Source organism: Peromyscus leucopus, chromosome 14 (assembly GCF_004664715.2).
Source record: "Peromyscus leucopus breed LL Stock chromosome 14, UCI_PerLeu_2.1, whole genome shotgun sequence".
In the NCBI taxonomy this organism is placed as follows: domain Eukaryota; kingdom Metazoa; phylum Chordata; class Mammalia; order Rodentia; family Cricetidae; genus Peromyscus; species Peromyscus leucopus.
Window position 1 is genome coordinate 37,597,846 of NC_051075.1, and position 144,179 is coordinate 37,742,024.

A 144,179-nucleotide genomic window follows, 5' to 3' on the forward strand; every position below is an offset into this window, starting at 1 on the left:
GGACCTTCTGGCAGTTCAGGCAGGTGTGGTGAAACAGTGTGGTAGCTTCTACTGGGTCATAGGGATTTCTTCAGGCACTGTTGATGCCAACTCTATTATTAGGAAGGGCTTCTGGCACCACTGGCAGCCCTGGCAATCGTGAGAGGTCCTAAGGGCCTTGTCCTCCGTCAGTGGTGTGTGGGCAGATGCTGCACTGGGCGGTGGTGGGAGGAGCTACAGCCCCTCCTCTGTGGTTGCCACGCCCACTCTGATAGCAGCATGGTCAGGTGAGGTGTGGTGGTAGCATGGCCGTGTAGATCGCTGGAGACTGGTAATTTTGCTCTTCTTTATGGAGGGACGTTGGGAACTCCTATTCTGCTCTTTTGGATCCCTCCTCAGGACAGTCTTCTGTTGTTCCTAAAGTAGAATTGCATGGTGGCTACTACATCACCACTCATTAAAAACTCCACCAAGTAGGCACTGACAGAAGTATTGTAGGATTGATTGATTGATTTGTTTGTTTGTTCAAGACAGGGTTTCTCAGCCCAGGATGTCCTGGAACCTACCTGCTTTGTAGACCAGGCTGGCTGCCTCTGCCTCCCAAGGGCTGGGATTAAAGGCATGCGCCACCACTGCCCACTTGGTATGGTAGGGTTTTAACAGCACATCTTGGACCATGAATACCTGGCTTTCCCTATTTGCATGCAGGATAGCCTTGACTTTCAATTTTGCAAGCTTCAATTTTCCCCTTATGTTAAATGGGGATAAATAGTTCCTGCCTCATAAAAGCAGTGAATATGAAGTTGATATAAAAGTTTTGACAAGGAGTAAAATAGGGCCTCTGAGATGGATCTAGGTTGGCCAACATTTCCCCTTTACACTTCAGTGTTTGGTACTTTTCATTTGTTTTGTTTTTTGTTTTTTGAAGACAGAGTTTCTCTGTGTAGCCCCGGCTGTCCTGAAACTCTCTCTATAGACCAGGCTGGACTTGAATGCACAGAGATCCACTGGCCTCTGCCTCCCAAGTGCTGGGCAGTGTTTGGTTATTAACAATGTGCTCTGGGTTTTCTTTTTGGGGTCTCTAACACCACCTATATCACCAGCTATGGACATCTCAGTTAAGGAAGTCTGAATTACTCACCTATGGAGATGGCAAAGTGACACAGGTTCACCTCTGAAGCATCCTGGATGCCAAGCAGGGCCTTGCCTAAGGCTAAGTTCAGGTTCTATGTGAACTCTTCACTGCTACAGAACAAACGCCACAAGCTGGCTGGTATGAATGTCGTCCCTTCCTGGACAGGAAGGGAATGAATCTCTGTGCTCTAATTTACAACAAATAACAAATCACCTGCTTAATTTATGTGTATGAGTACCTGCACGAGTTTATGTGCACCACAAGCATGCAGATGCTCTTAGAGGCCACAAGAGGGCACTGGACCCCCTGGAGCTAGAGTACCGGGCAGTTGTGAGCTGTCTGATGAAGGTGCTGGGGACTGAATCCAGGTCCTCTGAAGAGGAGTAAACATTCTTAACCACGGAACCATTTCTCTAAGTCCCCTGGGGGAATCTTCTTAAAATGATGGTTCTAACCTAGTATGCAGAGTGGGAGCTAAATTCTGCATTTGTAGAATGTGTTTCCTGCAACATTTTGATGGTTTCACTTAAAAGGCTAATGATAAACACGTTGAAACAGCTCATCAAAACGCTAAGACATAGAAAACCAGATGCATGTTTGCAAAATTATTTATTTACATTTTAAGCTCACATTAAAAATCATTCTGGGATAGAATGGCTAAGAAGAAATTTACAAACCTGATATAAACATATTCACATTAATCTTTATCTGAATACACTTCTGGAGATGGGCTCTAGACAAACTCAAGTTTTCTTTCATAAAACTAATATTCTTTAAATCATGCTGTATATGTCTTAAGAATAGACTTACCTTGTGTCATTCAAAAATTAAAAAGCAAGCAAGAAAGCAAATGAATGACAAGCAAAAGGACTTGAATTTGCTGTTAACGAGCTGTCTAGACACCAGAAACCAAGCCTTCACAGTGCAGAGATGTTCAATCAGGGCCAACCGTGGTCTACTGACTTTCCAGTGTGAGTGCTTTGGTTATTGGCTTTGGCCTGGCCTCTAGCATGGCTTAATGACCCACTGGAGTGCTATACAACTGCAGACAATCCATTCAGAACAGCACTTGCTTAATACTGTACTGGAGAGAACTCAGATGTTCCTTGACTCAGAATGCCTTTGAAAGATGCTGACCACAGCAGCATGCTTTCTTTTTAACTCAGAAAAATAAAAAGAGAAACCACAAATTCATTTTCCACATGTTAAAAAAAAAGTTTCCCAAGAAGACTTAGTTATTCCTTTAAAAAAATGTTTCTCAAAATAATACCTGCCCTTAACATTGATATTGCTGAAACACTAGACCTGTAAGATGTCTTCTTTAAAGTCTATGATTTCATGATCTATTTTATATAAAACTCACTGATGGCCAAATCCACAAATGGCACACTGAAGCCCCAAGGTGGGGAGGGGGATTCACATTTAACATGGCTTAGCTGAAATCAAGAGTTTTAGAAAAGCAAATGAAAATACTGAGGTTGATTCTAAACCACACCGCCTACTGCTCTCCCTCCACAAGCAAAAGCCTTTGGATAAAATAAATCCCTTCTCCCCTTGGGGGCGGGGTTAAGGCCTTTAAAAAGTAGAAAACAGCAAGCAGGACAAGGGAGGTCTTCTGAGTCCAGTATTGTCTCGCTACTGTTCTTAGATAAAAATCAAGTTTGAAAACCAGTGCTTTAAAAAAGAAAAGACAAACGACAATAAAACACGTCACGTGTGATTTTGGAGAGAGCCCCTGCAAAGTCTGGAAGTCAGCGGACACACAATGAATTCTAGGATTTGACATCTGATGCCTTTAAAGCTTTAAGCTATCCCACAGGGCCAGCTACTCCCCGGCTCTAACAGCTTCTCAAAAAGAAACCGCTGCACAAATGTATAACTTTAAGGTATCTGTCGGGTAGTTCTGATACTGGTCTCTCCCCCTATCTGATAAGGGATAAAGCAAGGAATTACCACTTTACTAGGGTAGCACTTTGAAGTTGGGTGAAATAATTCTAAGTGTACTCTAAAACTTCTCAGAAAGTCCTATTTACAGTCATTGTACATCACTTTATGTTCACATAAATACAAATTTATAAGAAACACTAACCTACACTTTTCATAATATAAAAATAAAAAAAATAAAAAAAGCGCAACACACATGGCCCCATGCCGAGTCAGTGCTGGAGAAACGCGCTTGCTGTTCAGGTCAGTGGTACAGACCCGGAGACCCTGAAGCAGCTCACAGAAGCACTTCAGACCCTCCCAGTTATCCCTCTGATCTCAGCTCAGGCCTAAGTTCAAGTGAAAAAAATTTCTGCTAAATAAAGCTAAGGCCATACAAGTGCTTGAGAAGAAGGATTTAGAGGAGAGTTAATACCAGATGCCAAACATTGAGATGTATAATTATAGGGAAGGATTCTTTTCCCAGTGGGAAACCAGAACTTTCTGATAGTAACAGTAGCGTCAAACCAGTGTGAAGCATTGGACCACAGTGTGCCGTGTCAGAGCCCCTGTGGAGCCGGCGCTGGGCTGGCGGGACTAGGTAGTTGGTCCTAAAGAATCCCTAAGAGTCGTCATGGAAATGACTTGAGATTTCCTCACATCACGTGACTTCTCAGCCTATTTGACTTAGGCTGTGTTCCTGCCCATAAGCCATGGTCGACTCTTCTCTTGCATCTCTAATAAAGTGAAACTCTCATTTCTCTCCCCATGGAAACGCAAAGGTGGCTGAGCAGAGCTTTGGAAGTGTCCTGCACCTGGTAATTCCTCCACCAACCACTCTGTGTGTGTGTGTGTGTGTGTGTGTGTGTATGTGTGTGTACATGTGTGTCTAATTAAAAGGTTTATTATTGTTCCTTAAGCCCAGACCTTGAGAACAAAGTCCTATTATCACTTTCACCTCTGATGGCTTGCCAACATTCTCCGAAGTATGAAATTCATATGTTCAGGTGTGAGGTATCAATCGGCCAGGAGCATGGGAATCCTGACCTGCATTAAACAGGGGGCAAAAAGTCTTCTACAAATCCCTCTTCTATAAATTGGAGAGGTTTTTAACTCTAAAGTCAAGGCCTCTTCAGATAATTAAGTGCACTAAATATAGAAATAAAAATTCTATGGCTGTTAATATATAAGACAAGTAAGGTCCTGTGGTTTATACATGTCCAGTTCTTAGAGAAGCTAGGCAGTACGTAGTTCAGGAAGACAGGTTAGAAACTGTTCCCTGAGCTCTTGATGCGAACTCAAAGGTAGGTCCGTGAACTCCAAGGCTTGGGAGAGAGGAAACGCCCCCCATCAGGCTCCTGTAATCTTCGTCCAAGAGTGGCTTTGCACTCCAAAGTGGGCTGTTCAATGGTCTCCTCATAGTTCAAATATTGTTAAAATACAGTTTTATCCATTTTTTAAGAATACAAGGTCCCAAACAAAAACTTGAAGAGGAGGAGAAAGGACTGTTAAAATCAAGTAAACCTTTGACCTTAGTAAAGAGTGCAGTTGAGTAGATCAGCTCTGAGTCTATTTTATAGAAAGAGGAGCGAGAACAGGCACCAGAAGCCAGAATTTCACAAAATGAGGACTTTTCTGACCTCAGCGGCTAGCTTCTTAAGCCTTCTTTAAACAGAACTGCAGTCAGACAATTAATCCAAAAAAACAAAACTATTATAAGCATAAGGATTACAGTACTTATATGTTTCCAAAAATAAAGACTATAATAATATAATAACCACTCTAGTTAGATCTTAAACTTAAAAGGAATCTGGATTGTATATACAGATAATAGCAATTAAAAACCATTAAAAATTGGGATTTTAAGTTCTTAAATTATTTTCATTCTTGGTAGCTATCCAGACCATCCTTTAAAAGTTTAATGCTCAGGAGTAATTTAAAAAGTGAAATATGTGATTTGTGAAACTCCTGTAAGCATCCATTTGGAGGCTCCAATTCCTGGCAGAGCAGACTTTGGGTGGGCTTGATTTGAAGCCCCGGAAGTTCTTTAGCGGGTTCGGAGAGCGGACTGAAGCCTTCCATGAACGTCAGTAACAGTGTACAGATGCAAGTGCATCCTTTGGTAGGGCTATGACCTCAAAGGAGGGGTGGAAGCCAGGGGTGAAGGGGCCAGGTTCCTCACGATGGTGCTGAGGCTGGCAATCTTCTCTTCTAGGAGGTAATTTTTCTTCTCTGCTGTTTTCTGTCGCTGTTCAGTCATTTCCAGAGCTTTCAACAGCTGGGCGTTTTCAACATACAGATCTTTCACCATGGCATCTGCTTTTGTGTTCTTGCAGAGCTAGGACAGAACCAGAAGCATCTTATTCCGCTTGTGTGAACCACCCTCACGAGAGTTTCAGGGCTAACAGAAGGGACGTCGGAGGACAACCTCTGAGCATTGGTGCTCCCATTCTACAATGTGGGTTCCAGGTACTGCACCCAGGTTGTCAGGCTTGGTGGCAAACACCTTTTCCTACTACTGATTCATCAGCCCTAAGGTACCTTTGGAGGTTGCCACAAGGTTGGGAACAGGAAAGGCAAAGTTCCATTATTACCCATTTTTAACACCGAGTATATCATTTTCTGTTTATCTAGAGATGTGTATTTCATATCTTGGATGAAGAAAAATCTGTAAGTATTTGCCTTGAGCCACTCGCTTAATTAGGAACACTTTGGATACGAGCCATCATTAGCAAATACACATTTATAGAGATGTGAACAAAGAGGCCTCAAAGGAACTTTAGGAAAAAAAGGTAGAATACAGAATTCATATTTGGGGGCTTAAAAAAAGTGGTTCCTAAGTTCTTTAGACATTATCAGCAGAATTAACTTATTAACAACACAAATTAACAGCACTAGAAGGATACAAAATCTTGCTGGGTGGTGGAGGTAAACGTCTTTAATCCCAGCACTCGGGAGGCAGAGGCAGGTGATCTCTGTAAGATTGAGGCCAGCCTGGTCTACAGAGTGAGTTCCAGGATATCCAGGGCTAAAAAAACCCTGTATCAAAAAACAAACAAACAAACAAAACAAACAAAAACAAAACAACAAAAACAAACAAAAAACCCAACAACGAAAAAAGGAGACAAAACCTGGAGTTACGTGTGGAATGTTGGGACTCGGGAGGCAGCTCAGCCGTAAAGCACATGCCTTGCAAGTGTGGGGACCTGACTCAGAGCCCTAGCACCCACATAAAAAAGCTGGGTACAGTGAGTGTGCACAGTGGCAATTCCTGTGCTGAGGAGGACACAGGCCTAGCCTAATCAGAGAGACCCAGGTCCTCTCAAAAACAAGGTGGATAGCTCCCGAGGAATAACACGCCCACCCGCACACACACATGCATATATACACACACAGGTACGTGCTCTCACACACACATACACACACCCCCATATAGCCATAAAAACTGGACTGTCAGGACAGCAGAGGGGACAAAGGAGACTTACACACACACATAGGTACACACACACATGCACACATATACACACAGGTACATTCATACACATACACACACACACACACACACACACACACACACACACACACACACACACACACACACACTGGCCTGTCAGGACAGTGGAGGGGACAAAGGAGACTTACCTGTTCTTTGAGCTGATTCACTTTTTCTTGAAGGAGCCTCTTTACCAGCTTCAGTTTTTGTTCAACTTCTATCATTCGTTCTTCCATGAGATTTACAAGGTGTTCCTGGCTTCCCTAAGGAGAAGAGGGAGAAAAAAATGTGTTATCATTTGAAAGTTACGCCTCACTCTCCCCATCAGAACCTAGAGAAAGCTCAGCCGATGCTTTGCGTGCGAAACCAGGAGGGATTTCCAAGGAAACGGGAGTTCTGGGCGCTGCCCGGGTTGAACATGTTAGACAAGCAGCCCCATCACAGAGGAGCCAGGGAAGAAACAAAGACTCTTACCTGCCATACCACCATCCCCTGAACAGATTCTTAAACCCGTAATCCATACCCACGTGTACAATGGCCAACCCTCCACTGTGACGTGGGTCTCTGCAGTGCCGTGGGCCTCTGAACATTGCGAACACTGGGGTCGTTTGGGGTTGCCTAATGTTTCCAATCAGCTTCCAACACATGCCTCTCATTTTTCCTTTGAAATGACTGGCGACCATCAAAGGTTAGTTTTCTTTCATGATAATCAGCTTCTTCCTGCCAGTGACCCTCCTCAGCTGTTTTCCCAGGGGCTTGTCAGTGTGAAGAAAACATCACACTCGGGCATGCATTTATCATCAGAGCAGACTAGAAGTGAGACATCTCAGACATCCAACCCTGATAAAACCACAGGACAGGAAGAGGCGTGGCCTTTCCTCTCCTTCCTGATAAATCCACAGGACAGGAAGAGGCGTGGCCTTTCTTCTCCTCATACAAGGATGGCATAAGGAGAACATGAGGTTAGGAAGCGAGTGACCTCGAGAGAGACAAGACTGTCCATACCCTCGCTTACAAAATGCCCACACCAGGAATTGCACATTTCAGAAGGTGCTTCAGGTCCTTAAGATTATTATTACAGGGCTGGAGAGATGGCTCAGAGGTTAAGAGCACTGGTTGTTCTTCCAGAGGTCCTGAGTTCAATTCCCAGCACCCACACGGCAGCTCACAACTAACGCCAAGATCTGACACCCTCACACAGACATACATGCAGGCAGAACACCAATGTATATAAAAGAATAATAAATAAATTTTAAAAAAGATTATCATTACTAATTATTATTATTGTGATTCAGGTGTTAACAATTGGGTGACAGCTAAATGTTTCTTAAAAGGCATATTTTGAAAAGAATGCAGGATGCTCAAACATGAGTTGAAACCCATTATTTGCTTGGATTTAAATAACAGCACTAGACCATGTCACCAATTTGAAGACAAAATCTGTAGCTGGTAAAGCTTTATATACAAAGTAAATAGGGCCTTGGATGTCTGGCTTTTTTTTTTTTAAAGCCTATACTTTAAAAAGTATAATGGCTTTTTAAGGTTTATGCATAGTGAATAATACTTGTTTCAAGAAATCAAAATAGAAAACCACAGTAGCAGATAATTCAAAGAGCATTGAGTATTTCAACGGAAGAAAAACAAAGGACAGTGATATATTTAAATTGTCTTTATTGTTGCATCAAAATTTTCCTTTTTTTCTGTCAAAAAAGTATGATACATCTTATACAAAGCAGTATAAATAACCCTGATTTTCTTCAAATTCCATATATAAAAGTAGTACCTTCTTTTAAAAATAATTACAACATACGGAATGAGAAAATATATAGAGAATATATCCTTTCAAGAATCTTAAATCCACTCTTTAAACCATATAAATAAACTGGTTTGTCACAAGCTGAAGTTTGTGACTGATTCACAAAGTCTATCATGTCTACATAAATAAGAGACAATACTGTGAAGGCTTAACAGTTGAGTAATTTGAAAGAGCACTTGATTCCAACATGTCCCAGGTCATGTCTGTGTAGAGTGTGTGTGTGCGCGCATGTGTGGGTGGGGGTGCGTGTGCATTTGAGACTGTCATGGTAACCAATGCCATCATTAGCAGCCCATTTTTCAGAGGTGCCCAATCCTTCTGTAGGAATCTGCATGCACCGCTCGCTGCTCCGGTAGCAAGGCCTAGAGAAAGGAGGCAAGTGGTATACTTCACCCTGGTGTCAAGATTATGGCATGTTTTTAGGGGGTCTAAGTTCACATACTTACAATGCAAACACACTCTCAGAAGCACACACAGTCACACTACATGTATGAGCAAAGCAATACAAAGACAGGAGAAACTCCTCCCTCCACACACAGGCACTGTGCAGATTTGTGTAATGTGCAGTATTCTTCCAATTAGAGTCAGCTCAGCAACCGGAAAAGGAGAAAGCCCGGAGGCCATTCCACTGCGAGTACTGAACAGTCCACTCTCTCCTCTGGCTGAAGAATTTCTTTCTTTTTTCTTAATAATTTTTTGTCTAATACTGGGAGATATTGGCACAAGACATTTGTTTTTCAGTTCTCTCATATTGATGGGCAGATTAGGAAAAGCATACTTTAAAAACAGTGTGTGCGGAAGGGCAAGGAGCACATCTTTGCCAAGTAACTAGAAGGTCTTTTCAAAAACAGAAGCCAAGGTTTCGGATTTCAACGACACAAGGAAAAACTGCGGCTTCCCTCTCAGACTCAACCATAGCAGCTTTTGTTTTAAAATCTTCCTTTAATACTGAGAAGCTGAAGCGCTCCGTGGAGAGTTGGAACATCTCTTTAATAGCCCGCCATTGCGGACTTAATTTAAAAAGCTGACTCTAACATTGAGCAGGGGAGTGGTAGACAGAAAGCTCCCCAAAACATCAAGTTTTGAAGACCATAAATAAAAGGACTTTTTGAAGGTCTTGTTGAGAAGAATGAGAGACAGATGTGGACAGCACAGCATGGCTGTCTACTAGTAAGAAGAGAAAGCAGAGTGGCCCACAGGGAGGGCTGATGTGACTTGCTCCTCTGAGGGAATCAAGAAACTGGAAAATTCCTTATCCAACATTAACTGGGACATAAGTATTTCTAAACTAGAAAGAATTGATAGATATAAACAAAGAACAGCTTTATATTTTGAATTCTCACCCTTAACTACAACTTAATTAAATGGGTAAGAACAAAGAGGTAATTTCTGAAAAATAAAGATTATGTATCCAGACCTAAAGAGAAACAACTATGTAAGCAGTTTTTCAAACTTGATTCTTTCAAATGTTGAGTGAAATGAACTAGATAACTAAGAACATGACACTACCTAGCTGCACATTGTTCATCATTAGTTATAAAACTCCCCACCTGTGATTTCCAGACCTTGGCAGGCCACACTGTACAGGAAAGCTGAGAATGTCTGTCCACAGAGATTCCTACTTGAGGATTGAGTTTGTGACATTTTGGGCATCAGAGAAGAATGTCAGGCCAACTATGCACTCTGTATAAGGATCCTTGATCCTTTGTCATGGACCACTGAACAAAGGAGACCCAGCATGCTGAGTGGCCTGACTCACAAGCAGAGGGCTTGAAAGTAAACTGCAAAACCAAAGCAAATGCTGGCCATAGTTCAGTGTATGTGCATCTCAGGGAAGGCAGAACAATGATGGAGAAGTCGTTCTCCATGCCCTCCTTTGGACTGGTTTATTTTTCTAACCAAGGTAGACTGAAGGGGATGGTCTGGGTGTCTCTGTGAAGAGGAAGCACTCTGTACCTGCGGTGTGTTGGTTGCGGAGGTCCGATTGTCAAGCTCTTCCTGCAGGTTCTGGCTTCTCCTTTCTGCCTGCAGCAGCTGCTGGTGAAGCTGCAGGAACTGCTCCCTGGGCACCATTGGACAGCTCTGCTGCTGGAGCAGCTGCAGATCCCAGTGAGAGGACGGGCTAAGCATCGCAGTGGACCTCAGGGGCTGCATCTGAAGGACAAGGGCAAGGCTTGGTCAGTACAGGGCCTTCTGCCAAAGAAGGTGCCGAGCAGGGGACACTGAGCTCAGAGCCCCTTCACGGCCTCCTAGCCCCTGATCACTTAGAAATGGGACAAAGCCTGGTGGAAGCGCATGGATAGAGTCCTTCAACTGCTTTTTGGAGATAATACATTATGTGATCAGGCTTTTTTAAAAGAAATTATAACTTGAAAGAATAGACCATCACTCCTGAGTGACTATAAGGACATGAGGTCTATGATATCTAAGTTTTTGATTCTAGAACATTCAATTGCCCTTTTTCCTTTTGTTAAAAGTAAGACAGGAAGATGGAGAGGGTGGCTTGGCTTTAAGCTTTTCCCACTTTCCTCACCATCCATGAAGATTCTTAAAGGTGACTACGTATCTACCAACCCCAAATTAACATTTTAAAAAGAACACTGTACCTACAATTACTTCAGCTCATCTTAGTTTTACCGATGTGTTGTTATGCCCTTAAATAGCAACAGGATAGGCAAGTGTGGGCACAGAACAACCCACAGAACCCACAGAATGCCCAGAACACCCCAGAACTGGAATAAAAGTATTTGTTGTAAACAACAAGGAAACGGTGTATCCACATGCCAATCAAATTGAAGACGCTGACAGGAAGTCATTTTAGCCAATGGAACATGCTGCTTTTCATCTGTCAGCACATCCAGCAGACACAGGGCCCAATAGGAGGCATGCAACCCACATGAGCAAGAAGTAAACTGGAGGACCTCCGGGGACCTCTGGGCTTGTGGAAGGGGAAGGACCTCTCATACTCAACTATAATTAAATGCTAGGAAGTTCCAGAGCCACTATCCATTTTCTTAACTCGAAATCTCCGAGGTGGGTCATTATCCGTTTTGAAATATTGCTATTAGTTGTTTGTAGATGTGAAAATATAACATTATTTATGAATGAAGAATATGATGGATTATGCTCCCACAAATTTCTATCAGTGGGGCAGTTTTCTTCATAAAGCTTTAAACACTGAGGGAAATCTTAAGAAAATAGACATGTTCCAATTAAAATGAAAAGAAAAAATGAATACTGGCTCTTGCCCAAGGACATATCAATGGTCATAATCAACAGAAAAGACTGGATGGACACAATGTTGAGACGTTCCCATGCGATGAAGGTTCACCGGAAGAGAATGATCTACCTTCACACACTAGCTCGGGCACAGAACTGCACCCTTCTCTGCTACTTCCAACCACTGAGTTCTAGGTAGAGGTTAGCCAGAGGGGGGAAAAAACAAAAACAAAAACAAAAGAAAGTTACAGGAGTTACAGGAAGAGGAAGAAAAGTGCAAGTTACAAAGAGAAACAACGGGCATATTATGCACATGAATAAGAGCGTACAAGAAACCAACGTCACCTTTGGCCGTATGTCAGCTTTACAGTAAAGGGCCTTACGACTGTAATTCTGCAGCCGCACCCTCATCTGCTGCAATCCCGCTGGTTGTGAACTTGCCAGCTTCACCCATACCCAGATCCAGGAAGTGCAGGATCTGAGGTTAAATCCCTTGTTGCATGGACGTGAAGAAGAAAGGCATTTTCTGTTCAACCCTCTAAACTGTGGACTGCTAAGTGACACAGCAGATAAAGGACTGCAGAGGTGTCTGAATCTTTGAATGTTCAAAACGAAGTGCTTACTGCATAGTCAACTATTGTAGTGTTGAAAAAGCCCAGGAATGGGAGTCAGTTTCAAGCCAAAATCCTTCTTTCATTTCCCAGTCTAGTAATTTGTGTTCTTTAATTACACTAGACCCTTAAAGCTAGTCTGTAGAGATGGGGGAGACTTCTCTGGAGGAAGTATGCATATCGGATAAGAATCATCTAGAAAGCTATTCTCCAAGTCCCTGGCCCCAAGGACGCTGAGACAGGAAAAAACCTCTGTGTTTGCTCACCACCTCTCACCCCGGCCAAGTGGGAATACTGCCAGCGAGGGAGGAATACATGGATCCCTTGGGTGAATACAAAAGGCAGCGTGAAAGCCACTCTCTACCACGCCCATACAATCGTACTGTAATCCAACCCAACAGGATGGTGGGGCGTGATGAAAGGTTTTAGAAACAGCGAATTTAATTAAAGCCATTGGATTGGAAACTTAAAAATGGTTAAAGCTGCAAAGTTGTCCTATCCATGTCCCCAAAGTTTAAGAAGTAAAAACATATCCCAAGTGCAACTGTATAATTTAAATATGTGAATTGCATAGCATGTGAATTATTTTAAAAGAGCTGTTAAAAATCCAATCTGGAACTAGCTGTGGTGGTGTGTGCCTGAAGTACCAGTACTCAGAAGACTCAGGCAGAGGGACCTAAGTTCAAGGACAGCCTGAGCTACATGGCTAGATCCCATCTTAGAAAAGTAAAGGAGAAAAAAACAAAAATCCAGTCTGTATAACTGTAGGGTTAATAACTCAGTCTTGCCTCCTAATGAGAGTTTCACTAGAAAAGTGTATGAAATGTTCTTCTCACTGTTTAAATTCATGCTTTTTCCTCATTCAGCTCTGGTGCCAGGAACACTTATTTTCCTTATCAGCAAATATTTACTACTAGGGAAAAAGAATGGCAGGAAATGGCTGATGACAGTTAATAATAGAAACTGGGGCCCGCCTGGAAGAAGGGGCTTCCCAGGCTAGGGCAAAGAGGTGAAGAACCAGCTTACTGTAGAGCATTTGGACAGAGCCCAGAAGTAAGTACACACACCCTGGCACCCTTCAGTGTCTTACCAGACACACAGAGCTCAGCTTCAGATGTTCAACAGAGTCTATATAGTTATTTCATCAGAAAAGCATTATCTACATCAAAACACAGGCTGAACTCTCAGTTTTGAATACATGTATTATATGCTGTCAGGAAACAGTTTAGATTTCACTACTTATAGATTCACCAATCTCCCATTAGTGGGTAAACTAGAGAACATAAAATTCTCAGAAATCTCAGTGGTCATTTAAATGCCAATGTGATATGTTTGCCCAAATTTCACATTATTTTAAAGCTAAGCATTAAAGCCACCTTGCCATATATCTAACTTTATAAAGAAAATACTTTGCCAGGCCTGGTGGCGCACACCTTTAATCTGAGTACATGGGAGGCAGAGGCAGGCAGATCTCTGAGTTTGAGGGTAGCCTGGTCTACAGAGGGATTTCCAGGACAGCCAGGGCTACACAGAGAAGCCCTGTCTTAAAAAACCAAAATAACAAATAAATATATAGAAAATACTTCAGTATCTCCCTTCTTTCCTAAAATTCTGTCTTGAAAAACAAAAAAAAAATGTGTGTATACATTATTTTAAGAGCATAGCAAGATAAATTCTATGAACGCTTCCTTCTACAGATTTTATAGTTTATTTAACAGACTAATTTTTCATCTACCTACAGCAAAGCATCTCACTGCAGTCTTCAGTTACCGAGGGCTGTACATTTGCTCATGTCCTGCCATAGTACATGAATGCACGCTGTGGTTCCAGGGCCCAACACACACACCAGTGGTGAGTTTTCAAAATCAGCTGAACATCTGTCAGCTCTACCTTTCACAAGGCAGAGCCGAACCACAAGTGTAGCCATAAGCCTTGGACACTGTTTGCTTTTTGATCATTGGGAATCCAACCCAATGCTTCATACATGTAAGGGAGGTGCTCCACCACTGAGCTACATCTGCTAAGATGCCAGTTGCTGAAAAGGAACCTAAATTCAGATGTTCTCAGACCTTCACATATGTCTGAACAGGTGGACAGAGAGTGACTATATCATAAAAACACTGCAAGATAGGGTATGTCAGGGAACTGTCACATATACAACGACATAAGAGCTTGGGCCCCTCAGTATCAGGCCCCGTGATCCGCATTTATTGATGTATATAGGTCTTTACATTTGGAGCTAAAGTTATTCTTTATTCTGCAAAGCAGTGCAGACACCTATGACTCTAACGTTTGTTCATTTTGGGAAGACAGACCCAAGAATTAAGCTGGGCAACTAGATTTTCATGAGAGGAATTCAGTGCCATGTCTAGTCCCGCCTAATACATGGCTTGTTGGTATTCTCCACAGTCAAGGTCACTGACTCAAACTTACCTCCATTAGCTTCTCGTCCGGTCTCACCTGTTTCTTCTTTAGACCTTCGTTATCCAAATGAACCGTTTCTAATTCTCGCTCAAGGGAGCTCCTCTGACTGACCTGCTAAACAAACACACACACAAAAAAACACTTTTTAAAAAGACAAAAACATTTGAGTTGCCACCTTTTATTTTGATAAATTTGTGTGAGGAGATCTCTAATCTCGGAAGAAAGCCAAGGTAGTTCAGTAAGGAACACCAACCAACAACAACTGAGTGCACAGCTGGCATTTAAGCAATCTGGACTTAACCACCACGTCTCACACAGACCAGATTTTTCTAGGGCAGGTGGCTTTAACTTCCCTGCCACCCACTGCAAGAAATACACATGACCTACAACACAGTAGCTGTGCCCACAAATGCATGTGTGCGGTCAGTTCTAAGTACATACTTAGCTGGAACAACTACTAAGAAAATACAGCTCCTCCCACTCCCCTTGAGTTAGCATGACCCCAGCTTTCTACACACACCATCTTACATTATCCATGACTACTAACACTTGTTTCTCTTTAACGCTCTAAAAATAATCATTTTTCAGAAACTTCACCTTGGCTTTTACCCATTTAATTTCATAATTGAGAGTGGAAAATAAAAATAAAAAGCTATTCCTTGTGGCTTTCTAAGTAAATTCTTTCTAGTTTAGATGCACATTTGTTTCTAAATACTTATCAAACGTTAATTGGGAGGCAAGGCATTTTCCAGTTTCTTAATTCCCTCAGAGAAGCTTTGCAAAATCACATTAGCACTCCCCATGGCTCACTGCTGCAGAATATTCGTTTATGATGTGTCACTGTGATCAGTTTAATAAAGAGCTGAATGGCCAATAGCCAGGCAGGAGAGACGAGCTGGGACTTCTGGGCAGACAGAGAAACTCGGGGATGAATCTAGGTGCACAGGAGACATCAGTGAGACTCTGAAGAAGTCGGGCATACAGTCAGAGCACAGGTAACCGAGCCACGTGGCAGAGCATAGATTAATAGAGGCAGGTTAATTTAAGTCACAAGAGCTAGTTGGGAACAAGCCTAAGCTAAGGCCAAGCTTTCATAATTAATAATAAGTCTCTATGTTGTCATTTGTGAGTTGGCAGCCCAGAAGAAAAGTCCAACAATTCAGGATGGAAAAAGATGATTAGGCCCTTAAAGGCAAGATGAGTACCCATAGATGAATGAATTAGAAATACAGCAGATATTGGATCTCACGCTTATGATGCTACTTGGATAGGAGAAGTGATTTCTAAAAATTTTAAGGAAAATCAAAATGTCAGAAGTTTTAATTGGGGTAAGCAAGGTCATCTGAAAAGGGACTATAGGCAAGGCATTCCTAGAAACAATGTTTTTTCTAGAGACAATCCAAACAGAGGCCCCAGCCTTCTGGAGTATGCAGAAAGTGTGGCAAAGGCTGGCATTGGACCAATGAATGCAGATCAACAAGGGACAGGTAAGGTAACCCTTTGTCATCGGGAAATGCCTTAGGAGTCCCCCTGCTGGCCCCAATATCAAATCTGGTCCAGTCATTCCCTGTCAGCATTGCAGAAACGCTTACACAGAGCAATTAATACCTGTTGTTAAAAACAATACTGCTCTAGATGCCAGAACAGCTTCCACAGATAAAATAAAATTTTCAGGAAAGACCATAAAACAAATATTTTGGCAAACTTCTATAAATGATCAAAGACCACAGCTAAAAATACAAATAAATGGCATCGAAACTGAAGGTCTAGTAGACAAAGGGGCAGATGTTAACAATAATTTCACCAAAAATCTTGGCATCCAGACTGGCCTCTACAGGAGGTAAATATTCAACTTCTAGGAATTGGAACTTTATTTCAGGTAAAACAAAGTCCAAGATGGGTCTAGTGTATGGGACCAGAAGGCCAGATAGGAATATTAAAGCTATAAGTGTTCAACATAGCAGTGAATTTATGGGGACGTGATTTGTTGCAGCAATGAAAAACACAGATTAACATTCCTCCAATCTCAGAAACAAACAAAAAAAAAAAAATAGAGGATACTTCTGAGAAAAATATTACAAGGTATTATCAAGAATGGCCACAGTCCGTTCAGGTTGTACATAAGCAGGGCACAACAGCTGCTGATCTTTCAAAGGTATCAACAATCCTATCTTTGAAATGGGTAACTGACAAACCTTTGTGGGTGGAACAATGACCTTTGACATTACAGGCACTAGAACAGCTGATAAGAGCAGCTACATGCTCAACATATTGAAGAATCGACCAGTCCTTGGAATTCCAGAAATCTGGAAAATGGAGACTGTTAACAGGTTTAAGAGCCATAAATAAGGTGACTTAGCTGATGGGCTCCTTACAGCTCGTAATTCCCTTGCTGTCTTTATTACCTAAGGGATGGCCTATGATAGTGATTGATTTAAAAGATTGCTTTTTTCCCCTATATCTTTACAAAAACAGGATAGAGAAATATTTGCCTTCATGGTGCCTACTTAAAATAATTCCTAGCCTATTAAAAGGTTGTCAGTGAAAAATTCTTCCACAAGGGATGTCAAACAGCCTCACACTTAGCACCAAAAGTCGTCAGACTTTCTTTTGGGCTGCCAGGTCACAAATAATGACACGGAGACTTATTATTAATTATGAAAGTTTGGCCTTAGCTTACCAGCTCTTATAACTTAAATTAACGTATAATAATTATAATTAAACTAATTATAACTATTAATCTACATTCTGCCACGTAGCTCGGTTACCTCTCCTCTGTACTGTATGTCTGACTTCTTCAGTGTCTCGCAGGCATCTCCTGTGTGCCTAGATTCATCGTGAGTTTCTCTCTCTGCCTAGAAGTCCTGTCTATTCTCTCCTGCCTAGCTATTGGCCATTCAGCTCTTTATTAAACCAATCGCAGTGACACATCTTCACACAGTGTAAACAAATATTCCACAACAGCTTACTCTGCTTTCTCGTCTTATTAGTAGACAGCCATGCTGTGCCGTCCTGTGCTGTCCACTTTTGTCACTCATTCTTCTTAACAAAACCTTCAAAAGTCCTTCCTTCCTTTCTCTTTCTTTTGCTTTTTTCTTTCTGTTCTTTTATTTCTTTGTATCTCCTTTTAAAACCTAGTTTTTAGGGGCTGGAGAGATTGCTAAGTAGTTTGAAGCACATGCTGCTCTTCTAGATGACCTGAGTTTGGTTCCTATAAACCACACTGGGTGGCTTATAACTGCCCATACCTCCAGCTCTGGGGGATCTGGCACCCTCTTTTGGCCTCTATACTCATGTGTATACACATACACACATGGACACACAATTTTAAATGAATTGTTTTAAGGTGATGTGTGTATGTGTGTGTGTGTGTGTGTGTGTGTGTGTGTGTGTGTGTGAACTGTCTTCCTCCTGAAAGCTTAAATTGTTCCTTTTTTTAAAAAAATCTGCCAGGCGGTGGTGGTGCATGCCTTTAATCTCAGCACTTGGGACGAAGAAGCAGATGGATCTCTGTGAGTTGGAGGCCAGCCTGGTCTACAGAGCAAGTCCAAGGACAGGCTCCAAAGGTACACAGAGAAACCCTGTCTCAAAACAACAACAAAAAAAATCTTTACTCAATAAAAAAAGAACAATGATACTGTTTTGACAGGATTATGAAGGCATCAGAGGATCTGAGGGGGGCTCAAAGCCCGCCACCTGTGGCGAGAAGCAGACAGTAGGGACACACTTATCAGAGCACAGATGTGTGGTTACACTTGAAAAACCCACCTTCCTACTAGTAGGAGATTGTTCTTTCTGAGACTGTTCACACTCTCTCTTTAAAGCCAATTTTTCTTGTTCTATGGGTTTCACAGCACATGACTGGTGGAGTTGTTTCTGATGTTTGATGGGAAGAAGATTGGATTCCAGTTGACAGACCTAGTAAGAGGAAGAAATGCTTATACCATTACCCAGCCAGGAACACAAACAGCAGAGGAGGCATGCTTTTGTTTACTACTTGGCTTCCATGGAATTCAAAACACGTTTTTTGCTAAGCAAGGTGGCAGAGGGCTGTGGTCCCAGTTACCAGAGAGAGGTAGGGGATTTCTTGAGCTCAAATGTTCAAATCAGCCTGGGCAACACAACAAGACGGGACTCTTTAATTCTTGAAGCCTACTCTTTCTTCCTTCTTTCCTTCTTTTCTTCCTTTTAAAATTACTTCTAATCATCCTTTCTAGATAAATCTGGTTGAGCTTACAAAGTCAACATGGTCAGGGCAAGACAGATGAGATGAGACCTCTGGGCCAGCCACGCTCCCAGGAGCCAAGAGTGAGTGTGGCGGAACTGCCGAGCAAAAGGGGGTGGCAGTCCTGGGTTCGTTAGCTCTGCTGTGGGCAGAACTCGGAGAGGTGGCTGAGGTGCGTGTCCCGTTGACTCTGTGAGTCTGCTGCTGGACCCATGCATTACATCTGCTACGTTCCAGCAGGATGGGGACTATTCCCACTGTAGCTTCGGGAACAGCAGGATTCCCGCACATAGTAGGTATTCTAAAGGAAAAGTCATGATTCTTGAGGGCATTTCACAGCAGAGGTGCTGACCAGGGTTAACTGGTTGGCAACAGCACAGGTAATCAAGTGTCAGCTGGGTGGTTACCAAAACTTAAAAAAAAAAGTTCTGACCTTGAAATGCTGAATTTCTAGGAAGGGGCACCAAATTTTCTCTTATGAAGGGTTAGGCAGACTCATAAGATCTGAGTCTGATTTTGCCATTTTGTTATTATCGGTCTGGGCAGCTAACCAGTTTGAATGAGGAATATGTGGATGTCATAATTTCCACGAGTCTGTACTTTTGATAAGAAAGCTAACATCACAGATTTATTTTAATACAGAACTGCCTATATAAAATGAAAATAGTTTAAATGTATAAAGATAAATTTATATATAAGTAAAGGAAAAATTATTCATTCTTAAAATAGGTCTGCTAGAACAGGATACTCAAATCTACAGCTAAGAACTACACATCAAACAGTTCATTTTCACATCTCATCGGTCACTTTCAACAAGGCGCGGCTTTTGAGCTACCTTCTCACGGGAGTGTGTGAGGTCTGCCTTGGTGTTCTGAAGCACAGTCTGGAGTCTCTGGCTCTCTTGACAAAGTAGCTGTGGTTCCTCATCCATCAGATGATCCAGCTTGTCCCAGGACAGCCTTTTCTGCTGACCCTGGAGCCCTGAGAGATGGGGGGCTGTTTCTGAGACCCAGTCCTAAAGAGAGAATTGCAGAGTTTAAACTTAACAGCAAACTGACGGATCACTTCTGTCTTGAGACAGGTTTCCTGTTTACCTAATGACAATCCTTAGTGAACACTTTTCAAGCTTAGAGATACAGATATGAAAAAAATGATACTCTGGGATTTTGATTTATTTTTAAAGGTTCAAAGTGGTCACTGGCAAAATAGTCCAATAGAAAATCTGATGGAAGGATTCTGAACTGGTGTACAAAGGACTCAAGTGTCTAGAAGTTGGTGGTTTCCAAGTTGCCTCCTTCTTGGGAAGCCCTCTTTGGCTGTCCCAGGTAACACTCTTTTGATTAACAGAAGACAGGGACTGATAGGCAGTTCACCCTGCAGGCTTCCACAGGCTAACACCACCGGCTTTCACACAGGCAAGCATGCCCCCTTTTAAGACGCCAATCCACATATTGCCCTAGTAATTGAGGCCTGAATTCAGAAATATGCTTTAAGCCACCAAAGTGACTCTTTTATCCTAAAAAAAAAAAAACCTTCAGAAAAATTTAAAAAGGTAACACAGCCAGATAAGGTTTCTATCTTTTAAGTCAAACATGAAAAAGAAAAAAAGTTTAAAGGTTAGATATTTTTTAAAGTTGAAACAACTATCTTTTTTTCTTTTTCTTTTTCTTTTTCTTTTTCTTTTCTTTTTTTCTTTCTTCTTTTCTTTTTCTTTTTTTTTGGTTTTTTGAGGCAGGGTTTCTCTGTGTAGTTTTGGTGCCTGTCCTGGAGCTCGCTCTGTAGACCAAGCTGGCCTCGAACTCACAGAGATCTGCCTGGTTCTGCCTCCCAAGTGCTGGGATTAAAGGCATGCGCTACTACTGCCCGGCCCTTATTTTATTTTTAAGTACTATCAACCAAGAGAAAAAAATAACTGAATTCGGGCCTATTTTTATTACAGAAGAGAATTTTACCATTTACCAAACATTTGAAGGTTGCTAATGATGTGTGGACACATTAAGCAGCTCTGTGGTATTTAAAATGAGACGTGATTTCAGCGGCACCAGGGAGGCCAGCCATCTATTCTCAAGCAGTTTTTCCTAGACTCTGCTCCCACAGAGGCAACCATTTGGCAGTCCGGACCTGCCTTCTAAGTCAGGACCATTGTCTTAGGCCAGAGGTTTCCTTTTCTGTAGTTTCACCATCCCCCAGCCCCCAGAGATGGGTGTTCCTAGCTTAATTTCTCTCACTGTTTTTCTTGGCTGGTTTTGTAGGTTCCCATGCATGCTCTTATTTTAAAATGTTTTGGTTGTATTATTATAAAACTCAACTCAGCTATGGTCTTTTAGCTTCTTTGGTCTTAAAAAAAAAAAAACCAACCCACCCTTTTCGTATCACTATAATTCCATTTATATGAGGTTCAGAGGCAAGCACCCTGACTATGGTGGCTCAGAGTACATAAGTGGGTCCCTGGGGTTATCAACTGGAGAGGACAAAGAATGCAAACAGAAATGTTTTAGCGCTTGCCCCTGGTAGTTAGTGGCTACACAAACACATTACCTATATGTAAAACAAACAAAAAACCAAAACCATCGTGATACATATATGCAAAACCCATCAAATTATAGACTAAAATGATTTATAGCATCATTACAAAAAAAAAGAAATGACCTTGTCGCCAGCATGCTGAAGTTGTCTGCGTAAAGACATCACTTCTTGTTTTAACGCCTCCTTCTCCTGCTGAGTCACTTGGAGGTCTGATTTAATCTGGGACATCTGAAGGTTTACACTCTGCAGGATGTCTTCTAAACTCTGAACCTGCACGGTCAGAACAATTGTACACGGTGACACAGACATTCACGTCCCGCCTCTCAAATGTCCAGGAAAGAATAAACTAGAGAATGTCAAGGCCCCCCTCTGTTGTGATTTGCTACATCTAGTTCTCTTTCCAGCAAACCAGTGGAAACTCAAGATGTTACATATGTTACAGGGTGTCAAGTTACATTTAAGAAAAAGATAAAGCCAGGTACTGCTGACATGGTCATCCAGTCCACTGCCCGGGGCTGGGGGCAGAACCAAGGAATGCCGGTTACCATGGCCAACCATACTTGCAGTGAGTCTTGAGAAATTAAATTTACACTCGGGAGGCAGAGCCAGGCGGATCTCTGTGAGTTCGAGGCCAGCCTGGGCTACCAAGTGAGTCCCAGGAAAGGTGCAAAGCTACACAGAGAAACCCTGTCTCGAAAAATTAAAAAAAAAAAAAAAAAAAAAAAAAAGAGAAATTAAATTTAGTCTGAGGTGCCGGTTTGTAAAGGACCTCTTGGTTGAAAATAATCATTTATACTTGCAGAATTCTACTTTACACTAGTATCTCACTTGTACTTCAGTTCAAGTTAAATTTGTGAAAGGCAGGTCGATATCTAGGGCTTTCAGAATAAGAGGGTGCATACTTGCTCCAGAAGTCCTGTCCTAGGTTACCAACAAGCAGTGCTTTTTAAGTCCTGCCCTTAAACCTTCAGAGGAAGCAATTTCTCAGTCAGCGGGCTTCGATGGACACACTGTTTAAATTATTTTGTCTTATTGTAAAGATGTCTCAAATGAAGTCCCATGCGATCACTCTGAGGCCACTTGGGTGTAGCTGGAGAGTTTCTCCCCAGCTCCCACCAAACCCCCCCCCCCCCCCGCAGTCCCGCAGCCCACTTATAAAATAAACACACCGACACTTATTATTTAAACTGTTTGGCCGAATGGCTCAGGCTTCTTGCTATCTAGTTCCTATATCTAAAATGAACCCATATCTATTAATCTATAAGTTGCCATGTGACTCGTGGCTTGCCGGTACCTTACATCTCGCTTGTCATGGTGGCGGCTGGCAGTCACAGGGAGGCGGAGCGAGATATATGGTACCGGCAAGCTACGAGCCACGTGGCAACTTAAAGACTAATAGAAATGGGTTCATTTTAGATATAGGAACTAGATAACAAGAAGCCTGAGCCCTTAGGTCAAACAGTTTAAGTAATATAAGCGTCTGTGTGTTTATTTTATAAGTGGGCTGTGGGACTGCCGGGGCTAGGAGGGAGCTGGAGAGAAACTCTCCAGCTACACTTGGGCCAGTCTCCTCTGGAATATTCCCGGCCTTGCTGTGGAAGTTGAAAATACTAGACAGTGCTAATTAAGGAGATGCAGCAAAAACTGTCTACGCACCTTCTCCTGGGATGTCACCAGCTGTGACTTCAAGCTTTCACTCTGTTGCTCCCAGGACTTCTGTTCCTGCTTCATTGTAGCAATTTTGTGCTCTAAAAGGCTTGACTTTGCCAACTGTTTCAGGAAGGGAAGAAAGGGGTGGGAGAGCATTTTTGTAAGCAAATCCAGACCCAGTTTACAGTTTCCACCACTACCATCCAACCTATCTGCCTTGAGGAGCAGGCCAGACAGGGGTGAAGGATAGGGGTAGGGGTAGGGGTGGAAGCTGTCCACCATTATCATCAAGAACTAGCCTATCTGCCTTGAGGAGCAGGCCAGGCGGGGTGGGGAGTTGGGGTGTCCACCACTACCATCAAGAATCAGCCTATCTGCCTTGAAGAGCAGACAGGAATGGTAGGAGGGGTGGGGTTTTCCTGGCTCTATCTGACTTAATGTCAGGCTTCTCTTCCTAACTGGGTTTTCCTTTTTCTATTTGTCCCCCAGTGTCTCCTATTTGGGGGCAGGAAGTGGGCTGAAAGGCAACTGGAAATCTCAAGCGTGTACTGTAACAGGAAAATGAAGAATGCCTATGAGGCAGGCGGAGCAAGGACAGCAACATCTTTGTATCGCTGGTGAAAATATAATAGAAAAAAATAGTGTTTGCCTATGAAATAGATCTCAGAGGATAAAAGCCGTATTTCTATTATGTGCTTTATATATTACATACCAAACAGCATCATGCTATATTAAGTGAGACTACGCCATGATCTCAGCTTCACTAGGTCCAGGGTCACATAACTCCACCTATAACTTTGGACTAATACAGGAAACCCAGCAGCCACAGCCCCTGGGGGAAATGCTCGCTGTAGTATACAAGGACAAGAACATCTATTGTTCTTACTACCTTATCAGCGCAGCTGTTCAGTTCTTCACTGAGAACTTCTTTTTCCTTCTGGAGCTTTTCGTTGTAGCTTAGAAGGCTAGCCATTTTCTGCTGGAAGTCGGAGAGGTCAGGACATCTGTGCAGCTGAAAGAGATTAAACAAATGAGCCCTGCCATCCCCTCCCCGCTCTGTTTACACTAGAAACTGGAAAAGGAGGGGGATCGTAAACAGGGCTCTTTCGTGGCCCTGAAACCTTCCTATCTGGGCAGATTTCAAGGGACATATAAACTCTAGCAGCCTATAATTAACTGGAACTAACTGTTCCCAACTAGCTCCTCACTGTTCCCTTGTTGACTGCTGAAGTGCCTGCTTAGAAAGAGGCAGGCAGATGTTGCCAAATACTGCTTCTGGCTTTCAATTCTACGGTCACAGTTAAATATCACACTGCTCTCCTGCCACCATCGGCCCAACTTCTGCTCCTGGAACACGTGCTACGTGTCTTATCAGGCTTTTTAAAAGGTATTCAAAATACGTGTTTCAGCATTTCAACCATTTCAGTCAGGACCAGAGCATTAGCTGAGCATGGTAATCCTGGCGCCGGCAAGTGGAGGTGGGTTCAGAGCAGCGGTCCTCAAGCTGTGGGTCAAAACCCTTTGGCAAACCTCCATCTCCAAAAATATTACTCTTCGTAACAGTAGCAAAACTACAGTTATAAAGTAGCAACGAAAGTAACTTTTCAGTTGGGGTCACCACACCACGAAGAACTGTATTAAGGGGTCGCGGTCTTAGGAAGGCTGAGAACCACTGCTCTAGAGGATCAGCTGCTCAAGGGCAGTCCTGGCCACACACACAGTTGTTTCTAGTCCAGCCAGGGCTTTATGAGACCCTGTCTCCAAAAAGAAAAGGAAAGAAAAAAAAAGAAATACACGGCATGGTTGTACATGCCTATCATCCTAGCACGCAGGAAGCTGAGCAGGAAAATTGGAAGTGCGAGGCAAGCCTGGGCTACATCAAGATCTTGTTTCAAAAACAAAACACACTAGGGATTGGTATTTATCACACACGGGTATCAGCATGTGGGTGAATTAAGGTTGTGCCCTTGCTCTGGGAGAAGCCCAATGACTTCCCAGTAGCATGCCATTGGAGTGGACACACTGGCTTCCTTCTCTCCACTCCCCGGAGCTGAGGCAATCCAGGCTGCTTTGGTTCCTTTCGGCATCCATGTTGGTACTGGTGACCCTCTAAGCTGGATACTTTGCGACAGAGGTCTTTCAGTCCATTGCAGGATGTTTCACATCATCTCTGGCTTTATCCACTACAGTCAGCAATACTAATTCCCCAACTTGTGAAAACCAAAATGCCCTGGTTTTGCTCCCCAAAAGGTGTTGGGGAGCAATCCTCACTCCAACCCAGTTGGGAACCACTCTGAGGAGGCTAATTGTTTCCCATGTCCTTTACCCCACCCACACTTTACACATTTTGTTTATAAGAGCATTCCTCTAGTTGGTTTGGCTTTCACGTGTTCGATTCTTTATTACCATTATGACACAGCCATCTTTCTATCTGAAGACCTCCCGCACAACACTGGAAATAGTTAGGATAAAATAGATTTTACAGGTTGAAGCTTGTTTTTAACTGATAGTAAATCCAACATACCTCATAACCTCATATATATATATATATATATATATATACTTCCAGGGCTTTGTCATACAGAGTAGCATATGCTTTCTGGGTCCAAGCTACAGGGCAGCAAGGATGGATTGGAAACTGACAGCATCTTAATTAAGAATCCTCATGGCAAAATGACTTCCTACCATGTGCATGTAGGAACTCATGGTTTTTCCATCTATTTATACCAATGCCCCAGGGAACATGTGGACTAAAATGTGCCAAGTGATGTCCTCCTCATGCTGTTTTTCTCTCCACTCTGCTCCTTTTCTTGTGCTATGTAGCTCAACAAGGCCATACAGCATATATTCCCACACGGTGTGCACATGGATTGGCTGGCATACATCCCACACAGTATGCACATGGATTGGTTGGCATACATCCCACATGACATGTACCTGGATTAATTGTCATACATCCCACATGTTATGCACATGAACTGATTGGCATACGTCCCACAGAGTATGCACATGGGTTGGTCATTATCACTGAAAGGGTGAGCAAGCAATGCTTTCAAAGGTACAGGGGGAGAGGGGGACTGGAGTTAATTCTAACAAACTTGGCATCAATGGCTCTGGGATACTCTCACTTCACAGAAAGACTGCGGATGTTAGCTCCCTGCATATATGGAACAAACAGAGTTTCCACTTGCGGCAGGAGAGACACACTCTGCACTATAGTACCCAGTGTAGAAAAACTCTTCTAAGACACTTGCTTGGTGCCAGTCCTGGAAGAAGCGTTACCAGAGACACAGTGCTCTGAGAGCCTTACTCCATCACTAGGTAAGGGAGTCAACTAGCGATCAGCTCAGACATGTATGGTACAGGGTAGTGTCAACCTAGTTAAGACTGTTAGCGGCAATTAGGGAGGGACACCTTATGTAGGGACACCAGATGTAGGAGGGAGCATTTACAGTCTGACGGCACAAATATTAAAGTAACCTGCGGGTGGGGCAAATAAATGGAACAACTAAATTCTATTATAAAACAAGATTGGTACAGTGGGAACATTCTTACACATAATAAAAACAAAGGAGATCGGACAATATTTCATCTGTAGTTTTTTTTTGAGGTATACTTCTCTATATTTAAAATTAAGTCTTTCCTTGAAACTTTGAAATAGCCTTCTAAAAACCATGCTAATTTTTTTTTTTTTTTTTTTGAGACAGGGCCTCGCCATGGAGCTTGTACTGATCTTGAACTCACAATCCTCCTGCCTCAGTTTCCGGAGTGCTGGGATTGCAAGCAGGCAACATCATAGCAAATTCTCCAAGTTAACCTGGTAAGTGCAAGAGAGTGTGCTATGAGGACCCTGGGGAGTTTGTCCTCCTAAGCCAGGCGACTCCCACCACCACAAAGAAAAGACATGGGCGGGACCCACTTCATTCGGGTCTTCAGAAATCAAAGAACGGTTTTGGAAGTCATGAGCCAGAAAGTCACCCTCTTATCAGACAAGCTAATGTTACTTTTTCATCTGGCCGGGAGAAACACAATTTTGAAACCGAAATGACTGAGATTCATAGCAATGGAATTTTAGAGTCTACCCTATAAATAAGCTGTTTCACTATTGAATTAGTGACCGGAGCCCTTATGAACACACTTGCACTTCAGGCCCTCAACTTGAGGCAGTAAGCTGCTTAGCAACGGCAGTGCAGAGGGCACATTATCAAGTGCGTGTGAACAGTTCCACACTCCACGTCGGAAGCACAGACTTACTTGCTTCAGTTCCTCCAGTTCATCTTTGAGAAGGAGGTTTTCCTGTTCCACGGTGTGAGTCTGGAGTTTAACTTCAGAAAGTTCAGCCTCCAGAGAAGCCACTAAAGTGGAAGTCTAAGAAAGAGAGCAGACATGTAGCAGACATATTCATTGGCTGGGGCAACTTCACCTCAGGTATATAACAGACATACTCATTGGCTGGGGAAACCTCACCCCAGGCATATAACAGACATATTCATTGGCTGGGGAAACCTCACCCCAGGCATATAACAGACATATTCATTGGCTGGGGAAACCTCACCCCAGGCATATAACAGACATATTCATTGGCTGGGGAAACTTCACCTCGGGTGTATAACAGACATATTCATTGGCTGGGGAAACCTCACCCCAGGCATATAACAGACATATTCATTGGCTGGGGAAACCTCACCCCAGGCATATAACAGACATATTCATTGGCTGGGGAAACTTCACCAAGCCCCTAGAAGGCAATCCTAGGAAATAGTAACGCCAGTTCAATGGCATTGCTTTGAGATCATTTATTCTTATATTCAATGAACAAATCAAATTATCTTCCAAAACTTTTCATGTGTGTAGCATGGGCCTAATGACTGAGCCACATCTTTGCATGTTTCTCTACTGAAGTCACCTCCTGGGAGAGGCTTCTTTCCTTGGATTTCTGCTTATTATTCCCAGTGTTTACCAGTGCATGCAGGCTGCAATAGCTACCACTTAGGGTTTTCCTAAGGATGATTTTCCGTCTTTTTCCTTCATTTCTGCATCTGTTAGAATTCTGTAGGAAGAGCAGCTGCTTGTCTATTTGTTTATTCAAATAATCAATTGATGCTAATATGTACTCGGATATCTGTTATACTTATTCTATAATTATTTCATTCTGTACTGTAGTTCATTGATCAAACTGTTTGAGTCTGGGCTATTGGAAGTTCCTTTATACGGGTGTGTGAGTCTTTTGAATTTGTCCATATTTTAAGTTTTTAAATAGTGATCTACTATTGGTGCTGGGCAGAGGTAGCACATGCCTTTAGTCCCAGCACATGGGAGGCAGAGCCAGGAGGTTCTCTGTGAGTTTGAGGCCAGCCTGGTCTACAGAGTGAGATCTGGACAGGCACCAAAACTACAGAGAGAAACCCTGTCTTGAAAAACCAAAAAAAAAAAAAAAAAAAAAAAAAAAAAAAAAAAAAAGACCTATTAGTTTTACTTTATTTTATTTGCATTGGTATTTTGCCTACATGTATGTTTGTGTGAGAATATCAGATCCCCTGGAGGTGGAGTTATAGGCATTGTGAGCTGCCATATGGGTGCTGGGAATCGAATCCAGGTCCTCTGTAAGAACAGCTGTGCTCTTCTGTGCTCTTAACTACTAAGTCATCTCTCCAGCCACCTATTTTTAATTTTTATTTATTTATTTTTTAGCACTTTTTTCTGTCTGGCACCATGGAGCATTTCAGGTTTAACTTGCATCTTTCCTGTTCTGACCTCAGAATCAGTAATTTTTTTCCAAGGTGCTTGTATAGGAAAATGGTATTTAGAAATCATGATCTGGTTATCCCATACAAAAACACACCTACGTTTCTTTATCTCTCAGTATATATACTATGTATACACACCAATGTCTCAGACCCTGAACCAACATCAGAGGGTTCACCTTAGCCCTCCACATACTGACACTGTAGCTTTCGTTTCCAACAGTGAGAGGCATAGTTCTCATCCTTGGCCTATGCTGTATTCACTTATTCATTCACCTCTAGCATATACAAAATAAGCTCGTATGCCTGCCCACAAGAATCACAATTTCTGATTAGAGTATGAAAGTATTTTATGGACTATGAATTCTTTTTTTCTTCCAATTGTGGTTATATTATACACAGTGTCAGCTCTGTTTGTTAGTGTTTGTGTTCTATTCCCATACCCCCCCAGCCATCATGATTGATTTTATTTATTTGAGTATATAAAGATCGTGTGAAACAGGGATGGGATGTAGCTCAGTACTAGAGTAGCCAAGCTGTTGCAAAGCTCTAGCTTAAATTCCCAGAACTGGGAGAAAAACAGTAAAACACACAAACCACGTGAGACCCATGAGTCCAGCTTTGTACAAAGATGAACGCCACAGAGCGTCATTCTCCTCCTCAGACCTCCCACCCCATTCCCATCTCACCGTCCCTGCCTTTCCCAGCCAACTTCTCTGCCACCATCTCTTTAGTGTCTTCCTTACCATTCCTTTACATAAAGGGCAGACACACATGTTGCTTTTCTAACATCTCCCCTTTTCCCTCACAAGCCTGGAAGCACAGTGTTGATCACTGTTGACACTCTGTGACTCCACCACCCAATTAACATCACGTCCTGGAACTCATTTCCTATGGACTGTTCTCATTCTTTTCATGGTCCCCTTTTTGTTTTGTTTTTGCTGTTTTTCAAGACAGGGTTTCTCTGTGTAGCCCTGGCTGGCCTGGAACTAGCTGTATAGACCAGACTGGCCTCGAACTCACAGATCCACCTGCCTCTGCCTCCTGAGTGCTGGGATTAAAGGTGAGCACCACCACCACTGCCGACTATATTCCTCCCTTTTTAATAGTTATCGAAGACCACCCATAGCACGGATATAACCCCAACACTTAATTCAGTCACTCCTTTGTGCACAAGCATCTCGATGGTTCTTACAACTTTGCAGATATGAGCGAAGCTGGGATGAATAGCCTCATGCATATGACCTTTCATACTGTTGCAGGGATATTTTGAGGCTAAATTCCTAGAAGATTGTTGGACAAAAGGTAAGTGGTAGGCAGTGCCAAATTCACCTACACATGGATAGTATCAGTGTAGGACTCCCACAATATATGAAAATGTCTGCCAACACAGCCTTGCCAACAGAACATGCTGCTGTATTTTTTAAATAGATACTGATCTTTCAAGAGAGGAATTACATGCCAGTACTATTTATTTTACATTTCTCTAATTATGAGTGATTTTGAATATCTTTTCGAAACTTTGAGGGTCATTTTAATCTTTTAAAAAAAATTCTCTCTTCCTGGTTTTGTTTCCCACTTTGCTATCACATTTTTCTTATGTCCTTATTTTTTTTCCTTCTTTAAAAAAGTTATTTTATATTTTTCTTTATCTTGTATGCATATGTATGTGCATCATATGTGTGCAGGAGCATGCAGGAGGTCTGGGGTCAGCAGAGGCATCAGATCCACTGGAAATGGAGCTATAGGTAGTTTGTGAGTTGCCACATGGATTCTGAGAAACAGACAAAAGGGTGCTTTGCAGGAGCTTATGTGCTCTACACCACTGGCCACCTCTCCAGTTCCCTCCCTACATTTCAAGGTTTTTTTTTTTTTTTTTTTTTTTTTTTTTTTTTTTTTTTTTTTTTTTTTTTTTTTTTTTTTTTTTTTTTTTTTTTTATTGAGACAGCATCTCTTCTCTCTGTGGCTAAAGACAACTTCACCCATGTGTGCTGTGGGATGTCCTGTATGCTGTAAATACATGTTGCTATGATTGATTGATAAATAAAACGCTGATTGGCCAGTAGCAAGGCAGGAAGACTAGTGTAGGCGGGACAAGGAGGAGGAGAAAGCAGGGAGGCGGAAGGCTGAGGCAGGGAGATGCTGCCAGCCACCATGAGGAGAAGAAGCATGACGTAAGACGCCAGTAAGCCATGAGTCACGTGGCAAGGTATAGATCTATAGAAATGGGTTAATTTAAGATAGAAGAACAGATAGCAAGAAGCCTGCCACGGCCATACAGTTTATAAGTAATATAAGTCTCTGTGTTTACTTGGTTGGGTCTGAGCGGCTGTGGGACTGGAGGGTGAGAGAGATTTGTTCTGACCTTGGGCCAGGCAGGACCAGGAAAACTCTAGCTACATGTGTTTTTCTGGTGTTTGGAAGGCTTTATTTATTATATGCAGTGTTCTACTGCGGTTGGGATTTATCTCTATATTTTATGAAATCTGAATCTATTCCTAAATATTTACCTAATTTGTCTAGGTTCTTAAAAACAAACAAACAAGACAAAACAAAAAAGCCCCTCTGTCTTGACCCCAGTGATTTGAGAAGACACTTGGATTACACACTTACTTACTCTTGATATCTATGGGGGATTTAGTCCTAGGAGTGCCCCCCCCACCCAAAGAGAGCCAAATCCTTGGGTGCTCAAGGCCCTTTATAAATGGGTCCAGTATTTGCACAGAACTTTTGTTTACATTTGCTTGTAGACTCAACTCATCTCCAGCAGGAGAATGTAAACCTAAGTAAATATTTGTTACCTGTGTTCTTTGGGGAACAACAACAATAACAAACAGGAAGTCTGTGTTATCTGGCACAAGCATAATGCTCTTGTAAAAAGATCTCTTTGATCACAGCTGAGATGAATTCACCAGTGTGTTATTCATAGCTTGCAGATGCTTCCATGAGCTCGCTCTCCATTTGCTGGGGGACGTACTATCCCTCTCACATATCTGATATATCTGGAGGACATATTAATGTGCCAGTACCATACTGATTGAATAATTAAGGTCTTACGTCTGAAGAAATTTCTTTTCCTTCTCTGGCTTGCGCGAGCGAAGGTGAGCATGGCCGGAGGGCCTACCTGCACTTTGCAGCGCTCCAGCTCTTCCCTCAGACTCGAGTTCTCCTGTTCCCATTTCTCGGGGCTGCAAGCTCCTGGCTCCTCCCTCTGGCACAGCGCCTCTGCCAGACGTTGATTAAGGTTTTGCAGCTCTTCCTTGTTTTGGGAGTTCTTTTGGCTGAGTTCTGTGTTTTCTGAATCCAACTGTTGGTTTTTGATTTTTAAATCTGAAACCTAATTAAAATTGAAATAAGTTTTTTTTTTTTTTTATATCGCTGGCCTACTTTTTCTATAAAGAAAAAAAAAGCATATTTAGAGACTCTTTTCCTCTCTCAATGTAAAGTTAAAAAAAAATTTCTGTACACGGCTACTGTGCCACGGGCCAGCCCTGCTTCCCACCCTGGCTGTCCTGCCTGTGGAGCAATGGTTCTCAACCTTTGTATGCTACGCCCCTTTAATACAGTTCTTCATGTTGGAGTGACCCCAAACCATCAAATTATTGGCCTTGCTACTTCATACTGTGATTTGGCTACTGTTATGAATCATAACGTAAATGCCTGTGTTTTCCAATGGTCTTAGGTGACCCCTGTGAAAGGGTCATTGGACGCCCACAAAGGGGTCAAGACCCACAGGTTGAGAACCGCTGCCGTGGAGGGCCAGCCTACTGCATGTCTTCTTTGTAACAAACTGAATTTTTCTTTGCGTGCTTTGTTACCCACACACAATAACAAAAATAATATATGCTCATGATTACAAATTCAATCCATTCAGAAGTATATGAAAAAGTCAGACACCGGTTAATTCCAGGCTACAGGTTCCCTATTCTTTATAGTTGAATACACATACCACTAGGTCATTTTCTATGCATATACAACACCACCTTATTTTAGCCAAAAAAATAAAAATAAAGATAAAAAGAATCATTGCATGTTTGAACAGCCTGCTTTTTCCACTTTTATATCCTATAGATGCTATCTTTCCAACTTAGTATATCTAGATACCACCATATGGTATGTATTTTAATGAATGCAGGACATTTTATGCAAAAAGATTTCCCATATTGTCATTATCCATTCCTGCATAGATGGATATATACGCCTGTCATTATGATTTCTTTTTCTCATTAACAACAAAATGGCAGCATTTCTAGGTTTGTCTCTCTTTGTGTGGAAATGGCCTTGCTGGGTGAGAAGGGAGACACACACATCAGTGCTCTGACAGAAGGTCCCAGAGGTCTCCCTACGGGTGTTATCAGCTTCCGCTTGATAACGGGAGGGTATCCATGTTTAACTTGGGTTAGTTTAGTAGGCGAAAAAACTAAACTACCTAAATTGCCCTAACACTCGGAAGCTAGCCATCTTGTACGTTATGTTATGTCCGTCTATGATTTGATCCTTCATATCTATAGCCTATTTTCCAACTGAGTCCTGCCATTTATTTGGAATAGTACAAGATGTATTTTGGATGTTACCTTGGCTATTTCAGACACTAAAGATATTCCTTTCCCAAGTACGTCCTTGTCTTGTGACTATTTCAGATATGTTCTTAAATAGGCTTCCCATACTTGAGTACAAAATTGTAAGATTATACAAAATGTAAGATTATACAAAATGAGCATTGAATGGCATAAGCCATCTGAACGAGTTACAAGTCTGTGAAATGATATGCAGACTTGCTGGCATTCTCTATCTGTGAAATTCTGTCCAAAACTTTCTACTTTTAATCAGAAAAATGAAGGAGCTGACATTAATCAAAATTAATAAAGGCTAGAACCAGTATTCATAGGTAAGGCTCAAAAGCATTACCTTCCCATGTGTACCAGATATAAAGCTTGGATTTAGCACTTATGGTCTATAAATAGATGATACATTGCTTTCCAAAGGTAGGGACCTACGTTTAGAGTCATTAGGAGGCGAGTTTTACTGTCAACCTCCCCATCACCTACAATATCTTATTTTACCAATCTATTTAATTATTTAATAAATTTCAAATAAAAAAAAAAGAAAGAAAATTTCAGAGTCAAGAAACACTGGAACATTTTAAGTGTTTCCTTACCTGTTTCTTTAATTTCTCAACCATCTTCTGAATTGAAGCTTTTTCCTGTTCTACAGTTTCTATTTTCTGCCTAGAGGAGCAATAAGAACATGATTCAGGAGTGAATCTTTGAAGGTTGACGTGAACTAGTTCTTAGTCTTTGTAAAATTCAAGTACACTACCTATGTCTTACCAGAGTTCTTCCTGAGATCCATGTAATTCTTCTAATTTCAGGTTAGAGATGGTATCTTCTTCATTTAAAGTAGTAATTTCATTTCTCAAAATAGAATTTTCCTCTTGAAGCTTTTCAGATTCATATCTGAAGTATAGAGATTTAAAAAAAAAGTTACAACATGGCAGTCATCTGGCATCCTTGGAAAATATTTTCTAGTAACTTCCAATACAGAAAGCTTTTCACGCCAGTTAAAGTAGAAGTCTAAATTAGTAGTATCTTGGTACTTGGAATCAAGTTGTAACATATTGAGTCACTACTTTTGGGAAAGAAGAAGCTCACTAAAAGACATTGGGGGCTGAGGAGGGAAGTGTGACTAGAAACCCCTGAGTGTGGAGATGGGGATCAAGACTCAAAGCCAACGCTGGGTGTTGACTTCTCAATGGCAGGCAGGCTGCTTTGAACAGCTGACTTCATTTACCTCAGTCTCAAGTCGTCCCTGCTCTGAACAGACAGAAGCCACATTACTAAGCTGTCTGAGTTTTAGTTTAGATTCCCAGGGACCTTAAGAAAGAAAACGTAGGGGTTGGGGATTTAGCTCAGTGGTAGAGTGCTTGCCTAGCAAGTGCAAGGCCCTGGGTTTGGTCCTCAGCTCCAAAAAAAAAAGAGGAAAGAAAGAAAGAGAGAGAGAGAAAGAGAGAAAGAGAGAGAGAGAGAGAGAGAGAGAGAGAGGGAGGGAGGGAGGAGGGAGGGAGGGAGGGAGAAAGAAAGAAAGAAAGAAAGAAAGAAAGAAAGAAAGAAAGAAAGAAAGAAAGAAAGAAAGAAAGAAAGAAAGAAAATGTACTACATAAACCCAGGGCACACCAAAATATGCGGTTTATTCTTCTCACTGTATTCTGAGGTTCTGAAGTAAAAGTAATTTGAGGACAAGGAAACACAACATTCCCAACTGAATTATTTTGTTTTATACCATTAAGATAGAACGTAATAGTTTACAAATGAAAGAAAAACCCACTATGCTAGAATACTAAAATGCAATCTTATTTCATAAAGTCAGGTTGGTAGTTGTTCAAAGTGGTTTACTTTATCTTTATCCCTCAAGAATATTTATTAGACTCTGGTAACTCCTTGGTAAAATGGTATGTTCTAAAATAAAAAATGTACCGTTTGTAGGATACTAGCATACACTTCAAGTACGGAAGAAAAAGTATAATCCATTTAACACATTTTCCTATATTAGTGTAAGAAGAGCATCGTTATCTACCAAGTGAGTTAATGCTACACAAAAGGCATTCATTCTGTATAACATGCTTCATCGCACTGAGGACAGTAACTAACATTGAGCAAAACAGTTATCTATCCATCCAAAGGACGCACGGGCTAGAAGAGGACTAAGGACGCACACCGATGGTAACGTGGTTAAGTAGCAGACACTCGCCATGTTGATAGCTTCCACGCTCCATAGGAACAACACTGATTTGCTATGAGGAAGGGGATGCCTCCCAGACAAGGGTACTCTAGTTGTTAACACACAGAAGCAGGAGAAAGCTAGAACACCGCTCTTCTCGAGACTAACAGGTTAGTGTCTCTAGGCACAGCAAGCAGCAGCGGTTAGATATGACCAGGTGCTCTGCAGGCTTCCGTGAGGTCTAGAAGGCCCATACATTACCTCAGAAGCTCAACTTTCCGCTGCATCTCACTGCACGTGATCTGCAAGTCATGCATCATGGCCTTCAGCTCTTCCTCCTTCTCTCCTTGAGAACGTGTATCTTTTTGTTTAATTAACATACTGACTCGCTCCCTCAACTTTCTAGTCAGCTCCTGAAGCTTTTGTTTCTCCAGTTCTAACTCTGCGATTGTGACCTGATGTTGAAGGTGTGTGTCTTGAAGGCCTAGGAGAGCAGCGCTCTCCTCCAGGATAACCTCACTCTGCACACTAGCCTTTTCTTGATGTGGCTGAATTGTTCCGCGGAACCAGGCAACCTCCTGTGCTCTTATTCTAGCCAGGAGCCGGGCGCTTCCCTGTTCACAGCATTCGGTTTCTTGTCTACATTCTTCTACGATGCGGTGCATGCTCATGACCGCGGGTGTACACTCTTCTGGAGTCTGATGGAATTCAAGCACCTTTTCATCGGAGACGACCTCCAGGTTTTCTGGAGGGGCTTCCCACAAGGGGTAGCTATCATGGCACAGGGGGGCTCTTCCCAACACCTTCTCCATCTTCCCTTGAAGTCTCAACACCAGAGCACTGAGCTCCTCATTTTCCAGTTTGACCTCATCATAGCTCTTCTCCAGGCTCAGGAACGTCTCCATCACCTCCTCCATCTTCTTCATCTCATCCTGCAGCCTGAAGACTTCAGCAGCCAGCTCTTTGTTGCTGTCCACTGACTCATCATAGCGCGTCTCCATGAGTCTCAGCTCCTCCTGGAGACAGGCGTTTTCCCTAGTGGCATCCTCAAATAACAACTTATACCTGGAAGACGCCTCGGGGATTCTCTCCAGCATCTTTAGCTTCTTTTTCAGCACAGAAATATCAAAAAGTAGGTCCTGCTTCCTCTCAGAAGCCCGATCGCAGTCTGCACGTAAGACTGTTAGTTGCTCCTGAAGCTGGGTGATCTGGCTCTTCAGGTCCCAGGATTCAGTCTTGGTGTCTTCACTGTTTTCCAGCTCAGAAAAGCACTCCAGGGAAGCTTCGGACTCCTCGGTTTTGCCCTCATGCCTCCGAACAGAGCTTGTCCCTGTGCTTCCCAGGTCCTGGGTCTCGTGGCTTCCTAGGTCACTGAGGATGTGCTTGGAGGTGGCACTTTCTCCTTGCGTTACTTGTGACAGAAATGGCTCTGCTTGTTCCCTGGACCTTCCAGACATCTCAGTCAATTGCTCCTCCAAACAAGATGACATCACTGCCCCCGGCTCTAACTTTTTCAACCTCTGCTGCAACCTAGAAATTTCAGTAGCCATTTTTGCGTTTTCCTTCACTGCGCGCTCATGAGCTCTCTGCAGGCTGACGAGGACATCTCCATTTTCTTCCAACAGCTGCTCCCCTTGCTGAAGTAGGGACATGGCTCCATTTTCTTCCGCCTCCTCCCCCGCCATTACCAGGGAATGAGCACTCTGAAGCCCCGAGAGAGAGGCCGCCTGTTGCATGCCCTTTACTGTATTCTGAAGCCTGCGGATTTCTGCACTCAGCTCTGCCTTCTCTAGATCTGCTCTCTCACGGCTCACTCTGTGGGCGCTCTCCAGGGCCGCAAGCTTGCCTAGCATATCTCGCCTCTCTTGCTCATGCTCTACCTGTAGCCTTTCAAGCTGCTGGCTGGCCAGCTGCTCAGAGGCCCCGGTCTGGCATAGCTCTCTCTCCCTCAGCTCTCTCTCCCGACTTTTCTTCAACTCAAGCATCTGGTCAGACAAGAGCCTGTGCTGGCCCTCAGAAGTGTTCCGTAGGTCTTCCAGGTCTTGCAGCAGCTGATCTCTTTCCACGCTCAGGCTGTTCAAACGTTCCTTGTACGTCTCCTCCAGCATTTCCCGCTCCTGGTTGAGGACAAGAGCGGTCGCCTTCTCCCTCTGGAGCGCCTCCTTCAGCTGCTCCTGGGCTTCTGTGCACTCCTGACTGAGCTCATCCTTCTCAAACTCCCACTGGGATCTCTCTTCCAGGTGCTGGTCCAGGAGGTCCTGCAGCTCTCGGCGGTGACGCCCCTCCAAGCTGTGCAGAGTGCGTTCGTAGCGCTCAGTGACTTTCTCACAGTCAGCCTGAAACTGGGCTTCTATCTGAGAGGCTCTTCTATTACACTCTGTTTCCATTTTTTCCCTAAATGTGGTCAACATACAGCATTATTGAAAGGGCTGCCAACTCCGGAAGCAAACCCAACATTTTCCCATTTATAAAGGAGGCTGCCGGGCAAACCATGGGACCACTTTCTACAGTGCTCTGATTCCCATGGGGTTCGGGTGTACTGGGAAGGGAGCGCTCCTCTGGGAGCTAAGGCTGGTGGCCGTCAATATGGAAAACTTATCTTTCTCTGAAGCAAGGGGAATCTTAGAAAACCAAATCCTTTTATATACCCCTGGAGGTACTTATGTGGTTTAAACTGATGCCTTAAACTGGCCTTTCACATGAAATGACCAAAGACACAGTGACCTCACTCCTCATCTGGGAAATACTTATTCATTTGGACAAAGGAGGCATTGTAGGATTTCAGTTGCATAAATCAGGCATAATAATAACTGTCTTCTGCTTTTTTTTTAATTTAAACTTATTTTATGTGCATTGGTGTGAAGATCCCCTGAAACTGAAATTACAGAGTGAAGATCCCCTGGAACTGAAATTACAGACAGTTGTGAGCTGCCAGGTGGGCGCTGGGAATTAAACCCGGGTCCTGTGGAAGAGCAGCCAGGGCTCTTAACTGCTAAGCCATCTCTCCAGCTCCCTCCCTCACCCCCCCCCCATTCCCCGCCATCTGCTTTTGCTTCTTATTTAATGAAGCAGCGCTGCATAAACAAGGTGGGAAGCTCAAAATCTCTCAGTTAGACCTGGGATTTCACACAAGGAAGATAAACACAAAATGGCATTTCATAACAGGGAGGGAACGTAAGTATGTCCGGAATCCAGTTTATAAATAGCTTTTCTCAGAAAGCAACAGCATCGACGCAGGAAGGCTCTGGTCCTCATCTGGAGCACAGAGAGACACCAAGTCTCGTGCAGGAAAGAATCCTGCAACTGCCCGCCCTTCCCCACGTGCACACACATCTCAACAGTTCCAGTAACCCCAAGGGAGGCTCCCCGGTAAATGAGGCAAAACGGGTCAGATTTTAATTTTTAAAGAACCGATTAGAGCTACGGGCTGCTCTGCGTCCGCCATGCCCCCAGTCCTCTCTGACCGGCAGGGATGCCCCGAGCAGCGGCGCCCAGGCTGTCCCAGTTCCCTTCGCCTTCTTACCTCCCCTCCTGAAGTTCCCTCTGGTGACGTTCCAGGAGCTCTTTCCTCAGCTCCTCTTTCTCAAGAGCGTGCTTCTCCACGAGGCTCAGCAGCTGCTCCTGGCAGGATCGCTCCAGGTCCCTCCTCAAGCTCCTCACCTTCTCCTCGGTCCACGCAGCGCCCTGAGCCAGCCCCTCTCTCTCCCGCTGAAACCGTTCCTCGGCCTGCTGCAGCCTGGCCGTGAGCTCCCGTTCATGCTCCAGCTGCAGCTCCTCCTGGAGCTGAGTCTTCTCCTCATCAAACACCAGCCGCAGCTGCCTCTTTTCCTCCTCATGCCTGCAGCTGGCCTCGTGGTGGACCTCCTTCAGCACCGCCGCCTGCCCTTGGAGGTCGGCGATCTCCCCTCGAAGGTCACTTATTTGTGTCTCCAGGGTGTGCATTCCTTGCTCATACTTTTGCTTCATGGCCGCCTGCTCCTTCTCACAGGTGACTCTGGTTTCATCCAGCTGTTTTTCATAATGGTGCACCTAGAACCAGACAGTGAAGCCGCGGGATGACTGGGTTCTAGGCTGTGCGAAAGGTGGTGGTGGTGGGGAGCAAACAAGTGCTTCTGACCCACGGGACACTCTTGATTTCTCATTCTGACTGAAAGCGACTTAGACCTGAAGTAAAATACTAAGGCCAGTAAGGTCCGCTTTTATTTATTTAGGGGTGTGTGTGTGTGTGTTTGTACACATACAAGGAGAGGCGTGTGTGTGTGTGTGTGTGTGTGTGTGTGTGTATGTGTGTGTACACGCGCGCACACATGTATGGGGGGCAAGGGAACAACCACAGTGTCATCCTTAGGCATGATCCACCTTCTTTTTTTCAGACTCGTCCTTCATTGGCTTGGAACTCACTAAACAGGCTAGGCTGGCTGGCCAGAGAGCTCCAGCGTCTCTCACGGAACTAACAATTCCTTCCAAACTTTGTGTTTGACATAGCCCGCAGGGTACCTTACAGGGTTCAAGAAACATCTGGAGACTTAAACTAAGGATTCTAAGACCCTAAGTTTGTAGTAGGAAAGAAGAGGTGGGAAGGTGAACGGGAGGACACATGAGGCTCCACTCAGTGCTCAGCAGAGTTATGCAGAAACCAGTAAAATTCAAGTGACCACAGGAGAGCAGAGGCTGGGAGGTGGCACTTGGTAAAGAGGACCTCAAACCCACATAAAAACAGCTGGGCGTGGTGACAATGCCGCCCCTGGGGAGGCAGAGACAGAGGGTCCCCTGGGGAAGCTGGCTAGCTAGACTAGATGAGTGGGTGGGCTTTGGGTTCAGTGAGAGACTCATGAAGGACGACATTGGATGTCAACCTCGAGCCTTGACATATGCTCTCGGACACTAACGTGCATACACACACATGTAAACGTGCATACCACATACCACGTGCAAGAACAAAACAAAACCCAAAACACAGGGAAGGTGAGCAGCGGTCACACAGTGAAGGACTGAGGGCCAAGGATAAAAACTTGTATCAAGTCCAGAAAGTGGCACTACATCCGAGAAAGCGTTTTGTTTGTTTGTTTGTTAATTGGGCTATTTTTAAACAGGTTAAAAACAGCATAATTAGTATTTTACAATATGAGAGGCTGAGCACATCACTCTCCGCAGTAAAGACCAAAGGAAAATCATACCACGAAACAGACCTTGACCTCAGCCCCCCAACTCCAGAAGACATGCATGGGAAGCACTGGTCGGTGAGGACAGCGCCAGAGGAAAACAGTGTGCTGACAGGACCCTCAGCCACCAGCGATCGAGACTGGGAAGCAGGGCTCACCTTCTCTTCCAGTTCCAGCCTCAGGTGACCCAGGTCCCTGAGGTGCTGTTCCTTCATCTGCTCGATGGCCAGCTCCGCCTCGATGCTCATGTTCAGCGGATTGCACTCTTCAGAACCAAGTCCTATGTTCAGTGGATTGCATTCTTCAGAACCAAGCCCTGCGAACACAAGACACGCCTTTAATCCCAGCGCTTGGGAGTCACACGCCTTTAATCCCAGCACGGGGAAGGTTGAGACAGGAAGTAACATGGCTGGGCAGGGAAAGGAATATAAGGCGGGAGGAGACGGGAATTAGGCATATTGGCTGAGGACTCAGAGGCATTCAGTCTGAGGATTCCTGGAGACAGGATCTTCTCTTTTCAGGCTCTTGCAGGCTGAGGAGTTGGTAAGTTAAGAGGTGGCTTGCTCTGTTTCTCTGATCTTTCAACTTTCACCCTGGTATCTGGCTCTGGGTTTTTATTAAGACCAATTAGGATTCATGCAACACCCACTGACCCTGCCTCAGGTTCTGTCCCTGGCACACTCTGGCATCTGTCGAGGGCTATGGCTTGACAGGGCAATGGGAGGAAGGAGGGGAATAGAGTCTCCTGAATACAGGCAGTGTGCAAACCTTAGCAGAATCCATCTTTTTGAATGATTTTTGGGCGTGTGTGGAACATGTTGGTTGAATGTGAGCTCTCGGTATAAACGCTATGTGGTAAGGACGTAGCCAGCAGCCTTTTGTCTACCCAGAAACTGCCCAGTGACAAATTCAGAGGGGTAATGTGTCAGGGGAAGACATCAATGGCTAGAACCCTTGCTGTTGGGTCTTATGGGGCTAACTTCATGGGCCAAGATGTCTACTCCATCCCTCAAGGCTGCACACCATGGTCTTACTGTCACGAATGTCCTGGTGTCTAGGTTACTTTCACCTCCAACAATCAGCTACAATAAGGGCATGGGTCAGGGGTATGGGTGCAGACCACTGGGGAGGGGATTCTCAGCGCCTTCAAGGGAGTTTGGTTTTCCCATGGTCCACAATAAGGACCAAGGGAAAATGGAAAATATGAGCAGAAGTTGAGGAGTGAGCTAGCACAAGGTCAAATATCTCTACTGCTAGGGAGAGATGTCTTAAGGCAGTGAGACGCAAATAGATTTTTCCATCAGAAGATACACAAGCAGATGGAGAATCGTTCCTGGGTAGCGTTCTAGCAGCTGCGATCGACAGTCTTGCCTTGGGCTTTCTTTTCATATGTTTTGGCACATATCTCCCCTTTCCCTTCTCCCCTCTCCCCATCCCCACTCCAAGATGGCAGAGTCTCTTGGAACTAACTCCCAGCATCCGGGTGGACAAGCTACAGTAAGCGAGTCAAGGACTAGAGAAAAGGACTCACGACTTCTTACACCTCCTCCCCGCCACCCCAGCCACCTGGTGATCCTACAGCAGAGGCCAGCGAAGGAATAAACCACCTTCCTAAGAACCAAAGGGGAGGGGGAGGCTGCCACGAGCACCAGAACCCACAGGAGCCCTGCTGACATCCAACACACCGAGGAAAGAAAGAGGCAGGCCCCAGGCAAAGAGCTGAGCGTGACTGTATTGTGGTTCCCAAACAGGCCTGCCCCTCCACTCACTATCTCCCTCAAAGCCACAGGCATTAGCTCTTCACTTATTTGCTGTTCTGCAGAGGCAAATAAGGCATTTAGCCTCGCCAGCCTATGAAAATCAGTTATGGGTTCTGTGGTGGGTGGCTGGCTAGCTCTTCAAGCCATCTTCATACCAGGCAGACTCTGGTGGGGAGGAAAGAGTCAGCAATCTCAAAATCAGAAACATTTTTATAAAGAGCTCAAGGACAAATGGAAAACCCGGCCACAAGTGAAACAGCTCAAGAAGCGAGACTTGCCAAAGTCTCTCCCTGGATTCCAGGACGCCCGTGTTCAGCAATGCCGCGCTCAGCATGGTTCTAAAAACTAGGTCAAATGCAGATACCAAAAAGACTGTGTGCAAACGTGTTTACCTTGGTCGGGCTCAAGGCCACCGCTGTTAGCATCAAGTTCCTCTGACAGCGCGTTCTTCACGGGGAGCCTGAACACTTTGCCTTGGGCACGATATTCTTCTAGCTCCGACTGGAGTTCGTCCACTTGGTCTTGTAACAGCTGGAGTGTAAGAACCAACACCAGTCTTACCGCGAGGCACCGAGAGTGCAACGAACAAGGAAAACAAAGAAACTGGGTAATAGCAAAATAGGAACCGTTGTGCTTCAGAAGACACCAAGGAAGTGGAAAAGATGGGGGCTGACGGGAGAACTCGGAGGTTAAGAAGCTGTCTTGCTCATGCACGGAACCCGAGCTGGGTTCCCAGCACCCAAGTCAGGTAGTTCACAATCACCTGTGACTCCCACTCCAGGGGATCTGACCCCCTCTTCTGGCCTCTGCGGGTACTGCACTCGTGCATAAACAACACAAACACATATACACACAATGAAAAATTTAAAAAAAAAAAATTTAAGAAAGTAAAACAACAATGCATGTAATTAGAGGACAGTTTCACTAACTACCAGATAGGGACTTATAACTAGAATTTGTAAAGATTATTAGAACTCAAAAGACAGGGAACGCAACTAAAAATGGGAAAGATTATAACGGACAGCTCACCAAGAAGATCCACAAACAACCAATAAGTACATGAGAAGACCTTCAACGCTGTTGGCTATCAGGAGAATGATAAAATCTAGGATGGTGTATGAAAGATGTGGGGGTATGAAAGATGTGCGGGAGCCGGGACTCTCATATGGTGAAAATAACAGGGTGTCACCACCTTGGAGGAGGCCTGCGATTCCTAAAAGTTAAACACTGATTTATCTTTGGCCCAGTGGAACACTCCCAGACAAATAAACCTCAAAAAAAAAAATCAAGTATATGCCCATCCAAATATCTACACAGAAGCATTATTCATGATAGACCCCCCCAAACCCAAATGTCTATTAACCGAATAACAAAGTGTAACGTATCTATACAACGGGACTTTATTCAGCCACTGGAAGGAACAGAACACAGATACATGTAACAACATGATAAACATGGACAGTATCACCAGCTGAAGGCAGCCATTTACACAGGACCATTTGTTACATGATTCCATTTCTGAGAGACAGAAATTAGACCAGTGGCTGCCTGTGGCGGGGATGAGGGGGTGGGGGGACAATAAACAGCTGGCTAAAGTGAAGCAGGGGTTTCTTGGGAAGACGACAACGTTCTCACATTGAGTGTGGTCAGGGACGCTCAGCTGTTTGAATATAATTAAATCAAAGACACGGAATTGTATACCTCGAATGCGTGGAATGTATGGTCTACACAGCAGTTAGGAAAAGATGAATTAATTGGGAGAATTCTGAAGGTATCAGTAACAGATTTACTGACGATTCACCCAATTTAGAGACAACTAAAACAAAAACTACATGACTAGACCCAAGAGCTAAAACTTAATCACAAAGGCAGCAGAGAAGTGTCTGTCGTTTCTTAGATGTGCACACACAGCTCCCGAGAAGACAGGCTAGCAGCAATCCCTGAGGGGACAGATTTCCTCATCTCGCATAAGTACAAATTGTATCTAAAACAACTAGAATTCGGTTTCACTTATCTTGTTAAAAAAGGTGGGTATTTTTTTTTGGTTTAAGAAAAAAAAAAATCAAATTCTAAGCTTAGGGGAGTTAATTTAAGAGAGACTCCTGTTAGTTACAACACCAACTGTAACTGGAAATGGCTATGTGTTTAGTATGTCCCTGGCTCCGTTCTAAGATTCTCTCCGAACCTCCACAGCTGCCCTTTGGGTGGGCATTCATTTTGCCACTGTGCATAAAGGAAGTGGAGGCCCCCACAGACTTCAGTGAATGTGGCCAACCAGCGTCGAGGCTGGGATTTGAACCCAGGCCCTCAGCCACTCACCCTGCACTGCTGCTCATATTCACTTCTCATCTGCGCCAACCTCTCTTCTTGAAGGAAGAATTCAGCACTGGTGGGATCGAGGTCACCAAACTAGAGAGGACAAAGAAACAAAGCTGTCATTCTTCCCAAGGGGCCTCCTTTGACCTATCACATTCCAAAGATCCCAGCTTATGCTGTCACCCGAGCTCCCAAATACGACAGGAATGCGGCATTTAAGCAGAGACACCACCAACCGGAAGAGGAGGAGAACACCCAAGAGCGGTGTGTTCCGCTTGGGTAGGGAGCCCATCTCTGGGCCAGGCAATGCTCTCCTCACAGCACTCCTCCAAATTATATCCTGAGAGGTTACAACTTCCTGTAGGCGTCCAAACAGTTCCCTAGTAAAAATGTTCTTGGCCTTGCCTCTGCTCTTTCGGGTGAGTGACATTTTGGGCAACTCATCGGGAAATCAGAAGTAGGCAGACCTACCTTTTCTGCTAACACATTTTCCAGATTGCGCTGCAGTTTATTCGTCAGGGTCTCATACTCTGCCAGCTTCTCCGTGTTTTCCAGAAGCTCTTTTTCCAGGCGATTGTTTTCCTTGAGGAATTTGGTAAAATAAGCGTGATACAAGTCAGAAATCTGGAAACCATTTTACCATTTTATATGAAGTATTAAGCCAAGGCTTGAGATGAAGAAAACCCATCTATCCTGGAAGCTAGAGAAAACCAGAACCAAAATATTATTAAAAGGTCGATACCTAGCTCATGATCTGAAAGTCTGCTTTTAAAGAGAACCTTATAAAATTGTGCTGTTCCATGCCTGAGCTACGAACAGGCCCACGTGGATACTGAGCATTTGAAATACATCTAGAGTCAACTGAGACATATGCCGTCAGAGGAGTTACACACACTGAATCCACACCGTAAGCTACAAATGTGGAAGACAGCTCAGAGGGATTTGTGTTCCCTGGTTCCAGTTCAAAATGATAATGCCGCCGGGTGGTGGCAGCGCAAGCCTTTAATCCCAGCACTCGGGAGGCAGAGCCAGGAGGATCTCTGTGAGTTCGAGGCCAGCCTGGTCTACAAAGCAAGTTCCAGGAAAGGTGCCAAAACTACACAGAAACCCTGTCTCAAAACACCAAAAAAAACCCCCAAAACAACAACAACAACAAAAAAAAAACAAAATGATAATGCCTTGTAGATACTGAATTAAATGACTTGAAATTTTCACTTTTTAATATAGTTATTATTTTTAATATGAAAATTTTACTTTGACAGCAACACTTTTTTTTTTTTTTTTAAAGAAAGTACATGCATGGCTTTATTTTATTTCTACACAGCATTACAGTGGAGTATTCTGAATGACATTCTCGATGTATTGTTGAATGTAAGAACCTGGTTATAAAGCACCTTTTCTCGGGCTGGCATGGGCTGGCTCAGTGGGTAAACGCACTTGCCACCAAACCTGCCGAACTGAGTTGACGCCCTGAGACCCACATGGAGGAAGTTGAGAACTGACTCCTGAAAGTTGTCCTCTGACCTCCACACGCGCACGTCAGTGTGTGTGTCCACACCAAACAAATCATGTTAAAAAGAAACACCTTGTCTAGCTATAGCAAGAGACACAGAAGAACTATAAAAAAAAAGTAAACCCAAAATCAATTTTAATTAATGGGCATCACAGTTTAGGGCTAAGTTATAGATAATTTTGTTGAAGGATACAGAAGTTACATATAAATGGTTCATGATCTATATGTATAAGCAAATTATAATACAAGGACACACCAACTAAAACTCACAAACTTTTTTTCCATTAAAAAGAAAAGATCTTTCACAGTACATTTTAGAAAGGTTTCATCTGCATTTGTTTAAAAAAAGAAAGAAAGAAAGAAATATAGACTTGCCATTTGACATATTTTCTTTTCCAGTGTTAAGGGCTGATTGGAAGAATGCTATTTTCCAAGTACATTTTGCCAAAAGGATAGAGAGCCAGTATATTTTTAATGTATTCTAGTTCACACTCTCACATAGCAATATGGAGTTACAGAAAAAAAAAAAAAAAAAAAAAAAAGAATGTACTTAAAGCATTAAAAAAAAAATACTAGTGGGGTGGGGGGTGGGGTGGGGGTGGAGTAGTGGCACATGCCTTTCTTTGATCCCAGCCCTTAACCAGCACTCGAGAGGCAGAGGCAGGTGGATCTCTGTGAGTTCAAGGCCAGCCTGGTCTTCAGAGTGACAGCCAGGATCAGCCAGGGCTGCAGAGAATAACCCTATCTTGAAAACAGAACAAAACAAAAAAAACCAAAGAACAACAACAAGAAACTACCTTCTCCTAAAATGCCAACTCTATTATTTCAGTCTCTCAAGGAATAGCCACACTCAGATGCTGACCCGATAGGAGAGAACCCTGCATTCTAGACACCCCCTGCTGCTCTGGATACCGAGAATCCCACACCGCCACTGAGGGCAAGAGACAAGGTAGACTGCAGGAGGAAGGCTGGGGTACAAACAGCTCCAGCAGTAGAGGCACAATCTCTTGACAAGACAGGGGGTGTAGTGGGGATGGAAAGGGAACACGGCCTGGTGCTGGGGACATGCCAAAGGGGGGTAAAGAGGGACAGAGAGCTCATGGACGGTGCGGTGGGAGACCCCGGGCACTGGGAGTAGCTGGTAGGAGTCCCGGTTAGAGGGGTGTGGAATGAGCACCCTGGCAGTGCCCTTGACGGCTAGCACTCTCTTTTTTAAACGGGCATGTTTGCACCTGACTGTAGTTGAGTTTACTCCAACGGACGCATGGAGGAAAGGACTGCTGAGGACACCCATCATCACCCGAAGGGCCGCGGTGAATCTGGAGCCTAATCAGAGACGGCGGAAATGCAGAGGAAGGGGTCTGTCTAAGAGGCGTTTCAGAACACCATCCTGACTGAAGAGCGGCTGGCGGCACTGAGTGGGCGTGGCTGGGAATTTTAACTTCAGGGGCTTCCAGCACGTGATGCTGCTGCTAACCAAAGGGAGACGTCAGGGGACAGCAGAGACTGGCATTACCTCGGCCTCTCCTCCATTGTGTGGACCCGGGGGGGGGGGGTGCTCCTCATAATAGCATCAGGAGCAGACACTATCCCCACACCTGCAGACACGTTACTTGTACCGTCTACACCAGGGTCGGAAGAACGCTGTTATGCGCCCACCTGCGCCTTAGGAAGCAGGCTTGAGGAACTTCATCAAGACCTTCCTGTCTGCAGAGGGTCCCAGAAGCCCGGTACTATACTAGCAATCTGGTACGAGGGTCCAGAAAAGAGGAGGGCAGCTTCCTCCACGGCGGGCAGAGGGAGGAAGGGAGGAGGACCACAGAGGAAAGTCACGTTTGGAGGTCCAGAGGATGAGGATGGGGGACAGGTAGGAAGGGGAAAGGGAGGCTGAGGCTGAGGACAAGCTTAGGGAGCAGCTTGGGGATTGCGGATGTGAGCCAGGTCCCGGCCAGTCCTGAGGAGCAGATGTAAAGGCAGAACAAGCTATACAAATAAGCACTGGTCCATACACCAGACCCCGGGCTTCCTGCAGTCCCCAAGGCTAGCAAAGCCACCGCCATGTGCCGGCCATGACAGTGAGAATCCTTGGGTTTAGCCCTAGGCAGACTCATGCTCTTAGCAAACTGGAGCCTTGTGTGGGTCCCCAGCCTGGACCCAGGCCGCAGAGCTAACAGATAGACTACCTTCAGGGAGAGGGCAAGGCGGTCCCGGATGTAATTCTCTTCTGTCTTGGCCTTTTCAATTTCCCGCTCCAGCTCCACCCGCTGCTTGGCCACCTGCTGCAGGATCTGTTCCCTCTCTTGACGGAGTTCGCTCTTTAAGGCTGCTATGCGCTCCTTGTATTCTTCATCCAGCTTCCTGTGAGGAGGGGCAAAGCAATAGGTGGCCTTTAGGTCCCTTGGAGGAGAGTATGTGAAGATTCCAAAGCCCGAGACGGAGGCGCAGTCAGAGAGCGTGCTGGGGCAGTGTCTCAAGTGTCCTGCCTTCCCGGAGGCTGGGCCAGACCTCTACAGCCAGATGTGGCCCCTAGCTGTTCCCAGCCTGCCCTGAGTGGGGCTGGGGGAGTGGGGGGACAGCGGAGAATGGGGGGCTGGGAGGGATGGGACCCTGACCTCGCCCTTCTGGCCACACCTGAGGTTGTATTCATTCCTCCGCTCAATGGCCGCATGGTGATCGTCTACTTCTGACGCCATCAGGGACTTGAGCTTCTCCGCCTTGTCCAGGTCCGACCGTAGCTTCTCTTTCTCTCTCACCACTTGGTCCACCCGCTCCCTAGAATTAGAAATCAAGTGAATTAGGAGCAAGCTGTTCCTAAGCAACCAGGAGACCCAAAGAGGCTCTCATCTGGCTTGCTTCAAAACAAACACAAAACCAAGACAACCAAAACCTTCCCCAAACAAAGATGCCTTCCACAGTTCCCTTCAGAAGCTCCAGCCAATCGGAGCGCCAGCTCGCTTCCCTTCAGCTGAGGAGGCTGACTGTTTAACAGTTAGACACGAAGGACAGCCACACTGGCCTGTGGACAGGAAAAGGCGCCAGGTGATGGCAGCATGGGAGACAAGTTGTAAAGGGAACGGACCAGGCAAACCTTCTGCTCAACTTACAGTAAGTGCCGGATCTCAGCCTTGAAGCTGGCCAGAGCTGCCTGGTGGATGCCATTCTTGGTGACCAAGAGTTCGTTTTCAAGAGCCAGAGTCAGCTCTGTCAGGTTGACATTCCCATCCAGGCTGAAATCCAAGGCCTGGGAATCAGAATATGACAATAGAGTCAAAACAAATCACAAGCCCAACTTCAGAAAGCGTGTAGGCGCAGACTGAAGCCAGCCTAGAGACCTGGGGCGGGGGTCCCCCCTCTCAGAGACAGCTTTCAACTCGAACACGGTCTTCTTAAGGAACCAAGCTTGTATCTCATGATATCCCACCTGACATTGCAAACAAACTCAGGAGTGTAATTTCAAGGGCTAAGAGCTTTCTTATGTCAATAATTTGAGATTAAAAAAACAAAACAAAACAAAAAAAAACCATGGAACTTCATCAGCCACAGGCTTCTGGTAAAGCAGGCAGGAATAGTTATCTCTTATTTCTGAGATCTCATGACCGCATTAAGGAAAAATTAAGTCAAGTGAGTTTCACGAGATAAACTGACACCCCCTTCCCGGGATTGCCAGTTGAGAGGCCACACCTTCAGGATCTCCTGGCTGTTCTCAACGCCTTCTTCCTGCCAGGTGTCCAGGATCCTCTCCACAGATGCATGGCCCATCCCATCATCCAAGCAGGAGAAGACCCGGAAGCCAATGGTACTTGTCATCGCCGACGAAGTTGTGGTCCGCCGTCCACTCTCATCAAAAGACTGGAAGAAGAAAGAGTCATAACGAACTAAGGTGGGCCCCAGACATTCCGCTGGATACTGGTTAAGACTGGGACCTCCAGTCCTGGCCGAGAAAACAGAACTGAATTTCCACAGTTGAGGGTGGGGGGTAGGGAAGCCATGTTGTGCCTTTGATCTGTGGTTCCCAGTGAGTCAAGCCAACAAGCTTATCAGAAAGAGCTGGTGTGGGAGAGCTGGCCGTAGATGAGAGGCATGTCTACTTGATACCAAGTTTCTTTTACCCCACACTGCCGTCAAGAGGCATAATTAGTGGCCTTCACACTCTGTAATTTATGGCCGCTTCTCAAGCCACCCTTTCCCTTCAAATGGCTCAGTCTTTCTCATTCTCTAGAATACTTTCTCCTCTTAGTATTTCACTTTAGACGACAGATTAATTTGTTCAGAATTACGAAATGGGTTTTTGACACTTATTCTGGAAGAAAATATTCCGTTGGTTCCTCTTCTCTAAGATAGGTTGCACCGTGTAGCCCATGCTAACCCCTAGCTTGCATTGCTGCTCCTGCCTCTGCCTCCTGGAGCTGGGGTGACAGGTGTGGCTCTGCACACTACCTCTCACCTGCATGGAGAGATGCCGCTTCAGTTGCCTGTAGGGAGTAGACGCTGACGGCATGAAGGATTTCCCCGTTTTGAACAGACCATAGAAAAAGTCTTCAACACTCATTGTGCCATCGGGGTTGAGACCGAGGAAGACCTCCTCCAGCATCTAGGCGAGAGCAATTGCATGTTTTAACCACACACAAACACCGCATGCACAAGACGCTTCTGGCCGGTAGACATGCATCCCACTGTTGACGCTAGGACTCCAGACATAATTTTGTCCCTAGTCACATTTAAAAGAATTTCCCTCTCCCAAAATAATGTCCTCCCTTCTCACTCAAACAAAATGAAAGTTCATTTTCAACATCTCCATAATATTACACAATTTAGCAACCAATGTTTCTTCCTTTTATTCATCTTTCCAGGGCAGGCAGCTTCAAATGTCACAGGTACCATTATTATAAATTTTAAAAATTACTTAACACCTACAGCTCTTAATCCTGACAAGGTGCTAGCTGGACGTTCCTTATGCCTTCAAACGGTAGTGGTTCTAAGTGACTGATATCTGGCTCATATTGAACTTTTCAGATTGGCATGTGTGACAGCTAGTGCTAATTGTTAATTTGACAGGATTTGGAACAACCTGAGGGGCCCCTGGGCATGTCTGGGATGGGGGTTCTCCTGATTGCATTAACTGAACTGGGAAGCTCTGCTCACTGTGGCTGGAATCCTGGACTCTCCAAGTGGAGGAAAGTGAGCTGAGCCGCAGCATGCGTTCCATTCATTACCTGTTCCTGATCATGAGTGTGATATGACCAGCTGATTCAAGGCCCCGCTGCTCTAACATCTGTGCCATGATGGACTGTGCCTTGCATGATGAAGCAGGATAAACCTGTGCTGGGCTGAATGAGAATGGCCCCCCCACAGACTCCTATATTTGAATGCTTGATTCACAGTGGAAATGTTTAGGAAGGATTAGGAGGTGTGGCCTTGCTGGAAGGGGTGTGTCACTGGGGTTGGGCTTTGAGGTTGCAAAAGCCCACCTCAGGCATAGTCTTCCTCTCTCTCTGCCTGCTACCAGGAGATTAGGATGTAAGCTCTAAGCTACTGCTCCAGTCCTACACCAGCCTGCCTGCCGCCCACCATGTTCCCTGTTGATGATCATGGACTCACCCTCTGAAACCGTAACCAAGCCCCTAATTAAATGCTTCTTCTATAAGTTGTCTTGGTCATGGTGTTTTGTCACGGCACTAGAACAGTGGCTAAGATAAAACCCTTTCTCCCTTAAGTTGCTTCACCCCACCCCCCCACCCCCGGGTGGAACAGGAAAAGAAACTCAACAGCATTCTAACATGGCCATTTGGTCCGGGACAGATTGCAGTGATATTCCTTGGAACATGTTGAAGTTGTGTTTTAATGTGTTCGCCCAGGAAAGACCAAGACTGGGTGAGAATGAGCTTGTGTGTGTGTGTGTGTGTGTGTGTGTGTGTGTGTGTGTGTGCAAAAGGAGGGTCTCAATATATTGAAAGATGAAGGGATTGTGACTCTCCACTTTGCACACTCTGATGGCCATCATATAATTTTCATCCTCTAACAAGGATAGGGAGACTGGACCACAGCCCATGTGGAGGCTTGTCAGAGAGACGGTTTGTTCCTTAGTCCCACAGGAATGGGAAAGGGGAATGACGTGAGTCACAGAAGCCACAGGCAGGAGGAAAGGCACAGGCCCCCTCCTGAGATCCTCTTCACTCTGTGATAAAGGTTTGCTATGGAACAGAAGCCACTCGGAGATCTTACAAGGCACACTGCTCTAGTATGCTAAGGCAGAGGGCTGGTGACTGCATTGCTCACAGGCGTCCACACGACGTCCAGGCCACCGAGAAGCAAGGAGACAGTATGCTAACGAATTGTATCTCCAACGCTTTTTCCCAATTCACAGGAGACATATGTTTCATTTGGGAGAGGATTCTGAGATAAGGAAACTTTTCTAGAAGATGAAAATCTGTGGAAGAAACAGCAGGTTCTAACAGAATCTTGTGTTCAGTGGCATGTGAGACAAGATGCTCAGGCTGCCAAAAGCCTTCGGCTTTTCTGTCTCATTCTCAACAATCGAAAGAGCTATTTCCTGGAGGACGTGGCTTTGAGAGCCATCCAACCAGAAATGTCCATGAAATCCAGACATACCAGTGGATTATATCCACACTTGGCCAAATCAGTGCCGTTCTAGGCGGCCTGGACACCCATCACTGAGTCCATTCAAACTGCTGGTTAATTTAACTCAGAGCTTGGGATGAGATGTAGCAGACACAAGGATGTGAATTCAGACAGGGCTGGATGGTCAGGACTGGACTCAGAGAATGCTGGATATGCGAGCAACTGAGGTAGCTGCCCTCTGTGGGAACAGGAGTGCCATCTAGAACAAGGGCATCTCCATTCCCACGCTGTCCATGTCTGTGGGTGGCTGACTTCTCCATGTGCAGGCTGGGAAACATGTACCAAAAGAGAGTCCAGGAACTGGGACGCCCACGGGGGCCTGGAAGGTGACAGGAACGACCGCGGCATGGACGCTTCAGACCTCAGAGAGCAAGCGGTAAGGACTAAGCTAGCTGAGCCCATGGCTGCCTGCGGTCCCCAGAGACGATGGCTGTGGCTTGCTATTACAAATATTTAGGGAAAACTTCCAACTTCAAAAGAGTGTGAGTCCAAGTTCAACTTTTAAAATCCTGAACAGGTCAAACAAAGTCATCCTCGGGTTGGATGTGGCCCTGAGGGAGCCCGTCTGCCGGCCCTGTTCTCTTCGCTGTCCTCACTTACAGAAAGTGGGGTGTGAGAGACAGCCAGAGAACAAATCTAGTTCTCCCTCCTCAAAACAGGGGCGGCAGTGATCTCACTGGCTTCCTCTGGGAAGGGCTGACAGAGTTCAAACTGCTCTCAGGTGTAAAATTCCAGGCTCCCAAGTCCTATGCTAATAACGCCAGTTTGAACTCGGCTCCTCCAGGTTCAGAACTAAGGGCATGAAGCACAGGGCATCTCCTGACTCCTCTGGGTGGAAGGGAATGGAAACACTAAGCAGGAACACACTGATGAGCAATGCCTTCCTAATTTTCATAGCACAGGGAAAGAACTCCAAGTGCCTCTTGTCATCTCAGGTTTTAGGAGCTCCCAGCAGAAGAAAAGGAAGCCAGCTCCCTGTGAGTGGCTGCGGTTTATATTCCAAGGTTTGTTCTCAGATCAATAATTCAAGTTTGTGCAATGTTTCTTGGTTAAACAAAACAAAGCAAAAACAACCTAAGGCTCTTGGTTCAGAAATTAGGACAATTAATTTAATGACTCAGTAACTACTGTGGAAAAATGAATGAGCACTGGGGCATTACAAAGGCTGGCGGAGGGTTTATATAACGGTCACATCAGATGAAAAAAGGAAAAAAATTAAAAAGCAAACTTTTCTGCAAGTCAGGCTACTTGGCAGCCTTTAAAGACCGGTCTCTTGGTTAGGCACATGTTACCACTTTCCCCCAAGGAGGCAGCCAGTACGGTGTCAAATAGCATTAGAATCAAGGATTCTGGAGCAATGACTGTTCCTAACCTCTAACTCCCCCTAATCTTTAATTGTAGCTTTTTGAAAGACATGTCTTGGAATTATGCCTTTTTCTGGGCATAATCCACGGCTATTCACATACTAATCCTGAAGATCTTCTCTCGATTCTTCAGAAAAACACAAAGCAGAGACTTAACATCAAGAACTCTCTGGGGGCTTCAAGACTCTTTGTGTTTTCAAAACCACCAGGCTACCTGACCCCATTTCCTCACGGCCAGAATCCGGCTGCTCTGCACAGCCAAGGCTCCCCGCACACCAGGATGCGAACTTCAAACCACGGGTGTTGAAGCAGCTTGTCCCATTCACCACTCAGTGGATCTAAGGACCCAGGGATGGCATTGGGATCTTTCCAAAACTGAAAACTCAGCAGCCTGGCCTTCAAAATACTCTCCTTAACTCTTCCTCCATGTTTTCCCACATTTTTCTCTTTTGGTTGATGCTTCTACAACTGTATGCTGGCAGTGCTGAACTTGTCTGGTCATCTCATATGAGGTAACAGCACAGTAGGGGACCATATTATATATTACATATTACATATTATATATTACATATTATATAGCTCAGCTACATCAGCTTTGATTTCTGCCACACAACATGACTTTCCCAAAGACAAAAAGAGTGTACAAGTAGAATGTCTGCCTAGGGAAAAAGAAAGCCACAGCATTATTCCCCAATCAGAACAAAGTGCCGTGTTTACCGCTCCATCCACATTCTGTAATCCGTACTGTTCGCAGATGGAAACCAGCTTCTTCCGGTTCAGGTGACCATCTCGCGTGATCCCCAGATCTTCACAAACCTCTTGCAGTTTCTCTTCTATCCAGTCTTGGGGAGGGCAAGACCCACTGTGTGAAGCATTCAGGTCATCCGGGTTCCAAAACCTTAGCTGACCTAAAACCAGAGCATACACTGTGTTGTCGCCAAGGGATTCGCACGGGGATGGTATGGTGCCAGTTACAGAAAAAGTACCTTGGAAAGTAAATCTTTCCGTTGTTTTTTATACTTTTGCGTGTCTGAGTGCTTTGCTTGCATGTATGTCTGTGTACCACATGCATACGGTGCTCACGGTGGAACCGGAGTTACAAACGGTTGTGAGCTGCCAGATGGAATCGAATCTGGGTCCTCTGAAAGAGCAATTAGTATTTTTAACCACTAAACCATCTCTCTGGCCCAAAATATACATTGTATGAGACAACTATAAATATTGACCCCGCTTTGATTTGGTCTCGACGTCCCATTGTAAATCGGCAGCACTTTTGCTCTGGGACAGTCACCCGTGAGAAAGGAACATTATCTCTCATGAAGAGACACAAGGTCAATCGTCTCAACTGAGGCGTCCACATTTTTTATTTCTGTTTTCTTCCTGGTCTAAGCATCACAGCGTCTTTTCCTGGGAAGGAAACAATTATAATGGGCCTCTTAAGGTTCATCTACTCTCCAAATCTTCCTGACCCACAGAAACCCAAGAATGAAACTTGAAAGAAAACGTGGCAAGCTGCAAGTGTGTTAGTCATCTGTAGATGAAGGATAAGATCTGTTTGAAGACAGGGTCCAACTGCTTATTGAAACATCAAGACTATTTTATCCTGTATGAACCATCCTGCTTCTAAACTGACAATGTAAATGTGTGATAGCCCATGAAGTCATCGCTTAGACATGGGATAATTATGGGCATATTTTATGTATCTGGAAGAACCATGGAGGACTGAAAGGAGTACTTTGTGTCATTCCTGCTATTTATTCACAGAAATTAAACCCATTACTGTCCTGTTAGTCCAAGTCGGAAAGCCAGAGAACACGTTGTTTTAATCACACTTAACCACAGCTCATGTGGGGTTAAGCCTAAAAGCCAAGCTGAGGGGTCCTGTAGCTGAACCACAGTGCCATCTGGTGGCCACAGGATTAATGTGTTCCGCATCAAGTGTATGGTAAATACGGGACACTTGCAAAAGATGTACTGAGTAGGCTATTTACATTGGGGATATTCACAGATTCCTTTGCGAGTCTGAATAGAGAATAACTGGTCTGTAAGTGGGATGCTACATATTAGATTTGAATGAAAATGCCTCCCCACATAGGCTCATAGGGAGTGGCACTATTAGGAGGCGCGGCCTTGTTGGAGTGGGCGTGGCTTTGTTGGAGGAGGTGCATCACTAGGCAGGCAGGCTGTAAGGCCTCAGAAGGTCACTCTCTATTCCTGCTGCCTGCAGATCCGGGGGTAGAACTCTCAGCTACCTCTCCAGCACCATGTCTGCCTGCACGCCACCATGCTTCCCGCTATGATGATAATGGACTAAACCTCTGGACTGTAGGCCACCACCTCAATTAAATGCTTTCCTTTACAAGAGTTACCGTGGTCCTAGTGTCTCTTCACAGCAACAGAAACCCTAAGAAGTCATCTTTCACACAATACTGATAGCTAGGATTTGCAGAGTAGAAAGTGTCACTGGGAAATGTTTTCTGTTTGTTTTTCCCTGTTGCTGTTGGTCCAAATGTTAATGCCCAGCTAGCTTCCAGGGCAAGAAGCAGGAAAGTGGGTGCAAAGAGCCTTAGCCATAGCAGCCTGGGCCTTCCCGCCTCAGCAGCCCCGCCCCCGCCCCGCCCCGCCCCAGCCCAGCCCACCCCTAACCCTGCCCCACCCCAGTGCGCTGTCTTACCTTCGGCTTCATACTCCTCACTGCGTTGCGTCTTCCAGCGCTGGAGAAGGTAAGAGACGATTAGTGATTAGCACGCATTGGAACCCAGCTTCTAGACCCTCTGGCTCTAAAGTCACCCTGTGGGCTAGTCACGCGACTTTAGCCTTTGCGTCCCTATGGGCTCCTCAGTTCACCAGACAACCAATCAAGAGGTTGAAACCTCTTGAAATGGACTGTTCTTGGCGGACTTCAGTAGCACCAGCACCAAGCCCTGTCTGCAGGTCACTAGGGACCTGTCATTTTCAAGGTTACTTCTTCACCCACAGAACCCATTACAACCCATTGAGCCAGCCCCAAACAAACATCCAGAGTTCACGCATCGGCAAAGGTTTGGCCACATTTATAAATTTGCTCTTCAGTCAGTGCATACCGAGTGCTCATCTTCAGGCTTTGTCTCGGGATTACAACTAAGAGCAGAACACACCTATTTGTGGTCTGAAAAGGTACATATATGGGAGAGGTACATTTGTTGTTGTCCGAAAAGGTACATACATGGCAGACAGACTGTGGGAGCCAGAGCATCAGGGAGTTGACTGTGGCATCAGAAGCTACACCCACTGAGTCCCGCCAACACGACAGCCTAAACACGAGAGCAGGAAGGAGGGCACTAATGGGCATGCGAAAGTGGGCGGGGCCTCCACCCTACACAAAGAATTGCAAGCAACTGCAGAATGCTGAGTGCAGAAGAAACAAGTCTTTCCCAGGGAAGAGCACACAACCTAACACCAACTGCTCAGCCTGGAAGACAGACATATGAGTAACGGCCTGTAGACCGAGCAGGTTATATTTAGGAATATCTATATATAAATATCAACATATGCATGGAACAACAGTTAATGGAGGAAAGAGACGATGCATGAATTAGAGAGCAAGGAGGTACGGTATAATGGGGAGGCTTGGGGCGAGAAAAGGGAAGGGAGAAATGTAATTATATTATAATCTCCGAAAGTACATATGCTAATAAAGACACAGGGACCAGCAAAAGAGGAAGTAAGATGTGATGGTTCCTGAGTAAGATACATCAGACTCGGAAGATGAGGGTGGATTTCCTAAAAAGCAGCAAGGGCTAAACTGAGCCCTGAGGGTCATCTGGACCACAGAGAGCAAAGTGAACAGGAGGAACTGTTAATATTTGCTGAAGTAAGAACGAGTCTGGTGTGCTTGCCTCTGAGAGCAGATCAGATGCAGTCCACACAGCTGGACCGGAAAGCTAGTAGTGAATGACACTGAGCAGGATGGAATTTACCTGAACTAGACCACCTATAGCCTCCTTATCGTGCTAAGGCTCGAGTGAGCCTCCTCCAAGGTCAGAGCATGTGGATTTGGTACTGGTAACCACCTGCTCATCCCAAGCCAGGAACAAATCCAGCCCCTGCTCCACCAGCCAAGTTCTGTGTCAGTCTTCCCTGGACCAGTTATAACATGTAGTTCCTCAGTGCAAATGGTCTCGAGTAAGCTCCCTGTTGCTGGCATCCCATAGGAAGGTCATACAACAGTGAGGGAAATCCTGCTGAGAAAAGAGGCCTTATCTTTTCAGAACCAGGTTGCTATCTTAGCAAACAACTGTAATCCACAGATGTGCTGGCTCATACCTATAAATACTAGCACTCAGGAGGCAGAAGTAAAGGTCCTGGGAGGGGCTGGAGAGATGGCTCAGGTTAAGAGCACTGGCTGCTCTTCCAGAGGTCCTGAGTTCGAGTCCCAGCAACCACATGGTGGCTCACAACCATCTGTAATGAGACCTGGTGCCCTCTTCTGGCTGGCAGGCATACACTTGGGCAGGATACTGTATGCATAATAAATAAATAAATAAATAAATAAATAAATAAATAAATAAATAAATCAATCTTAAAAAAAAAAAAGGCCCTGGGAGTTTTGCATAAGCCTGGGCTTTATAAGCGCCACAGGGAAACTGGACTATTTGGAAAGAGAGTGAGGAAGGCAAATAAGAACAAAGCATAATGAATGACGTATATGAATGAAACCTGTTTCTTTGTACACTAGTCAAAAAATAAATTAAACAATTAAAAGGGGAAGAAAACTAGATTCGATTTTGTGCATAACGTTGCCGTTTATACCAAATGACCAATCTGTTCTCTGGGGTGGTGGAACTGCATGGTGCTAGTTGATTCCTAAGACTTCTGAAATAAACACAGCAGGAAGATGGGCCTGATTAACTCCTGTCTGCAGAGCCTGGATTCCTCACGGCAGATGGTGCGTCGCGCAAAAATGCTTACATCAAACATTGCCTTTCAGTAGTTGGAGTTGACGTGACTTAAACGTTCTTTCAGGCAACTGCTCCAACAGGTCTACTCCATTCTCCACACTCACTCAACATCTTAGTTACCTGATGGAATCAACTGAAGGATAGAAGGGTTTGTCTCAACTTACAGTTCCAGGGGACACAGTCAGTCATGGAAGGAAGTGTATGACACAGGAGACAGCACAGGGGACGCACCGTGTCCCCCATCAGGAAGCAGAGCGCAATGGAGGCTTCTGTTCATGCCACGTCCTTCCTTTCCGTCCAGTCTGGGCCCCCAGCTCACAGAATGGCACTACCCAGAGTTAATGTGGATCTCCCCACTGTAACTAACCTAATCTAGATAATCCCTGTCTCTGAGGGATTCTAGAGCCCATCAAGTTGACAATATTGACTATTACACTCATGGTAGTTATCGCCTCTGTACTGAGGGACAAGTGTCTACTAAGATTCACAGCTCCTAATTTCACAGGGACTCTAAAGATGCCATGGCCTCAGCTAAACTGAAACCTCAAAGTGAAATCCCCAAACAGAATATTTTTGCTGAACTGAAGACTGCCAAAGGCCATGTCTCAAGATGGCTGAGTTATCTGCAGCCCGTTCAGATCACAACTAAAAGTGACTAATGGACGAGGAATCGCCGGGATGAACTGTTGGGGCCCAGGTGATTTCTCCTTGTTTTCTTTTGGTTATAATTTCATCAGCTCATTTGCCTACACTTCTAGATAAAGATGGAGCTCTAAGCTTGTAGATGTGTGCGGCCTGGAAGCAGGGAGGGAGCAGCCGTCAACAGTCCTCCATGGATTTCCTGTTATTGTTTCTGATCAGAATTAGACTGTTACTATATATAAAACTTCAAATCAATAGAGGCCCACTAATAAAAAGCATCCTACCTGCCACCAGATTGAGTCAAATGCCACCCTACTTTGGCACCTGAAATTATGCAAATTCATTATTCAACATCTGAGTACCCTAAAATCAAACCCATTAAATCCACCTAGAACATATGAAATGGAGTCTATGACCTCTGAACCATTCATTGGTCCAAATGAAACTATTAAACTACAAGTTGTTCATGACTCTTTAAAAGTAGTAGAAAAAAATGTTTTCACTGAGCTCAAACCACTAAGAGCTTCTGCAGGAATACAGCAACTCGGAACAAAAGCAAAACAGCAACACCCAACGTCAAAAAGTCTTTGGCAACAATCCCTAAGGTGATGGGGGGGGTATGTCTCACATTTGCTCATGGATTTCCCCACGCGTGTTAAAACAGTGAGGGAAGCATCTCAAGAACAAAGACGCTCCCACATAGTTTCCAATGTCTCACACATCTATAGTCAGGGTAGGTGTGTCCATGTGTCCATTACCATCCAGGATAGACCCTGCCTGCTCACTTCTTTCTCCATTTCTCACCCATAACCATTGGAAGGCCCAGCATGGAAGTGACTATGTGGAATATTCCTTTACACTCTGTGAATATATGTTGCTGTGATTGGTTTAATAAAGAAGCTGACTGGTCAATAGTTGAACAGGATAAGGTTAGGTGGGAGAGCCAAACTGAGACTGTTGGGAGGAAGAAAGGTGGAGTCAGGAGTCACAGCAGATGCAGAGAGAAGCAAGATGGGCATGCCATACTGAGAAAAGGTACCAAGCCACATGGCAAAGCATAAAAAAGAAATATGGATTAATTTAAATATAAGAGTTAGCTAGTAACAAGCCTGAGCTATTGGCCAAGCATTTACAATTAATATTAAGTTTCTGATTGATTATTTGGGAGTGGTTGCTGGCACAAGAAAACTCTGCCTATACTATTGAACATATTTGGAGCTAGACTGCCTTGTATTGAATCCCAACTTACTTATGGGGTTAATTTATGTAAGTTGCTTGACCTATTTGGCCTTAGTTTATCTACCTGTAAAATGGGAATAAAGTAGTGTGAATTTACTGAGGGAAGGGCCAAGTGCTTAGCACTGTGTCTGGCACATAAGCACTCTAAAATCTTGTTATTTTTGTGAGGACACCTGTGTATGCAATACATATTAAATTGGTATCTGTGGAATTCTTTTCACCTCTATATTCAAAATGGAATCATTCATTTGGGTATGCCTCTGGAAGTATCTGTGCATTTTTTTTTAAAGGGATTTTTAAAAAATTATATGTTCGTGTGTGTGTGTGTGTTGGATAGACACATGTGATATCAGAAGAAGGTGTCAGATCTCCTGGAGTTAGAGTTATAGACGGTGGTGAGCAGCCTGACATGGATGCTGGGAAATGAACTGACAGCGGGGTAGGGGGTGGGGGTGGGGGGTAGTCTCTGCAAGAACAGTCCTCTAAGCACTGAGTGCCAGCAGAGATGCACAGGATACAGATGACAACTCACCTCAGCATCATCTCACAACGGGATGGTTCCCTCAACACCACACAAGGTCACAGGAACTAAAACCGGGCTCGTGATTGCCATCACTGAACCATTATTAGTGAATTATCTAAGTATTTAATCGATACTCCCACTCCCACCAAGACTATAGTCTGAAGCAGGCTTGTTCATGTGTGACTGGCAGCAATGTTCACAGATACTATTACTTTCATAATTAAAACGGCCTTATGTATCAGAATAAAAATATTCACACTCTTCAGACCGATAATTTCATTTGTTATCTACAGGAAATTAAAAAAAAAAAAAACAGAAAGAAAAAGCCACGTGCACAAATATGTCTTTCAAGGTACTTTTCTGACAATAAAGTATTTAAAACAACTTAAATAATCAACAATGGGGCATAAATTATAATGACACAACATAATGTGGTCAATAAAAGCAATTAAAACCCATGTAGGAACATGGGAAAATATTTTAGAAAACGTTAAACGAAAGAGCATAACAAAAATGCGATCTGTACTATGATTATTGCTAGCAGCAAATATTTATATTACCAGACAAAGACTGGAAGGAAATAGATAATGAAAACAAGACATGTTTTAGTGGAGGGACTATAGGGGAAAATCCCTGACTTCCTCCACTGTTAGAAATGGTCTGCACAGCTAGCTCCCCCTGTGCCCGTCACTGCCCTTGAGTCCTCCATAACCGCAGCGACTCAGGGCTGTCTCCCTTGAGGAACTCACCTCCTCCAACAGCCTGTGGTGGCTGTGGGCTTGGAGGGAAGCCAGGGTGGCTCGGGCAGGCCAACGCTACCAATGCCTCCTGAGCTCAGCAGAGCATGGGACCCGCTGTGGGGACAGCAACCATCCCAGAGTGCAGGCCCTGAGATAGCCCAACACTGGCCGTGCCATGGGCACGGCATGTCAGATTACCTCCACAAGACCGGTGTTGAGACCTTCAGCATTCTGTCATGGAGGAGGGAGGGGATCACAAGGCTTCACCCCTCCCTGAGACTTTGCAGGCAGTTAATGGGTGCTGGAGATGGGAAAGACATTTTCTTTAGTGGCAGAGCTAGCCACTGGTCAGTGCCCATGTTCCCATAAATAACTCCTTCTATAAGCAACCTGAATTAAACACAGAGAACCACCAAAAAAGTAGAAGAGGGGCTGGTGAGGAAGAGAATATAATCAATACACTTTGTATACATGTATGCAAATGTCCGAATGAAACCCACTATTACGTACAGTATGTGTTAGTAGAGAATGAATGGGCAGCCCAGCCCAGCCACGGCTTTTAAACCCCAGGCATCACTTAGCAGGGATGGTTTCTCGTAATCTGAAGATGAAGGGCGGGCAGGGTAAGGATAACAAGTAGACCTGAACTCTGGGTGACAGTCTCCCCAGCATTCTCCCATGGTCTTTGGTACGAAGCTCTGAAGGTGCGAGGGGGAGGGGGTCATCCTGGGGGAGGCAGCAAATTCACCCTAACGGCTCCATCTCATTCCAAGATCACCTCTGCCAGAGACCGGAGCTCTGTATCTCCCTAATCTAAAGGGTATGTTCCTTTAGGAGGGAGGGTAGCACATGAAAGCTGAATGTTTGTTATTAAATTGCAATTTGAGGGGGAGGGGTGGATAAGGGAAGATTCAATTCATTCACACCTCATTTATTTTCATTCTTAGTGCCTGGAGCCAGTGAGTCCAATTAAAAAGCTGGGGCGGGGGGGGGGGGCAGTTTAGAAGGTTGGGGGATTAGATCATTCAGCTACCGAAACAGCACCAATAAAAGGAGGCATCACTGTGGAACAGGGTCCTTTATTTGCTGATGGTCACCCCAGCGAAGTGAGAGCTGGCAGGTGGCCTCTAGACACAGGTCCATCCCGAGCACTGGAAAGGATAATCAGGAAGGTCCCTGAGAGCAGGAGCAGGGAGGCACCAAGGCTGGTGGAATGCTATCAGGGTGCTGAATTCACCAGAAAATTCACTTTGCCATTCATCCCTGGGAAGCCACAGGGGTCCTCTGAGTGGGTGGGTGCATTAAAACCCTGGACAAAGGGGCGGGTGTCAGAGCATGTAAACACGGGGTGAGGGGGCGGGTGTCAGAACATGTAAACACGGGGTGAGGGGACGGGTGTCAGAACATGTAAACACGGGGTGAGGGGGCGGGTGTCAGAACATGTAAACACGGGGTGAGGGGACGGGTGTCAGAACATGTAAACACGGGGTGAGGGACGGGTGTCAGAGCATGTAAACACGGGGTGAGGGGCGGGTGTCAGAGCATGTAGACACGGGGTGAGGGGGCGGGTGTCAGAACATGTAAACACGGGGTGAGGGGGCGGGTGTCAGAACATGTAAACACGGGTGAGGGGGCGGGTGTCAGAGCATGTAGACACGGGTGAGGGGGCGGGTGTCAGAGCATGTAAACACGGGATGAGGGGGCGGGTGTCAGAACATGTAAACACGGGGTGAGGGGGCGGGTGTCAGAGCATGTAGACACGGGTGAGGGGGCGGGTGTCAGAGCATATAAACATCATTCCATGCACCTTGGATACTCAGGACTTGGGAAGCAAAGCCATGCAGCGGACAAGAGGGGCTGGGCAGAGACTGGGTTCTCTGTCACCCCCGTCACTGCTCAGGAACTTATTTCACCTTCAAAGCTGGGATGGTACTCAGCCCTGTGAGTGGGACACGGAGGTGTGAGTGTGCCTTAGAGATGGCTGGACCGCCGGGGTTCATTGCCCTTTAGCAGTGTGGGTACTTCGGTCAAATCACTTAACCTCTTCATGCCTCAGTTTCCCCATGCGTAAGAGCATAGCAACTCTTCCCTGTGAGGGAAGCCATGCCTCATACTGGAAAGCCCTGGACAGTGCCAAGGACTAAGCGCTGGCTTGCGAGGTCCTACTATTAACGGAATGGAGTAAGTAGCTAGTGGTTCTTCTACTTGCTGCTTGGATGCTCAACAGGAAGACAGAAAAAAACAGCAGACAGTCCAACGTCAGCTTTAGGAATAAAGAGAAGAGATTAGCAACTACAGTTCTAACAGGTAAAACGGCTTGACTCATTCAGTCCACACTGTATACACCTAACAAAATATCCTCGGATATAAAACATCTGCGTGACCATAAAGAAAACAATTGTTGTCAGTTATGCCTTAAGAAGACCGGGGATGAGGAGCTACAGGTTTGGCCTGGTAATTGTGATGGAGCAATCAACCGGAAGTCAACTTGGGAAGAGACCCTCCCCCTGGGACCTTCCTGTCCACAGAGGCCCCTGGATTGGTACGGCTGACAGGCGCTACCTTGCGATTCCTTATTTACAGAGAAGATGCAGGAGATGGGGTGAGAGGTTGCCTGGCCCCCAAATGGCTGCTACGGAAAGTGGACCTCACCCTCCTCAGTTAGACAAAGGATGCCCTTGCACCCATCCCAAGGGTCACACATTTTAATGTCACACTGGCCATTGTGGCCAGCTGGATTGCTTTACCGATGGCTGAGGTACCCTGCACACATCAGCCACCCAGGCCGCACCAATTTCAGGAATGCTTTCTTCGGAGGGACATCTGCTTTGGGGGACTACCGAGCAGATGGCCGGGGTCTCTTGGATCCCCGGTTTCTAGGCCCAAAGTGGGGCCAGCATCTGCAGCCTTCGGACTGCATGCCCCCTGCCCACAATAGGCCAGCCACGGCCCGCACTAGCCATCTGCTTCAGCTAAGACCTTTGCACCCTACAGAATGTATGGCTAATTAAAATGATTATGGGCATACACGGTGCTATTCTTCTGAGACAGAGGTTGCCGAGCTGATCTCTGCAGCCTGGGAGACTGAAGCACATTAATTTTGAAAAGGGAATGCCTTGTAAGCCCAGCGGAAGAGCAATACAATTTCCTAGGCTGACAAAGCTCCGCAGAAGGCTGAGATCAAGTGTCTCTTTTAAAGGGAGAATACGTCTAGCAAAGCATGGGGTGTCTCTGAAGAGAACCAGAAATGTTTAGGGAGCATGCACATGATTGAAAGCACAGTAGCTATGGTGTGTTTGGTTAGTCTTAAATGTTGGGAAAGCTGCACTCTGAGCTGGATATTGGAAGCTGAATGTGCTGGGGTGGGGGGTGTCTGGCTTTTGTTTCTTTCTGTAGGGACGCACTTCTTGGGACGGGGGCTCATTTCCCATTCTGCCATCGTTGAAGGCTAAGGCAGTGCAGAACCTAACAGCCCAGCTTCCAGGCTCTCTGTTTTGAACTCAGGGAGGAGCTGCTGGACTGGAATGCAAATTGGTGCCTTCATCTCAGAAGGCAATTAAACGCTGCAAAAGCTGGGGATAACGGGAATTAATGCATGGTTTTTAAATGCACACACATCCACGTGAGTCCTAGCGCACTGCCAAAAAGCCTTCAAGTGCTGCCAATGCAAAGAAAAGAGTGTAGAAAGCCTCTTCCCTCAGCAAGGCTGGGGGTGAGTGGATTTTAAGTCCTGAAAAAGTCTCCCCATCTCTTTTGGAGGCTCTGAGGATCGACCCTAAGTTTAGACAAACACTACCACTAAGACAGGGTCTCATTGAGTAGAACAGGCCGTTTTCACACTTCTACTCATTATAGTTGCTGAATAGGTAGCAAGCAAAACTTTTGCCTGTGGAAGATACTTAATGGTTTGGATGGGAGTGGTTACTATTGAGTATCGATCCTTGTTAGTTTGATCTTGGTTTGCTGTCTGTCTTACGTTTCCAGTTTAAAAAACAGAGTATCAGAGATGACTGATCTGGAAGGTGGTGGATCAGAAATGGACTTGAAGAGACAGACACCCTCTCGATGTAATTGAGGAAGACCGACCAGGGCACCAAGGTCTGCAAGGCTTGTAAGAACAAATGTTGTCTTGCTAGCTTTGAAGAGGTTTCTGAAGTCTTAGGTCACAGTCAAGGGATCTACCATCCCATATGGGAATAGCCATGTGACCTAATAGGACTGAAGAAACCTAAAGGGGAAGGCTGGAATGTCATTAACAAAACCGTCTGTCCTGAGGACGTCATCCGTTAGTCGGGAATGAACAGCATCAATGAGCAGACTGTTTGCTTTGTCAAAGAAGGACAAAGGACATAATGGGGATAATGAAAAAATAATGTGTGTGTTTCCACCATGAAAGATCTGAGTAGAACTTCTCTCAGCTACTAAAAAATGTGTGTGTCCCACAATTAAACACCGATCCGGACAATGGAAATAACTCAGTTTTGCCACCACGTTATGCATATATGGAGATGAACATAAGAGAAAGAGAGTCAACTTCAGACTTTCCGAGGCAGTTCACATTGATGTAGACAGCAAAATCAGTTTTTTGTTTTAGGGATTTTGGGGTGTAGTTAACCAAGTACCACCACCTTCGCCTCTCACAGACCCAACCCAAAGCCTGGCCTCCCCTGCACATCCTCGGGACAATGTGGCTGTCGGATTTAACTTTTCTCTCAGGTTCTCACTTCACTGCAGCGTGTGAGCCAATGGTTTTGACTTACATTATTATTGTCTGCAGCTGAAGAAATAATTGTTCAAAACCCCTTGTTGTTGATAAAGATCTTACTAGACCCAATTCATTCCCTGAAGGGGAAAACAGTTAACAAGGTGTTCCCTGTTTTTCAACTGGGGCAGAAAGCAAAGTGTCCCTGGCCCAGTTGTATTAATTACACAATCTTTCCTACCGAGCCTGAAGAATGGAGAATAGAATTGAAATGTGTGTGTGTGTGTGTTTTCTTTCCCCTGCTAGCTACCTATGAGGAAACATGGGCTCAAAGCCCAAGGTTCTCTCAGCAGCTATTTGTTAAAGGGGATAAAAATGTACTCTTAAAAGCCTAAAATCTCACTTCTGTTTCCTAACGAAGTAAAGCACAGCGTCATCTCGTTAGTCGCACCTTAGGCAGGGACCAAGAATGTGCCCTTTTGTTGGCCGGGATTCACTCAGAGTAGAATGTCCTCTTGAATTGACTTGGGTGAAAATGATCCCATAAAAAAGAAAAATCACCACTTTCCTTTCAATCCCGGCCGAGATGAGAGGTCAGACTCCCAAGGGATCCATCGCCAGATAAACACACTAAATCAGAGGCCAGGCACATCACGGCCACTGGTGGGCTCTACCTGCCCTGTGAATTAGCACGTGCTCGGTCTTGCTTTCCAAGTGAAATTTCTGAAGGACCATATTCAGTGCTGCGGACATCACAGAAGTCTTTCCCTACACAATGGCGTTATTGCCTTGTAAAGGACACTTGGTAGGAAAGACATGCTTAACAGCTGGGTTAGATATTTTTGCTTTCAGAAGGAAAGGATCAAATTGGCTGATAAAAGCTCAGGGGATGGGGAAGGGCTAGAAATGATGAATATGTTTACAATTCATGTTGGGCTTGAACACAGAGAACAGAAACAAAAGCCAAGCGTGACCCAAACTGCCTCACAGCAAAGTTTATTTTCTTTCTTCCTTCCTCCCTTCCTTTTTCTTTCTTTTTTTAAAATTTCATTTCACATGCATTGGTGTTCTGTCTGTGTGAGGGTGTCAGATCCCCTGGAACTGGAGTTACAGACAGCAGAGAGATGCCATGTGGGTGCTGGGAATTGAACCTGGGTCCTCTGGAAGAGCAGCCAGTTCTTTTACCCACTGAGCCGTCTCTCCAGCCCCAACAAAGTTTATTTTCATACGTTCTGTGCAAGGGGAGGCACAGCAGCTGTGGCCTGTGACCATGTGGGCCCTCACCCGCGGCTCACAACGAGGGTGTGCTGTGAGCAGCGCCTACCTGAGAGGCAAGTTGCTGGTGCCTAATGAAGCTTGAAGCTTCACACGGGGCTTACATTAAATATCAATTTAGGGGCTTCAGAGCAGTCTCTATAACAGCCTTGCTAACACTTATCTACATTTGTGGACATTTCCATGAGTATGAGGAAAGGTGGAAAGGTAGACTGCAGAGCGCACTGCTGAGGAGTACCAATAGTCTGGGTTATGCTTGTGGGAGAAGCCCTCAAACGATGATAGAATAAAAGACAGCGTGAACTACCCCACCCCACCCCCAGCCCAGAAATGACAGCCTTAGTGTGGAAGCGTCAGCCTGCAGCAGCCTGCCCTTGGACTGAATAACCCCAGAGGGCAGAGAGGACCTCTTACTTGACTTTTTCAGATGCAGCTTGCTCATGTGTCCTGAGAGGGTGAGTTCCTAGTGGGAAACGAGCCACCTGGGGACAGCTTTGGTAGGTGAGTGGGACACTTTCATCCCACCACCCACGCCTCCGCAGGACCTCAGTAAAATCACGATTTGACTCAACCTGGAGCTAAAATCAGTTTCCCATTGGGGAGTACAGCCAGACTCTTTTCTGCTCAACTCCTGATAACAGGTTTCTGATCTTTTTATTATCTTCATGGAGAAACTCTAAAGCCACTTTTTTTTTGAGGGAGGGGGGCGGGGAACAGACCCATTGAGGACGGGAGAAGTGGCAGACCTATAAAGCCAGCTAAGCATCCCGTCTTGCAAACCTAAGTCTGTCTCCAGTTTCCCACCTGACATTCACACCAGGGGAGGCCCAGCCCCAGCCCAGGCCCTCCCCTTCTGTATTGCCTGATACCCCTATGATGACGTATGATCCTGAAGACTAGATTCTCAACATCTCCAAAGACATGAAACATCAGGTTCTTAGGTGACAAGAAAAGAGAGAGAACAGTCAAGTGACTCTGACAGATTCGGACTCCCTTGTCAATCAAGGAGACTTTCCTCCTCACACTCCCCGGCTGAGAGACTCCCCAAACAAGAAACACCTTCACCTCTTCAGCCCCTTGGAGTCATGAGCAGCTTCTGCAGAAAGGATGACGATTCTAGAACAAGCCTCTTGGACAGGTAGCTTTCAACTGCTGAGGCTAAAGCAGAGACGACCAGCAAGCAGGGACACTATGTGGACACGAGAGTGGCATGCTCATAAAATTATACCACAGGACTGTTGGCCCCAGTGAAGGCAGCCAGTAAGAGTAAGACCTTAGCCAGGGTCGCTGTTGTGGAATGTTACTTTAACTATGTAAAGATGTGTTACATTTCTGTATGCTGCATTTGTTTAACTATGTAAAGATGCGTTACATTTGTTTATGTTGTGGAATGTTACTTTAACTATGGAAAGGTGTGTTACATTTCTGTATGCTGCATTTGTTTAACTATGTAAAGATGCGTTACATTTGTTTATGTTGTGGAATGTTACTTTAACTATGTAAAGATGTGTTACATTTCTGTATGCTGCATTTGTTTAACTATGTAAAGATGTGTTACATTTGTTTATGTTGTGGAATTTTACTTTAACTATGGAAAGGTGTGCTACATTTGTTGTTGTTGTTACATTTGTTTAACTATGTAAAGATGTGTTGCTGTTTCACCTTGCCTGCCTAAGGCACCTGATTGGTCTAATAAAGAGAGAGCTGAATGGCCAATAGGTAGATAGTAGAAGAATAGGAAGGGCTGGCTGGCAGAGAGGATAAGTAGGGAGATGAATCTAGGCTTGACAGAGAACAAGAGGAGAGAATGAGGGAGAAAGAGAGGGAGATGCCCAGGGGCCAGATGGCCAGACCGCCATCAATCAGTGAGACTCAGAATAGGACAGACAGAAGGAAAGAAAGGTAAAAAGCTCCAAGGCAAAATGTAGATGAAGAGAAACAGGTTCATTTAAGTTATAAGAGCTAGCAAGAAACATGCCTAAGTTAAGGCTGAGCATTCATAACTAATAATAAGTTTCCGTGTCATGATTTGGGAGCTGTTTGGTGGACCAAAAGAAAGCCTGCTACAGGTCTCAGCAGCACAAAGCTGGGGTTTGCCCTTTGAACCCCAATAGGAATATCCAAACCTTGAAGAGATAAATTCATTTGAAAAAAAAAAAAAAAAGACAGGGTAGGGGGCTGAGCGGAAGATCAGTTGCTTAGCATGACCAAGGCTTTGGGTTTGATCTACAGTAAAGGGAGGGGAAAAAAATGGCAGGGCCAACTCAAACTATTTTTAGGCAAGAGGCAGTTGTGGCAAAATTTCAACAGGCAAGGCAAGACAGTGTCATCCGGTACCCCTGTACATGCTTTGGAGTGGGATACAGCAGACTGTGACAGTCAGCAGAGTCTCTGCTGGGAGCAGAGATCAGAGACAGGTCTCTTTCCAGGCCTCTGCCTACAGCTCTTTTAGAGGGGGGTGAGCAGGGCATATTCTGACCGTAGCATTAAAGGCCCTAACTGAGGCTTCCGGAGGATTTGCAGGAAGCTGTAGCACACCGGGGTGAGGTGATCTCTCCATGACATCCTCTGCAAACAGCAAGGGTTCTCCTGCCTCAGGCTTCAACTCGTGTTTACTTACATATGAAACCAAAGGCTCACTTTTTAAAACAGCCACCCCAATAGAGTAAGTTACCCAATGAGTTGGTAACTGAGCTAACAAAGATGCAAGAAATAAACTGCCAGAGACAGCTGAGCTGCTCAGAGGCTTTCTGGGTATCCCTGGAGAGTAAGTAGAAACTATTGTGTGAAAAATAAATAATGATTGGGTTTCTTAGGACCATGTAATGATATCTTGACACCAGTTCAAAAGATAAGATATTAGACTTAAAAGGGGTCTCCAAATAATTAAGCTTACCTCCTAAGGCGTCGGGACTCTTTTTTCAAGATGTATATCTCAATTAAATTTCATATCGCCCAGACTCACAATGAAGCAGATTTTACACAGTAAGAGGACACCCTCTCCAACAGCAAGGAGAACACAGTGTTACGAATATCCAACTGCACAGCGTGTGCAGATTCTCGTCCTCTTAAAACCTGTCTATGCAAAATGCTCGTGCATGTGAGCATGCGTGTTTTCCTAAGCAAGGGTCCCTGTCTGAATGCTTCAAGGGGATGGAAAAAGGAAGGGACTACTGAACTGAGTGTTTGAGATGGCCAGCGGGTCTGCCCTAGGCCGACCTGCCTGGGGCACCAGCAGGTCCTAAGCCAGGCTCTCCTTCTCCGCATTGTTAGTGGCCACATAGCCACCCACACTGGTCTTACTCCATTTCTGTAAGCTTCTTGTCTCTGCTCTAGCTGTTTTTCTTTTCTTTTTCCTTATGTTTCTGCCACTAAATCTTCACTTCTAGGGTGTGGATAGGCATCCTTTGATTCATCTATCTATCTATCTATCTATCTATCTATCTATCTATCTACCTACCTATTTATGAGGGGCAAAGGTATTTAGCAGACTGTATGTGCCCCTTGTACTTTTCAGTGTTTATTGCCTGTTTCGTTTCTTCCCCACACCTGGGCTTGTCCTAGTCACCTTTAGGCTCGTAGGTGTTTTAGGATGTTGAGGACAGGCGTTTGAATGCTGAGGACATCCTTGGGAACAAGTCTCCTATAGATTTTAGTAACATAGATGCTAAAACCCCATGAATACACAGACACATGCACACACACGCCCAGTCAGCCTGCAGCCTGCAGAACCTTCCAGAAAGTGGAGGTGCTTTGTCTCTTTTCCAGCTCACATTCGTGTCTGGAATATTTACAGCTCCAATCTGAGCTGAGATTTGCAAGAAATATTTAAAGCTTGCTCAGCAAGGCATTCTTGATCATGTTCTATAAATGGGATGCTGGCAAATGAGCCATAAAGAAAGACTAAAGAAAATGTTACTGCTTCTCCCTCACTGGCAGATTACAGTGGTGTGCAGAATGAAAAGAGGGGCCCCGAGGAGACAGGGGAGCCAGCGTGTGAGCCAAGCTGCACCTGGGTGTGACAGGCCCAGGGAAGGGGGGAAACGCCAGCACATGCCAAGCCCTGGGAAAGCGCCCCCAGCCCGCGCTTTGAAGCAAGAACCAAGTACTTGAGCTCGTCTATCACATCCCAAAAGATAAGATGCAGGCTCTTTTAAAACATCAAAACATGGGGCCGGAGAGCTGGCCCTGCAGTTAAGAGGACTGGCTGCTCTTGTAGAGGACGCAGGTTCAAGTCCCAGCACCCACACGACACCTCACAACCATCTGTAAATCCAGTTCTGGAGTATTTGATGCCTTCTTCTGACCTCTCCAGGCAACAGGCATGTACAAGGTGCACATACATAGAAGCAGGCAAAATAGTCATACACATAAAATCATCTTTCTTAAAAAGTTGAAGAAAAATTGCAACTCCATTCTTCTATCATGGAAACTGCTTCACTGTTTGAGGGTGAACACAGTGAAAAGTTTAGTTAGATATATATTTTTTAGTTTGTGTACATGTATGTATGTGAGGTGTATGTATGGGTGGTCTATGCGCACATGTGTGTGCGCATGGATGTTTGTACCCGTGCCTCTGGTGAAGTCAGAAGGAGATGTTGGGTGTCCTGTCTTAGCATTTTCTCTTACTCCCTCGGGACAGGGTCATTGTCTCAACTTGGCATGAGGCTGACCACTACAGTCTTATTGTCTTCTTTCTCCAACTTCCTTCCTATCCTCCTACCACGCCCACCATGGAGCCTCCTGCCTCGACCCCACTCCCAAGTCAGTGGCGTGCGTGTGATCACACCCAGCTTTTTACACGGGTTCTGGGGATTTGAACTCAGGTCCTCAAGCTTATGCAGCAAGTGTTCTTACCCGCCGTGCTATCTCCCCAGCCCTTGGTTAGCTTTTTAAATCACTGGGGGAAAAAGGGGGTGGGGTGGGGCGCCAAGTGGGGGAAAATACAATTCCAAGGAAAGCCAGAATAATAGACAATATAAAAATAACTGAAACGAACAAGACACAGACATATCAACGTTCCCAAGACTGGGACGTGAGTGAAAACACTCAAACTGGAAGATTAGCATCTGTGTTAGAGAGGCACCAGAGGGAAGATCAGCTCGGCGGCGCCATATCCGAGCAGAGCCTACTGCATGCACCGTGAACGCCTGACTTCCGTCTCGGGCTACAGAGCGCTCACGCCCATGCTCGACGACCGTGCCCGAGTCCTGTGACTGCGACTCAGGTCCTTACCTCGCTGCAGTCGCCAGCTGGGATGTGTGACGGCTTTGCTTCCTCATCCAGTGGCTCGAGCACCGTCACCTCTGCGAACTCTTCCACGGACTCTTGAAACTCGGGTAGAGATCGTCGTCCGTAACGCTTCCCACCTCTGACATACTTGGGCTGAGCCTCTAGTGAGCAGTCTGGACAGGGAGACAAGGGTTAAGGCCACGTTACACGAGAAGCAGCCCCAAGATGACACTCGTGGGACACAGCCTCTTGTATGAGCACCGGAATAAACCCTTTGGGCCGGCTCTGGTGGCCGCGGGTACGTGTGAGTCCTCGGGTTGGATGCAGAGCAGTTTCTGCTTCTGATGGTCCGGAGTACCTGCATCTGTTGTATCTGCAAGTTTCAGAAGCAATGATGGTAGAAAGGAAATTGGTTCAAGAGCGCAGACTAAGATCAGGAGGGCTGGGGATGTAGCTCTAGTGGTAGAGCGCCCGCCTAGACATCACAAGGTCCGGGATTCGATCCCCAGCACCCTGTGAACTGGATATGATTGTGTGCACTCGGGGAAGTAGAGGCTGGAAGTCCCGAAGCTCAGTCATTCTCAGTCACACTCGGTGACTTCAGGGTCAGCTGGGGCTATAGGGAACTCCCTATCCAAAAAGGGGGTACAGGAATTGATGACACTTGGTTTTCTGTTTATTAAGCTGGCGGCTTTAAGTGTGGGAAGGCAAAAGAAAGTAGAGGAAGAGAAAAAAATACCTAACCAAGAGACACCTGGTGGTAAGTCCTGGACCTTGTCCGGTTCTGAACAGTTAGTGCCCACACCAATCAGTATGAGTCCCTCCCCCCTTACCTCAGGGACCCCTTTGTTAACTGTTCTACGTTCTGATCTACCAGATAAGCAAAACAACACAAAAAACGGAACTGACACTGAGAATTCTAATCAATTACCGGCAGCTCCTCACTTCCGTGAAACCTGGCATCAAGGTTTCATTACAAAATTGTAAAATTAAAAGCTGTGAAATAAAATAGGAAGTGGAAAGCCACATGAAGAAAAATGGTATAGCCGGGTGGTGATGGTACATGCATTTAATCCCAGCACTTGGGAGGCAGAGGCAGGGGGATCTCTGTGAGTTCGAGGCCAGCCTGGGCTACAGAGTGGGATCCAGGACAGCTGGGGCTGTGACAGAGAAACCCTGTCTTGAAATACAAACAACAAACACACACAAAAAGAAAAGAAAAATGGTGTCCTGCCTCCTTTTGTTTTCAGTGTCAGTGGCGTATAAATAAAAAGGGGTGTGCCCAGGGTAGAGTCATCTCCTAACGCTGGTGTTCTGGAGCGACACTTTTTTTTTTTTTTTTTTGGTTTTTCGAGTCAGGGTTTCTCTGTGTAGCTTTGCGCCTTTCCTGGAACTCACTTGGTAGCCCAGGCTGGCCTCGAACTCACAGAGATCCGCCTGGCTCTGCCTCCCAAGTGCTGGGATTAAAGGCGTGCGCCACCACCGCCCGGCTCTGGAGAGACACTTCTTAAAGTTCAACATTTAACTCTTTCACCACCGCTAACCCACCCGCCAAGCACCATGTCTACAACCAACACCCCTACTGCTGCTGCAGCCAAGGTCTCCTCCACAGCCACCTCCACCAGCAGGCCCCTCCCTCCCCTCCACCAGCAGGCCCCTCCCTCCCCTCCACCAGCAGGCCCCTCCCTCCCCTCCACCAGCAGGCCCCTCCACCAGCAGGCCCCTCCACCAGCAGGCCCTTCAAGCTCTATTCTGAAGGCTTTAAAGCAATAAAGATAAAGACTTCACTCTGCTCAAATGCCATCCTCAAGAGTGGTAAGCACTTAGCACGGTAGGAGGGAATAAAATATTCTATTAAAATACAAAAGACTAGCCATGATTTGCTCTCTGTGGTCCGACTGTCTTGTCCCTAAAGACACACTGACCCTCTGGAGGACACACTCTGGGTCCTGTTTGAACACGGCAGTCTAAGAACGCTTCATAACCCAGAGTGGTTTAAATGAGGTGTGCACATGTACACCTCAACAGGGCAAGCATGGGTGATCGGATAGATATGAGCTGAAAGAATAAAACTCTTCTTTTTACTCTCAGTGGAAGCATGGTTGGGTTGGTGGACTCTTACTTCAGCATCCCTGGGAAGGCAGATGATGCTGTTTACCTGTCTACCTTCCCCCGTGCCCTTCCTTGAGCAAAAACTCAGATTCTGTGATGCTCACAGATGCAGCCAGCAGCATTCCGAAATGCTCAGGAAAGCTAAGAGTGAAGTATTTATGATAGCTATACAATTTCCAGCGATATTAACATACAGCTCTTTATATCCCAGCCAAGTCATTTATTAGATGGAGCAATTCCCTTACAGGAGGTGTTCAAGCACACAAAATTTGTACTGAAAACGGCATGCATACTTGAAGCAGGTACCTTTCATCAGAAGTGAGCGTGTCAGCCCGTGCTTATTCAGGAGCGGCTCGGACACTCGAGCTACTTGCTGGCAGCTGACACCCCCGGGTGCTGGTCAGACAGGAAGCAGAAGCATCCTTAATTTATTAGATGTCCTTACATTTTAGTGGCAGACAACAGGATACGCCATGAGGGACTATGAGGGCTTAGAAAGGACGAAAAGGAAAACATAACCCAGGACCTTTCCAAATGTGAGAATGAGGTGGAGCTGGGGCTAGAACAGGCAAAGGAGTTCTTACTGTGTGCTGCACCGCTCCTAAAATTAAAAATGGGAAGGGGAAGCAGCAGTCTCTGCAGACTCCACTGGCGATGGCATTCCTAAGCTCACCTGCGGGCCAAGTGACCCCCTGACTACGTACTATTAACGCTCTGGTCTGTGACGGCAGAGAGCGTTGCTGGAACCCAAGCAGCTCTCCTCCTAAACAAAAGGGTGACCAGTTGTGAACTGCTGGGAAATGCCGTTGATGGGGGGGTTATTTAGTTAATTTCAAGAACTGTAAAACCTCTTAAATTATATTTTATTATAATAACCAACTGCAAGCAAATTTTAAGTTAGTATCTTCTATAGACTCTATGTGTATGTGTATACATATATACACATATATAATCAGCCCATGTGTGTGTGTGTTTCCAGTCCCTAAAATCTTACTAGAATGACAATGTTTGCACGTACATAAGAAAGGTGGATTACTAAGAATTCTTGTCAGTTTCCTAAACTATCCATGTGACCAATAAAAATTAGGCCCAGCACAGCAGTTAGAAATTGTTACCCCTGAGAACCACGTGCTCACACATCCCTGTTCTACTGAGCCCATCAGCATCATTGTCTATGAGGGGAGGAGAGACCCTGTGAGTAAGAAGGTCCAGGGAGAACCTGGTTGAAGGTTCATGGTTGACAGCCTTGGCTGTGGTGAGTACTTGAGAATTCTGAGTCTCTCCAGTGATGCCAACTGGGCTTCCAAGTTAACAGGCGGTCATTGTGGGACTTTAAGATAACCTCAGACACTCAAGTTGAAAAACACAGTGTCTGCCCTTAGCACGTCTAATGGAAGAAACGGCCACCTGGGGAGAAGTTGATTTACTTTGGGAGTACACCCACAAGTGACAGTTTCCCAGGGTTTCATTCTGGAACAATTTTACTGACACCAGATAACATGGGGTTCGTTGGTTTATGGAGAAACGAAACTGTTTATACCTCAGGGCTTCCTTCAGCATATAGGCCAGAGCACCAAGGAGAGATGTGAAAGGAGGCATGAAGGACTGGCCTGTCTCTGGAGATAAGCTCCTTCAAAGGGTATTCACAAGTCACTCGATCTTCTTTCCCATTTCTACTATTTGGCATCAAGCATAAAAATGAAATGGGGGAGGGGGGATGGGCTGGGGGAAATGGCTCAGTTGGCAAGAGCCAGCAGCACAAGTGTGAGGACCCGGGCTTGGATCGTCAGCACCCACAAAGCCGGACCTACAACCCCAGCTCTAGGTAGGGAGGCAGAAGAGGGTCCCGCAGCTTTGCGGCAGCCAGCCTAGCTTTTCAGAGCTACACCCCTCTGAAGGAACTGCGCCAGGTTCAGTGAGAGACCCTGTCTCAAAAAACCAGGTGGGGCCGGGCGGTGGTGGCGCACCCCTTTAGTCCCAGCACTTGGGAGGCAGAGGCAGGTGGATCTCTGTGAGTTTGAGGCCAGCTTGGTCTACAGAGCGAGTTCCAGGGCAGCCAGGGCTACCCAGAGAAACCCTGTCTTGAAAAACCAAACCAAAGTTGGGGGGGGTGTGAATAATAAGGTAGGGAGTGACAGAGTAACAACCTCTGGCCTCCACGTGCACACACCTGTGAACATGCACACACCACACACTAAGTAAAGAAATCACAGAATGAGACAATAAAATAAGAGCAGACATCAGAAAAGCAAACAGCCGGGGGCCTGCTGAGGGGTCTCCTCCAGCCTAGAAAAGCTCAGGCAAAGGACACGGCTTGGAGGCGGTCCTACCTGGCCTACTTTAGATGTCTGTTTTACTCCACAAAGCAAGCACCCGGTCAGAAGTAGAGGACTAAAGAGAAACCGGGATTCCAGCCTCTAAAGATGCTAGAGTAAGGTGGGGAAACTCACAGGCTCTACAAAGCAGGGAGGGAAAAAAAAAAGATGTCAAGCCGGGCGGTGGCGGCACACGCCTTTAATCCCAGCACGCGGGAGGCCGAGGCAGGCGGATCTCTGTGATCTGGTCTACAGAGTGAGTTCCAGGACAGGCGCAAAGCTACACAGAGAAACCCTGTCTCCAAAAACAACAACAACAAAAAACAAAACAAAAAAACAAACAAAAAACAACAACAACAACAAAAAAGATGTAAAGTAGGGAATTCAAAAGGTAAAGAAAAAAATAAATCGCTTTCTTTCCCTCTTAGCAGGCCAACAAGGCGCATAGGCTTTGTCTTTATTCTATAGCTCCTCTGTCCCAAGAAGAGACGCTTCAGAGATGTGACAGGTGCATGGCTGACATGTGACCAGAAGGCCCAGCACTTACAGTAAAACTAAAACTGAAGTACAGTGCCGCAGACCATGGTACCCCAGTGGATGCGCCAGGCTCAGGAAGAGAACAAGGCGGACTCCTCAGCACCGCCCAGCAGCATGAGGAGCAGCCCTGTGTCTGGCTCACTCTCTCGCCCTCCTAAAACTGGACTGCTACCTCCCGTGTGCGGCTGGAACACCCATCCCAAACCCACTGGTCAAAAGCCAAGAGCACTGAACCCCTGCAGGAAGCTTGGATGGTTACCCAGGAGCCTAATGGAGACTTCATGCAAAACTCTCTGGACACAGACACAAGCTCAGGACCTAAGTGGCACCCAAGCACAACAGAGAACTTAAACGGTTTCAGAGATGCCCTCGAGTGAGGCAGAGTCCTCCCCCTCATATTTACTGGACATCTAAGGATTATCTCTTGACCACTGAGGGATATGATGAACTTTATTTTTAAATTATGTTTTAAATTAAACTTTTCTGAATAGCCTTAGACTATTCCCAAAGATGAAGAAGAAAACCCGGCCATTATAAGTCCAACATTCTTCTTCTGGAATGGCTCCCAAAGACCCTTACTTCCTGTCTCCCTTCCTGACCCTTTAGTGAGCCAAGGACAGCATCGCCTGGAGACACCAGGAACGTTGGCACCTCGGTCCCCAATGATGCCTCTCTCGGGGAGTTTCTCTATCAGGTGTGTCTGCTCAGTGGGCCTTTTCCCAGCCCTCTCTGGATGCAGGGACAGGATTTTAGAATCGGTCTCCACAGCCCCCTTTCCAAGACTCCAGAGGAAAGGGTGGGGTGCTAGTGGAGACCCTTCACATGCATTTTTGTTCGGCTCACAGGATTCTTGAACTCAGCTTGAAAATCAGAAAGGATAAAAGATGAACTGCATGTGAATCTTACGACAAACAGCCCCAGTAAGCTTTCTTGGGAAAAGGCAGCATGTGAGGTCCAGTGGTCCAGCTGTGCAGCCTATGAGGATATGTGGTCCAGCTGTGCAGCCCCTCACTGCACGGTCTGACCTGCATCACACCACTGCCATCCTGCCCTCTCCCAGGGTTAGAAGGCTTTGAGAGGTGTAGGACCACAGCTAAGTCTAAATACGGGCAAGGCAAAGGGCTAGACTCCAAGAGCAACCAAGCTAAGCAAGCTAGAGTGCAAAGACAGACAGACGGGAGGGGGGGGGAGGATCAGGTGGAGAAGGAAGGTGGAGGAAGACTATGGCAGCATAGAGGGACATGGAGATGGAAGAGGAGCGAATGAATTAGATGGAAGAGAAGAGGGGACCAAGGAAAAGAGGAGGAGGGTTGACTGGGCCAGGACAGTGGGCGGGGGAGGGTGTGCAGGGGTGTGGCTCAGAAATGAGGAAGAGAAGAAAGGACAGGAGACGATGAGCAGCACGGAAAGACTTCATCAGAAGCCTCGTGATGATGTCTTTTGCTTTCCAGAAAAGACATCATCAGCTAGGCGGCCTGGCCATCCCACACGCCCTTTCCACGTTAGCTGCTTTCAGGTCTCGGAACACTGGCACCTCATTCCCCACCGACTCCTCTCTCTTGGAGTCTCGCTGCACTGGTCTCGCTCAGACCTTCCCTGGAGGCAGTGACAGGATTCTAGGACCAGTGTCTACCTCGGTCCTTATCCAGCTGGGAGACGCTCCTTGCAGGAGGACGGAGGTTCTAGCCAGCTCTGCTGGATCTAGAAGGCTCTGAGGGGAAAGCATGCTGAAGACAGTGGAGGAGTGTGGCGTGGGATGCCCCCGGCTGACTGGGCTAGCTCTGTGGTCTATCTCGGACTTAGGGCAGTCAAGGACCAGGGGACAGGAAAAGATCTGTACCAACAACAACTACTCGGCTTCCCAGGCTTTGCCATGAGGACTGACCGCATGACCTATGAGCAGGCTCTGCATCTGCGGACACTTTGCAGAAGAAAGCAGCCACGTCTCCCTGACTGAAGCTTCCCAGTTGTTCAAGGCTCAGCTCAAAGAATGTCTCTTAAGGGACTTCCTGGCACAACTTTTCATGGTGCCTTTTCTCCTGTGCTACTGTGTATCTCATACTGACTGCAGCTTCCAATTTAACAACAACCAGTCACATTTTCCCAAAAGCATCTTTGTATGTTAGAATTCCCTATCTGGGCCAGGCGGTGGTGGCGCACGCCTTTAATCCCAGTACGCAGGAGGCAGAGCCAGGTGGATCTCTGCGAGTTCGAGGCCAGTCTGGGCTACAGAGCAAGATTCAGGACAGGCACCAAAACTATACAGAGAAACCCTGTCTTGAAAAACAAACAACAACAACAAAAACAAATAAACAACAACAAAAAACAAAGAATTCCCTATCTGTCTAGACTGTAACACTTCTGGGGCATTTATGGTTTATGGGAAGGACATGGGCATCAGAACCAAATGGACCTGGGGTAAGATACCCCACCAGGATCTTGGGGGTTAGGAGTCCTTAACTTCATGAAGGTTTCATTTCCTCATTCATTAAGGGAGGGAAAACATGAGTGTCTGTGGAGCAAGGTCATGGTCCTGTCTAGCAGCCCTTCCACCCAGGCTGCTGTGGAGGTGCTGGCAGCCAAAGGCATCCGCGTAGGTGCCCAGACCAGCAGTGGGGACCTGAAGGAGCAGTCAGGAGGAATGTCCCAACCTCCCAATCACAGCACATGTCCTCAGCCTTGTTTTTTTCTAACACGTCACGTTAGTGATAAATGTACAAAAAGACAGTTCATCTCAGAAACCAGAGCCGCCCTGATCTTGATCGTGCCCTGATTTTCTCTTCCCTGTTAGCTGCTTTTCCCTTCATGGACAAGCTGTTGTGAGAGCAATAAACAACTCTCTAAGACTTCATGTCTCGTGTGGAAGCCTCTTCCACACTCACTACAATTGAAATAAAAGACACCAGTATCAAGTACATTATTTCATCATCAAGATTCTCAGCATCCTATTTACTAACTTTAAGTAGCATGAGTATTTGTCCGACATTGCATGGATTTTTAAAAGATTGTCTTTTATCCTTAGTAAAATTATCTGAACAATAAGCAACCCTCTATGGCATTTTAATAACTGCTTAGCCCCTGATTATACACATAAGCCACAATTTGCCTACTGACATGCTGCCAACGTTCTTTTACTCTACACACACACACACACACACACACACACACACACACACACACACACACACACACACTATTCAAAGTGAGTATCCTTCTATACACATTGTTGTACACATTCACGATTATATGTGTCATAAAATCTGAGAGAGGCATGCATTGGTTAGCCAAGAGCATCATTACAGCTCACAGCAAAGGTTCTATCGTTTTACCTGACCCCTAGTAGGCACGAGTGTTTCCAGTTTCACAACCTGCAAACACCTTTTTTGTTTAAGTTGGGATCTCACTGTTGAGATAGCCCAGGTTGACCTTGAACCTGTGATCCTCCTACCTCAGCTTCCCACATGCTGAGATGACAGGCGTGCACCACCGTGCCCAGATCCAAACACTCTAGCACCCACTTCTATGGTTGATTTTTGATGGTGCCGATGGTGGTTTGGAGAAAACGTCTGATTCTTACAATCGGCACGCTGCTGACATCAGAGGACGAGAGCCTATGTTCCTATCTTGGGCAAAGCGGGGACACAGACAAGCCTCTTGAGCTATATGTCTGACAATTTACCAAGTCTGCGGCCAGACTCCAGAGATTAGCCCAGCATGTCTGTATGTAGTAGCAAACATGTCTTTGGTCACTGGGAATCAGGAGCTAGCCCAATGCCCAAGGAACCCACTCTACTGTGTGCTTGCAAAAGGGCATGTTTGTGGCCCTTATAACTTTTTGAAAAACAAGGAAAACAACTACTATTACATGGAATGGCTCTCGGAAGTTAAGAGTTCTGGAACAGAAACCACCACCTGCCAGAACAATGCCTCATCCTGTTTTCCTAGTGAATTGGCTCTTCCAGACTAGCTCTCCCCCTCCCATCAACAAAGGCAAGGCATTTCCAGTGGGTTTCTTGCGTTATGTTAACATTTACTCCACAACAGAAACCTAGAGGAAGATGCATCAAAGAAAAGGCAAAATCTCTAGAGACTGAAGCCAGGAGCATGTTGACGCCATGCATTACAGTGCTGGACCAGCATTTCCACTACAAAAAACCCCTAGCAATCCAAAGCCATTACAAACTGAATAAATAGTTAATAAGTTGCTGCCCCTCTCTTATTCCAGAAACATGACTTAAACATTAGCACATGCAGCTATGAGGGAGTCCACCACTGTCACTGTTAATTAGGCTGGACACTACAAAGGACATACTACCATACACAGTCCATTGTCCTGTCCTTATCTAAATTTCATTGTCTCTATTGTTACTGCTTTTTACAGAAAAAAAAACTCTTACAGTCCTAGAATTACAAAAGTCAGAGTTATAAAGATGCTAAAAAAAAAAAATCACACAAGAGAAGTTATAAAGGACAGAGCCCAAGACTACGAAGTTAAAAATAACGACTTAATTCCGTATCCTCTCAAATCCCCTTAGAGCTTTGCTTTGTATTATTTATGTGCAACTACCTTTTATTAGAAGACAGAGAGCATGAAATACGGTGAGCATCTGCCCTTCAGAAGAACTCTACGGTGTCAATTTATGTTAAGTAGACTCTTACAGAGAGAGAAAGCTAGTGTTTGTGGCTTTCCCCACAGATTGAAATAATGCCATTCAGGCATTAGGAGACAATATGAATGACCCCTAAAGCTGAAAGAGTTCCAGCCACTTCCGGATACCAGCTGGTCGATGACCATAAAGGTGTGACGTGTGAGGTCACACCATGGAAGAGGCTGAGCCAGGTTCTCGGCCTCAAATCAAGACGACCTTTTGAGACTTGTCGCTTGGTCAGGTACGACAACGATTGGCTGGGCTGTCGACCTGAGTGGACTCGGCAATGTCTGTAACTGATGAAACACCCTTGTGTGTCTGTGGGAGCATTCCTAGAGAGGACTGACATGGGAGAGCGCGATGATGGGGAGTGGACCTCACCCTCCATGTGGGCTGTGCCCTTCCCTCCAAGAGTGGCCAGGGTTCAAAAGAAGTCCAGTGAGAGAGCTGAGCATGTGTGTGACACCCTCTGTCCCTTCTCTGGGAGCCAGTGGGTCTTTGGCTGTTGCTGCTCTCCTCCACAGATGTTAGACTCCCGTATGCTTGGCCTTTCAAGGGTACCCATGACCAGTGAGTCTCCAGGGGCGGGCACTTCTGGGTTTTCAGTGCTAACGGGGGACCGCTGGGCTGGCTCCCTGGTGCTTGCCTCTCTAGTGTTGGGTTGTACAGGCGCCATCATGTAAGCCAACCCAGGAAACTCCATTTTATAAGCAGCATTTCTGTATGCACATGTATATACACATTCCTTTGGCCCTGTTCCTCTAGAACGCCCAAGTCTAATACAGACACAGAGTGCTTTGTCTTATAGGAAGCTTTCGGCTACCACTTCATGACCCTTGGTTTCTCAGCCTGCACACCATAGCCTTGTCTTTTTAGTCTCCTCCTGGTTTTGTCTTTTCTCTCGAAGTCCACTGGGAGTCGAAAGGTGTGACGAACACACCACAGTGTAGGTCCGCGTGGTGAGGGAGGGATTAAGTTCCGAGCAGCCCGATGCTGCATGCAAGGACACAGACGCTCCGTCCGACGGCCAGGCATAACTTGCTGCAGTCCACTCCCACCTGTTACCTCGGACCTCTTGGCGGACTCTGGGACCGGCCACACATACTGAGGACCTGCTCATCCACCTGCAGGTTAAAAGTCTTTAAACTGGGGGCTGGAGAGATAACTCAGCAGTTAGGGGCACTTGCCGCTCCTGCAGAGGACTGGGGTTCGGTTGCCAGCCCTGACATGGTGACTCACAGTGGCCTGTAACTCGGATTCCAGGGGATCGGATGCCCTTTTCCGACTTCTTCGGGCACTGGTTACACATGAGGGGTACACACATACGTGCAAGCACAGGCACACAACATAAAATAAAGATAAATAAATCTTTAAAAAAGTACTCCAAACTAGGTTCCGTACCGGTGTAGGTAGTGATACAGTATTAACGCCTTCCCTCACTTAGGCTCTGCCCTCCACTACGCCTCCATTTAGCTTTTTGTAAAATGGCAGAGCTCTTTCCAGCTATAAATGCTGCAGCGTATCTTTTAAGGGATGGTAATGATCATGAAGGGAGAAGTAGGGGTGAACTCAGATAGTCTGCTACACAACACTTGAGTCCTGACCCTTCTGTCTCTACACACATGAACCAGTCTGAGTGGGTCGAAGAACCAGATTTCACATGGGTGGGAGCATGTTTCGGTGCAAAGAATGCCTTGAGAGCCACGAGCAGCTGGAGGGACCAGGAAGATGGAGGCTGGGCCAGCGACAGACAAAGCAGGGAATGTGGGAGTCGTGGGCCACGGCTCATGCTTCCGAGAAGATGAAACACTCAAGGCCCTGGCTCCATTCTGGATCTGTGTGTACCCTGCTAGGACAAGGGCTAATAGCATCACTGACACACTGGCTGAAATGCTGTCCTGTGCATAGCGCCCCTACTGTTGGAGTACACAGATTTGGAGACAGCTCTGTAACCACATGCTGAAACGATAAAAACGCCTTCTCTGCGTGGTCCTGAAAGACTGGTCCAAATGACGGCCTCTGCCTGCGCAGCAGTGTAGCCCGCAAAAAGTAATGCAGCCGCCATCTGGAGCCAGCTCTGACAGCGTGACTCGCTGGCCGTTCCCAAGCTCACCGCCACCCCGCAGCCCTGCCGATTGCCGGGCTCCAACACAGCACAACTCGAGGAGCAGCCTCCTCATTACAAAAGACCGAAGTTACAGCACCCTCCAAATTTCCTGATGCTCCGTGCCAGTCACCCCTTATCCCTAGCCCATGTCAATCAAATGACGTCATAGTTCGCTACACGTGAACACAAGTTTCTACACTTTAGACTTTCCCTCAAATACTTACCGCATTTCTTTGATTTTAAGACGTGCATACACCAGTGCCAGATTTGAACATACTTAAATCAGAATATATTTTATCATCAATAACATTTAATTTAGACAATTAACATTGTCAATAATATTTGACAATACTTTTCTCTTTTGAGATATGGAACTATGTATCTTACAATATATGGTACTCTTTAAAAAAAAACAGTGAGGTACAACATTTATTTTTATTTCATGATAGTTACTTAATATTCACTAATGCTAAGAATTCTTCCAGGTGCTAGAAATATAGAGCACTTGAGATTGGGGTGGGGTGTGTCACACAGAGAGCATCACACTGTCATGTGGTCATGTCTCTAAGTAGAGGGTTTTCTGCTCAGTGGGACCACATAGAATTCTTTCTTGCTGGACACATTTCTTCTTTCAGGAAACTTTCCCCCAAATCATATGCTCACACAAACACAGGAAGTAAGGCTGAAGGCGCTCCCATTCAGCTTTACTTCCGGCTCCATCCAGGAATGAATTACTGCTACACCATCTGACACTTGCCTAGGAATAATCCAATTATTTCTTCCATGATGTGTTGCCATGGCAGAGAAGTCTCACTTTAGTGTTTAACGGCTGCAAAGCTTTTGTGATGATATCTAAAGAAGTCTCTGGAAATAATGGTTCCATCTACAAAGAGCAAATGTCCCAAATCCTACACATGCATACTTCAAGGTCTTCACATTTTTCTTCCAGAAAACTTTTCAAACTTTTTTTGGGAGGAGGGAAGAGCTAGGGATTGAACTCAGGGCCTTATGAATACCACACGAAAACTCTACCACTGAGCTAAACCCCCAGCCTATCTCTAGATACCTTTAAAAGGGGGAATATAGAGAAGAAACGTCAGTGTCTTACCTGCCTCCTGAAAGTGCTCTTCACTGGATAGAGTTCTAGACAAGATAAGTATTAATGCTTCTTTAAATTGGTCGAAATGGACCTAAAAAGCAATTAAAAATAAATTTAAAATCATTTTCCACAGCCCCAAGCACGCAAATCCATCTGCAAGGTCTCCGAACTATCTGTTCCCATCCTGACAGCCTTGAAGCAAATCATCACCCACGTCTGTTCTTTTCCCTTCATCTCTCTAAAGCATGGGAGGGAAAATGGGCTGGTCCTTTCTGACACCCAGTACCATAAAGACACTGGTATTTGTACAAATATGAGCATCTACTCAGCTCCTGAGGAGAAAGTGAAGCTAGCAGAGCAGAGGAAAGACAGGTTTTTGAACTCTCAACTCCTTTTACCTTTTAAACAAGATCAGAAGGAAAAGGCATTAGGGCTTGACGTCAGGAAAATCGTCCCAAGTAAATGACCCATTGTCACGTTGGCCGTGGATGCTTTCATCTCAAGATAGTCTAGAAGGGAATAAGCTCTTTGGGGGGAAATTTTTAATATGATTTTGCCTGGGGCAGGTATATAATATTTATCTCCCAGGTCCCTCTGAGTATATAAACAAGCAAAAACCAATGCCAAACACACAGGATACAAGAAGGCTGAGAAGCGCTTTCAACAGTTCATAAATCTATCATTGCCTTGACCTGCATGAGGGGACCCAGTCTGGCTTATGGGAGTACTCATCGGAAGTGCTTACAAGGGGAAAAGTTTTCTTCTACACCTTCAGTTTCTGTGACCTCGGCCTGGGGCAGCAGGGAGAGGCGGCATTCTAGTCAACATAATTCTAGTTTGAAGGTGTGGCACTTATTGTCCCAGAAACCTAGACAGTCATAATACAAGATGAAAGTTGGGGAATGTGTGATTTGTACCACTGTAGGATTCTTTGAATATCATTTCAAAATGCGGTGTGTCCAACCTTTTGACATTGTGACATGGTGCTTTCATCTACAAAGTTCATGCTTGAGAGCCACACAACTGAGTTATTATTAAATGAAAAGAAAATCTCAATGTTTTAAGTAAGTTTGTGATTTTTGTGTTGGGCTACTCACAAAGCATGCTTGGATAGAGGTTTCAATATAGATGATTAAAAAAAGAAAAACTCTTCCACATTAAATTTGGAAAATCAGCAAAGTATATTAGTTATCTAAACACTGGCAAAATGTCGTATCTGTGCAAACCACAGTGAAGCAGAAGTCCATCTCGAGACTTATGTCGTAAGACTGAATTAGGAGTCAAGCTTCGCGGCTGTGGCCTGTAATTCCAACGACTGAGGAGGCCAAGGCACAAGGGCCACAAATGTGAAGCCTGCCAGAGTGACAGAGTAAGTTCAGGGCCAGCCTGAACAACAAACAAACAAATCAATCGTGGTGGCATACGCCTTCGATCCCAACACTCAGCGAGACAGAGGCAGGTGGATCTCTTGTGAGTCTGAGGCCAGCCTGGTTTACAGAGTGAGGTCCAGGACAGCCAGGGCTACATAGAGAAACCCTGTCTTGAAGAAACAAACAACAAAAATACCCAAACAAAACTGTATTTAGTTATAATTGGGCACATTCTCCCAAGTGTAGATGTGAGTTCCACTACACTAACTTTGATTCATTAAAAATTCCCCAAAACTATATTCCTTTTAGAGCTTTAAATTTTTTTAATTATTTATATTTATGTGCATATAAACATGAGTGCCTGCTTGTTTGTATGTGGATGCAGGTGCCCATCATGGCTAGAAGAGGACACTGGATCTTCTGGAACTGGAGTTAGAGGTGGTTGTAAGTTAACCGGTATAGGTAATAGGAGCCAAACCCAGGTCTTGTGCAGAAGTAGCAAGTGCTCTTAACTACTGAGCCACCGCTTCAGCCCCATTATGCCTTTAAGAGAATGTGGACTTTAACCGCTATGTGTTGTTAAGGAGCATAACTTGACGCTTTGATATATGTATAGACCATGGGACAGTCGCCACGATCAAGTGATGTAATGTATTCATCACCTAAGTTACATTTGTGTGTGTGTGTGTGTGTGTGTGTGTGTGTGTGTGTATGTGTGTGTGTGTGTGTGTCTTGACAACAGTTAGGATTTACCCTCTAGGCAAATTCCCTGTAATTACGGACTTTTGAAATCAACCATGAACAGAGGAGGCAGAGCATCTGCTGAAGCAATAGGATGACGGTCCATGAAATGGTTAAACCATTGCAGGGAGGGAAGCTGTGCTAATTGGGGGTTTGTGGCTGACAAATCATCTTAAAACCTCAGAAAGAAGGAAGCACACAGTCCTGGCCTCGGAAATAGACCCAGGTAGGCAGGGTACCACCCGGGTGAACTGGAGTACTAAGGCCATGTACCCCAACAGTCAGGTCACAACATCACACTTCTGGGAGCTCAGCCCAGCTGACAGGGGTCTCCAAATGCCTAAAACCATTCCTCCTCTTCGGGGCAGGCAGCAGAGTGGCCGGGAAGATGGCCCAGGCTCTGGAGGAGGGTCTGCCTCTCTGGAGGCAGGTCTGTCTGCTGCTCACTGCCCACTGTACCCTGGCTAGCTTGCTGCTCTGGGCTTTCGAAAGTCTGAGCCGCAACAATTGGGGCCATCTAGCAGGTGTCTTGTATGATTCATTTGAAAGGTATGTACTGAGCAGCCGCTACGTGCCAGACACTAAGCCCTGGTAAGACAGCAGGGATGAGACAATCCGGGGTCTTCATGAAACTCAAATTCACAGGAAATGTCACAGGATGTTAGGCAGGTACTGAAGACCATTGCATACATTTATTATTTTATGACACTACCCCCCGAAGCAGTGCTAGGGAGGTAAAATGTCTAGAATATTCCAGGACTTGGTAGATCCCCACAAGTGGTAGGTAATACGTATAGTCCTGGGTTGACTGTTCCCGACACAGAGAATGAGGGCCACAGTTTGAAGCACAGCCGACGGCCATTCATGTGACATAGTCAAGCTCCAAGAGGGTGGGACAGCAGCGGGGAGATCCCGGGCCGGTCCACGCCAGAGATCTGTCTGTGGAGCTACTCAGACACAGGGAAGCTGAGCTGGTCTGCTGTACGTAGAGACCCCTAACTATGAGTTTCCTGGCTTGAGTTATTCACAGCAGGCCCCAAATGAAGCCTCTCTCTCCTACCTGTGGTGATGAGCTAATCAGGAGACCTATTTGAAAGGGGGAGCGTATGTCCTGAGGAATTCAAGCCCTTTATACCTAAGTCTGCAGGTCTTTGTGGGATTTCTGAAGGTCTGTGTTTTGATAGTTATGAGAGTCTTTCTGAGAACTGGGCATGGTGGCGAATGCCTGTAATCCCCACACTTGGGAGGTGGAGACAGGAGGATTGAGAGTTCAAGGTCAGCCTCAAGCTACATAGCCAATTCCAGGCCAGTCAGAGGTATAGGAGACTCTGCCTAGGCAGTTGGATCTCTGTGAGTTCGAGGCCAGCCTGGTCTACAGAGGGAGTTCCAGGACTGCCAGGGCTACACAGAGAAACCCTGTATCAAAAAACAAAACAAACAAACAGACAGAAAGCTCTCACAGTGCTGTTTGGTTCTAACTAATTCAGTTCAGTAAGTAGAAGCTAAGGCCACCCTGGGGTCTACAAACTTCCCCTGACACGAGGTATAGGCATCTATACTCTGGAACTACTTCAAGTCAACGTCAACGGTCTTTTACGGGGCTAAAGTCTCCGTGACGAAGGTACAACAAGAAGCCTTTGGGATGGAAGGTCCCTAATCTCACAGCCCTGATTATCTGATTATCTACCATATGGCAGACAGAGAGGAAACCGATGGAAGAGATGCTGTGGCTGCACCTTAAAGTACATCTGCCATGAGAAACGCAGGATAGATAGGGCCAATGTACTCAACTCTACGTAGTTTTAAGGTTTAGTTACTTTATGTGTATGAGTGTTTTGCCCACATGTATATATGTGTACCACATACGTTCTCGGCGCCCTCGGAAGTCAGAAAAGAATGCTGGGTCTCATGGAACTAGTTATGGTTGTGACCTCCATGTGTGTGTTCTACGATTGTAACCCAGGTTCTCTGCAAGAGCACGTGTTCTCCCCAATACCCACCACACACACACACACACACACACACACACACACACACACACACACACACACCTTTTTTGTTGTTGTTAAAACAGCATCTCACTATCTGGCCTCCAACTTACAGAGATCTCTTCAGCCTCATGAGTGCTGGGATTAAAGGTCTTCACCACCACACCTGGTTCTACTGCTTCAACACAAATGTCATCCTGCTGTGGCCCACCAACTACAGCCCAGAGATGGCAAGCAAAAGACAGAAGCCCCCGAGATAGGGCCAAAAGGTAACTACTGACATTAACCAGTCTTCCTCCAACACACGTAATGGGTGATGCTTTTATAATTAAAAAAAAAAAAAAAAACTACCTTAATAATTCTATGTAGCCTATTTTTAAAAGATGAAATATCTGCACTCAAAAATTAACAGGCTGGCATTGTTCAGTTTGGGCAAGGATGTACATGCTGCTAAATGAAGCCTGAAGAATCCCTTTTCTACTATATTGAAAAAGCTAATAGGGCAAAAATAATTAAGTAGATTATAATTATGTGTAATATACTCTTTAGATCAAATAAAACTTAAACCAATTTTTTGACTCTCCAATGGTCACCCCCCACACACACACACCATCTGTGTATCAGTACACAGGGTAAAAGATTCTGTTATTGTAAAGTGTTATTCACGTATGACTCCACTAATCCCAGGCGAGTGGGGTACTACTATAGGTTTTCTCATAGACAGCTTGTCTTTGAATTTACAACATCCATCTGAGAGCCCACCCTTAAGTCTAGAAGATGGTTGCTGAGAGGAGACTCGTGCCCCGGGACACGAGTCTCAGAAGTGGTGGGGTTACCTGGGAAACCAGGTCTTCCGATGTGGCTCTATCAGACCCAGTAATTCTGCCTGGCTTGTGCCCACTTCACTTCTGACTGGACCTCTCTGGAGAGCCCCACAGTTCCAAGTCAAACCTAGGGCTTCATGACGAGCCACCAGGTGCCCCCCACAGAGCAGGTGCAAGGCAGTAGTGGGCAGAGGATCACTCGAACCCAAGATACCCGACCTCTGCTCTCAAAGAGTTTATCGGCTGCCCTCCAGGGAGCAGGAGACTGGAATGTGGGAGGGAGGAGGAGAGTGTATTAGTGTCAGGAAGATAGAATCTGGTGAGTACCTGGAAAGAGACAAAGCAAGCCGGCAGGGTCACCTGAGCAGTATGTCCTAGTTGGCCGGTGGGAAAGGAAACAGGGCACCATTTGTGACCTTGACGTCTCAGACAATCACAGAGTTAAAGGTTTCCAAAATGGACATACAGAGTGGGAAATCAGTCTCGTTTCAGCAGATAAGGCATCTCTGAGTGTTAAGTCAGAGGTTCATCACGGCCTAATGTCACCTAGCTAGGTGGTCCCTTCCTTCAGACAAGCCTCTGACAGCACTCAGCCGCTGAGCTAAACAATTAGCTCAGCTTCAAGCCTCGTTTCGATCTTTATTTCCTTCTCGCAAGGGCACGCAGACACTGGTCCCGGGATTTAAACAGCAGTAAATGCCACATCTTTGATTCAAGGAGACCATTCTCTAATGGGGGTAGGTGACTGCATTTCTTTTTTTCCATCAATGCTCATGAATACTGATGCGGTAAAAAGCCCCTCAGGGTTCAACCCAGCATCAGAACTGCTGGTAAATGGCCCCTATTGTTAAGAATCACATTAGGAGTGAGCTCACCATGTTCAGTAACTAAGAAGTTTTAGAGCCCCTGTCTCTCCATGGGAGCGTGACTATGATGTTATGTCAAAATTTAAGCTATGCAAATACACAAGGAAATTCCGTCTTACAAAGTAATGAGCTTCCAGGTTCGGGGTGCCCCGGTTGGTCCTTCCTCATTTGAATAAGAATTGCTGCCATTTATTACGGGAGCATCTCTCTCAGGCTCAGAGGGCAGTTTGCATCAATGCAGAAATTACATGCCTGGCTAAAAACACACATGACATTTAAACTAAATTAACAGGGAGACTAGTCAAGTGTCTCTTTCTTCCTCTCTGTCGCTGGCTCTCTCTCAGTCCTATGTCACCACCCCGTGAAGGAATGTTGCTTTAGGAAAACAATTGGCCCCGTCTTGAAAATAAATAAATAAATAAATAAATAAATAAATAAATAAATAAATAAAACCAAACCAAAACAAATCAAATCAAAACAAAACAAAACAAAACAAAAAAACCCAACCACCCTCCCTCTGCCCCAAATCTAACATTGCACGCAATCACCTTGTACAGTCATAAAGATCCAAGGCAACGAATGCACAGTTTCCACATGTACACCGGTAATATTCACACAGACCCAAACTTAGAGAACTCAAACCAGTGTTTCAAACAAGCTGAGCTAATAAAACAAGACAAGGTGCTACGTAACTGTCATTAAAGGTGGTTGGTTTGTATCTACTAACACAAAAGGAAATCAGTGATGGAAACTTCAGGGAATTGTTAATTGAGCTGGGTATAGAAACATGGACCTATCAGAAAATAGTCTACCCAAGGAGAGACCTCATAGTCTACACAAACAGGTATGTTTTGTTTGGCCACAAAAGACCAGGTTGTGAAATGTTTTATTCTAAATAAAGCATTGGGGGCTATTACGGCTTAGTAGTCATTTACTGCGGACGGTGTAGAGGCAAAGGCCATCTAAAACGGTAACAGCAAGTTTTAAACATTAGGCAACTATATGCCTCAAGACAGGTTCAAGGAGTCCTGCTAAAGATGGAAAAAACGGCCAAACCACCCCTATACACGAGAGCGTCTGGCAAACCTGTTCTCTACTCTCATATGCTTTCTTAGAAAAGTCATCATGGGTAAACTGTTATTTATCAAAGACTCATTATTGTAGAGGGGGCAGACAACCGTACAGTAAGATTTAGCCAGGGGCTGTACCTCTGCCTCTCTGATAGGCCTTCAGTACACACACTCTCTCGGTCAGCTCCCCTCAGTCCTGTGAGGAAGCTACCACATTTCTCGTTCTGCAGATGAAGAAGCCAAGGCGTGGAGTATTCAAAATGACAGAGCTGGAAAGTGGTGTGAGCCAGGATTTCAATCGAGGTCTGACATCAAGAACTGTACTATGACAGCACATTGTCTCTACGCACTTGGTGGTGGCACTGGTGGTGGAGGTGATGATGTTTAGAGGGATGTGGAGAATGACATTCACTTCTGCATCCTTAGTGTAGAAGATGCTGTGGAGACACGCACTTCAACGCAAGGGCTGGTAGCTCCAGCATCCCATGCTGGCACTGCCTCAAATGAGTCATCTGACCTTGAACACACCTTAGTAGATGCCAGGATTCTCTGTCACGCAGATGAGCCCTGATGACTAATAGCTGTGATGGACACTGAAGGACACAAAATATCCACTGGCAGACAAGAAGCTACCCATTAAACATATCAGAAAATACTGGCAAATTTTAATGAGCCTTCCCGACTGCATGGTCTCTGGCTGAGAAATCAGGCGTTACTGACACAATTCAGACAGAAGAGAACGGCCATCCAGCGCTTGTCCTACCTACTTTTTCAGAATCCGGAGCCACCCTCCACTCCTACTTCCTGTCACACTAAAAACTGTGAGACTTAAGGAGTCCACAGGATTGGAAATGTGAGCTCATTATGTAGTGAGTTTGACATGAAACCATCCATACAGAATAGAAGCAAGTCCAGCAGCCCCCAGATCAGGTTGAACACAGGCGTGGTCGAATTTCAATCAACCCCAAGGGAGACTCTTGGTATTGGAGGAGAAGGGTGATTTACCCAGAGTCACAAACCCAGCACAAATCATAACAGTTCTCACTACCACAGGTTAAACAGAAGGATAAAGAGGTCCCCCACCCCGCTGCAGGCAGTTGGAAGGGCTTCAGCTCAGTGATATCTGCAGCAGCATGATTGCAGCGGTTATAAATAGGCAGGAGTCGACGATCAAGTGTAATTACACAGGCTAAGAACGAGTCCAGACAAGTCCCGCCACGAAGTCCTTCTCTAGTTCAGATTTACTCTTAAAATATTTCAATATGTGTAAGAGAAGGAAACCCTCAGAAGCTTTGAAACAAGGAAACCTGGAAACAAGGGGCAAATTTACCATGCAAACTTGATCATGACATTCCAAAAAGAACCCCAAGCACTTTGAAATGGGGTAGAAAGTGGAGCTAAATTAATATTTGCACAACTATCAAATTTTAATATTAAAACTTTTTTTTTGTTTTGTTTTGTTTTTGAGACAGGATTTCTGTCCTGGCTGTCCTGGAACTCACTATGTAGACCAAGCTGGCCTTGAACTCAGAAATCCACCTGCCTCTGCTTCCTGAGAGCTGGGATAAAAGGCGTGAGCCACCAACTCTTGGCTTAATATTAAAACTTTCAAAGGCCACAAACCCATAGGACTCTGGGAGTCAGTGGCAAGTTCTGCTGCCAGGTGGCTTGTTTTCATTTGAACAGGTGTGCCAAGAACACAGGGTCTTTTAGATTTGTATCAAGGAACACAGCAATGGAAGCCTTCAGAACTTCAGCGAACTGTCTTGTCTCAAAATGGTCATACTAGATAAGGAAAGGGAAATGCACTGTATAACAGGACTATAGGGCTTCCAGACAGACCAACTAAGTCTAAGCTATCTATCAAGGCAAATCTAAGCTATCTAGCTAAGCTAAATCTAAGCTAGCTATCAAATCTGAACTAAATCGAAGCTACCTATCAACCCAGAGCAAGCTTTCACTTTCTATCCTAATTGCTGATAAAAAGGGGGAGGGGGATTTGAGGGAACACCTCATCTAAAACACAAGAAACAAAGTATTTATGAAAATACCATAATGAAATCCATTGCTTTGTGTGATTTTTTTAAAACTGATATAAATTAATAAAAACAAAACAGAGACACAAGAAACCGGAAGCACCTAATATTGGGTTACTTGCTGGGTAAAAGCTTGGTTCAGCAAAGAGTTAACAAAGCATCCTTCCTTGTGTGAGTGCTCAGTCTCTTCACCACTCACCTGCCAACCATGTCACCCAACCAGACTTTACCAATACTTCGTGTCGTGAGGCTCCAGTGTTGGGGAGTTACCTGTGTTTAGTTGATGGCATGGACTGGTCACACATACCAGAACCTTCCCTTTAAATCAAGGGTCCACAAGAAACACCTTCCACACATCGGAACAGTTACCGACAGGCTCAGGGTAACATAGACTTTAAGTTATAAATCCAGACGGATCGGGGTTGGGGATTTAGCTCAGTGGTAGAGCACTTGCCTAGCAAGCGCAAGGCCCTGAGTTCGGTCCTCAGCTCCGGATAAATAGATAAATAGATAGATAGATAGATAGATAGATAGACAGATAGATAGATGATAGATAGATAGACAGATAGATAGATAGATAGATCTAGACAGAGCAACTAAATCTAATTTGAAGGAACATGGTCTATTAGTAAATGCATGAAAATGCATGCACATATAATAAAAGTTATATTCAATTATTTTCAAAAGGTAAATTAAAGTCATAAGCATTTAGGAAGACAATGGATCCTAACAGATCCAAAAGCCAATTCTGTGAACTACTATAGTTTACAGTGAACACTAATAAATTGCACCAATACAATGAGACAAAGAGAATGGCTGCCACACAACATACAATACACATTTGCTGAATTAATGAACTGATGAACATATTAAGATTTGTCATGCTACTTTTTCTATTTATTATCAAGCTTCTAGTGCCTATAATTCCCCCCATCCTCTAGTGGTGGTGGTCCCAGAGATTGAACCTGGGACCTTACACATACCAGGTAAGCATGTTACCATTTGAGATAAATCCCCCAGTCCTTGACTTTTTCTATAAACTTCTTCTAACCAGATAGTTGACATAAAAAAAAAAAAATCAACTTAGAATAGGTATGGTGGCACACCCCTTTAATCCCTGCATTTGGAGACAGAAGCAGGAAAATCTGTGAGTTTGAGGTCAGCCTGGTCTACATAACCAGATGTAGGCCAGCCAGGGCTACATAGGGAGACTGTCTCAAAACAAAACCAACCAACTGAAAACAATAACAACAAAAACTTGTAAAAAGCTTTGCTGCTACCAAAAAAAAAAAAAAAAAAAAAAAAAAAAAAAAAAAAAAGCCGGGCGGTGGTGGCGCACGCCTTTAATCCCAGCACTCGGGAGGCAGAGGCAGGCGGATCTCTGTGAGTTCGAGGCCAGCCTGGACTACCAAGTGAGTTTCAGGAAAGGCGCAAAGCTACACAAGAGAAACCCTGTCTCGAAAAACCAAAAAAAAAAAAAAAAAAAGCTTTGCTGCCAAGGCCTGATAACCTGAGTTTGATCCCCAGGTCCCAAAAGGTAGAAAGAAAGAACCTACCACCACAAACTGGCTACTGAACCTCACTGTGCTCTCTCTCTCTCTCTCTCTCTCTCTCTCTCTCTCTCTCTCTCTCACACACACACACACACACACACACACACACACACACACACGCAATAAATAAATTAAAATGCAAAAAAATAGAATAACTATAGTTGACAATGATTAGCAGAATATTAAAAAAAAATAGCAGAAAGGATTTGTAATGCTCCCAACACAAGCAAATGCCAGCCATTTTACCTGATCATGATGCATGGCACACATGTGTTGAAATTCCAGACTCTGTCCCATCAGTACACACAGTTACCATGTGTCGTCTAAGTTAATTTTAACACTTACACATTAACAATGTATGTGACCCCCTACTCAGTGTATCATGAAGGTGATACACAGAACGACTCTAGTGAACCCTAAGAGATTTATTGCTTTACAACTTAAAATTATAAACCATGAGACATCTTCACAGCATATGGCCAAGTTTATGCGACCAACCAAGGAGAATAATTCAGTTTCATAAAAATGCAAATTTAACTGTAGTGCATTAATTCGTGCCTACTCCGTCTCTCAAGACAGTCATCAGGGACCTCCCACACGAAATCAATATGCAGACATCTATTTAACTTTATCACCGGCTCACTAAGTAAATATCACACTCTAGACCACTTAGGTGTTCATCACTCAGGCAAATAGCAAATGTAAAAAGCAGGCTGGTGGTGTCAAGCCATTAACAAATCAATCGATAACTGGTCCCTGGTTTTGGCCTAACATCTGCAGAGCAAACTGTTAGCCAGCTGCTGCGGTGGGGTCTGGGTGCAGCGGGGGATCCCCTCTTACTCTAAGAGAGGTTCTCGGGGAGACCATCAGTCAAAGCATGGCTCTTTGGGCTTTCTGAAACACTAAAGCAATTACTCCTTCATCACCAAAAGGCCTGAAACCTCTGAGGACCACACTGGGAGGTGATACTCTGTTCTCTACCATGCCTAAACTTAAGGCAGGACTCATAAACCCTGGGGTACACGATATAAGAAGCATGGAGTCAATGGTTTGCTCTTCCACACTAGTTTTACTGCCTTTGGAATGAGTCTTAAAAGCATTTTATAGGTACTACGTATAGTCACAAACATCTAATCTTTCTCAAAGTGACCAAGAGTGGCCCTACACCAGATTCAACTTCTTTTTCCTTAAGTATGATGTGAGCTGTTTGACCTCACATCCATGATGTCAAGACCCCTAATATCACTTTCTATACATTAATTTCAGGGTCAGTGTTAGGCCTGTCTCCTTCACGTGACACACAGCCAGTATCTTCTACTACGCCCTGGGCCACTTATCCATCTTGTCAGTTGAAAGACAGTGAACAGGAAGTGAAGAGAGGAAGACCATCTGCCCGAATCAGGTTCACGACTGCTTCCTCAAGTTAGAGCACAGGACAAGCCCTGTGTACAAAGTGTCACAATTATGAACACAGCTCAGAAGTCCCGCCTCTTTCATTTTGCCTGTCCCAGAGCCAACCGCGGAAGACTCTACACAAAGCATCATACATGAGGCTCTGAGGATGAGTGAGAGAACTGAAGGCATTCTCAGATTGGAACAGACCAGATGTCCATCTCACTGCTAGGGGATTGGAGGAAGGGGGAAATCACTTTCCTCTTTCTCTTGCCTGTGACTTGATCTAGGGGGTAAACATGATCATTTGTTGTCAAATGTGGAAGCTAACATTGGCCTTCACACACATTCGAAGTGCGTGTCGGGCATGCTGGCCTACACCACATTTACTTTCCTGTCTTACTTCCTGGATGGAAGGTTTAATCTTCACCTCAAAATGACCCACACAAGAAACAGCTTTTTCAAAGTCATGCTGGAGACCTACTTTTTCTGTGAGGGGCAGCTTTCTTCCTGCCTTTTTCTTCTTTTCCATAGAAACCTTGCCCCTCCCTCCTCTGTCCCAATGATGAATGTGGATTCAATGAAATGACCCACAAAGAACAAGGAAAAAAAATCTGGAGGACAGCCTGTTTCTCTTGTTACCCATAGTGCTCATCGTACAACTTACTTCTAAGCGCAGACTAAACTTATCACGCCCTTATCACAGGAACAAATTGCATGTCCCAGGTTAACGGCCAGGTTGCAAGAGACAAGTTACGACACACCTGTGGCTTGCCACCACCCCCAGCGCCCTGACAGAAACCATGCCCCACTTCCCACACGCTGCTGCACCCCAGATCTTACCCTGCCCAAGAGGTTGTCCTGAAGTAGTGTCTGTTGCAGCATCGGGGCCACATCCTCCAAGCTCAGGACATGGCAGAGGTCAGTGAGCTCCTCTTGACCCAGAGACCCAGTCCCCAGGGTGTCAAAACTGTCAAACAGCTCCTTGAGTCGGGCCTCATGCTGGTCCTGCTCCACCTCATCCATCCCATAGCCCACAGCGCTCACCTGTGCGGAACAGAGAGGAGGACAGGTTGGAGCAGATCGTTTCTGGATGCGTGCATCTCTCCCAGCCCCACCAGCCACTTCAGACACTACAGCAAGGCCCTGCCTGGCCAGTGGTCCTCCCACACACACGTTAGCACCCGGGGTAAATCTGCAGTGTTACAACAGAGGGTAACATGACCAGCCCGAAGGAGTTAGGCCGGGAGAGTCCCCGCTCCTGACAGATCATGGGTAAATATGACTGTCGGCCAAACTCAGACCCGAGAGGGTTTCTCCCCTATCGGCCCCGAGGACTCAGGAAAGTGAAAGGCTGCTTCTACCAGCCAGTCAGGTCAGGTGAGATGACTGTTAGTACCAAGTCACTGCAGGGTCAGAGTTGCCAGGCCTGCCAGCAAGCTCCAGACAGCCTGCCCTGAGGCTGGGTCCTGAGGGGTGACCAAGCTTACTTCCACGCCAGTCAGCCTAGGTACTTCTGCACCACATCGACAACAGAGGGACCAGATGCCTTTTACTCAAAAAGCAACTCAATTAGCCTTGCTGGCGCAATTACATGCTGTATGACAGGAAGTATTCCCCGAGGCCCTCTGAAGTCCCGGGGAGCTCTAGGTAATGCTTAGTTGCCAAGAGAAAGGGCAAAACACCACTCCAACCTTCCCCGTGGAGAGGTGCTGAGGAGACGCTGACTGTTTTCTGAGAACTGAACAGTATCTCTGAACTCCGCCACCTCCGGCAAACTCACGTTCATTCCTGGCTGCCCTGCCTCCCGTTACTCTGATCCCCACCCCCAAGACCCCAGCCCCAGGCTTTCACCATCCCTAGCATTAGTCAAAACCTGAAATGATCAAAAAACTCAGAGTCATCTTTTGCTGAAAATAAAACCACACAATTCCAAGTATTTTACTTCAAGAATAAGATGTTTCATAGGCTGGATGTGGTGGCACATGCCTTTAATCCTAGCACTTGGGAGGCAAAGTCAATGGATCACTGGGCTTGAGGCCAGCCTGGTCTACACAGCAAGTTCCAGGACAGCCAGGGCTACACAGAGAAACCCTGTTAGAATAAATGGGGAAGGGGAGGGGGCGATAAGACGTTTCCTTCTCCTCATATACAATAATCAAACGTTTAATATGCTGGATCCAGCCCAAATCCTGCACACCTGGAAGAAACTTCATGATGCAATCAGTGGGTGCCAAATATAACACAACATGCCCTTGGGATGGTGACCTCAGCCATTTGCAATCAGTCTTTCAGCTAACCCCTTGACTACAAAGCACAGCACCTTCCACGGGGACTTGGGGTGTAGCTCAGTGGAACATCATGTATGCTTAGCATGTGTAAGGCCCTGGGTTCAACCCCCCAAGAGCACAGGCAATGGAAGCAGCACCTTTAACTAAACAAAGCCCTGAATCGGAACTCGGAGAGCAGCCCTCCATAGCTCAGAGTCCCTGTCATTTAAGCAGCTGCAGGCAGCTAGGACCCAAGGCAAGGGAGCTTTCCGAAACAATCCAGTGGTGCTCGGGGGCCGCCTGCTTTCTTTCCATAGACAATTAACTGTCCAAAACATGACAAGCCCGGACAGAGAGAGCCATGACCTCCTGAACCAGGGTGACCTCAGAAGATGAGCCGGAATGACGATGCAACACAGCTCGGTGTTAAAGAAGGGCCACTTCGGAAAGCCACGCGGCAGGGTGTGGGTCCAGGCGCCCCAGCTTGGGAAGGTCTCTTCCATCAGCAGCTTACCACTGAGGTGCAGCGGGCTCTGGCTGCCTTCCCAGGGTTGGTCTGTTGGGTGAACTAATCAGTATGTAAATGTTTTCAAAATATGTTGGGGGTGCTACATAAACAGCAAAGCTTCAGAAAAGAAACCCGAAGGTGTTAAACCAAGCCACAAAAAGGAAGGCGCTCTGGCTAATGAGATTCGCCTAGAGTGGGCCAGTTAATTGTCAACTAAGATCTGCTGGGACCCCCGTGGGCTCTGGGATTTCCACAGCTCGGAGGCTCCTTCTTAAGAGTCCTCTGTTTGTAATCTGACCAACTTCAGAAGGGCCTCGCTGGATTTCTGCAGAGTTTGTAAACTCAAAAGCGAAAGAGTCCTAACACTTCCCCTTTCAAACAGCGTCTTCAAGGATGGCGATCTGTCTGTGTCTGTCTCAGCCAATGGGAGCGAGCGAAACTCGCCATGTGCTGACAGGGCCGGGCCGTACCTGCTGCTTTGAGTCTGGTTAGCAAGCATGTCTGCTTTAGGGAGGCCACGGGATTTTCACTAGATCAAACGTCCTTCATTTGAAAGCTTTTCCTTCTTAGCCCTGAGCTCCGTCTCCCAGGTTCCCCAGACAGCAAGCTTCAAGCTTAGGAGACTGTTCTTTGGACTGAAGGGGAGGGTGGGGTGGGAGGTAAAGGTGCTTGAGGGTGGGGTGGGTGGTGAGGGGTGAAGGGGGTCGGGGTGGGTGGTGAGGGGCACATGGGGGTGAGGTGACATGGGAGAAAGGGGGCTCCACCCCAATGGGACAACTGTAGCACCCAGGAGATATCACACATGGTGACGGCTGTCAGTCCTCATCTGGCACCAAGTGCATTTTTGCTGGTTGACACAATTCTCCAAATGTTCGTCTGTAATTCCTCATGTAAGAATTTTTTCCCCTCCCCACTGGCCAGAAATGTAAGCCTAGGGGGCCACGGTTCTACTTCGTTATTGTCTTTCCTTCCCCCAAGCAAATAACAAACACAATCCTCCGTTCTTTTGGAACTCGGGAAACGGACTGACCTCATGGAGATTCCAGGGAGGGAAACTTAGCCCTGTGGGAGATGCCGAAATCAGCACAGACAGCTTCTGCCCTGACCTCTTCCACACCCATTATCGCCATTTCCCCCCTTTCCAGAAGAAACACAGCACCGACCATGGCTACCAAACCCCAGTGAAGTCATCACCAATGTAATCCAGTGCATTAGAGATTACGCCAGAGTCACAAACTACAGCTGCATTCTTCAGTGGCGAGACAACACTTGGAGGAGAATCCGTGCTAAAACACTTCTCAAGTCCCCTTGTTTAGACAAGGAGGGTAACAACAGCCATCTGGAAGGGTTGTTCTAGAACGAAGTAGGGCAAGCTAGTGGAAGTGGCTAGGCTCAGAGAAACTGGTTCAGGAGAGGCAATTGAAACATCAAGTGAGAAAATACCTGAGGCCTGGGAAGGAAGCATGATCTTAGGAGAGTAACTTAAGTCAGTCAGACAGATGTCTGCCTACAGAGCAGCCAAACGACTCGGAATGCCACTGAACAGAGGGTAAGAATGGGCCATCCATGTTACCCGCAGAAGCATCATTATATTAATAATGGTAACAGATAATGCTTGGCTCCCTGAGCCTAAAAAGGCAGATTATTGACAAATGTAATATCATATAACTGCAGAAAGGCCGAGACAGAGATGGGAACTCAGAAGGCATCATGATGTTGCTCCCAGCATGTCTATTGAGCCTGGCCTATGCCAAGTACTTTATGTAAACCATCTCATTCATATAATTTAATCCTCCTAATTCAGGGGCGTAGATAGTATCACTTCCCCATTTCAAATGGAGAAATTGGGGTCTGACGAAATTAAGCAACCTGCTCGAGGCCACAGCTTTACAGTGGAGGAGGAGCTAAGATTCTACTTAGAGTGTGACCATTATGACCCTCGATGTTATACATGCACACAGACCATGATGGGACTCCTGAAATGACACCTCTTTTTCTGTGTCAGCAGACTGGACAGCACTGAGAGAACCTGGGACAGTCTTAGGCCATACACTGTTCCAAATTGGAATGGGCAGAGGTAGGAGAACCCCTACCTACCCTGATCCATTGGCCGAATGAGTACAGCCTACAAGTCTTTAGGAATACACAAATACACAGATACGATAGACACTCTCTTTCTCTGAAGCAGCGTTGGGATTTGAAGCTGAGAAGAAATGCATCCTTAGATTAAGATGACCATAAAGAACCCCAGACACCTTCAGTAATGGATGTGGTGATATATAGTGTACCCTAATAAACTTTGCCTGAAGATCAGAAGAAAGAACAAGGCACTAGATTAAACATAGAGGCCAGGCAGTGGTAGCACACACCTTTAATCCTAGCACTCGGGAGGCAGAGATCCATCTGGATCTCTGTGAGTTCAAAGCCACCCTGGATTATATGAGATTGACTTAGTCTAGGATAGAAACAGAGCCAGACAGTGGTGGCACACACCTTTAATCCCAGCACTTGAGATCTCATGCCTTTGCTTGGGAAGCACACACGCCTTTAATCCCAGGAGGTGATATGGCTGGGCGGAGAAAGGTGTAAGACGTGAGGAGACAGGAACTAAAGGCTTTTTGGATGAAGCATCCCTTTCAGCTAGAGGCTCTTTCAGCCGAAGCCCTTTCAGGCTGAGGAGTTGGTGAGGTAAGAGGTGGTGGCTGTGGCTTGCTCTGCTTCTTCGATCTTTCAGCTTTGACCCCAATAACCGGCTCCAGGTTTTGTTGTTGTTGTTGTTTTAAATTAAAGACCATTTAGCAATTCGTGTTACAAATGGATATGGTTCAGGAATCACACATCATTTGTGGTCTTTCCCCTGAATGAATACTCGGGGTCTAACCTCGAAGCCAATGCTTTCCAGCCTGAGCAGGCACACATGGGCAGCAGGAAACTCACAAAGCTGAATTAGAGTAATAAATCCTCCTTGAAGTTGCAGAGAACAGTCCCAGTTTAATGAAGACAGCCATAAACCTTGGCAAAGCTTTACTCAGAGCATCTTCCTCCCCAAGAACCCTAAACAAGGTTAGGGCCACATCACTAGGCCACAGACTCTGACAAAGACAGATACCACAGATCTGTGCTGCATGCCACTTGCCAATCAGCACCCCCTCACCATCCCCCCCCCCATGAAAACGGTGCCAACTGGGACTCTGAATTTGGAGGTGGGGCTGAAGTAATGAAGTGTCCCACAGAAGGTCAGTGTGAAGTACATGTGTAAACTTCTCAACACCTGGTTATAGAAAGGAGCTTGTAGGAAGGGAACCCCAGCCAAGGTGGGTGTCTGGGCTGGGCTGGAGGGAGTGAAAAGGGGGCAAAATCTGGTAAGTGAAAAACCAAATAATAAATAAGCACAAAGCCAGAGCCCCTAGCCCAGGCCTTTGATTTTCCTTCCAGATGGCCCAGCAGCTGACCGGCTCTGTGGAATGCCTGTGTGCCCCTCTAGGCTCAGCCGTCTTCCTCTCGGAGGTGGTGTCATAATAGATGCTTTTGGACCTGTGTCCAGACACAGCTGTTGGGGGTCCAGAGCCCAGGCAGTGACCACCAACTGACTCACTTCTTTACTTTGGGGCTGCAGTGATGAACACAGACAAACCCTGCTTGCCAAGGCTTTTCATTTACACCTTTACTAGGCCCCAGTAATGCCCGTGATCAAATTAAAGAGTTCCTTTTTTTCTTCCCTCTTTTCTGCAAACATTTTTACCAGCTGAGGAATTTTCCAGGCTTAATCTTGTACCAATTTTAGTATAAAAGGAAATAATAAGGAGAATAAACTCAAGTACAGAACAAGCTCCAGAATAAGCAACGGCTTTTACCTACAACATTCCACCCAAGTCCTGCCTGCTTGCTCAGGCACATGCCCCTTCCCTGTTCCAACAGTGCCTCCTCCCTCTATGCTGGAGATCAAACGCAATACAGCATCACCAGGCACACAGCTGAGGTAGAGAAAAAAGTATGCCATCGAACAGGGAAAATTCACAATCAAATGAATTTGAAAGAAAATGTGTGTTGCTAACTATACCCTAAACATGTAATCGTGCTCAGGGCATCCCTGCTAGCGTTTATTCTCACCCTAAACAAGCTTTAGCATTTTCCTGTCCTGAAGGCTGGTGTGAAGCCGGCTTTTGTTACACCTAATAGCAGGTGGATTACCTAAGCAGTTAAAGAACACCAGCTTTGCACAGCAAGGATCCAGTGACCTATAATCAACCGCTAGAGCAAAAGTGCAGGAGCACAAACAAACAAATAAACAAACAAACAAACAGTTTTATGTTTGTTACTTTTTTTCAGCCTGAAACAACTTTCACTGCTTGAGCCGTATTTACATAAATTCATTTAGGATGGCTGAAGCTACACGCGCCCTAGGGCATGAGTGGGGAACTTCGGTCCTCACCATCGACACGTGATCTTTCACCAACTGTGCTGAGGTATTAGAATATAGATGCTTTATACACTTTCCATGCCCAGCGAGGGTCTAATTGCTTATACAAACTGCGGTAGAGAAGAAGCAAGCTAGTTTCTAATGAAGTTTCTCATTTGCATAATTCCATAATGTTTTAAATTATCTTCTTTGTAAATACAATCGGATAAACATATCTTTTTGCGAGGTTCAGTGAGCCACCCCACAAGCCTCTGGCCAACAGATGCAAGATCAATAGCCAGAATTCAAACTGCATTATTTATTGGCTTACAAATGAATTGGCATCTATAAAAGTAAGCCTCCTGAAAGGCTCTGTCTGACTCCCTCTAAAATGTTCTGGTTACATCTGCCAAGCCTCTATCAGCTCATAAAGACACATAACATGTATTTTCATTATCAACGTAAAATGGAAGTATCAAGACTGGTTAAATGGTAGTTTAGGAAGTCATTTACAGTGACATTTAAAACAATTTATTTGAACAACATTTGACTCATGATAAGAGCACTGACTATTAAATTAAGATAGGCTGTTCAGAATTCAGCGGAGCCCTATTCTTGTCCTGTGAGTTAACATCTTTCGATATGCAGGGTCATTACCTATCTAAAATGAAGAGGGAATAAGAAAAAAGAACCTGTGACATTCTGAGCAAGCACCTATTAAAATGACGGAAGCGTGACATTTCAACAAGAGGACCACATACAGGGTGGCTCCTCTTCTTTGCCCCAGGATGTACTGGCAATGCCTTGGCTTACGGCAATCCTGCCGTTTGCTTTCTCAACACTGCAGTTCAGAATGCTTCCCTCCAGAGCACCAGAGAGCTGTGAAGGTAAACAGGTAGCCAAGAGCCCCTGCCCCCAGAGGTTCTGATCACCTCCCTGTGAACACCAACCACAGACGAAGAGACCACACAAACTCCTCTCTCTGCCAGCCTGTAATGTTACCGACAAACAGTCTGGGGTATTTCACAGCTACTTTCAGTTCCACAGCAAGACATATTAATATTCCAGGCCAGCAGCTTCCAACAGCCTATGCTACCACTGGAGAAGACCCTAGAATAAGCTACATTGATGCCACCAAAGTATTTCCTGGTGGTTTGTAGGCCCCAGGAAGCATGCAAATAGATACATTTACGCCAACATGACAGGTCTGAGAGAACCCAACTGAGAAATAGTTCGTAGTCCCAGGAGTCTAGCTAGAAGGCTATGATGAGATTGAGAAGAGCACCCTAGAACCACCGAGGCAGCCACATAGACAACCACACAAATCGAGTCTGGTGGAGCTGCATGGAAAGCCTTCTCAAGACTTCCTGAACGCCTGGAGAGGGTCTGTCCCAGGCGAGGGACAAGAAGACCGTCTCATAATAGTTGTATGGAAACACGATCTGTGGCAGGCCACCATTGCAGCCACCCTTCATTTGCACCTTCACCCTGTCTGTCGGGGCTGAGGCTGGGAGCATCACCCCTTCCAATCTCTCTCGGTTTCACGGAGAGCTTTTAGCGGAGGCTGGCTTCGAAACAGTTGTCTTTTTCGGGGCGGGGGGGGGGGGGGGGAGTGAGGAGGGTACTGCAGTGCAGACCGGAGTCTCGGATACTTCTTCCACACCTACACCCACTCCTCACTTTATTCCACACTCCTCTGCTCTAGAGATCGGGTTTGCAGAGCAACTGTCAAAATGTATCGCCCCCTTTCCTGCTTAGCTGCCCCCAAAAGTCTCTACCTGCACGGATCCCACGCACCTTCTAAAATCTCCACTTTCAGGACTCCAAAGAGCTCTGAGCCCCCGGGAGGCGCAGGGCGACACCCAGGGGCTCCCCCACGTCGGCTTCCGGTCAGCTTCTGGCCCTCGGGGCTGCCTGGGTGGCCTCGATCCACAGAACAAGAACCCTTTCTGCTTTGCTCCGGGTCCCGCCGGATGCTGGAGCGAGGCACAGTAACAGCTTTCAGCTCGGGACGCCTCAGGTCTGGGAGGCGGAGGTGTGGCGGGAGGGCGGGCCAGCCCAGGTCCCTAGCAACCCGCGCTGGCGTCCCCGCTCCACCTGCCCACCCGCGGGTCGCGGAGCTCGCACGCCAGACCCGTGGTCCGGCCCGGCCGGGCTCGCCTACCTTCCGTCGGCCTCTGGGGAGCGCCGGCGCCAGCCGCCTCCGAAGCTCTGCAAGGGAAGGGCGCTTTGTTAGGGCCCCGCGAGCGCCGCGACAGCCAGCAGCCCGCGCCGCCGATCCGGGCACGCGTCCTTCCTGAGGACGCGACTGGGGACCCGCGCGGGCGTCATTTCCATATGTAAGGGGCCAACGCTCACAAAAGCACGCCGGCGCATCCCCCGCCTCCCTCCGCCGTCGCCGCGGCCCCTCCCCCTCCCCCTCCCCTCCCTCCCCCCCACCGCCGCCACCCGCCGGCGACAGCGCCCCTCCCCGGGCCGCCACCGCGTGCTGGACCGGGACCTACGGGTCCGCGCGGCGCGGGACGCTCGGGGTCCCCAGCAGACGGCGCGTGGGCAGCCGCGGCCTCGAGCTCTCCCAGGTCGCTCGATCCTCCCGGGGGTCCCCAGCTTGTCGCTCACCGCGTCCCGGAGCTCAGGCGCCCCCCGCTACAGCACAGACCATGACCTCGGGGCTCTCGGGCTCCGCCGGGTGGCACGGGACGGCCGCGCCCAGCGCGCTCGCTCCCGGCTCAGCCGCCGCCACCAGGAGATCGGGCCGCGGGGGAGGAAGAGCCCGGCCGCGCAGGGAGGAGTCAAGGGGACGCCGGCCAGGGCGCGGCTCCTCCTCCCGCCGCAGCCGAGGGAGGAGCGGGTGGCGGGTGTGAGCCCCCGCCTAGGAGATTTGAACTTGGGAACGCCCCGGCTCTGCGTGCGGGTCCGGCACCCTGAGGTCGCCTCGGTGCACCAGCTGGCACTGCCACCACGCGGTCCCTTGCCCGCCGCCTCCTTTGCCTCTCAAAGGCATCCGCTAGCATCTGGTGGCTGGGCACAGGGCCCACAACGTCTCTGGAGAGTTGAAGACCCCAGCCTCACGGACCTTAAGTGGAAGTTCGGGTATCTCTGTAACCTGCAGGCGACCTTGGATTTCCCAGTCCCAGAGAATCCTTTGAAGGTCATAGGGTCCCGAAGAGCAAATGGCCCTGGAGAGCACTGAGCCCTCTGAACCTCTTACCACTTCTAAAGGCTTCAGGAGCCGCCCACCTCATCCTCATAGGTGCCCTGACCTTTGTATAACCTTCGGAGGGTGCAGTCAACCCTTTGTCACAGGCACACAGAACGGAAAGCCCTTGGAGTTGGTGGTCCTTGGGCCATCAAGGGTACTGGGTGGATCCCCGCCCCGGCTACAGTTTTCTCGCGTGCCTGCTCCACATACACCCTTAAAAGCGCTACTACCTTCTTGGTTTTCTCCCCCATCCCTGACACAAGGTAGTCAAACAGGATCACAAATCCAGGCTAGAGGTGGACAGAGCTATACCCTGAGGCAATGCCTCCCCAGGATCCACGAGTGGCCCTTGTAGAAGGAAGGATCTGATGAGTTATTACACCCACAAGTTATTTCCACAAGAACGTTGGACAAATTCTAGGTGACAGAAAGGAACCCGGCAAGTTCAGGCTTCTGGAAACAGATGTGACCTGTTCCTCTTGACAAGCACCCTGAGGAGGTAGACACCATAGCGTTTTTCAAAGCAGGAAGCTGGAAGTCCCGGAAACGGGAACCTCACACAGGAAGCCCGACACAGCTAGTATTCAGAAGAACATCACTTATGCGGCACAAAAAATGCCTAGAACTTAATGCTCACAGCCCAGAACCTGTGAAACCGGTGAGATTTCAGTGGGGCCCCCAGCTGACCAAGGCCTAGTTCCTCATTTTCTGCTTGTATTGTGCTACAGTTCTGCAGAGTTGAGAAAATTGAATGAAGCATTTAGAGGCTCTCTTTCTATGATTTCTTACATGAATCCACAGTCACCCCAAAATTTAGGAAACACATATAACAAAGCAAGTTATCTAAAAAATCCAAAACTTCCTCCAATACAGAGCATCTGGGGAGTATAAAAGGGACATTTCAGGCCCCCATCCCCTTTTAGCAGACAGAAACTCACAAACTGTACACACAGCTATTCAGTTAGTCAACACCATTCATCAGTCCACTACCAGGATACTTACAGAGATGTCATGAACAAGAGAGGGATGCTCACGGGATACTCAAACAGCCAACAGCCTCAGGGGTGAAGGGTGAGGCGGCAACCTCCTTCTTCTGCCCGGTCTCTGCCATGGCAGATCCATGGCGCTGCTTACCTCTCCATACGCCCCTGGAACCCCCAAGATTCCTTGAGAATGAGAACGTGCCTTAGTTCAAAGCAGCGATTCCTGGGGCAGGAGATCCTGGAGGCAGTGTTCACTACTTGTGGAGGGAGCACAGATTGCTAGGGATGGTGTAATTAGACAAACACAAGACTGGTTTTTTGAAAGGATGGGATGGGGTGGAGTTAGTGCTGGGATCGCCTCCAGCCTTGCCACAGAGGAGCGAGCTGCGTGGAGCCAGGCAGTTGCTGCTGAGTTGTTGAGAGCCCGTGTGAGGCAGATTCTTGAACACCCTGTGCCTGCGTGTTAGGTGGATGATGAGTCTCAGTCCAGACAAAACCCAAAGACTTCCCTTAGAACCAGCCCCTCGCTTGGCAGGAATGGTTTTTGTTCTACTTCACATAGAAAATAAAGGGAAAAAATGAAATGTGAACGTTTGCCTGGAGGTAATATCCATTGCAAGCTAAATTTCTCCTTGTGTTTGTTGTAGTTTATCTGCTTTTGATTTTAATTCTCATTTTTACAGAACCTTGCTGATGGAGCCTGGAACGTTGAAGTATTTGCTCCTGTTGTGTGGGGTTAGTTTTCTGCTACATGCTACAGTATCGGGCTGGACTTGTCAGCTGTTTATTTAAAACTCTCAACAAGTTTACTGATGCACATGCCCTGGAAGAGTATGCCACTCGGTTTCTTCCTGAAGAAACTTTACCTTTTTGTTTGGTTTTGAGACAGGGTCTCTCTACAGACCCCTGGCTGTCCTTGGACCTCACTACATAGACCAGTCTGGCCTTGAACACACAAGAGATCTACCTACTTCTACCTCCTGAGTGCTGGGATTAAAGGTGTGCGCCACCACACCCAGCTTTAACGTGTATCCCAGTCACGGTGAGAGCCTGATCCTCCTGCCTCCACAGCCAGCCGGAAGCTTTATAAATGATCAGAATTGGAACAGTTAAGATGAATTGGAGAAAGAGAGGAGGGGAGATGGGAATGAGGGGTGAAAACGGTAAGAGAGAGGGTCAGGTCGAAGAGTGGTTAGGAATGTAGCCATTGAAACTTCCTGGTACCTGAAGAATGATGCCCTGCTCCCAGTCAGGGAAAGGTTGCAGTTCTGACCCAACTCAGCCTCCCAACCCCATGCCATGTTCTCTCTCTCTCTCCCCCTCCCCTCCCCCCTCCCCCTCTCCCTCTCCCTCTCCCTCTCAATGTGAGGATTTCTCTGTGTAACCCTGGCTGTCCTGGAACTCCCTCTGTAGACCAGGCTGGCCTTGAATTTACAGAGATCACCTGCCTCTGGTGTGTGCCACCACGCCCTGCTGGGTACATTATTTCTTTTTCACAGAATAGCCTCAGACCCTTGTGGCTAGCCCAGGAACTGAGTGAAAGGAAGAGATGCCATGCTTTCTCCTGAAGATTAGATGAAGGAGGAGGGAGGGGAAAAATGTCTGTATTCCAGAGACGCATGCCAGGAACCAGGAGACGAAACAGCTGGGCAGGAAGGAAGAACACACGTGGAGAGAAGGTGGATGGAAGGCAGGTCTTAGCCTTGACCCTGGCCACTCTCCTTTAGACTTCATCTCTTCACCCTCCTTCCTGAGGTATATGAAAGGAGATGAATTCGGAGATGAAAGGAGATGGATTATATGAAAGGAGATGGATTCAGCTCAAATTTTTGAAGGTCCCCAGGACTGTCTTAGTGTTCTGAGGAAGCATCCTCAGTGCTCGCCCTTGGAGAAGCAAAAGTACCCACGTGTGATAGAGCAGGGGGATGTCTTGAAGGCAGTACTGGCCTCTAACAAGTTGGGCAACGCACACAGGTTCTAACACAGCAGAGCAGAGGGCGAGGACGCCACTAAAATATGGCTGCCACCCTCACTCAGACCACTGCATTTCACATGCTGTCCTGGTGGTCTTCCAGACATCTGAGGCCCAGCTCAGCCATTGCAAAAGAGCCTGTCCTCATGGAAGTCGGCCTCCCCCTGCTCTGCTCTGTGCACACGCCTCTGAATCCTTCCACTGCTTTTCTTTCTGTCCAGATCATTGGGCCTGTGACTGAGTTGGTGCCTTTGTCTCTGTCCCTTGTCCTTTCTTTGGTGCAGAAGTTAAAAGCACAGCAGGAATCAGTCCTTGAACTCGTGGATCTTTAGAGTTGAGCATTTTAGATGGATTCCAGATACTTGTCACTCACCTGGAAAGGAGGATGCATGCTCCGCTCATGGTGGCGTTGGGCTGGTTTTCATTCTGGGGACCATCCTGTCCCATGAGTCTGGAAATGGTCTACTGTTCTAAAGTTCAAAGATGGTCACTGCAGCCTTATTCAAAGAATAAAAGCAATAAATAAAAGGAAATGGAATTTTAGTTTAAAAGCAGCAATGTTCTTTCCCTAAGTACTTGACGGGTGGCGATGTGAAATCTTCACTTGAAGTAAAAGATTTTTGAGTAGAAAATAATGTTTTTCCAAATGAGACGACTTTTGAGTTTTTGTATAAGAAATGGGGACCCACTTAAAACAGCTCTGTCCAATATATATTAAAACCAATGAGGCATTTTTCCATTTGTGTTTGTGCAATTCTTTGGCTCCTGCTGTGGATTTTTGCTTGTAGCCTCTCTCTCTTCATCCTGACCATATAGACTGATAGCTGCTGCTGTGCTTAAGATCACAAAGTGGATGTATCTGACCCCAAGCCTGGGCCTGTTCCCATAGCACTTGCTTCCTGGGACTGTTTATAGATGACCCAAATAGGTAACTTAAAAGGATCCAGGTTGTCAAAGTAATAATATTATCCTTTAAAACTGGCTGTCTTCTAAACCCCTCAGCTCTCCAATAAATTAAATCTATTTAATTCTATTTTATGTGCATTGGTATGAGATGTCAGATCCCCTAGAACTGGCATTACAGACAATTGTGAGCTGCCATGTGGGTGCTGGGAATTGAACCCGGCTCCTTTGGAAGGACAGCCAGTACTCTTAACCACTGAGCAATCTTTCCAGCTACCTCCAAAAGCCCTTTTTAAACTAAAATTTCAGAAGGAAGGCACTCTATACAGTATTTTAATACCTAGAAATGACAAACTAGAAAATGGCTTAAGTTTGCCTTACTTGTTCTTCAAATCTACAGGGAGTCTAGCAGAGAGACCAGAGACTAAAAAGGCTGTGAGATGCTCATCCTCCAAGGAAACATGGGAGAGTGCTTGGCTGTGGAATGTCTTTCTGTATGCTGTGAATATGCGTGGCTCCCTTGGATAATAAATAAAGCTGCTTTGGCCTATGGCAAGAAAGCTTACAGCCAGGTGGGAAATCCAAGCAGAGATACAGAGAGAAGAAGGGCGGAGTTGAGAGAGGGCACCAGTCGCCACCAAAGGAGCAACAGGATGCCAGCAGACTGGTAACACCACGGCCATGTGGCAACATATACATTAATACGAAAGGGTTAATTTTAGATGAAAGAAGCTGAAGCCATAGGCCATACAGACTATAATTAATATAAGCCTCTATGTGTTTACTTGGGACTGAGCAGCGGCGGGACCAGGCAGGACACAGGAAAACTTCCGTCAATATATGGTGCCCCACGTTGGGTGCCAGCTGTTGTTTGAATTTTAAAAAGTCATATAATAAAAAAAAACCTGGAGCCTGATATTGGGGTGAAAGCTGAAAGATCAAAGAAGCAGAGCAAGCCACAGCCACCACCTCTAACCTCACCAACTCCTCAGCCTGAAAGAGCTCCAGCCAGAAGGGCTTCAGTCGAAAGAGCTTTCTCAGCCGAAAAGGCTTCTAGCTGAAAGGAACACTTCTGCCGAAAGTCCCTTAGTCCCTGTCTCCTCACATCCTATATACCTTTCTCTGCCCAGCCATCACTTCCTGGAATTAAAGGCGTGTGTGCTTCTCCATACTGGGGTTAAAGGTACGTGCCACCACTGCCTGGCTCTGTTTTCTCTCCTAGACTGAGTCAATCTCATGTAGTCCGGGGTAGCTTTGAACTCACATTTGGATCTCTGTCTCCCAAGTGCTAGGATTAAAGGTATGTGCCACCACTGCCTGGCCTCTTTGTTTAATCTAGTGGCTTGTTCTGTCCTCTGATCTTCAGGCAAATTTTGTTAGGGTACACAATATATCACCACAGTGCTTGGACCTCAACCATCCTCCATCCCACTCACATCAGCCCCTGACAGCATCCTGAGGATCCATGTTGCTTTCCATGATTCATCTCAAAGACCTTGAAATAGCTAGGTGATCTTACCTTTTACTCTTTCAACAGTTCAAATCTGAAATGCAGGGGGAAATGGCCTTATGAAAAGAGAAAAATGAGACCCATGAGAGGAGATCACTACTCCCAGTAATAAGGACACTGGGAAGCAATCTAAATAATGAAGGCCTCTTTGCACGGACTGATGAGGGTGCAATCAGATAGATGTGGCTTTACAGAAAGCAATATGAAAACCTTTGATTTGCATTTCATTTTCAAATGGGACAGAAACGCTGTGGCTTTCTAAGGTTACATTTAGACATCTGCACACCCAAGTTCCAAGGTTAAAGGGGTGCTAATCTTTCTGGCAGTGAACTCCCGAGAGTCATGTTCAATTTACATAAATGTCTGTCTCAGAGGCTACTGCTGTGTTAGAGCCAAAGCTGAGGTACCACATGCCATACCCAGACTCTAATGGAAATGCACTTTGTCTGGCTCTTTCCCCCACACTATGTCACTATGGATCTTCTGAAGTGCAAGCAAAAAATACCAACGGAGAGAAAAAGAGAGTGGTGTGGTGTCTGTTTGTGTGCATCTGGTAAAAGGCCTAAAAATCAAGAACAGGGTGCATGCGTGTGCATGTGCGTGTGCATGTGTGTATGTGTGTGTACACATGTGCCATGGTGTGCCTGTGGAGGTCAGAGGATAACCTTGGGTGTTGGTCCTCACCTTCCACCTGGTTTGAGGCAGATCTGTCTGTCTGTCTGTCTGTCTATGACAGGCAAGTATACTGGGTCACTCCCATTTGTCCTTTTGCATCCTCTCTCTGCCCTTCTCCACCTGTTCTGTGCCCTAGGAGGATATCCCTGAGGAGTGTGAACAGGCTCCCCCCAAACTTGGCGTCAGCTGATGGGGTTACTGGCAAATTCTAGAGGGAAGCAGGAGTACCCAGCCCTCTCCCTGGAGGGTCTCCAGAGGTCAGCTGCAGAGACCAGCCCTTGCCACACAGCTCTGTCACCAGCTCTCAAAGCCATGCTTTTTCTGGTCAGTGATGCCAGGTTGGTCAATAATGGTCATTAATGACCCCTACGACCAGCTTCTAGGATTGCACATGTCTGGCTTCTCTGCTTCTACAAATGCCATTGCAAACAGACCTCCCATTATTAACTATCTTGTAAACGCCCAGTTCGAGTTCTGGCTTTGTATATGTTCATGTGTGTGTGCATGTATAGGGGCACACTTTTGTAAATGTAAAGGCCAGAAATCAATGCCAGACATCTTCCTTAGCTGCTTTCCAACTTCTATTTGGAGACTGGGTCTCTCCTTGAACCTGGAACCCATCGATTCAGCTTGGTTCCCTGGCCAATGAGAGGAAGGCTCCTCCTTCTCTGCTTCCCCCTGTGCTTTTTATGTGGGTGCTGGGGATCTGAACTCAGGTCCACATGCTTGCAGGGCAAGCCTCTTACTAACCGACCCTTCTCCCCAGCTCACCTTCTGAGACCAGGATTGATGAAGTATTAATGCACACACTCTTGCTCTAGAGATCACTGGCCCTCTCAGTAACAGCGTGGGACTCCCAGAATAGTTCTACTGTCCAGAATCATCTTGGCAGTGTCTGGAGTGAGGCTTTGTACACGACTTTTATTAAGGGTGATTAGTGTGAGTGTCTAGAGGAAAGGGGCAGGGAGTGTGGCATGTGGGGTGGAGAAGACAGGGAGAGGGAGAAGGAGTTACAGAAGGGTGTCAGCTCAGGCAAAGCACCAGTCTCAACCTCACGCTGGCAGGAGTTCTGGGGCATAAACTCACCTCAGAGTTGGCTCTAAATTAAGTCAGGGGAGTGTGACTTTCACTCTCCCACACCAGCAAGTCACTGGCAGTTAGCACCTCAAGGCTGCAGCAAATTGCCAGAAGCTTCCAGTTCTCTGTAAAGAGGTAAGATCCGAATAATTGTCCTCTGAAGACAGTCACAAGAACCAGTCATGAAAGTCCTGGTGCAGATGTGGACACAAAGAACCTGTGAAAGGAATGCCAGGCCCCCGTGGCTTGGCAGTGGTTAAGGAGAGGAGGTGCGTGATCAACTGGCCTGAGGATGCTGCCATCGTGGAGAGGGGAGGGCTGTCTTTGAAGCTGGGGGACAGACCCTCTCCGCCAAAGCACTGCATATGAACTCAATGGCATTTGCTTTCAGTGGACCCAGTCAACCTCAGGGAACATCGGCTGGGATCCACTGTGCACCCAGAAGAAGCAAAGGCATCTTTGTGGGAATCTTGGCCACAGATGCCAGTAGTAGCTCTGAGGTATGTGTGCATGTGGCTGTTGGGGGTTGGGGGAGTCTCACCACTTGCCATTTTCCTCCGAAGCTTCTCACGCTTGGAAATTTGTCATAGGAGTTTTTCTCATCTGCAGTTCAAACACTTTTCAGCAGGAATTTAGCTGAAGTTGAAATCACCATCTGGCATCTCAGATTGAACCAGGTTCTTTGCGTGCCAAGAACTCCTTCTCTTGGCAATGATGCTGACTGTGATCTTTCAGAAATGAGTCGCGGGCTGGCATCTTGACTGAACAGAGCAAGCAGCCTGTCTTGGAATTTTGGAAGAGATGTGCTGAGCGCATTGCTGTACCAGGAAGGGAAGTTGGACCTCCAGGTCTGAAACTCCATAAACCACGAATTTTATAATTAAGCTAAAAACCACTAGGGTGAGGGGAAGGGGTCTGGGCAAAATGATCGGAAGCCATGGGTCATTGCAGGAGGAGTTTTTGACCCTGGTCAACCAGTGCTGTGTAAGCACTTATGAACTGCGAGAGCATAGTCTACTGGGATAGGGATACAGCCGACTAAGAAGTAGTCCTTGCTCTCCCGTGCCTCAGCATCCACAATAACCATACCAGCATCCGATGGTTCCCGGGCACAATACAACAGTGCCCATGGCTGAGCTGCTTTGAAATCATTTTTACTAGCAATTCCAGCATGTTTCTGCTTCCAGAGGCCTGGATCTACCACAGTCCTTCAGGGGACATTCATGAGCCAATGAGCTCTTAGATAAGAGCAGGAAGTGCTGATGCAGGACAAACCATCTGAGACTCTCCTGGGACTTGGAGTTAATTCTTCCTCTTGTGAGTCTCTTTCCTTCCTCATACCTCCTACACTCACTTGCTGGCCTCTTCTGGGAGTGTTCCCATTCCCCCACACATCCTCCTCTCAAAGTGTGACTTTAGGAACCTTGACCAAAACCAGGAAAACAGATTTGAATCAAATAAGGATGGTGTAATTCTGCCTGGAGATCCATGAAAGGAGGGGGTATTCGAACAAAGTTTTAAAGGGCATTTTGGATTCTACCAGATGGATGGACCCAAGAAGCATCTTGATGAATCTGGGAAAAATGCATCTGTGGAACAGTCTTGGTGGGTGGGGCTGCTGAAGAGAGATCCGAGCGTCAGTAAAGAGACTAGGCTTGTAGGAAATTAGTGATAAAGTTGGGTGTGGTGGTGCACGCCTTTGATCCCAGCATTTAGGAGGCAGAGGTAGGTGGATCTTTGAGTTCGAGGTCAGCCTGGTCTACAGAGCAAGTTTCAGGACAGCCAAGGTTACACAGGGAAACCTGCATTGAAAAGGAGAAGGAAGGAAATAAAATAAATAAATAAATAAATAAATAAATAAATAAATAAATAAATAATAGGGAGCTACTGGAGATACCCGAGCAAGAGATAAATATGATCGCTCTCCCTCTCTCTCTCTCTCTCTCTCTCTCTCTCTCTCTCTCTCTCTCTCTCTCTCTCTCAAATAGGAATTATAAAAGATGGGCTAGCTCTATGGAGGCCATTACAATGTTCCAGGAAAAGATAGTGAAGGACTGATTCGGGATCCTGGACATGAAAATAAGAAAGAGATGGCAGCCCTTCAGACCGAATACGGGGCAACTAAGTGGTTGTGGGTGACCAAGGAGAGCTATCATGGGTGGCAAAGCTGTGCGTTCAGAGAGAGGATTAGACCGATGTCGACAAAGAGATGGGACCCAAGAGAAAGCCAAAGGGTGGAAGTCCAGAGGTCCATTTCCATACATGTTGAAATTGAAGGAGACCCCTAAAATTTTCCCCAAACTCAAAGAAATTTGAATAAAATATAAAAATAACCCAAGAGTGAATAACAATCAGATGAAAGAACTTGGGGGTATTTAGAGAATCACAATTTCTAGATCAAGGTTAGCCCAAATGCCTTACAAAGAACACAAGGTTAGCTGCTCGGGGGCCAGTGAGACGGCCCAGGGGGTAAAGGCACTTGCCACCAAGACTGTCACCCTGAGCTCAACCCCTGAGATCCACACAGTAGAAGAAGATAATCACTTCCCTGACTTCCACGTGTATGCCCAGACACACACTCTAACATACGTCAATAGATGTAATATTTTTTTTTTAATCAGCTGCCTCACCTGGAGAGATAGCTCAGTCAAAACACTTACCTCAGAAGCATGAGGACCTGAGTTGAACCTCCAGAACCCATGTAAACATAACCAGTACTGTGTAGTACACTTACCACCCCCAGCCTGGAGGTGGGGAAACAGGACTGGGATGATCCCCGGGGATCACTGGCTAGGCCAATCAAGCGATCTCCAGGGCTTTGAGAGACCCTGTCTTAAAGGAAGTGGGTGGTGTTCCCAAAGTTGTTCTCCAGGCTCCGTGTGAACACACACCACTACCCACTACCACTGTGAACATGTGCACACACAGCACAGCTCTCTGGAAAGGATTTAAAAACAACACAATCGACAGCAGAAAATCCGAACACCCTTTACGAATAAGAACACTTCAAACCGGGCAGTGGTGGCACACACCTTTAATCCCAGCACTTGGGAGGCAGAGGCAGGCGGATCTCTGTGAGTTCGAGGCCAGCCTGGTCTCCAAAGCGAGTTCCAGGAAAGGAGCAAAGCTATACAGAGAAACTCTGTCTTGAAAAACCAAACCAAAACCAAACCAAAACAAAACAAAAAAAGAACACTTCAGTCTGAACATCTCTTACGAATAAGAACACACCAGCAAAAATGCAGTACTTGCATTTATTTCACCATGGTTTTGCTTTGCTCTGGAGCAGAGTCTACACAGTCTGAAGACTGGATCTGAAACTTAAATCTGTGTGGCTGTTGGGACAATCCTGGGGAGCAGAGTCCTGTGATAATGGTACTGAAATCAAGAAGGGAAGCAGTGCTTTTCATGTCCATAGCTATTATCTGTCTAATGTAACATGCGGCTTGCAAAGAGAATGTTGGAGCAACAGTCCCATCAACTGGCAGTGGCCGTTTCCTGCTCCTTAATTACTGCCATTCATTTACTTTTGACCTTGAGTTGCTTTTAAGAAAATCAGTCAATATGCCCAAGAAGAAACTGGCATCCCTTCATTGCGCTGACATTTCAAACAGTACACAATTAGAAGAAAAAAATGCAAGTAAAAAAAAAATTTTTTTTTCTATGAGACACATTGTTTCCAAACCCAAGAGACTTGGAAGGCCAGCAGAGAAGCTTTGCTGGGTTACAATGTTACATTTCAACTTTCCTCTTTGAGAACCTCTAAGTCGCAGCAATTCTGACAGTTCCTCCTATCTGAAGTGACACTTAGGTTGCAGAAACAAAGTTGCTCCTGCATATTGCAGAGGAGGAGCTGGAAAAAAATGAAAAGAAGATATCAACGTCCTCCCCTCTTTCCTTGGCTCTCAGTTCCTCCCTTCCTCACTAAGTGCTGAGGACAACAACCGTACTACAAGGTAGAGATGCCAGGCGGAACTAAGGGACACAGGCGTGGGTAGCACGCCGTGAAATAAGAGCGTGTAGAAGAACACTAATGTTGACTGCTCTTCATGCCTGTTCTCCTTCACCTTCATATTATAAAGTACGTCAGGCTCATCAGCGCTCAACATACCCATGAGGCTGCCTCCACATGAAATCCTGCTTCCTCCTTGTGTACATTTGGTCAATGATTTCATTTCTGTACCCTCTGTGTCCATAGCAAACACAGATATCAATCAACACATGCCTTACAGGTTGCTGGTTTACAAGAGTTCATTTACTCAGAACTTACAGTAGGCTCGGGTGCTCAGAGTGAACAACTGACCTCAGCTATTACTGCTTCCCTATCATGCAGAGGACTGAAAACATGAAATCGTCTAAATTTTCAGCCTTAGAGGTGGACACAGACAGGTGCATCGATAAGGAGAATAAAGAGTGAAATGACCACCAATATTTAGGTATAATGGAGGGGTCACCTCGAAGGGAGTGGAGGATTCTTTTGGTCAACTCTTTTGAGATGGATGTAATATCAACCCAGAGCGGTTTCTAATTTCCCTGACCCTTAGGTAAACGATCCTTCCTTATTAAATGCCAGCTTTGCACTCTGTATTTGACCACAGTTAGTCCCCTGTGAATAACTGCAGAAGCACAGAGCTTTCGTGAAGGGACACTGTGGTTCCTCGCTGTTTATACTCTCAACAAAGGACCTTTCCAGAAGTGGTGAAAACAGGTTATATTTTCCCGACTCCTAGTCTGTGTTCTCTTCCTATGCCTCCTCCTCACCTCATCTCTCCCTTCCTTCTCTCTCTCTCCCTCCACCTGTCTCCCTCCCTCCTTTCTTCTAGAGACCCCCTTTTCTATGTAGACTAGGCTCAAACTCTCTATGCAGCCTCGGCTGGTCTCTAGCTCTCAATCCTCCCAAAGAAGAGCCCAATGTTAGAACCACAGGCATGTGCACGGCCCAGTGCCCGATTGCTGTCTATAGAAGCCAGAATTGCTACCATGTGTGGGGGTGCAAGCCTGTACTCCTGGCACTTGGGAGGTGGAGGTATGAGGACATCAAGTTCAAGACCAGGCTGAGCTTGAGTCTCTGGCTCAGTAAAGCTAAGAGTCTGAGTCTATCTAGCAGGCACAAGATTGTGGGCTTAATCCACAAAAGAAAAACCAAAGCGTGGTGGCACATGCCTTTAATCCCAGCACTCGGGAGGCAGAGGCAGGTGGATCTGTGTGAATTCTAAGCTAGCCTGGTCTACAAAGTGAGTTCCAGGAAAGGGGCAAAGCTACACAGAGAAACTCTGTCTCGAAAACAAACAAACAAAAAACAAAACAACAAAAAGAAAGACAGGACTATTTGTACAGACAGGGAAAATATGCCCTCTCTCTCACCAGAAGGTGGCCTGGCTCCCTGTACCAGTGACTGTCTCAGTCATGAGCATACAACTTAATTCTGGCCTATGGGCCCAAAGGAAAGTGAGCTGGGACTCTGGGAAAGGCTTTATCACTAATACAACTAAAGCGGGGGGTGTGGGGGGCTCCTATTAATCTTTGATGTTGTAGGATATTTGGATGCACACTGGTATCTGGCCATGAAGGAGATATTGCTGATAGCCTAAGAACAGAAAAGCAGAAATACAGAGATAAGATGGATTACTGAAAATGTCTTTAAGACACTGAACTTTCTGGCTTGGGTTTCATCTGCCTCTAGACTTCTCGTTGAAGGAAAAAGCAACCCATTTACTGTTTACAATGGCATTAGACAAGTTTCTATTTTCTGTCAATTCCTTGTTCTAGTAAGTTTATATTATCTCCCCACATGTGGGACTCAGGAAGAGTGTATGTACTTTTATAAGCCCAGGCATGACCATGTGACTTTTTTGACCAATGAAATAAGAGTTACATGATAGCCATTTCCAGGCAAAACCTTTTATGAGCTAATGTGTGGTTTGTGCCCCTCCATTCTTTCTGTTCCCATGTCTGAGCAGCCTTTAGGGGTTCCAGCCTGGTTCTTCAGAGCCATAGGAACAGGGCATTCCCGTCCCTTCCATGGATTCGGCAAGAACATAGGAGAGAGGTGACAGTTATTTCAAACTGCTGAAATGTAGTTTTTTCTGTTGTTACCACAGAGAAATCTCGTCTCTTTTGTCTGGTAGATGTCTTCAACCCTGTGGTGTGCAACAAGCACGAAGCCCAATCAAGAACTTGAGATGCAGAACTTTGATTAGCTGGGTGAGTGTTGTCCATCACTGTCCTCTGAGTGTGACAGCCGTTATCCTCAGCAGAGCAGCTGTGACTGCTTGCAAGAGACGCTCAAGATGAGACCTGCTGGCTGCAGCCATTCTCTCATAGAAGGGATTGGGGTGGGGAAGGTCTCTGGACCCTAAACTTCCCAGCTGGCTGTGTGTTACTCTGTCCTAATTGTACATGACCTCACTGTATCTGAAGCTGCTAGAGTTTGAAAGGCTAACTGAAGTAGTGACTCCATCTATGCCTCTCTAGGGAAGCTATCATCCACTCTGGGGATGAGACTTTTTGGGGAGTGTTGCTACTTTGGCGTCGCTCATGGTCATGTAAGTGGCCCCCAGTCCATGCTCTATGAATAAGACCAGTCCACCCACTGTTTTCTCAAACTGTATTTTGATGGTATCAAACTTTGGTTTGTTCTTGGTGCCCTAATCTGAGGAGAGAAACATCTGTTGACCTCTTCGTGGGGAAAATTTTATGCACTATAGGGAACCACAGGAGGCTTATTTTTAATTATAAATGCCTGGCCTTAGCTTGGCTTATTTCTAGTCAGCTTTCTTTAACTTATCTCATCTACCTTTTGCCTCTGGGCTTTTCCTGTTCTCTTACTTCTTACTCTGTGGCTTGCTGTGTAGCTGGGTGACTGGCCCCTGGAGTCCTCCTCCTTCTCTGGCTACTTCTCTTTTTTTCTCTCTCTCAGATTTCTCCTTCTATATATTCTTTCTGCCTGCCAGCCCTGCCCATCCATTATCCTGCCTCACTATTGGCTGTTCAGTTCTTTATTAGACCATTGGGTGTTTTAGACAGGCACAGTAGCACAGCTTCACAGAGTTAAACAAATGCAACACAAAAGTAACACACCTTAAAATAATATTCCCCCCAGTGCCTCTTTGAGATCTTTGGCAGCAATTAACCATGCAGCTCACACACAATTGAGCCGGTATGATAATGAGTATTCAGAGACGGGTAATTCCTGGGGGGCACTCACCCCCCTAAGACAGAGCACCTGTGTGGCCTGGGCAGGTGTCTCCATGATGAGTAAGGTGAACTGTTGATGTCCCATGCAACCCAAGTCAGAAGCTCATTTTTTAATAAAAGGGGGACCTGCAGGGCCCTGGCCCCCGTTTTGGATAACTGTTGCCTTGCTTTTGGACCTTGACCTTGATATCCTCCCAATGCTAATTCCCTGCCAGGTTCCACCCTCCTGAATGCTTAAGGGAAGTTCCTTGTCTGTGTATCCTGCATAATAGGCATTAACAGCTTAGATGCAAGATTGTAAAACATCAGTAGCGAACTTCTGCCCTCCGGGGTCCTCCCATTGTGCTGTAAGCCTGTATTTAAGACCTCCTACCCCCTTCAAGAAATGACATTAAACATTAAAAATTAAATATATATATATAATTAAATGAATACTGCGAATATAATCTATGAATACCACAAATGTGATTAATATCATGAGTGTAATTTAAAAAATAAATAAAAAATAATAATAATATTCCCCAACAACTTACTGTTGAGGGCAGAATCCCACTGCTCACACCACCCACTTACTGACCAGTGAGATGAGCCTCGGAACAGACAGGAATTTAATCCAAACACAGCTTTGGAGAGTCTTCACTTCAATGCATTATTCAGAGTAAATGAATCACAAGTTATTAAATGTCTCTTCAGCATGTGACACTCACCTTTGTCACATTGTCCCATCAAGCTTTGTGAATGACCTTGCTGTGCCCTCCCTAGCAATCTGCTCCCAGCCGGGGAGGTTGACAGTGGCTAGGTGGCCCAATGGCCAGTGCTTTGCTGTGTAAGTGTGATGTGCCAGCTGTGTGAACAGGAAAAGGATGCCGAGAAGGAATAGCATTCACTCCATAGCAGGCTCATGCTAAGCACTTTGTATATGGCGATTCCCTTATTCCTCACTTGAGAGGCAGGGGGTTCATTGTCTTTCCTTTATAGGTAAGAAAGCAGACACACAGCGGTTAGGTATCTTGCCCAATTAAAACACGGTGACACTTAGATCCCATCTCAGCTTTCAGAGATGTGTTCTACCAGGGACACTTAGCTTCTGGAGAAGCAAGGGACAGAGGTCGGGAGCCCAGGGAAATGCCATCTCACTTTAATTCTCCGAGTGTGATTTTACAGTTTGCAAAATGTGTCCACATACTGATTTTCTCCACCATAAACCAGTGCTAAGGACAGTCCTGTTCTCTGAGAGTTGTGACAATTGAAACAGATGAGTCATTTGCAGACCGGATTGAACTGGCCCTGATAATCATTCTTCCAATATTCCGGAGACTGCGGCATGTAGTGGACCTTTTCGTCGGGACCGTCAGCTCCCCAATAATGACATGGAGACTTATTATTAATTAAAAAAGCTTGGCCAATAACTTAGGCTTCTTTCTAACTCGCTCTTATAACTTAAATTAATCTATTTAATTGACTTTATTATCTATTAATTGACTTTCTGCCTTGTGGCTTTATTACCTCATCTCTGTATTGCCAAGTCTGCTTGTTCTGCATCTCCCCCTTTTTCTTCCCAGCATCCTCTGTGCCTAGATATCCTGCCCAGCTATTGGTCATTCTGCTTCTTCTTTAACCAATCAGAGTGACACATCTTCACAGTGTACAAAAAGATTTTTCCATAACAGCTGCATACCCACAGAGGACACAGGAGTCTTGGCCATGTGAAGTGCCATGAAGGAGCATGAAGTGGAGCTCTGGACACATCTACAGGATGGGAGAGAGCACCCTGTTTAGAAAAGGCTGGCTAGAGGTCAGGGCACTGGAATAATGGGCTGGGTGGCTCAGTAGGCCATTGGACCAAGTGTAGTTGAGAAGGGTTAGAGGCCTTTTTCTGAGGCACAAAATGTGTTGGTGGTTATCTGAGCAGAGAGATGGGCTTGGGACTAAAATTGCTTTGGAAAAGAGAGAATTGGAGGGAGGGGGGAATGAAGTAATTTTTCCAACCAATCCTGTGGGCTGTTTCATCAAAATGTGTCTCAAGACAGAAAGTCTCTCCACTGCCAACCCTTGCCTAAGGCCAGCATAGTGTCCCTCCTTGACTGTGCTGTGAGTTCAGACATCCATTTCACTGATTCTGTTCTTGGGCCTGTACCTTCATGGAAGAAACGAAGCTTCTCTGTCTTCATATTCATCACAGAAAACTTCTGGTCACCACCAACAAACTTTCTAACACCAGCTGGGTGTGCTGTCACTTAATGCAATTCTAACATTAGTGTGTCAGTACGTACCCCCACATTTAATACGCAGTCCCTTGAAGCCAGCCCCCACTTCAGACATCAGTCACTGATTGGCAGTCCCCAACTTACGTACAACTCAGTCTGATGTGACTGTAAACCAGAGGTTCCTAGGACCTTTTTCTTGAGTTCAATTGCTTGCTGGCATATCTCATAGAACTCTGGAGACTGTGTACAAGTACAGACGTGTTCTCTGAAATGTTATATATGACTCAGGGATGCTTATGGAGGTCATCATACAGTCATGACTAATGATTAAGCCCAAACCCAGCCTCTCTCTGCTTCTTAGGGTACAGGATTGGGGGTGAAAAGCCAAAACTTCTAATCATGGTTTTGTGTTTCTGTTGACTAGCTTCTACCTAGGAGTCTATCAGTCACTTCATTAGAATACAGGATGTTTCCCTGCATGCAGCAAATGCTGAGTGTTGCTTCAGAAACCAGGGCTAAGGCCTAAACACGAGATCCGAGGTTGCTCTAGGAGTCCATCTCTTAGAAGTACCAAATGCATTGGTTCATGCTGATTGTCAGCTTGGCAGAATCTAAAGTTGCCCGTGAAATGACCTTTGCGGATGCCTAGGGAGGATTATCTTGAATGTGTTCATTGAGGTTGGAAGTCCCTCTGTGGATGGCACCATTCCCTAGCTGGGATCCTGGACTGTGTAAGTGGAAAAAGAGACTGAGCAGCAGTGTGCAGTTATTGTCTTCTGTTCCTGATTTGTGGACGTGATGTGTTCTGCTGCTTCAAACTCTGGCTGCCTTGATGTCCTCAGGCATGATGGACTGTACCCTTGAACTGTGAACTGGAACCCTCTTTCTTTGGTTGCTTTTGTTGGGGTATTATTATAATAGCAAAATCGGTGTGTGTGTGTGTGTGTGTGTGTGTGTGTGTGTGTGTGTGTGTGCAGAAATTGGTACCAAGAAGTGGGTTGCTGCTGTAAATAAACCTGACCAGGTGGCTCTTAGGCCTTTGGAACTGGTTTGCAGTAAGAATGTGGAAACGTTTGGAATGTTAGGTTAGAAAACCCTCGGATGCTGTAAGCAGAGCTTAATGGGCCATTCTGGTGGGAGATCAGAAGACAACATGCTGAGAGAAACGTGGATGGTGGGCACTTGCCTCATGAGGTTCAAAGAGGAATACGAATTCCGGCTAGAGGCCATTCATGGTCCATGAATCTGATTTCACTCTGCCCATGTCCTGAGAACCTTTGGTGAAGTTGAATGTAAAGGAAATGGACTAGTCTGGCAGAGGATGGGTGTATGGACGAGCTTAAAGCTTCCCACAAGGAGAGTGGAGACAGCCAAGCAGCTGTTAACTGTTGAAGAGATCAGCACTGGTGAAGAGAAACTTAGTGCAAGGCAACCTGAGACAATAGGGAAGGCACCCTGAGGGCAGGCTTCACCCACCAAAACTTCCAAATTGTGAAGGTACAAAATTACTAGAAAGAAGAAAGCCTGGACTGAGAATACAGCTGGCGGCGCATGGGGGCGCAGTGTTATTCTCAAATATAACCATCCAGGAGAATGTTCCTCCAGGGTCAGCACATGGAAACTGACGTGGTCCGAGAGTGCCAGGCTCCACGCTGAGCTGGCAGCAAACTTGGCAGTTTCCCATGTCATCCTGGTTCTAGGGTTGTGAAAGCTTCGAGATTGGGGAAGTCATGACGTCTTGCTCCACGGTTTCGGAGAGCAGCTGAGGCCAGGCGATGTGTGACAATGGTGGAGTCTTCGAAAGGAGCCTCTGAGAAGCTGTGAAGATGAAGCCTAAATTGTAATGAAGACGTCAGGACACTGGAGGTACCTGAATCTCGGGACGTCTACTTAGGAGAGCTGCAGGCATGGAGTGGAGCGTGTCCAGGGGAGGGTCTGTGTGTGCCGCAGGCAGCAGGGCTGGTGGAATGGAGCTACCAAGCCCAGGGGAGCCCAGATGGTTATATGACGAGCCCCAGATACTGGACACAAGCGCCACAGGACCCCACATTCGTCCCGCTGAGTTTTGGTCTGACTATTCTCTGCTGTTTCCTGATCCTTCCTTTCCTGGCATAAGAATGCGCTTACTTTCTGCCATTACATTCTAGAAGTGTGTAACTTTGTTTTTTACAGGGTTTTTCAATGCTGAACTGAATGTAGTTTATATTATAAGGTCGTCATGAGCCCATGGGAACAAGAGGTGGAAGGTTATGGCTTAAGAGCAACACTTAAGTGTGAGTGTTTACAAAGGGTAGAGATGTGCTGGTTAGTGTTTCAACTTGACAGAATCTAGGATCGCCTGAGAGATGGCCTCAGAGCATGCCTGTGGGGGATTGCCTTGATTGTGCTCCTTGAGGTGGGAAGACTGTCCCCCTGTAGGTGGCACTGTTCCCAGCTGAGCTCCTGGATTGTGAAAGCAGAGAAAGGGAACTTACTCTACAGGCTTTCATTACACTTTGTTCTTGGTTATGGATGTGATGTGACCAGCTGCTCCAAGTTCCTGTCACCTTGACATTCTCATCACGCTGCCTGGACTGTAAGCAGGTCTCTCTCTCTCTCTCTCTCTCTCTCTCTCTCTCTCTCTCTCTCTCTCTCTCTCTCTCCCCCCCCCATGTTGCTTCTGTCATGGTATTTTATCACAGCAACAGGAAGAAACTAAGACACAAAGGTTCCATATACTCCATGCTAGGAACCAGAAACAGAGACAAATACAACAACAATTCTTTTTATTATGTTACAATGGCCTATCTCCTGCCTCATCATAGACAGGGAGATTTTTTTTTCTTAAAATGCAGTTAGTTCTTTTGACAAAAGCTCATGCTTTTCACTACCTAGCCAGGCCCAGCCTCCCGTCCTGGATTATGTTTCCCATAGACTCCAGCAAACTTTCTCCGACACTCTGGTCCTACCAGCCTTGGTGGGTTTTTGTTGTTGCTGTTATTGTTGTTGCTTTTTGTTTCTGTTTTTTTTTTTTTTTTTTTTTTTTTTTTTTTTTTTTTTTTGAGAGGTTTCTCTGTGTCACAGCCCTGGCTGTCCTGGAACTCTCTATAGACCAGACTGGCCTCGAACTCAGAGAACCACCTGCCTCTGCCTCTTGATTAAAGGTGTGTGCCACCACCTCCCTGATTCCCATTGGCCTTTGTATTGGATGAACACACTAGGCTCCCATGGGGATTACTGGGAACCTTGTGCTGGGGGAGCCTCAGGCAGTCTCCTCCCCCATGCGGTCCTCATAGCTCTCTTCACCAAAATATCACCTTTTCTAATCCCATGACCTTGACCCAGGGCCTCCTGCCGTCCACTTCCTGGCCACGATCAGTTCAAGTAGCAAATTTCATTGTACTTGTCACTTTCTGGAAGTGTCTTGTTTGTTCATTGGCTGAGCTGTGGTTCAAAGGCGATGTCCCTAGCTGCCTTTGATGGGCCTCATTGTGTCTCTCCTGCATCCTAGATCGGTTCCAGAGTCAAGGAGAATCCATAATTAAGAAAGAGTAGAAATTTCTATTTAATTTCCTTCAGCAATCTCTTTCAAATCACTTATTTATATGTTCCAGTGGAAGAGCAAAGTGGGGAAAATATTAGTTTTATTTCCATTTCATCAAATATTGATGTATGCTTTGGATGATAACAACCAAACAGTGATATCTGAACACACTTTTGCAAGGTTAATCCACCCCTTGAGAAGCTGAAGTTACATAGGCTTCAGAATAAATTATACTCACACAGAAAATTAAAAACTCAAGAGCCATTATTGATAGGCTCCTATTTTTAAATATGATGAAAGAATAAAATTTAAATATTGAAATGAAAAATACAAGCTATAATGTTTCTAGTAAAGGGTATATAGTAGTGAGGATAGAGAATTAAGTATCACATCTTTTTCATGGATTGCTTTGAAATATTCAATGGTATGAGATGTTCCATTGGAGTCCAATAATATATTAATATTGAACTTGAGTATTGATTACACTCACCTGTTTGTTTTAGTTCTGGAGTCAATTCAATATTTTTACACTTAGAATTTCATAATGGAAAGCCTTCTGGGGTTTAATCACTTTCGAGTCTACATGCGACTAAATTTGGTCACATTTGCTGATTGTGTGAAAGGCCCTTCCTGAGAAATAAATATTAATTGGGGCTGCTTTTGAAATAAGAGCCCTCAGGGCACCTCATCTTCTTTCCATTTTTAGACGCTGCAGTGAGATGCTTTAACACTCTGGTGGAAGTGTTTTGAAAAGAGCTCGTGAAGATTTGGAAGAGATTTTATTTTTAATACCCCAGATTGCATCCTCTGCATTCAGTTGGCTTTGTTGCGGGCTCTCCATCTGTCTCGGAGCTGCGGAAATGGAAAGGGCAAAATGGCTTCTGTCGACTCAGAAGACGTCTCAAAATCAATTCTCATGTAGGATTGAGTGCTCAGATTCCTTTACTTCTGACTTCCGAATACCGCCCAGGTGCCTGTCACCCAGCCAGACCAGCTGCATTGGCTCCAGACGGCTTCTGCCCCCCTCCCAAGAAGGGGAAGGGGATACTGCTTAATCCGCTCCTGGTTTTAGTCCTTCAGGTGAAACACAGATGAGTTCATTCCTTATAAACTTCCTTAAAGGAGAATACAATCAGTTCATCTGCAGGCTACAGTTAGCCTGGGATTTCGGATACTTTTCTTCAGGCTGAGTATTAAATGATGTTTTTCTTCCCCTGTCTCCTATATCAACAGTGGAAGAAACTGAAATCACACTCCTCACTGGACATTGCCTCCTGTTTCAAGCTCCTGTTATTCTTTCCTTTTAAGCTGCCAGACAATACCCAGGAGAGGTATTTGTTGGTTATATTTGTAATTGGATCACTTCATAGATAGGGGTATCTGGGAGAGCTAAGTGCTTTTTCCCACTCTGCCATTGTTTGATGTTTATTTATGTATTTGTTGAGTATTTGTAGCTTTAGAACATGAACTTCTAAAGATAAAAGATCTTTTAGAACGAATGTACCATGGAAGAAGTGGGATAGAGATGCTTCAGTATTATCTCAAAAGAGATTTTAGTCTGGACCTATAAAGTGACTGTCTCTCTGTCTCTGTCTCTGTCTCTCTCTCTGTCTCTCTGTGTGTGTGTGTGTGTGTGCGTGCGTGCGTGCGTGCGTGTGTGTGTGTGTGTGTGTGTGTGTGTGTGTTGTACACAATGGTGCACATACGGAGGTCAGGATAAATTGCAGGAGCTGGTTCTCTTTTTCCACCATGGATTCAGGGGATTGAACTCAGGTCAAGCTTGTATGGCAAGAACTTTTACCTACTAAAGCCCTCTTGCCTGCCCTGGTTTGGATTTTTGAAATACTATGCAGCCTAGACTTGCTTTGAGCTTCAATCCTCCTGCCTCTGCCCCCAGGTCCTGGGATTACAAGTTGTATATTTGTTATGGTTTTAATATAAAATATCCTCAACAATGTTTGAATGCTTGGCACTTGCGTGGTAGTGCTGTTTGCGGAGGTGCTGGGAACTTTAGGAGGTAAGGCCTAGCTGGAGAAAAGAGGTCACTTCTCCATTGAGAGTTAAGCTCAGTCCTTGGTCCCCTCTTTTTTTCTCTGCTACGATGATGTGACTCTCTGGCCATACCCTCTCTACCATGGTAAATGAAACCCCCAAAATGATGAACCTAAATCACCTCCCCCGCCCTTTTTTTAAATTTTTATATTTGGTCACAAGAATGTGATAAAAATGGGAAATTGGTATTGAAGGAGGCTTGTTGCAGTGACCCTCTTCTGATCATGTGGTTCAGAAGCCTGTGCAGCTGGATTTCAGAAGAGTTTGGAAAAGTTTGAATTCTAGTTATTCTAGTGAAGCCCTAGAACACTGTGAGCAGTGAAGCCCTAGAACACTGTGAGCAGTGAAGCTCTGGAACACTGTGAGCAGTGAAGCCCTGGAACACTGTGAGCAGTGAAGCTCTAGAACACTGTGAGCAGTGAAGCTCTAGAACACTGTGATCAGTGAAGCCCTAGAACACTGTGAGCAGTGAAGCCCTAGAACACTGTGATCAGTGAAGCCCTAGAACACTGTGATCAGTGAAGCCCTAGAACACTGTGATCAGTGAAGCCCTAGAACACTGTGATCAGTGAAGCCCTAGAACACTGTGAGCAGTGAAGCCCTAGAACACTGTGAGCAGTGAAGCTCTAGAACACTGTGTGCAGTGAAGCTCTAGAACACTGTGTGCAGTGAAGCCCTAGAACACTGTGAGCAGTTAAGCCCTAGAACACTGTGTGCAATGAAGCTCTAGAACACTGTGTATAGTGAAGCCCTAGAACACTGTGTGCAGTGAAGCCCTGGAACACTGTGAGCAGTGAAGCCCTAGAACACTTAAAGAAGAACTTAATAGATGATGTTGATGGGAGCTCAGGGTCCCAGAATGCCATTAAACATGGTGGCAAATACCAGTGATTCCATCACCTTGGAGCTAGAGGCAGGAAGATCAGGAGTTTAAGGCTGTCCTCAAGTACATAGTGAGTTTGAGGCCAGTATAGGCTACTGGAGACCCTGTTTAAAAATGCAAAACCCAAACCAATACACACACACACACACACACACACACACACACACACACACACACACACACACGACCACCACCACCACCACCAACAACAACAACAACAACCAGAACTTCAGAGGTTTCAGGTGGGAACAATGACTACCTTGGGAATTAGAGACCATTTGTATCAGATTGTAGCAAATAATTAGTCTACATTTTGTCCATGTCCTAAGACTGTGGGAGGCTGAGTTTCAACAGAATGAAGGCAGAAGTTTTAAGTTTGTTAGGATTCAGGCTCCGGCATGGTTATTAATGGATTCCCTGCTCTGGCATGGTTTTTCATGGATTCCAGCTCCGGCATGGCCAAGTTTACATGGAGACTAGGCAACAAAGTTGGAGCAGAATGACTTTAAAAAGTGTAGCTTGTTAAGAAAGGTATAAAGTTGAGGCTAAGGAAAATATGGGTTCTGAAGAGATTGGTGCCACTAAAAAGAAGCAAAGAGCTTTGTATCATTCCAATAGCAAAGGTGCCTTGAGGGCATGTTAGAAATTGGCTAGGCCCCATCCCTAGCAGGCTCAAGAGTATGAAAGGAAGCCGGGTGGTGGTGGCGCATACCTTTAATCCCAGCACCCAGGAGGCAGAGCCAGGCGGAGCTCTGTGAGTTCGAGGCCAGCCTAGTATACAGAGCGATATCTAGGACAGGCACCAAAACTACACAGAGAAACCCTGTCTCGAAAAAAACCCAAAAAGCAAACAAACAAACAAAAAAAGAGTATGAAAGGGTGAGCTTATTTGAAAGACTTTGTCTTGAGAAGAAAATGCCTCTGGTCACCTTAGTCCCACAGAGAGCTGCCTTGGAAGCTGTTTCCCCTCAGGATTCACTTCACTGTGCTTGGCTATGCAGGCACTCAGAGGTCTATGGGGTGGTGACCCAAGGAGGCCCCGCCACCACCCCAGCAGCTGGCAGACTTTGAGCATTGCCCATGTGCTGTTGGTTTTGCAGTTGTGCAGAATGCCAAGAGTTGCAGGCTGGTAGAGGTTTCCACTCAGGTTTCAGAAGATAGATTGAAGATCAGGCAAGAGATGACGCGGTCATCTCCCTTGCAGGGAGCCCCCAAAGGGCAATGAGTGCAATTGTGAAGGTGAAGCTTGGCTTGTGATGGAGACCCTAGGATATTGGAGACACCTCCCAGAAAAGCTATAGTCGACTAGGGAAGCCAACCCAAGGGGGAGTCCATGTGGGCTGCAACCAGTGAGATCAGAGGAGGGCTTGCCCAAATTTGTTTGAGCTCACAACATGCCAGATGGATGCCAGATGCCATACATGGAGCTGCAGGATTTACTGTCTGCAGCCTGGCCTTGATCAGACCCTCTTTTCCTACAAGTCCCTCTTAGACTGAGGATGTTCGCTTGGCGTTGTTTTATGGTAGAAGAACAGGACTTTCGGCATGATTTGACAAAGGCTTACAGCTAGGAATTTGCCTCGAGTCAGAGAAATTTTGACTTTACACTTTTAAGCAGTGCTCACACCTTTGATTCCCAGTCTTTTGGAAATGGACTACATGTATTTTGCCTCGCAAGATGACGATGAGTCTCCGAGGACCAGAGTCAGGATATTATGTTTTGAATGTGAGATGTCATCTCCAGGCTTGAGGGCTGAGCACTCAGTCGCCAGCTGTTGGGCTGCTTTAGGAGGTAGTGGAAACACTGGGGCCTAGCAGGAGGAAGTAGGTCACCAGGAACATCCCTGGTCCCCAGCCCTTGACTCTTATTCTCTCTACATCCTGTGTGCCATGATTTCCCCTCCCTCCCATGGTGGACAGACACTCTGGAACCGTGAATTAAATGAATGTTCCATTCCTTTGTTTACACCAGCTGGTCTATTGCAGCTCTGAACAAAAGCTAACTAACATAGGGTTTAATTGCAAATGGTTCTCAAAACAGAATCAAACCTCCGTTAAGTACAACTGACAGCTCTTACCTTTATGAACTCCCCTGGTCCGAGGTGATGCCAGAATCCTGGTTTATTGCTTTTGGTGCTCTACTGTTTTAGAATTATCACAAAGAAAGCGTTTCTGACCAAAAGTGAGCTGCTGAGAAGGGGGTACTTAAAAAACCATGTGGGAGTACGGCTTTACAGTTTGCAGTTGGGCTGATATACCTACACATTGGAGTCTATGCCATACAGTATCAAATTTCCTCATTTCCCATACCCCATCGCGGACTCCACTCACTTGCTATCCATTTCTCCTATCCTGTTACAAGGCGTTGTCAGTGCCCAGAACTTCCTCACCTCTGAAACCTTGAACTTTGAAATTCCTCCCTGTCCTGAGCTTCAGATCCGTCCCCTCTCCCATGCATCACCTTGCCAAGCTCCAGGCCAAGACACCATCAGTTCTTCTTGTCCCAGAGCCTCAAATGCTCCCGTTGTCGTCCAGGACACTCTCATCATCAGAAACTAAGTCCTCGACTCTTTGACTTTCTCAACCGACAAATTCTCAGTTTTGGATCCAGTCATTGGTCTGATTTCTTTGGTCTTTATACTACTGGGAGGGGGAGGGGTGGTGAGCATCACACAATCCTGCAGTTGGGTGCTAATTCACATTGCAAAATTCAAGCCTCAAGTCCGCCTGCATACTTTGAGTATTCCCAATTGGCTCTGAACAATCTCCCTGAGGGACCCACGAGGGACCCTGAATCACCCCATGCGCTGTTTTATCATGATACATTCAGAAGTCCCTTCTCTCCTTTACCGTCTGGGCCAGACTTCTGCTGTGACATGTTTCTTCCCTTTCATTTCCACTTTCCTCGTCAGTGTCTTAAACAGATCCCTTCCTGTGAGAAGCACCAAAGAGTTTAAGAAAACATAAGGATTTACCACATACCTACCATGTGCTGACCGCTGTCCTTGGAGCTAAGGACACAGTGGAGAACAGACAAACAGCCCTGACCTCACAGGTCTGTTAGAAGGGACAGAAAAACAGGAAAATTAGCAGGAAAATTAGCCAAATAGACACAACTTATTCTTGGCATTTATGGCTTTATTAACCACAGGCCAGCCAAGGGGCTTGATCAAAGCAGATATGTCTTTAAGGATTTTATTGGTACTGAATTGGAGATATATGATGCACAGCTATATATGTATGTGTATATCTATATCTGTATATCTATATCTATATCTATCTATCTATCTATCTATCTATATATATATATATATATATAATAAGTCTTTTTCTCTCCTACCAGCCAGCTCCCAAATAACCACATGGGGACTTATTAATTATGAAAACTTATAATTTTCATAATTAATAAGTCTCCATGGTCACCAAGGTCGATAGCTTAGGCTCGTTTTTTAGCTAGCTCTTATAACTTAAATGAACCCATTTCTATTAATCTCTGTGCTGCCCCGAGGCTCCTTTACCTCATCTATGTACTGTCCATCCTGCTTTCCTGCTTCCTCCTGTCTCCTCGCATCTCCCTTCTTCCCAGTGTTCTCTCTGCCCCGAAAATCCTGCCTAGCTATTGGTCATTTAGCTTTTTAGTAAACCAATAACAGTAGTGATATATCTTCACACAGTATAAAGGAAAATTCCACAACGCATAGACTTTCTTGACAATGTTCCATAAGAAATAGAGCACATATCTACATATGCATTTACATTGTACTATAAGTAAGGTGCAGTTTAAAGTATGAAAGGGGGATGTTTGTGGGTTTTATGCCACTGATACTAATGTGATAGAAAGGGCTTAAGTATCTGCAGAATCTTGTGTCCATGGGAACCAGTTTCTGTGGCTCTTGAGGGACAACTGTACTGTGTCACAAGGAGAGGAGACTGCAGAGTCTGGGGCAGAATGGAGGCTGTGAGGCTGCTGTGGAGAATGTTCCAGGGGCATGCTGGAGCCAGACAGCTTGGGTTCAAATTCCAGGTCTCCTACTACACTTCTGACCATGGGCAAGTGCCCTAATCTTTCCTGTCTGTAAAATGGGAATTATTATAGCACCAAATGTCATGGGGTTTGTGTTTGTTCTTTCGCGTTGCCTTGACGATATGCTAGACATTGGGAAATGTATGGAGGTTGATTTGACTTGTGATTCTAGCAGCTAGGAAGTCTAAAGAGCACAGTGCGGTGGACTCTAGCAAGGGCCCTCCTGGGTACCCCACAATGTGGTGGAGATGACATAAAGATGGCTGCCATGCTCTGAAGGGCCATGCACATGGGCCAGGAGGTAGGAAACCAGACTCACTTTCTATGATAACTTCCTGTTTCAGAAAGGGATCCAGTCCTGTGAGAGCTACACTAAGATGGAGTATACCTCCATTCTTCTAAAGATGGCATCCCTGACCCTTTTAGATCACCCCTAAAGGCTTCACTGTCTCTCGGTACTATTATATCGGTGACAAGTGTGTAGTACACACACCTCTGGCAGACAAGCTGAATCCAAACCGCAGTAGGATTCAATGATGGTGCTCGCACGGGGAGTCTCCCCTGGCAGGTCCTGTGTAATTACCGACACCATTATTTTAAATCCAGGTTTTATCGTGACCACCCATGCTCAGCCCATGCCCTAGAGGAAAAAGATTTTCCATGAAGGTAAAGCTTGGTGTTCTCACAAACTCACAAGGCGTTCTCATGCTGCCCAACGAGAGCTCTGCGTTACGGTTGGTGAAGACATCGTCTTCTTGCTGGTGTTTGCTCACACCGAGGTGACCGAAGGCACTTGCGGACCTAGCTAAGAGGAAGTTGAGTTGGAAACACAGTTTGGCCCTCGTGGTGGAGGTCCGAGCAGATCTTCACTTTTGTGTCAGTTACAGCTCTCCCTCTGGGATTTGGGGCGACTCCCATGACTGCCGTCATCCCCTGGGCCACGGCAAAGGCAGAAACCACTGGTGTGATCGAGCGTCATAGAACCTGGCTGCAGACGTGAGGGAGCAAAGGAGAAAGCAGGGCCGGAGCCGTGCGGTCAGAACGGGTAGGGCATTCTCTCCATCCTCTCGTGCATGAAGTTTTAAATGGAGGATCTGATTCTTGGCGAAGTCAGAGCAGACGTGGTTCCCTCTTAAGAACAAACCAAGCCAGGCCTGAATGCGCACACCTTTAATCCCAGCACTGGGGAGAGAGAGGCACGCGGAGCTCTGAGTTCGAGGTCAGCCCGGTCTACACAGTGAGTTCCAAGACAGTCAGGGCTACATAGAGAAAGCCTGTCTCAAAAGCTAACCAAACCAAACCAACAAACAAAACCCCCAGATAATGCAGCATTTGTAATCTAAATACATTGTGTGGACTGAGTGCCCTCCCTGTACATCTATTGAACCCCGACCCCACTGTGCTGATATTTGGAGATGGGGCATTGGAGAGGTTACCAGATTTAGGTCACGATGGTGTCCCCACATGACATTAGTTTCTATTTCACTCTCCCCCCATCTTCCCATTGTTTTCCCTCCCTCTCTTCTTCATATGAAGATATGGCAAGAAGGCACTGGTTAGCCAAGGAGGAGACTCCTCGTCAGAACTCCACACCGAGCCAAACTGCTTAGACCGGCATTAATAGATAGTCTAAGCTGAGATACGCATTACCTATTTTTTCTTTTATCAGTGGGAACTATATAAAACAGAATGACCATGCCTGGGTGAGCAGAGACATGCATGGTGGTGCTACTATCAGAAAGAATGATTGCACCTGTACTCTTACCACTTGAGAGACAGAGGCAGGAGGATCACCACAACTTCAACAATTTTGTCTACATATGAAGTTCTAGGCTGACTAGGACTCCTTGGTGAGGCTTTGTCTCTGTGTGAAGCTGCATGCTCACTGCATGCCAAACACCAGTATGAAACATGTCAGTCACATTAGAAGAAATACTGTTTATCCATCTGATCATTAGGAAGGTTTGCAAAAATTGTTATTTAGAAGGGATCAAAATATACAGCCAAGAATTGGGAGAGGGGACGTATTACAGAAATGTGTCCATTGATTAAAATGATTTTCATAAATTCTGTGTAATTTATCTTCTTAAACATCTATAATCTGCGTGATGTCCTTCTCATTCTAAGTAAATATTTACTTTGTCCAAAGCTTTGGTTTATGTTCAACTCTGTGTTCTCTTCCTCAACAGGCCTGCCTCTCTAGCTGCACGGTAGGCCTCACAGCCCTAAATCCCTGCGTGATTCTGCAGCCCTGGCTAGCCTTGAACTCCCAGTGATCGGCCTGCCTTCCCAGGGCTGGGATTAAAGGTGTGCACCACCACATGGGCTCCTGCTTCCTTTTTGCTTTGTTTTGAGATCGGGTCTCACTCTGTAGCTCATCTTGAACTCACCTCCCACCTCGGCCTTCTGAGTGCTGGGACTGCAGTCAGAAAGTCCAGCTTTCTTTTCTTTTTACCTGGATTTAACTAAGGTCAGCTCTCCCTAGACGAATCCAAAGAAACAGATCCCCATACTCCTTCCCTCCACTCATAGCCTGAGGGTCCCTGCAGCCTGCCCACCCCACCTATCCATCCACCTGGAAGACAAGGCTTCCCTCCCTGACCTCTCACCAGCCGCCAAGATCAGCCCTTGACTCTGCCTGTCCCAGTTACCACCCACTGCAACGTCTGTTTTAGAGGTTCCCCGATTGCCTCTAACTTTCTCCACATTAAATGCCTTTTCATCCATTACTCTTTTTTTTTTTTTCATACTGTGTTTCCGCTCCATCCCTCCAGATTTCACAGTTGCCCAGGCTGAGGTCAAACTCGATGACCTTCTACCTTCTCCAGAGCAGCAAGGACTCCAGGTGTGCGTGGCCACACCAGGCTTATGAGATGTCTTGAACACGGCCTCCCCTTTCTTGTTCTGATGAATTTCCTCCGTTCACTGGAATTCCTTGGCTTACAGCCTTAGGAAAACCGTCACCCAGGGCCATCTGAGTCTTGTCTGCCACCTGCCACCTCTGACGGGATGCTCTCATCCCTGCAGCCACGTCGCCTACTTGCCTGAGATGATGATCTGCTTGTCAGCGCTCTGGAGATTTCCTTCCGTCTCTGTCACGACTCCAGCCCTCTCAGCCTTCCCATTTTGCACCCTGGTTGCCTGTTATTTTGTCAAAAGTTGGGGCAGTTGTTGTAGTAGGTTTCTCTGGCGGGTGCTCCACAGTCCCGGGAACAGCCCGAATGTCCTTCTTGGGGCCGCACATGACAAGCATGTCACAGATGATCTCTTCGTCGTCCTCTCAAACCTCTGCCCGAGCCGCATTCGCTGTGTTGGAACCTGCTGCTGTCACTCACGCGGTCACGCAGCCAGCCCCAGTTTTCTGGTTTACCCCGGTCATTTTCACCCCTCATCTTTAATGGTGGGAGCGATTCTCCCTGGCTTCAAAGCTTTCTCACTTTTATGTGTTGCTGTCATTAAAATACTTGACAGTCTGGTGAAACCTTTGGCTTGCCTCTCAGAATACTTCTTAACACAGAAAATAGAACATAAAGGGTTACAAAAGATACCATCTTTCTGAAGCACAATTTTCAAAATTACAGTCATTTTGTTATGTTAGTACACGCAAATCTATCAATGTTGTACACAACCCAGTACTTAGAGCCAGTATCGGGTCCAATTACTAGCATTCTAAATTAGTGATGAACACCAATGATACTTGGAGATATTTGCCTCAACTGACATGTGATATGAAAATATGATACAAAAACCTGTGATTGCTATTGATCCTGAGGTCGTAGAAATTGATATTACTATCCTATGGGAATTTTCTTACGTGAGTCACGGAAGAATATGGGGGAAATATGAAAATAAATAGGATGTTTCTCCTATCCAAGTTTACACCCCTGAGTTCTAGCCAGGTGAGGAATACCTTCCTTACGATAACTGGGCACACATCTCCTTTTTCCATGCCTCCAGCCACTGACCTAATTACCCTGTCTCACTCGGAGTCCACAGGCTCCAGGGTCCTCCCCTGTCCCCTAAGCCTGTTCTCACTCCAGTGTTCTCAGCACACCCTGAAGATCCCCTTCACCCCGAGAGTTAAGCCAGGCACTAAACATCAAGTCTCATTGTTATAGGGATCCCGTTTGACATAGTAACAGCCATCTTGGTCCTAAATGCCATTTTGCCCACCAAATGACCTGGCACACATCCCAAAATCTTACAGGATATCATTAAGAAAAGCTAGCCACCTGAGCGTGCCTGGCTGGCCGGACTGTTCTTGAGCTGCGTTTGGGCACGCCGGCAGTGTTTGGGAGAGCCTAGGTAACTCGCCAGTGGCCGTAGCCCACCTTCAGGAGCTTGGATATGAATGCTTTCTCTTGCAGGATCTGTCTCTTTTGCTTCTGCCTAGGACATGCTTCTGTCCATAATTCCAGTAAACTGTGCTTTGCACAATCTGCCCTTCCACCTCATGGATCCTATCATGTCTTCGGCACAGATTCCGGAACACCAAGTTCTAGGTTTTCCTAATCACAGGCCCCGCTTTGTCTCAAGAGCACTCATAGTTGGCCTCTCTCCATCCATCTTCTCTGCCTCTCTTCTCTATTAGACCCCCACGACAGCTGTCTCACTGCTATACTAGACAGACTACTACCTTTTCAAACCCAGGGTTACCTAAAATCCAAATATGATCTAGAAGTGCCTTATTTCCAACCCCCTTGCTGTCCTTGGGATAAAATTCAGGCTTCTCAGCGTGATGTAGCTTTCCATTCACTGTGTGAGCCAGGGTTGGCCCCTCTGTCCCAGCCACCCCTCGCTTCTTCAGGACGCTGCTGGTCAGGTGTGCCAGCACAGAGTGCTTTAGTGCACATCTGGATCTCCTAACTCACTGCATGGCCCTGGTAGTGACATTCGGCCCCTATGGGGGACCTGAGCTTTAGCATAGGTGTGACAAGAGCATTTCCCCCAGGGCTGAGGAGAATCATGTGGCAGACTGTGTGTGAAACACCCAGAGCAGAGCTGTGAAGGACAGGGAATCACAGGCACAGAGGGACCTCGCTAACATTTCCAGTTTGAATTGTGAGGACGAAGCTCTGCTGTACTCTGCCTGGCTATATGAGGTCTTTAAACTATAGGGATCTCGGGCAGCCCTGGTGGTGCACAGTTGTATTCTCGGCATTTACGACGTCGACGTCAAGGCAGAAGGATCGGGAGCCCAAGGTCACCTTCAGCTACATAAGAGTTTGAGGCCAGCAGGGGCTACATGAGACCTTGGCTTAAGAAATAAAACTGCTAGACGTGGTGGCGCATACCTTCCTTGGGAGGCAGAGGCAGGTGGATCTCTGAGTTCGAGGCCAGCCTGGTCTACAAAGTGAATTCTAGGACAGTTAAAACTACTACAAGGAGGAAACCCTATCTCTGGGGGTTGGAGAGGATGGGCGTGGGGGTGGGGAGAAGAAGAAAAGAAGGAAAAAAAGAGAAAGAAACAAAACCATGAATCTTCCAATCAGTAGTCGGATGCCTTATCCGCTGTACGGCTGGTGCAGGCCCACTCCATGAGAGGGAACCCACACCCAACACTGCTTGGGTGGCCAAGAACCTGAGACTAGATCAGCCAGGCACCCGGGGGAAACCAAATACTACAGTTCCGCTAAAGGAACATGGCAATAAGATGACCCCTAAGGACATTCTAGTTTACTTATAGACCAGTGCCTTGCTCAGCCACCATCAGTGAAGCTTCCTCCCGCAGCAGACGGGAACAAGTACAGAGACCCACAGCCAGAGAGAGAGAGTGAGAGCTTGGAACACTCAGCCCTAACTGGGATGTCTCCATCCAATCCCTCCACTCAGGGCTCAGAGAACTCTGTAGAGAGGAGGCAGAAAAAGTGTAAGAGCCAGAGGGGATGGGGAGGACACCAAGGAAACCAGGCCTTCTAAACACAGCAGGACCGATGGGCACATAAACTCACAGAGAATGTGGCAGCATGCACGGGTGTGCACCAGATGGGGTCCTAGAGCTGAAAAGAGAAGAGGACGCATGCCCAGGTCAGCTGGAAAACAGATGAAACAGTGAAAAGTGGAGAAAGTAAAAATAAAACCTCTCACCCCACCCCACCCCCCGCCCCCATTCCCCACAGGTAACCTCTGTTGCAGAGAAGGTTTTAAAATATAAACAGGGGAGGGAGGGCTGAAGTCATACTTCCAGGAAGACCGGAACTAGGCTGCCCAACTCAGAAGTACAGATCGTGCCTGGATTTGTCTAGAGCGGCACACTGGGAGGAAATGCTACAATGAGGGTGTGTTCTTTTATTTGCTTATTTATTTTTAGAGGGAGGAAGAAGAAAATGCTCTAACATGAAGTGGCGCAGGAAGAGCCCCTTGACCACAGTGGCCGTGAGGTGGCATTTGAGTGTGGTCCTTGAGTCTGAGCTTCCTGCTTGCTCACGGAGTCAAATTTTCTCTCACTCAGAAAGATGGACTGGGGCTCCATCGATCGATGCCACAAGGATGCTGGTCCTGGGCAAATTTGGACTGGAGGTCCTCGGCTGGATTGCGGCGACAAGATACTGCAAGGTGTACCCTCTTATCTGGGAGCCGAGGAAAGAACTCTGCAGGCCAGCGTAACCTCCCTTCTCCCCTTCTGTCAAAAGTTATCTTCAGCACATCCAGGCGCGCGCGCACGCACACACACACACACACACACACACACACACACACACACACACACACACACACAAGCAGCAGCGGCAGCAGCTGTGTGAGAGGAAAGTCCAGAGCAGGCCCAGCTAAGTCTAAAAATACAACCCTGCCTGACAGCCACACAAAAGGCTTCTTGTGGGGAGGGGCTTCCCCGTCCCTCTGGATGCTGCATGGGGTGCCACGCGGAGAGTGAGCCCCACCCCACCGATCCTCCCCGCTTCCCTCCAGGGTGTCAGTTTTCAGGAGGACCAGCTTGCTACAGCCTCCCTGTCTTCCATCTGTCTTCTCCACTTGGTGCCTGCTCACTTGAGGGTTTAGGGGGTTGGCCGTGGGCCCATCTTGTTCTTCAGAAGTTGGGGTGGAGGCGGGGCGGGGAGTGCAGTTTTCAGGCCGACGGGAATGCAATGTATCCTTCTTGGAAGAAGGTGCGTCCCTGTTTCTCTCCTCCCAATAAAAGGAGCCCCTGGAGACCCGCTTCTCTACTCTTTGGCATGTGCTTGTCTCCCCCTGCAGTGCGCAGCCGCGGGGCTGGACCGGCTTCCCTCCGCCCGGAACTTCAACTTGGACCAGGCAGGAGGAAGTTTGTAATCAGTTTCTGTAACGGATTAGGAAAGAAGGCTGTCTACAAAGACGCACAAATACAGGGAAAACAGGGAAATGAACCACTACCGGAGGGCAGAGATCACATGCCAGGAGTGCTCACTCTTTTAATAACTGATTTTAGACGAGTAAGAAATATACAAATCATTTTTAACGCAGCCAGCCGGTGGGGTCTCCTTTTAGGTTCAAATTTTCAAACTGGACGATGTCACCATTGTTTTCCTTCCTCTCCGGCTCACTGCTGCCCCCACGTGTTAGACGTAAGAATTACAACAGCCTGTCCATTTTATACTTGGCAAATTAAATGCTGCGAGCTGCCCGCAGTCAGCTGGGACACGGGAGGGGTTAGAAATAAAGCGAGGTTGTGGCTTATAAGTAGGAGTTGCACGCTCCAGGCGAATTTTGAACATCTTCCTTTTCAGATGGCCTCGTTGTATTTGTTCCCTCTCAACGCATTATACCTTTGCTGAAGGAATATATTAAATCCTTATAGGGGATGGACCATGATTACGTAGTTAGGTCAGCTCTATTAATGACAGCTTTCCAGAGAAGCCACAGGGCAAACACAATGATGCACATTCAATGTTACCAACCTATAAAAACCTTTTAGTGAGGATGACTGAATCCTGCACAGTTTACAATGTAAGATAATGTCTGACACGCATAATTAAAAAAAATTGTATTAGGAGCTGAGGAGATGGCTGAGCAGTTAGGAACACTTTCTGCTCTTCCAGAGAACTGAAGTTAAGTTCCCAGCCCCCATGAGCTACCTGTAACTCCAGCTCCAGAAGATCTGGTGCCCTCTTCTGTCCTCTGCAGGCACCTGCACTCATGTGGCACATATACTCAGAGACCCCCACATATGGCACATAAAAACAGATCTTAAAATTCCATCACCTACGCATGGTGGAACATATCTTTCTTTAATTCCAACACTCAGGAGGCAGAGCAGGTGGACCTCAGTGAGTCTGAGGATAATCTGGTCTACATAATGAGTTCAAGACCAGCCAAGGATGCATGGTGAGATTGTCTAACAAAACAAAAACAAACAAACAAACAAACCTCTGGGGCTGGAGAGATGGCTTAGCGGTTAAGAGCACTGACTGCTTTTCCAGAGGACCTGGGTTCAATTCCCAGCAACCACATGGTGTCTTACAACCATCTGTAATGAGATCTGGTGCCCTCTTCTGGTCTCAATGGACATATGCAGGCAGAATACTGTATACATAATAAATAAATCTTTTCAAAAATCTACCAAAGCACAACTTCTTCGTGTTAGCTAATACCCCGTGTCTCCGTTAAGCACCAATTCTGCCAGTTTCTTGCTTATCCATGTAGTTTAGAT

At 46.0% G+C, this 144,179-nt stretch overlaps 1 protein-coding gene across 1 annotated transcript; it reads right to left on the reverse strand.

Annotated features, from left to right (window-relative positions):
• Window positions 1–1,706: 1,706 nt before the first annotated feature.
• Window positions 1,707–107,556, reverse strand: Nin (ninein). The gene is given in 32 exon segments (XM_028858613.2): window positions 1,707–5,375; window positions 6,680–6,793; window positions 10,303–10,500; window positions 14,610–14,711; window positions 18,369–18,518; window positions 19,661–19,840; window positions 21,475–21,621; window positions 23,008–23,121; window positions 23,891–24,013; window positions 27,256–27,369; window positions 31,870–32,082; window positions 33,904–33,973; window positions 34,076–34,201; window positions 35,724–37,856; window positions 38,986–39,491; window positions 40,783–40,940; window positions 42,777–42,915; window positions 44,704–44,793; window positions 45,172–45,282; window positions 48,397–48,571; window positions 48,845–48,921; window positions 48,924–48,956; window positions 48,958–48,985; window positions 49,318–49,454; window positions 49,895–50,062; window positions 50,658–50,804; window positions 54,934–55,124; window positions 56,891–56,930; window positions 73,513–73,682; window positions 86,338–86,419; window positions 99,012–99,215; window positions 107,510–107,556. Coding segments are annotated over 31 exon segments (6,429 nt in total). The 5' UTR covers window positions 99,195–99,215; window positions 107,510–107,556; the 3' UTR covers window positions 1,707–5,165.
• Between the last annotated feature and the right edge of the window lie 36,623 nt (window positions 107,557–144,179).